This window comes from Pseudophryne corroboree, chromosome 3 (genome assembly GCF_028390025.1).
Source record: "Pseudophryne corroboree isolate aPseCor3 chromosome 3, aPseCor3.hap2, whole genome shotgun sequence".
In the NCBI taxonomy this organism is placed as follows: Eukaryota; Metazoa; Chordata; class Amphibia; order Anura; family Myobatrachidae; genus Pseudophryne; species Pseudophryne corroboree.
The window spans coordinates 566,583,747-566,706,686 of record NC_086446.1 but is presented as its reverse complement, the minus strand read 5'-3'; the positions used below and the strand labels follow the sequence as shown (position 1 = coordinate 566,706,686).

The window sequence follows — 122,940 nt, the reverse complement described above, 5'->3', positions numbered from 1 at the left end:
GGTAACCAGGCAACCGTCCGAGAGGATAACAACAACAGTACTGTCCGCCGCACAGGACCAACGCATGCGCAGTACAATGCGCCGGATACCGGATGTGGGGCGGATATGACGTCACGCAGAGCCCGGACCGGAAGTCCGCGGCTCTGAGCGTCTTTCATGGATTTTACCTGTTTCTTTCTCTGACGTCCTAGTGGATGCTGGGAACTCCGTAAGGACCATGGGGAATAGCGGCTCCGCAGGAGACTGGGCACAAAAGTAAAGCTTTAGGACTACCTGGTGTGCACTGGCTCCTCCCCCTATGACCCTCCTCCAAGCCTCAGTTAGATTTTTGTGCCCGGCCGAGAAGGGTGCACACTAGGGGCTCTCCTGAGCTTCTTAGTGAAAGTTTAGTTTTAGGTTTTTTATTTTCAGTGAGACCTGCTGGCAACAGGCTCACTGCATCGAGGGACTAAGGGGAGAAGAAGCGAACCTGCCTGCTTGCAGCCAGCTTGGGCTTCTTAGGCTACTGGACACCATTAGCTCCAGAGGGACCGAACACAGGCCCAGCCTCGGAGTCCGGTCCCAGAGCCGCGCCGCCGGCCCCCTTACAGAGCCAGAAGCAAGAAGAGGTCCGGAAAAATCGGCGGCAGAAGACATCAGTCTTCAACAAGGTAGCGCACAGCACTGCAGCTGTGCGCCATTGCTCCTCAGGCACACTTCACACTCCGGTCACTGAGGGTGCAGGGCGCTAGGGGGGGGCGCCCTGAGCAGCAATGTAAAACACCTTGGCTGGCGAAAATACACCACATATAACCCCCAGGGCTATATGGATGTATTTTAACCCCTGCCAGAATTCACCAAAAAGCGGGAGAAAAGGCCGCCGAGAAGGGGGCGGAGCCTATCTCCTTAGCACACGGGCGCCATTTTCCATCACAGCTCCGCTGGAAGGACGTCTCCCTGACTCTCCCCTGCAGTCCTGCACTACAGAAAGGGTAAAAAAGAGAGGGGGGGCACTAATTGGGCGCAGTTTTGATAATAACAGCAGCTATAAAGGGAAAAGCACGTTATATAGTGGTATTCCTGTCTATATATAGCGCTCTGGTGTGTGCTGGCATACTCTCCCTCTGTCTCCCCAAAGGGCTAGTGGGGTCCTGTCCTCTATCAGAGCATTCCCTGTGTGTGTGCGGTGTGTCGGTACGATTGTGTCGACATGTTTGGGGAGGAAAATGAGATGGAGGCGGAGCAATTGCCTATAATAGAGTTGTCACCCCCTAGGGAGTCGACACCTGAGTGGATGAGCTTATGGAAGGAATTGCGTGACAATGTCAGCTATTTACGAAAGACAGTTGACGATATGAGACAGCCGGCTACTCAGCTTGTGCCTGTCCAGGGGTCTCAAACGCCATCAGGAGCTCTAAAACGCCCGTTACCTCAGATGGCAGACACAGACACGGATACTGACTCCAGTGTCGACGATGATGAGACAAATGTAACTTCCAGTAGGGCCACACGTTACATGATTGAGGCAATGAAAAATGTTTTGCATATTTCTGATAATACAAGTACCACTAAAAAGGGTATTATGTTTGGTGAGAAAAAACTGCCTGTAGTTTTTCCAGTATCCGAGGAATTAAATGAAGTGTGTGATGAGGCGTGGGTTTCCCCCGATAAAAAACTGATAATTCCTAAAAGGTTATTGGCATCATACCCTTTCCCGCCAGAGGATAGGGCACGTTGGGAAACACCCCCTAGGGTGGATAAAGCGCTCACACGCTTGTCTAAACAGGTGGCACTACCCTCTCCTGATACGGCCGCCCTAAAGGAACCTGCCGACAGAAAGCAGGAGAATATCCTAAAATATATATACACTCACACGGGTGTTATACTGCGACCGGCAATCGCCTCAGCCTGGATGTGCAGTGCTGGAGTGGCGTGGTCGGATTCCCTGACTGAAAATATTGATACCCTAGATAGGGACAGTATATTACTGACTATAGAGCATTTAAAAGATGCATTTTTATATATGCGTGATGCGCAGAGGGATATTTGCCGACTGGCATCAAGAGTTAGCGCGCTGTCCATTTCTGCAAGAAGAGGGTTATGGACGCAGCAGTGGTCAGGTGATGCGGATTCCAAAAGGCACATGGAAGTATTGCCTTATAAGGGGGAGGAGTTATTTGGGGTAGGTATATCAGACCTGGTAGCCACGGCAACTGCTGGAAAATCCACATTTTTACCCCAGGTAGCCTCTCAACATAAGAAGACGCCGTATTATCAGGCGCAGTCCTTTCGGCCCCATAAGGGCAAGCGGGCAAAAGGCTCCTCATTTCTGCCCCGTGGCAGAGGGAGAGGAAAAAGGCTGCAGCACACAGCCAGTTCCCAGGAACAGAAGCCCTCTCCCGCCTCCGCAAAGTCCTCAGCATGACGCTGGGGCTTTACAAGCGGACTCAGGCACGGTGGGGGCCCGTCTCAAGAAGTTCAGCGCGCAGTGGGCCCACTCGCAAGTGGACCCCTGGATCCTTCAGGTGGTATCTCAGGGGTACAAATTGGAATTCGAGACGTCTCCCCCTCGCCGTTTCCTAAAGTCTGCTTTACCGACGTCTCCCTCAGACAGGGAGGCAGTATTGCAAGCCATTCACAAGCTGTATTCCCAGCAGGTGATAATCAAGGTACCCCTCCTGCAACAGGGAAAGGGGTATTATTCCACACTGTTTGTGGTACCGAAGCCGGACGGCTCGGTGAGACCAATTTTAAATCTAAAATCCTTGAACACTTACATACAGAGGTTCAAATTCAAGATGGAGTCACTCAGAGCAGTGATTGCATACCTGGAAGAAGGGGATTATATGGTGTCTCTGGACATCAAAGATGCTTACCTACATGTCCCAATTTACCCTTCTCACCAAGGGTACCTCAGGTTTGTGGTACAGAATTGTCACTATCAGTTTCAGACGCTGCCGTTTGGCTTGTCCACGGCACCCCGGGTCTTTACCAAGGTAATGGCCGAAATGATGATACTCCTTCGAAGGAAGGGAGTTTTAGTTATCCCTTACTTGGACAATCTCCTGATAAGGGCAAGATCCAGGGAACAGTTGGAAGTCGGGGTAGCACTATCTCAGATAGTGTTGCGGCAGCACGGTTGGATTCTCAATATTCCAAAATCGCAGCTGATCCCGACGACACGCCTTCTATTCCTAGGGATGATCCTGGACACAGTCCAGAAAAAGGTTTTTCTCCCGGAGGAGAAAGCCAGGGAGTTATCCGAGCTAGTCAGAAATCTCCTAAAACCAGGCCAAGTCTCAGTGCATCAATGCACAAGGGTCCTGGGAAAAATGGTGGCTTCCTACGAAGCAATCCCATTCGGCAGATTCCACGCAAGAACCTTCCAGTGGGATCTGCTAGACAAATGGTCCGGGTCGCATCTTCAGATGCATCAGCGGATAATCTTGTCACCAAAGACAAGGGTGTCTCTCCTGTGGTGGTTGCAGAGTGCTCATCTTCTAGAGGGCCGCAGATTCGGCATTCAGGACTGGGTCCTGGTGACCACGGATGCCAGCCTGAGAGGCTGGGGAGCAGTCACACAGGGAAGAAATTTCCAGGGCTTGTGGGCAAGCCTGGAGACATCACTTCACATAAATATCCTGGAGCTAAGGGCCATCTACAATGCTCTAAGCCTAGCAAGACCTCTGCTTCAAGGTCAGCCGGTGCTGATCCAGTCAGACAACATCACGGCAGTCGCCCACGTAAACAGACAGGGCGGCACAAGAAGCAGGAGGGCAATGGCAGAAGCTGCAAGGATTCTTCGCTGGGCGGAAAATCATGTGATAGCACTGTCAGCAGTGTTCATTCCGGGAGTGGACAACTGGGAAGCAGACTTCCTCAGCAGACACGACCTCCACCCGGGAGAGTGGGGACTTCATCCAGAAGTCTTCCACATGATTGTGAACCGTTGGGAAAAACCAAAGGTGGACATGATGGCGTCCCGCCTCAACAAAAAACTAGACAGGTATTGCGCCAAGTCAAGGGCCCCTCAGGCAATAGCTGTGGACGCTCTGGTAACACCATGGGTGTACCAGTCAGTGTATGTGTTCCCTCCTCTGCCTCTCTTACCCAAGGTACTGAGAATTATAAGACGGAGAGGATTAAGAACTATACTCGTGGCTCCGGATTGGCCAAGAAGGACTTGGTACCCGGAACTTCAAGAGATGCTCACAGAGGACCCGTGGCCTCTACCTCTAAGAAGGGACCTGCTCCAGCAGGGACCCTGTCTGTTCCAAGACTTACCGCGACTGCGTTTGACGGCATGGCGGTTGAACGCCGTATCCTGAAGGAAAAAGGCATTCCGGATGAAGTCATCCCTACCCTGATCAAAGCCAGGAAGGATGTAACCGCACAACATTATCACCGTATTTGGCGTAAATATGTTGCGTGGTGCGAGGCCAGGAAGGCCCCTACAGAGGAATTTCAACTGGGTCGTTTCCTGCATTTCCTGCAAACAGGACTGTCTATGGGCCTAAAATTAGAGTCCATTAAGGTTCAAATTTCGGCCCTGTCGATTTTCTTCCAGAAAGAACTGGCTTCAGTTCCTGAAGTTCAGACGTTTGTCAAGGGGGTACTGCATATACAGCCTCCTTTTGTGCCTCCAGTGGCACCTTGGGATCTCAATGTAGTTTTGGGGTTCCTAAAATCACATTGGTTTGAACCACTCACCACTGTGGACTTAAAATATCTCACATGGAAAGTGGTAATGCTGTTGACCCTGGCTTCGGCCAGGCGTGTGTCAGAATTGGCGGCTTTATCCTATAAAAGCCCTTACCTAATTTTTCATATGGACAGGGCAGAATTGAGGACTCGTCCTCAATTTCTCCCTAAGGTTGTTTCAGCGTTTCACCTGAACCAGCCTATTGTGGTACCTGCGGCTACTAGGGACTTGGAGGACTCCAAGTTGCTGGATGTAGTCAGGGCCCTGAAAATATATGTTTCCAGGACGGCTGGAGTCAGAAAATCTGACTCGCTGTTTATCCTGTATGCACCCAACAAGCTGGGTGCTCCTGCTTCTAAGCAGACTATTGCTCGTTGGATTTGTAGTACAATTCAGCTTGCACATTCTGTGGCAGGCCTGCCACAGCCTAAATCTGTGAAAGCCCATTCCACAAGGAAGGTGGGCTCATCTTGGGCGGCTGCCCGAGGGGTCTCGGCTTTACAACTTTGCCGAGCAGCTACTTGGTCAGGGGCAAACACGTTTGCTAAATTCTACAAATTTGATACCCTGGCTGAGGAGGACCTGGAGTTCTCTCATTCGGTGCTGCAGAGTCATCCGCACTCTCCCGCCCGTTTGGGAGCTTTGGTATAATCCCCATGGTCCTTACGGAGTTCCCAGCATCCACTAGGACGTCAGAGAAAATAAGAATTTACTTACCGATAATTCTATTTCTCGTAGTCCGTAGTGGATGCTGGGCGCCCATCCCAAGTGCGGATTGTCTGCAATACTTGTACATAGTTGCTGTTACAAAAATCGGGTTTTTGTTGTTGTGAGCCATCTTTTCAGAGGCTCCGCTGTTATCATGCTGTTAACTGGGTTCAGATCAAAGGTTGTACGGTGTGATTGGTGTGGCTGGTATGAGTCTTACCCGGGATTCAAAATCCTTCCTTATTGTGTACGCTCGTCCGGGCACAGTATCCTAACTGAGGCTTGGAGGAGGGTCATAGGGGGAGGAGCCAGTGCACACCAGGTAGTCCTAAAGCTTTACTTTTGTGCCCAGTCTCCTGCGGAGCCGCTATTCCCCATGGTCCTTACGGAGTTCCCAGCATCCACTACGGACTACGAGAAATAGAATTATCGGTAAGTAAATTCTTATTTTTATTGTTTTTCACCCGTTTTTCTTCTCCAAAGCTCCAATCACTAATTGTAACTTACATGCTGTGCAACACACACCTTTTGGACAATATCTGAATAGTCATGTTAATTGATCACAGGAAGTGATGCGTACATCACTTCCTTTTAGTTTGGGTATATAAATATGGTCTGTCTCTAGTCTCAAATCACCCCTTGATGAAGTCCAGATAGGATGAAACGCGTTGGGTGCTACTCTTTGGTCTAACCTCACCACAAGTTAAGCTATTCGATTCCTCTTTTATATCCTTTTGAACGCCTTTATTTCTTTTTGTGCTTTTTAAACTTTTTAAGTATTTTTTACCCTCTGTGCTAAAGTGATACTTCAAAGTTTTTTAAGTAATACATATAGTTTTATGTCACCATGCTCCTTTCTTTTCTTTTTTAAATTTTATTAATCTTTTTAATTGTATTTTTTTATATGGGTCATATGAATAGGTTTTTATATGAGCTTGTATGTTTTTATAACCAGTTTTGTATAGTGCGTCCCACTGCAATAAATTTGTACACATTTTTTATATCACCACTTTGCTTTTAGCATTTATTCGGCACCTTTGGTCGCTCTCTACCGCCTCATCCTTTGTCCACATAACCACTTCCATAGGTAACGGTACCAATACCTATATCTATTTGAGGTAACGAGCTGACACCCTGATATACTAAAGGGAGTGCCAACACATTAAGCAGATTTTTGCACACTACTTGCAGGGTTCCCATTCTAGTGTTAACATATAAGATACTGCATCCGTGGCGCTGATATCTTTCCAGTACACAATATATATATATATATATATATATATATAAATATAATTGTCTGAGGAAGGGGAGAAAACCCCGAAACGTCACATTAAAGTTTGCCCTGCGGGGCTTGTTCACTACTCTTTTGGTAAAGTCTCTGAATGCTGCCCACCCTGTGGAATATATATATATATATATATATATATATATATATATCTGTACAATGGCCCCGGCACTCACGTAATCCACCGTAGGATATGTCTCGCTCCTGTGCCCTCCCCCTTGTGCCCTCCCCCTCCGGGGGTCTCCCTCCGGTACAAACAGCAGTGGAAAAAAGAGGCGGCACTCGGAGACTGTGCAATCAAAGTGTATTAAACAAAAGAGGCATCAACGTTTCGGGGACCAGTTCCCCTTCTTCAGGATAAAGTGACAGTGCATAAAACAGTGCTTAAATACCAGTAAGGGGAATGGTATTTAAGCACTGTTTTATGCACTGTCACTTTATCCTGAAGAAGGGGAACTGGTCCCCGAAACGTTGATGCCTCTTTTGTTTAATACACTTTGATTGCACAGTCTCCGAGTGCCGCCTCTTTTTTCCACTGCTGTTTGTACCGGAGGGAGACCCCCGGAGGGGGAGGGCACAGGAGCGAGACATATCCCACGGTGGATTACGTGAGTGCCGGGGCCATTGTACATAAATATTTGGGAGCCGAATGCATTGCTTTTTGCACCAAGGCCCCTAGCCCAAGGCACCACACTGAGTCCTGCTGGACCAAGTATTTCTTCATTTCTCCAGGATTCATCCTCACGCACAGTTCACAAGCACAGCACGGTGAGCCTGTCAGCAAGGCAAGCTTTTATTAGAATTGATGCACTGAATTAAGCACCAGCACTTTATCTTTTTGCACCATTGCATCTGCAGTACCCGATCTCAACGATGTTTCATCATTTCTCTTGCACTGTGACACTCTTGAGACATTAAGCTTCTCAGACTTGGAAGCAGAAGCCATTTTGCACAAGGAACCAGCCTTCGCAGAAGGAGTTGTCACAACCAGTTCAGAGGCTGTTAAGGAACTGTTACGCCTTAAGAAACGTGAGATAGATTACATCTACCACAGTCGCACACTATCGGATTATTTCAGGGCCAAACAGCTGCCGAGGGGCTTCAGGGTCCACAATGTACCCACTATTGGACGCTACAACATGGAATTTTGTAAAAGATGGATCCAGGTACTTAACAAGTGCTCCATGGATCTAATTCTCCTGGTAATAGAGGAGTCCACCAGAGAAGTAGAGAAAACAAAAGGGCTCATTAATAATCTTGAAGCTGAACATAGTGCATTGTTGACATCTGAGCAGTCTAAGGTCCTACTGGAGAAATTGGAAACCCAGGTGGAACAGTACAGAATTAATCTGTTAAAATTGAAAAAATAAAAATTCAATAAAGTTCAAATGGACTACATACAACACAGGGTGCACCTGTGGTTGGGAAACTCTTCAAACACGAATAACAGGTCTCGACCACCTTTCAAGTATAGGCCCCGGAGGGGAACGGGAGGCAACACGACCTCAGCCAGTGACTCTGACGATGTCCGTGGGTCCTCAATAGCTGGTTCACAACGGGGGACCCCTTTAGGGGCAAGAACCCGTGCAGGGATCGCGGCACGGGTAGGAAACGCCGAAGCACTAGAAGAGGTGGACAAAATAAAAGGCAAAAACAAGGCAAAACCCTCGAACGGAAAGAAACGTTAATTTTCAACCTCTCGTCTACACCACTGACACAGGCTGAAGAGAGGGTGCTTAACAAGGGTCTCACGTTTGTGCCTACTAACTTTGGAGATGATTTTAGATGGAAGGTTAACACCTATAAATTGCACCGCACTTTAAAATTGAAGGAGCACTTTTGTAAACAGCCTGCAGCCCCTGGGAAGACCCCACTGCCACAGAGGTTACAGAAACTGGGCCCTAAATCAAGGTTTGACCCAGTGTCTCATAATGCCTCCATCAAAACGTTCCATAGGATGCTAGAAGCTTCCAGTGATGAAGTGAGGTCCCCGTCGTACCATAATCTTCAACAGGATGAAAGATTAGCACTAAAGTCATTAAGTAACAGAAAAGATTTAATAATACGTGAGGCTGACAAAGGCGGATCCATCGTCGTTCAAGATACCAAAGATTACATGGCCGAATGCTTGAGACTGCTCAATGATCTAGACACCTACAGTATTTTAAGTAAAGATCCATCACAGGACTATAAAGAAGAACTTAAGCTGCTACTTGACCAAGCACGGGCAGAGGGCATCATTTCTTCTGAGGTGTATGTCAAATTGTTGTCTGAATTCCCTGTGTCTCCCCTCTTTTATACTATACCAAAGATCCACAAGGACACACGGAGACCCCCGGGCAGACCTATCATTTCTGCCCGGGAGTCTCTGTGTGAACCAGTGGCCATCTACCTCGATGCCTATTTGCAACCCTGTATACAGGGCACCAGTACACACTTGAAAGATTCCAGCACTCTGCTCAAGAAATTGGCCACCATTGAGCAGGTGCCAGCAGATGTCTCCTTGGTCACTATTGACGTGACTAGCCTCTATACCTGCATTCCACACCAGGCAGGTATACAGGCAGTCAGGAGATTGATTACTGGTAACATCTTGTACACAGGCCCTGATATTGATTTCTTCATGAATTTGTTACAATTTACCCTGTCACACAATTTTTTTATTTTTGATGGCAAATTTTACCGACAGCGAACGGGGTGTGCCATGGGATCTTCCGTGGCACCCTCGTTCGCAAACGCCTTTATGTGGGAGGTGGAATGTGAGCTATTTCTAGCTGATCCCAGGGTAGCTGAACGTCTATTTTTGTATTATCGGTATATAGACGACGTGCTGATAATGTGGCGGGGTGATGTACTGGATTTGATTAACTTAGTTAATTTGCATAATCAATCAGAGAGCCCTGCTAAACTTACTTTGGTCAGCAGTACACAAGAAATCTGTTATTTGGATATACTGATTAAAATACAAGACGGTAGGGTAGTCACATGTCTTTACAGGAAACCCACTGATCGTAACACAATATTACGGTACGACAGTTTCCACCCACCCGCCACCATCAAAGGTCTGCCATATTCGCAGTTCCTTCGTGTGTGCAGGACTAATAGTCAAGAGCAAATCAGGGATGTACAACTTGATGAAATGGAACACAAGTTCCTGGACAGAGGGTACCCACGGAAATTACTGTCTGCTGCACGCACTAAAGCGGTTGCAGCTAAGAGGGATGATTTATTTACACCAGCTAATGCCAAAGATATGTCTAAGATCATTCCCTGGGCATGTGAACATAGAACCAACAGTAGGCAAGTTCAACAGAAACTACGGGCTTTATGGCCCATAGTGTCAAGCGACCCTGATTTGGGAATTTTCCGAGATGTACGTGTCATGCCTAGCTACACAAAGGGAAGGAGTATCAAGGATATATTGGTTCAAACCGATATGGCCAAACTCAAAGTAAAGCCCACCCACTTTATGACAAGAAAGAATGGGTGTTTTAAGTGCACAGGGTGCACGACGTGTACCTATATGTCACCAGGTGACACCATTTCGCACCCATTTTCAGGCAAGAGCTTTAAAATCAAATGGCCGTTAACCTGCAGTTCAAAATTTGTGATATATGCCATTATGTGCCCCTGTGGGCGCTACTATATTGGCAAAACCGAATGCCAATTTAAGGTGAGAATGGCACAGCACAGGCAAGCCATCAGAAACGCCCTAGCCACAGGAAGTGGTGACCAACCGGTGGCCAAGCATTTCGTGGAACATCGACATAGTATGGCCACCTTAAAACATCGGATTATTGACCATGTCCCAGAGTCAGCCCGAGGGGGGAACAGGGGCAAAAAACTCTTACAACTAGAGTCAGTGTGGATACACAGATTAAACACGTTAAAACCAGGTGGGCTAAATGACAATCTAGGCCTGATTAATTTTCTATAATTGTACACTACATCTCACAAGACGTTAGATACCCAAGCGAGGGAATAAGTAACGTTTAAATGTAGTTGTCTAGACTTTCTTTAAACCTGGTTTGAGTAGCCTAGCCCAGTAGTACACCATGTCAGGTACCCCAGCAGTTGTAGCTTGTGTTGTAAGAGTTTTTTCCAGTTTAATCCTGTCTGAGGGGCACAGTGTGTCTCAGGTAGCCAACATAATTGATCTAATAGGGTTACTGAGTTGCCAATGCTGCAGTTTGTTTATTCATATGTTTTTTAAAAAAAGACACGTTTTTAATGTACATCCACAATTTTATCGAGAGTATACATTGATTGACGCAGATTTCAACATTGTGATAATTATATGCACATAAGCACTTTACTGGCCAAGTGGTCAGCATACACTGAGGTATGTTTTGCAAGCACTGTACGTACTGACAATCTGTAGTTTTTGTTTACAGTGTTTCCATGGTCGCATCGGAGGGTTCCCGCGACGTCACTTCCTGGTTACGCTGACGCGAGCGGAAGCGCCAGGCGGAGGCTCCGACGAGCGGCCAGCTGGAAACGCTGGGAAGATTCCATGCACGTGAACAGGGGTGAGTAAGGGGAATGGTATTTAAGCACTGTTTTATGCACTGTCACTTTATCCTGAAGAAGGGGAACTGGTCCCCGAAACGTTGATGCCTCTTTTGTTTAATACACTTTGATTGCACAGTCTCCGAGTGCCACCTCTTTTTTCCACTGATATATATATAGATATAGATATAGATATATATAGATATATATATATATAGATAAGCAACTGATTCTGAAGCGGAAGCTATTTTGTTCACAGATAAATTTCAAGACACCTGTGGTGCAGATACAGTAGAACAAGTTTTCATACAGCTGGACAAATTAAAGAAACGGGAAATTGACTTTTATTTCCATGGTGTTACATTATCAGACTATTACCGTGACAAGAAAATCCCTCGAGGTTTTCACATTCGTAACACCCCGACTATTGGTCGACATAACCCTGAATTCTGTAGACGGTGGGCAGCTGTGCTCAATAAGTGCTCGTATGACTTAATCCTTTTAGTGATTGAGGAATCCCGTCGGGAACTTACCATCGCCCAAGAAAAAAATCACAGCATTTGAACAAACCTACAGCGGTTTAATAAACATCGATACCTCACAACAACTTTTGAGCAAACTTACGGCTGATCTGGCCAAATACTACACAGATCTTATCCAGTTTAAGAAAGCCAAACGTAACACGGTTGATAGGGATTACCAAGAAAATCTCGTGTACAGTTGGGCCTATAACCGGAATACCAATACCGGTAAGAAACCAAGGTTTAGACGCTATAGAAGACCTAACGCAGACACTGAAAATTCGAGCGCAGTCTCTTCCAGTGAGCAGGAATGTGCAGAGGACCAGCGGTCAAAAAACTCTTCAAAACCCCCAGCGGGGGTGACAACAAGGGGCCAAAGGAACCCATAAAAAGGAAGCACACCCGGCGCGGCGGACAGTGGGCGCGCAAAATCCAAAAAGACTGCGAGCAAGAAAACCTAGTATTTAATCTGTCATCTCGCACATTAACACAAGAGGAAGTTGCAGTGCTCAATAGATGCCTTTCGGAACAAGATTGACTTATATAAATTCGGACGTCGATTACGTCTGAAATAATTCTTTGCGGGTGCTGAGCAGCCAACAATGGGAGCCCCCCCCCCTTACACAAACCCTCACCCTTTGACCCAGTATCGAATAATACGAATATCAAATGTTTCATCAACTTTATGCATAATCTTTATGATGAACCAGTACCAACGCATACTGGTTGTAAATCCAATTTGTCTGCTACTGAACATGCAGCCCTTAAAGCACTTGGTTCATACACAGACATAGTCATTCGCCCCGCGGACAAGGGCGGTGGCATTGTGGTACAAGTCCTCAAGACATACAAATCTGAAATTTACACCCAATTAGCAGATACTCGTACGTATCAATTACTGCCAGCCGACCCTGCCGTCAAATACAAAGAAGAAATAGATACAGTGCTGAGTGAAGCAACAGTCACCAATGTGATTGACTCCAAGATCCAACAGGTATTATCCCAAGAGTGGCTGGTTGTTCCAGTGCTATATACTATTCCTAAGCTACACAAGAACCCTATATGCCCCCCGGGTCGGCCCATCATTGCGGCCCGTGAATCTTTATATTACACCATTTCACAATATTTAGACATGTTTTTGCAACCCATAGTGAGCGAACAGACTTCCTGCCTTAAGGACACCACAGCCTTTTTGAATAAAATTCTGGCTCTGACCCCACTGTCAGATAAACACCTTATGTGTACAGTAGATGTCGTAAGCCTATACACCAATATACCCTACCATCGGGGTATAGAAGCTATCAGACGGTGTATTACAGGCAATACGAGCTATTCAGGGCCTGATGTCGATTTTTTCATACAGCTGCTCGAGCTCACGTTGAAGCGTAATTACTTAATTTTTTATGCCAAAATTTACCAACAGTCCAGGTGTGCTATGGGTTCTTGTGTAGCTCCAAGCCTGGCCAATTTGTTCATGTGTGAGGTAGAAAAGGACCTGTTCCTTACTAACCCTATGATGTCCAGCAACATTAGGGCATACTATCGTTACATCGACGATATTTTCATTTTGTGGTCAGGCACAGAAGAGGACTTTCACAAGGCGATGAGTCATGTGAATACACTGGATACCTCCATTAAATTCACATACTCTTGCAGTTTTGAGAGAATCCACTACCTGGATGTTATGGTCATCCAGGATCACAATCATCTCTTGCATACCACTCTATATGTAAAAGAAACCGATAGGAACACTACCTTACAGGCTTACACGCCAACAGCCACCCCCCCCCCCCCCCCCTGCCTTAAAATGGGGGTTACCTTATTCCCAATTTTTAAGGATCTACCGCATATGTAGTGACAGTGGGGATGCTGGTAAGCAGATTGATAAAATGATACGCAAGTTCGTAGTCAGAGGTTACAAATTAAAATATCTCAAAAAAGCCAAAGAGAGGGTAACATAGCAAACATAGTATCTGAGGTTGAAAAAAGACAATTGTCCATCGAGTTCAACCTATTTGTGGTCTCCTATGCATGATGATTTGACTAAAATTTCTGACTGATGCTGCTGTCAGCCGTTGCATTTTATCCCTATTTATAGTAACTATAATGCATGACTATGCACCATACCCCTGGATATCCTTATCCATTAGGAATTTATCTAACCCATTCTTAAAGGTGTTGACAGATTCCGCCATTACAACTCCCTCAGGCAGGGAATTCCAAACACGTATTGTCCTTACCGTGAAAAAGCCTTTACGCCGTATTGTGCGGAATCTCCTCTCCTCTAACCTGAGCGAGTGTCCACGAGTCCTGTGTTGATCTAACCAAAAACAGGTCCCGCGCAAGCTCTGTGTATTGTCCCCTTATATATTTGTAGATGTTGATCATATCCCCTCTTAGTCTCCGCTTTTCCAATGTAAACATGCCTAGTCTTTTAAGCCTTTCCTTGTAATCCATCATCTCCATGCCCTTAATTAGTTTGGTCGCCCTCCTCTGAACCTTTTCTAGCTCCAGGATATCCTTTTTGTAGTACGGTGCCCAGAATTGTACACAGTATTCAAGGTGTGGCCTCACTAGTGATTTATATAACGGGAGTATAATACTCTCATCCCTAGCATCAATACCCCGTTTTATGCATGCTAATATCTTATTAGCCTTCTTTGCTGCAGTCCTACTTTGGGTACTACTGCTTAGTTTGCTATCTATGAGGACACCTAAGTCCTTTTCCAGTACAGAATCCCCTAATTTTACCCCATTTAGTAGGTAGGTGTAATTTTTGTTCTTGTTACCACAGTGCATTACTGTTAGGATCTCCTGCTCTGTGCTGCCACGGCGCCATGGCAACCGGGAGGCAAGTGTTAGCGAAGTAACCTTAGCGCAGCTGATACTCCAGTCCGGGTTTTTACTGTGTAGTGGGTACAGGCTCTGTGCACGGCAGGGAATCCGGCGCTGGTTTTGTGCTCGCAGTCTGTGAGGTCTGAGTGGGGCGTGGACAGCACCTGCTATATAAACCATCCTCTCAGGCTAGGCAAATGCTGCTGAATCTTTGTTTGTTAGTCAGTTCCAGAGAGTTAGCTAGTACTGTGTGACTTTGTATTTACTTGTTGCTTACTGCGAATAGCCCTTGGGATTCGGTACTTCATTCTGCCAATCCGGACCTAGCAGTAAGACTGGAGTCAGTTGTTTGACCTGCTGGGGTTCTTTTGCTATTCTGTGAACCCAGCAGGTTTGCGGATGTACTCTCAGACCTGCTTGCTTAATCCTCCCTCACTGTGCAGGGCGTCCAGGTGTCAGTTTAGTGGCATTAAGCTGAACCTGTGCCCTGCAAGTGGGAGTTAGGATTGTGGATACTCTCCTTGTGTCTATATTTCTATCTCTGACCAAGGAGTTTATTCCCACACCCGTTGGTAACCCTTTGGGGTTTTTTCTGTTGCTCTTAGCAACATCATTTCAGGTGCTCCACATGTTAAATCACTACACCTCGCTTCATTGTCCGCTCTATTCCATCTGAGCATTCCTGACACTAGGGAGACACCCAATTCCTGAGCCTTTGGGCTTCTCCGTTCACTTTGTGTTTATTAGTTATTCCATCACCTCCTGTGTATGTTATGTTATACTGTCTGTGAGTTCGTTTGCTTCGCTTCCCTCTCTGTTCATACACCGGTATACTCCTGTTAGCACTGGTGTGCGTAACAATTACCTTACACTTGTCTGTGTTGAAGCGCATTCTCCATTTGGCTGCCCATGCTTCTAATTTAACTAAGTCGTTCTGAAGAGACTCGGCATCCTCCTCTGTATTTATAGCCTTACACAATTTGGTATCATCTGCAAAAATTTACACCATGCTCTCTAGACCTTCTGTTAGGTTGTTAATGAAAATATTGAACAATAGCAGTCCTAATACTGAGCCTTGCGGCACACCACTTAGCACTTCAGTCCAAGTTGAAAAAGATCCATTAACCACAACGCGCTGCTCCCTATTATCTAACCAGTTTTTGACCCAAGTGCATATTGTGCTTCCTAGCCCTGATTCTTGTAGCTTGTAGATAAGTCTCATGTGTGGTACAGTATCGAACGCTTTGGCAAAGTCTAAAAAGATTACATCCACGTCTTTAGCCTGATCTTGGTTTGCGCTTACTGTTTCATAAAAACCAAGTAAGTTGGTTTGACAGGATCTGTCCTTCATAAACCCATGTTGATTCCTTTTAATGACCTTATTGACTTCAAGGAACTTCTGAATACTATCTCTTAGAATACCTTCCAATACTTTCCCCACTATAGATGTAAGACTAACTGGTCTATAATTACCTGGTTCAGCTTTACTTCCCTTTTTGAATATAGGCACTACTTCCGCTATACGCCAGTCTTTGGGAACCATACCTGATATAACTGAATCCTTAAAGATCAAAGATAGCGGTTTTGCCAGTTCAGAGTGAAGCTCCATTAGAACCCTTGGGTGAATACCATCGGGCCCTGGTGATTTATTAATCTTTAAATGTTTTAATCGGTCACAGACTACTTCCTCGCTTAAATAAGTACCTAGCTGTGGGATATTCTCATTATTGAGATTGTGTGTCAGTCCCTGAATTGGGTCCTCTCTAGTGAATACTGTTGAAAAAAACTCATTTAGTGTGTCCGCTATGTCATTATCATTTTTGCTTAAGACTCCCAACTTGTCTTTTAAAGGGCCTATACTCTCCTCCTTCAATCTCTTGCTATTAATGTATTTAAAGAATTTTTTGGGATTCGCTTTGCTTTCCTTTGCTACTAGTTTTTCAGTTTCTACTTTAGCCGCTCTTATTTCCTTTTTGCAAATTTTGTTACATTCCTTATAGTGCTGAAATGACTGCTTCCCCGTCACATTTGTATTTCTTAAATGCTCGCCTTTTCTTGCCCATAAGTTCCTTAATCTTTTTGTTAAGCCACATCGGTTTATGATTTTTATTCCTTTTTTTGCTGCTCATAGGAATAAATTTGAGTGTATTTTTAGCTAGCAGGAATTTTACCTCCCATTTCTCCGTAGTATTTTTTCCTAAAAACAAACCTTCCCATTCAATATCCCTGAAAAATACCCTCATCTTTTCAAAATTTGCTTTGCTAAAGTTTAGAGTTCTAGTTGAGCCAGTATAGGGCGGTTTATGGAAACTGATATTGAATGTGACCATATTATGGTCGCTGTTTCCTATGGGTTCCCCTACTATAATACCTGATACCAAATCCCCATTGTTTGTTAATACCAGGTCTAAGATTGCATTGTACCTAGTTGGTTCCTCAATTAGTTGGACTAAGTAGTTATCATTAAGTGTGTTTAAAAACATATTGTCCCTAGCAGTATCACATGAATCGTTTTTCCAGTTTATCTCTGGATAGTTAAAATCTCCCATCACTACTATGTCTCCTACTCCTGCTGCTCTTTCAATTTGCTTTAGTAACAATTCCTCATCAGATGCGTTGATACCAGGCGGCCTATAGCATACACCCAATACTAACTTTTTTATTCCTTTTTCCCCGCATGCAATTTCTACCCATAATGTCTCGACAGTGTCTACAGTCCCCTCCTGAATATCTTCCCGTATATCAGGTTTTAAAAACGGCTTTACGTAAAGACACACCTCTCCACCCTTTTTATTTAGTCTGTCTCTCCTAAACAGTGTATAGCCCTCTAGATTGACTGTCCAATCATGAGATTCATCCCACCAAGTTTCAGTAATGCCTATAATATCATACTGTTTGCTTGCTGCAAGTATTTCTAGTTCACCATTTTTGCCAGTAATGCTTCTGGCGTTTACATACATACAACTAAGATAAGTATTTTCCCTTGCGTTAGGGCCATCTTTCACCTTATGTAGCAATGATGACCTGTAATGGTCATTGGTTAGTGCTTTGGTAAAATCTCTTTTAATACCCATGTTAGTAACCTACCGCCTGCTCTTACCCTCCCCCCAACTTCTCCCCCATTTCGTTTACTACCGCCATCCCCACTATTCTCACTGCATGACCCGTAGTTTCTAGCTAAACCCTCCCCCCAGGCTCCTAGTTTAAAATCTCCTCCAACCTTCTAACCATCCTTCCCCCCAGGGTGCTCACCAAAAACCGGCATGATTTATTATGTAAGACTAAGCAGAGTGAGTCTAGAGACCGGATTGTGTGGCCACAGGACTTTTCACCCAATAGTGCTCAGACAGTTGGCATAGCAAAACGGATCTGGCCGATTGTAGCGAATGATAAAACCTTACCTACATTCACAAACTCTGCCATTCTTCCAGCATTTCGCAGGGGCAAAAATATCAAGGATTTCCTTGTACACAATGATATCTCCAGTTTCAGCAAAACGACTTCTACTCATTTCCTTACACGGAAGCCTGGCAACTACAGATGTTTGGGTTGCACCACATGTAGTTGCCTTGAAACAGGTCAATACTTTCATCATCCAAGATCAGGGAAGAAATTTTGCATCAAATCTTCATATACCTGTTCTAGTCGCTTTGTCGTCTACTATATCAAGTGTCTCTGCGGACTCCTTTACATTGGAAAAACTATTCGCCAATTTAAAGAGAGGATCGCCCTCCACCGCTCTAGTATTAGAGCAGCATTGGAAAGGAAGGGCTCCGAACAACCGGTGGCACGCCACTTCAGAGACTTTCATCATAACTTGGCATCCATCCGATACAAAATCATTGACGGGGTCCCAGAATCCAAAAGAGGTGGAGATCGGGGTAAAACCCTACTACAAAAGGAAGCACGCTGGATCTACACTTTACAAACTGTCAAACCGCTGGGCTTGAATTACATTTTATCTTATGCTTGTTTTCTTTAATCCTCAACCATTAATACTATCCTATTTCCCTTATTTTGGCTTGCCTAGAGGTGCACTGCAGTGTGCGATATAGGCCCACTACGGGTAGCTCCATTTAATTATATCTGGCCTCTTTAGGATTGGTAAATTTTCCCTTTCCTTAGGATGATGTTTGGTATAGCAGCCTATGTGTATATTCCCCCAGGGATTGGTACCCTAGCGACATTTATTTATTTATTCATGAGGCACATGCTCCCATAGTCCCTTCTGTCCTAGCTTATGTGCGCTTTACCTGTTTTACACCACATCTGTTATTACATGCTTTTCTTTTATGCGTCCTCCCTGTCTGTTTTGTACAGTTGCCATGGTGATGGGTCTCGCTTTGTATTGTCTCCGCCGCATACGCAAAACAGCCGTTTTTTAGCCTGACCGCTGCGCTGCGAACTGCAGCTAGCGATCAACTCAGAATGACCCCCCATGTTCGATAACCTGAAGTCCCTGTGCACTGCATACATAGATTACTTTGGGTCCCTCATTGGACCGTTTCTCTTTGTTGGTCTATTGTTATATGTTGTCTGTTACTTTCTTCTCCTGCTTTCTTTACCGACACCTTCTGACACCATTTTTTTTTTTTTTCTATACATGGTTGAATGATTTTCTGGCGACACTTTTACCTCAAAACATCGACTATGTCTGTTTCCCACCTTAAAATTGTCTCTTTGAACGTGGGGGGAATTAATTCACCTGCTAAAAGACGCAAAATCCTTTTGTACTTGACTAAACAAAAATTAGGCCTGGCCTACTTGCAAGAGACTCACCTTACTGATGTAAAATCCAAAAAATTATCTATGTTGGGTTGGTTGTTGGTAGCGGCTGCACCGTTCAATTCCAAGAAACCAGGTGTGGCCAGGAAATCCCTTACTCTACATGAATCACGCTCATTTCCTGATCCTAATGGCCGCTTTCTCATTGTAAATGTTGTTTTAGGTACCTTACAATTTTGTTTATATAATGTTTATGCACCGAATGGTTACCAGAAATCCTTTTTCAATACTCTTAATAGCGAAGCTTAGCTCTTCCATACATGAGGGCTTGATTATTGGGGGAGATTTTAACCTAGTCTCATCACTGTTTCTGGACTGATCCAATCCTTCCAGCAAATCTTCCCCTCTTCCCAAATTTGGTATTCCCCAATTTGCCGCTAGCCTGCAAACCACAGATGTTTGGAGAGCATTTAATCCAACAGAGAAAGAATACACTTGTCTCTCAGCAGCCCACAATACCTTATCAAGGATTGATTATTTTCTCCTCTCACACTCACTTTTTCCTGCTGTTTTTTAGACACGTCTATTGAAACTATCACAATTTCGGACCATGATTTTCTCTGGTTTGACCTTAACCTGTCTAAAGATAATGCATCTTCCAGACATTGGAAGTTTCCTTCCCATCTGACCTGCTCTCAAAATTTTTGTGATAAACTTAAGGAGGCATGGAGGGATTACTTTGAGACCAATGTTTCCCACGCAACCTGTGACACCCCCCTTTTTCTGGCAGACGGACAAGGCAGTCTTACGAGGGATGATTGGTTCGTATTACTCAGCTAACAAAAAGTTTTTAGCTTCTACATATTTATCCCTCCAAACTGCATTGACGACTGCCTACCAGAACTTTAAAACTGACCCCTCCCCAGGTAATAAGACTTTATATCTGCAAGCCAAGACAAACTTTGATAACCTTAATAATTAGGTAACTGCCATTTATTTAATGTCAACTTCCGATATCACAAATATGGTAATAAAACTGGCAAAGTATTTGATCCAGGTGGTGGTATGCTTCCATTTTCTGTGCTCCAGACTATTTCTGACTTACCCAGTAACCAATTCTTTATGTACTTACAGACTCGCCATTTTGCACTTTCTATAAAACCTATTGCTCTTAGAGCTCCAAATTTTTTGGTATCTTTGCTCCGATTACAGGCCCGTACACCATACAAAACCTCTCACTTATATCCTAGGCTCCTTCCTAACCCTGCCACTACGTCACAGCTCACAGTTTATAACTACTGGCATCAACATATTCCTTCGATGACCTCACCCACTGATATTTTTGGTAACTGTACCCGGGCCATTAAATGGCTCCAATCCGCATACCTACAGGAAGTCCACTATAGAACCATCCATAGGGCATATATATCTCCTGCTCAGAGAAGCCATATGGTTCCTGACGAGAAAGAAGCTTGTCCAAAATGCACTCTCCAACTTTATACACTGTTTTTGGTCCTGTGGTAAAATTAAGAAATTCTGGCATAAAGTTATTGGATTCTTTTCAAATACATGTAATCCCTGAGGTTTTAGGGGGTCATTCCGACCCGATCGCTCGCTGCAGTTTGTCGCAGCGATCGGGTCGGAACTGCGCATGCGCCGGCGCATGGCAGTCGTTGGTGCCCAGCGATTGCCTCTTAGACAGAGGCGGTCGCTGGGCGGGAGGGGGCTGAACGGCGGCGTTAAGCTGCCGTCTAGTAGGCGTAGTCTGGCCAACGCAGGCGTGACCGGACCGTTGGGGGGGGGGGGGGGGGGGGGGCGGCGCGGCGGCTGCATGACATCTCACGCAGCCGCTGCGGCCAGTGGCAGCGACACACAACTCCCGGCCAGCTGCAGGAGCTGCACTGGCTGGGAGTTACTCCACAGATACAAAGGCATCGCCTCTGTGCGATGCTTTTGTATTTGTGTGGGGGGGGGAGCGGCACTGACATGCGGGGCGAACTAGCCCTGTGCTGGGCGTCCCCCCGCATGTCTGAGTTTACGATCGTAGCTGAGCTAAATTTAGCACAGCTGCGATCAACTCTGAATGACCCCCTTAGCTTGCTTGTTTGCTAATTTCTCTAACTGCGATCTCAGCCCTCATAGATTAGAATCTCACCCACTTCTCTCTATAATAGTAACGGTTGCAAGGAAGGTGATTTTGTTACATTGGATTTCTAAATCAAGGCCGACTCTACCTGAAGTTCTTCAGAAATTACTCCAACTGCTTTATTTTGATAGGAAATCTCTATTTCCTCACCCTGAATTGGGCTTTTGTAAATTCTTTACTAAAAGGAACCCATATATTAATTCATTATCCCCTTCTGATAAAGAAGCAGTTATGAATATTTTCGAGGGCACTGATTGGTTCATACATCGCCCTGCTACCTAAACACCTATTATATATTATTTATGATCATACTCTTATGGTACTAACATCCCCTTCGACACTGTACTATTCTTCCCCTCACGTTCAAGGTCTAGATCGATTAGAGCAGTGGTTCTCAAACTCGGTCCTCAGGACCCCACACAGTGCATGTTTTGCAGGTAACCCAGCAAGTGCACAGGTGTATTCATTATTCACTGACACATTTTAAAAGGTCCACAGGTGGAGCAAATTATTTCACTTGTGATTCTGTGAGGAGACCTGCAAAACATGCACTGTGTGGGGTCCTGAGGACCGAGTTTGAGAACCTGTGGATTAGAGCATTACATTATAGACATTTTGGGATCACAATTTTTTGTATCTCTATTTCACGCAACTGTCTTATGTATATACATATTTCTTTTTTGCGCTAGAGAATCAAACTCTTCTTCCTTTGCTCTGGTGTCATTCTTTTTCTTCCTTTCCTTTGTCTCTTTCTTTTTTTTTTATTGCCTCCGCTTTCTGGCTAGTTAGCCAGATTGGTTTCTTTCTTTCTCACCCCACTCCCCTTTTCCTACTATCTGTCTTGTACTATTCTGTCTCTTAACACTGGTGCTTAAAGGGGTGTGGTATGATATGCCGGCGGCCGGGCTCCAGGCGACCAGCATACCGGCGCCGGAAGCCCGACCGCCGGCTTACCGACAGCACGGCGAGCGCAAATGAGCCCCTTGTGGGCTCGCTGCGCTCGCCACGCTGCAGACGCGCGCCACGCTCTCTATTCTCCCTCCAGGGGGGTCGTGGACCCCCACGAGGGAGAAAAACTGTCGGTATGCCGGCTGTCGGGATTCCCGCGCCGGCAACCTGAAGACCACCCGCTTAAAGTATGGTGTTTATTCCATAATATTCTCTACACAATGTTGTTGTTTTTTCTTCTTCCTCCTTTTCCAATTAATGCGACCTGTATTATGGAGATGCTGTCCCCTCTAATTTAACCTCTCCGTTATTATCCTGGTTGACAATTGATCTGTAGCCCTTGTTTATTCGTGATGTATCTCGATGTGACTCTCTCGATGTTATTATGTCGTACTGCTTTACTGTTTTACTATTGTGTACCTGTGGCTATTTGTTACACCGTACTATGTTACTGCAAATTTAAAACCAATAAAATTGTTTGAAAAAAAAAGAATAATATGTAAAAATAAAAGGTTTAATAAAAAATGATAGCAGAAATAAATTAGATAGTGGATATACTGTATGTAAAACAAATCTGGGCAGTATGGATGGTGTAATGGTTAGCACTAATACCTCACAGGTTCGATTCCCACCATGGTACTAGCTGTGGAGTTTGTATATTCTCCCCGTGCTTGCTTGGGTTTCCTCTGGGTATTCTGGTTTCCTCTGAATAAAAAATACTGCAAGATTAATTGGCTCCTGACAAAAATTAACCCTAGTGTGTAAGTGTATGCATGTGTTTAGGGTAGACTAGAAGGGCCAAGTGGTTCTTATCTGCCATCAAATTCTCTGTTTCTAAGTTGATAATAGGATTTTGGTACTCACCGTTAAATCCTTTTCTCCTAGTCCGTAGAGGATGCTGGGGATTCCAAAAGGACCATGGGGTATAGACGGGATCCTCAGGAGCTTGGGCACACTAAAAAGACTTTGACTGGGCGTGAACTGGCTCCTCCCTCTATGCCCCTCTCCCAGACCTCAGTTAGACTTTGTGCCCAGGAGTAACTGGACACACACTAGGGGAGCTCTACTGAGTTGACTTTTGTTAGGCTTTTTATTTTCAGGGAGACCTGTTGGCTACAGGCTCCCTGCATCGAGGGACTGAGGGGAGAGAAGTCAGACCTACTTCTGCTTAGTTAAGGGCTCTGCTTCTTAGGCTACTGGACACCTTTAGCTCCAGAGGGTTCAATCACTTGGTTCGCCTAGCTGCTTGTTCCCGGAGCCGCGCCGTCACCTCCCTCACAGAAGCCAGAAGCCGGGTGAGTATTAGAAGATCCGAAGACTTCAGTGACGGCAGAAGACTTCAGTAAGGAGGTACAGCGCAGCGGTAGCGCTGCGCTCCATGTTCCCACACACACCACCACCGGCACTCACAGGGTGCAGGGCGCTGGGGGGGGGCGCCCTGGGCAGCAGTTACTGAGGTTTTTAAAACTGGTGAAAGCCATATTCGGTGCCCGGGCACCGTATATAAGACCCGCGCCAGTATAAAGAATTTAAATTTGAGCGGGACTGAAGCGCGCCGGGAAGGGGCGGGGTTTAGCCGCACAGCTCACCAGCGCCATTTTCTTCTCTCCACAGCCGCTGCAGAGTACGCTGGCACGGACCTCCAGGCTCCTCGCAAGTAACAGGGAGCCAAACGGGGAGGGGGGGGGGGCACAAATAAATTTGGTGCTTTTATTGTTATTATACAGCGCTACTGACATATATTATTGTGTGTAGTATATGGGCGCTGGGGTGTGAGCTGGCATACTCCCTCTGTGTTTCTCTCTCCGGGCTTCCCTGTAGGCTGTCCCCTTTATTTGGCCAGTGTGTGTGTTGGGTGTCGGTACTTGGTGTCGGCATGTCTGAGGCTGAGTGTTCCTCCCCGGAGGAAGTTACTGGGGGCGCAGAAAAGGAGCTGGAAATGGCGCTGTCGGCACAGCCGACTGCTGATTGGGTTGCTATGTTGAGTACACTTAAAGCTAATGTGGTTTGTAGACTGGGTGTGAACTGGCTCCTCCCTCTATGCCCCTCCTCCAGACCTCAGTTATAGGAACTGTGCCCAGGAGAGACGGACATTACAAGGAAAGATTTTTGTCTTAACTAAGGGCTACCAAATTACCAGCCCACACCATAAACATACCGTACAACCGGAATAACGCCAAACCAGATAACAGTATGCATAAAACTCCAGCAACCAGCTGCAACAAACCAATACACAAGTCGTGTATAACCGAACTTAACCAGTAAGAAAATATATAATGCAAGTAATAGTCCGCACTGGGACGGGCGCCTAGCATCCTCTACGGACTAGGAGAAAAGGATTTAACGGTGAGTACCAAAATCCTATTTTCTCTTACGTCCTAGAGGATGCTGGGGATTATACCAAAGCTCCAGAACGGGCAGGAGAGTGCGGACGACTCTGCAACACCGACTGAGCAAACGCCAGGTCCTCATCGGCCAGGGTATCGAACTTATAGAATTTAGCAAAAGTGTCGAACCCGACCAAGTAGCCGCTTGGCAAAGCTGTAGTGCCGAAACACCTCGGGCAGCCGCCCAAGATGAGCTCACCTTTCTGGTAGAATGGGCTTTAACCGACTTCGGCACCGGCAACCCCACCGAAAAATTAGCTTGCTGGATCGTACTACAAATCCAGCGTACAATAGTCTGTTTTGACGCGGGATGACCAACCTTGTGGGCCGCATACAAAACAAACAACGTTTCAGTTTTCCTAGTAACAGCTGTCCTAGAAACGTAAACTTTTAACGCTCTTACAACATCCAGAGATTTTGGAATCGCCACTTCTTCCGTAGCTACCAGAACCACAATAGGTTGGTTAATGTGAAATGACGAAACCACCTTCGGTAGAAATTGTTGACGAGTCCTCAATTCCGCCCTATCCGCATGAAAAATCAAGTACGGACTCTTATGAGATAAAGCTGCCAATTCCAATACTCGCCTGGCAGATGCCAGCGCCAAAAGCATAACAACCTTCCAAGTGAGAAATTTTAATTCCACCGTCCGCAAAGGTTCAAACCAGGAAGACATGAGGAACCGTAAGACGACATCAAGGTCCCATGGCGCTACAGGCGGTACAAACGGTGGATTGATATGCATTACACCCTTCACAAAAGTCTGAACCTCTGGGAGGGCAGCTAACTCTTCTTGAAAGAAAATAGACAAAGCCGAAATTTGCACTTTGATGGAACCCAATTTCAGGCCTGCATCTACACCCGCCTGTAAAAAGTGGAGAAAACGACCCAAGTGAAACTCCTCCGCAGGAGCCTTATTAACCTCACACCAGAAAACATATTTCCTCCAGATACGGTGATAGTGTTTCGCCGTAACCTCTTTCCTAGCCTTAATGAGAGTTGGAATGACCTCCCTGGGAATACCCTTACGAGCTAAGATCTGGCACTCAACCTCCATGCCGTCAAACGCAGCCGCGGTAAGTCCGGTAACACGCATGGACCCTGTAACAACAGATCCTCTCTTAGAGGAAGCGGCCAAGGATCTTCCACCAGTAAGTCCTGAAGATCCGGGTACCAGGCCCTTCTTGGCCAGTCTGGGACTACGAGAATTGCCTGAACCCTTGCTCGACGAATGATCCCCAGCACCTTTGGAATGAGAGGAAGAGGAGGGAACACCTACACCGACTGGAAGACCCACGGAGACACCAGGGCGTCCACCTCCGTGGCTTGTGGGTCCCTTGACCTGGAACAATACCTCGGGAGCTTCTTGTTGAGCCGAGACACCATCATGTCTATCAACGGAATTCCCCAGCGTCTTGTCACTTCTGCAAATACCTCTTGGTGCAGAGCCCACTCTCCCGGATGGAGGTCGTGTCTGCTGAGGAAATCTGCTTCCCAGTTGTCCACCCCCGGTAGGAAAACTGCTGACAGTGCGCTGACGTGTTGTTCCGCCAGCAAAGTATCTTTGTGGCCTCCGCCATTGCTGCTCTGCTCCTCGTTCCGCCTTGCCCGTTTATATGGGCCACCGCTGTGATGTTGTCTGACTGTACCAGGACCGGTCGACCCTGAAGAAGACTTCTTGCTTGGAGCAGGCCGTTGTAAATGGCTCTTAACTCTAGAACATTTATGTGGAGACAGGCTTCCTGGAGCGACCTTTTTCCCTGGAAATTTCTTCCTTGGGTGACTGCGCCCCAGCCCCGGAGACTTGCATCTGTTGTCAGAAGTACCCAATCCTGGATACCGAATCGGCGTCCCCCCAGGAGGTGATGAGCTTGTAGCCACCACAGGAGAGAAATTCTGGCTCTGGGAGATAGACTTATCTTCCGGTGAATGTGTAGATGAGACCCAGACCATTTGCTCAGCAAGTCCCACTGAAACACGCAGGCGTGAAATCTGCCGTATGGAATGGCTTCGTATGCCGCAACCATCTTCCCCAGAACCCGAGTACAATGATGGATCGACACACTCGTCGGCTTCAGAAGTTCTCTGACCATCGTCTGCAATTTCAGAGCCTTTTCTTCTGCAAGGAATACCTTCTGTAACTCCGTGTCCAGAATCATGCCCAGAAAAGGAAGCCGAGTGGTCGGAATCAACTGGGATTTCGGCAATTTGAGGACCCATCCGTGTTGTCGCAGAACCGATAGAGACAACTCTACACTTGTCAGCAATCGTTCCTTGGACCTCGCCTTTATCAGGAGATCGTCCAAGTACGGGATAAGTGAAACCCCTTGTTTGCGAAGAAGAACCATCATTTCCGCCATGACCTTGGTGAAAATCCTCGGAGCCGTGGAAAGCCCAAACGGCAACGTCTTAAATTGGTAATGAGAATCCTGTATCGCAAACCTGAGGAAAGCCTGATGCGGAGGATATATCGGCACATGTAAGTAGGCATCCTTTATGTCGACTGACGCCATAAAATCCCCCCCCCCCTCCAGGCTGGCAATCACCGCTCGAAGGGATTCCATCTTGAACTTGAAGACTTGAAGGATTGAGGGATTTTAGATTTAGAATTGGTCTGACCGAACCGTCCGGTTTCGGTACCACAAAGAGGCTCGAGTAGAACCCCTACCCCCGCTGGGACGGAGGGACGGGAACAATGACCCTCTGTAGACACAATTTTAGAATGGCCGCCCGGACCACCTCCCTGTCCGGAAGAACCACTGGTAATGCCGAAATGAAGGACCGGTGAGGGGGCATCTCCTGAAACTCCAGTTTGTATCCTTGAGACACTATTTCTAACACCCAAGGATCCAGGTCTGATTGAATCCAGACCTGGCTGAATACCTGAAGACGGCCCCCCCACCGGTCTGGACTCCCCCAGGGAAGCCCCAGCGTCATGCGGTGGACTTGGTAGCAGCCGGGGAGGACTTCTGGTCCTGTGCACCAGAGGTTGCAGGAATTTTTCTTCCCCATCCTCTACCCTTTGAGGCGAGGAAAGACGAACCCTTTAAACGCCTGTATTTATTGTGACGAAAGGACTGCATTTGCTGATGTGGTGCCTTCTTCTGTTGTGTGGGAACATAAGGAAGAAAAGAGGACTTACCCGCAGTCGCGGTCGAGACTAGGTCCGCCAGGCCATCCCCAAACAAGACCGTACCTTTAAAGGGTAGAGCTTCCATAGACCTCTTGGAGTCGGCATCAGCATTCCATTGATGGATCCACAAGGCCCTCCTGGCAGATATCCACATGGCATTGGTCCTTGATCCCAAGAGACAGACGTCCCTTGCCGCATCCTTCAGGTAATCTGCAGCGTCCTTAATATAACCGAGAGTTAGAAGGACATTACCTTTATCAAGAGTATCCATGTCACTAGCTAAATTCTCCGCCCATTTAGCAATAGCACTACTCACCCATACCGACGCCACAGCAGGTCTGAGCAATGCACTCGTATTAGCGAAAATGGACTTCAGACACGTCTCCAACTTGCGATTCGCCGGATCCTTGAGAGCTGCCGTGTCAGGAGACGGAAGCGCCACCTTCTTAGACAAACGGGATAGAGCTTTATCAACGGTTGGAGATGTCTCCCATTTTTCCCTGTCATCAGAGGGAAAAGGATACGCCATAAAAATCCTCTTGGGAATCTGCCATTTCTTATCCGGCGATTCCCAAGCCTTTTCACAAAGAGTATTCATTTCACGAGAGGGGGGAAACTTTACCTCAGATTTCTTCCCCTTGAATAAGCAAATCCTTGTTTCCTGCACCGCAGGTTCATCAGAATCTGCAACATATCCTTTACAGCCACAATCATGTACTGAATACTCTTAACCAAACGTGGATGTAACGCCGCCTCAGTGAAATCGACCTCGGAATCAGAGTCCGTGTCGGTATCCGTATCCCCCACCTGTTATAACCTCCTCTGGTGAATAACATTCAGGTTCCGACATGTCGACACGCAGTACCGACACCCACAACACCCAGAACCGTCCCAGCAAGGTGACAGGCCCAAAATTTAGCCCAGAAGAGGAGACAGAGGGAGTATGCCAGCTCACACCCCAGCGCCTGTATTGGGACACAGAAGATTAAGTGTACCCAGCGCTGCCTTATAGTTCACAACTGGTACCCCACAGCGGCTCCCCACTGGAGATGCCCCTTATACTTGCAGAAAACGTGGAGGTCCCGGCAGCGTCTCTCCCTCGGTGCTGTGTAGGGAGAAAATGGCGCGCGAGTGAGCCGCGGACCAAAGCTCCGCCCCCTTCCCGGCGGCTTCGGCCCGCCAAATTTTAACATACAAAAAATGCCCGGCGGGGGTCTGTAATAAAGTGCCTCGGCACCTACGATCTTTTGCCGGCTCAGTAACCTCAGTAACATGCCCCCCAGGGCGCCCCCCCCCCCCCAGCGCCCTGCACCCAGTGACAAGCGTTGGTGATGTGTGTGTGGGAGCATGGAACACAGCGTTACTGCTGTGCTTACCTTCAGTCACTGAAGTCTTCTGCCGTCCTGAAGTCTTCTGTTCTTCTCATACTCACCCTACTTCTGACTTCTGGCTTCTGTGAGGGGGTGACGGCGTGGCTCCGGGAACAAGCAGATAGGCGCACCTAGTGATCGAACCCTCTGGAGCTAATGGTGTCCAGTAGCCGAGAAGCAGAGCCTTGAAACTCACAGAAGTAGGATTACTTCTTTCCCCTCACTCCCACGCTGCAGGGAGCCTGTAGCCAGCAGGGCTCCCTGAAAATAAAAAAACCTAACAAAAAATATTTTCCTAGAGAAACTCAGGAGAGCTCCCCTAGTGTGCATCCAGTCACTCCTGGGCACAAAGTCTAACTGAGGTCTGGAGGAGGGGCATAGAGGGAGGAGCCAGTTCACACCCAGTCTTAAGTCTTTTTAGTGTGCCCAAGCTCCTGCGGATCCCGTCTATACCCCATGGTCCTTTTGGAGTCTCCAGCATCCTCTAGGACGTAAGAGAAAAATAAATATAGAGAGACGTATAGCTAGAGATAGCGATAGGTAGTAAAACAGATATGAGGTAAGTAATCAAATATATTGATAGATATGAGGTAGGCAGATAAAAGGTAGCTAGAGATATACGTAAGGTAAGTAGATTGATAGATATGAGGTTGATCTATATTAGGTAGGTAAACAGATAGATATGAGATAGATAGATAGATAGATAGATAGATAGATAGATAGATAGATAGATAGATAGATAGATAGATAGATAAAATGGGATTTTGGTACTTACCAGTACATCCTTTTCTCTGATTCCACAGGGAACACTGGGGTAGAATTACACTGGGGTTTAGAGCTATGGTCCGTGGGAGCTGGGCACTTTAAGAATTTAGAAGTGTGAGACTCCTCTCCCTCTAATACCCATCAGCCCCTAAGTTAGAAAAATGTAGACCAAGAGGTGATGGAAATAAGAAAAAGATCGGGAGAACAACGAACATACAAGGAAGAGAACACACAAACTTATGGGGTTGATTCAGATCTGATCGTAGATTTGCTAAATTTAGCACATCTACTATCAGCTTTCCTGACATGCGGGGGGACACCCAGCACAGGGCTAGTCCGCCCCGCATGTCAGTCCCTACCCCATCGTACAAGTACAAAAGCATTGCACAGCGGCAATGCTTTTGTACTGTAGGTGTAGCTCCCAGCCAGCGCAGCTCCTGTGCACAGGCAGGGGGCTACTCATCACTGCCCAGGTCGCAGTGGCTGCTGGTGACGTCACGCAGCTGCCGCAGCCCAACGATCCGACGCCTGCGTTGCCCGAACTGCGCCCCCTAAACAGCGGCCAAACGCCGCCGGCCTGCCCAGTGACCGCCTCTGCCTGTCAATCAGGCAGAGGCGATCGCAGGGCTAAGACAGCTGTCGGCTGTCTGCCATGCGCCGGCGCACTGCGGCGCCGGCGCATGCGCACTTCAGACATGAATTAGCCCCTATGTACAAACCAAGTCAGGTGACACAGTGGGAGGGAGGGCGCCCAGTGCCCTGTGGAATCCGAGAAATAGATTTACCGGTAAGTACTAAAATCCAATTCTTTCATTCATCCACTAGGGGACACTGGGGTAGGATTACACTGGGGACGTCCCAAAGTTTTCTTCCTGGGCGGGAGCACTGAGGAACCTGCAACACCAACCAACCAAATCCAGACTCTGGAGTCGCAAATTTTTAAAACTGGTAGACCTTGATGAAAGTATTAATGGAAGACCAAGTGGCTGCGCATCACAACTGTTGTGTCGATGCAACCCGGTGAGTGTCTGTTGTTGCTGACATATGCTTGACGTATCGCCAAATGAATCCATCTAGCTAAAGTCTGTTTCGAGGCTGGCCAGCCCCTGTGAATAGCGTCATAAAGTACAAATAGAGATTCCGACTTCCACACATATGCAGTTCTGGCGACATATATCTTCAATGCCCTGACTACGTCCGGGTTGGTCGCTGCGTAGCGATCAGTTAAAAAAATTAGATTTTAAAGCTACCGGTAAATCTTTTTCTCCTAGTCCGTAGAGAATGCTGGGGACTCCGTAAGGCCCATGGGGTATAGACGGGCTCCGCAGGAGACATGGGCACTCTAAGACCTTTTAATGGGCGTGAGCTGGCTCCCTCTATGCCCCTCCTCCACACCTCAGTTATAAAACTGTGCCCAGAGGAGAAGGACATTTCGAGGAAAAGGATTTTGTTAATTAAGGGTGAGATACATACCAGCTCACACCACAAACACACCGTATAACATGGTATATAACTAAACCAGTTAACAGCATGAACAACAGAAATCAGCAACAGTCTGATCTCTACAGTACACAACTCTCGTGTAACTACATCAGCAACTATGCACAAGTACTGCAGATTTATTCCGCACTGGGACGGGCGCCCAGCATCCTCTACGGACTAGGAGAAAAAGATTTACCGGTAGGTTTAAAATCTTATTTTCTTTTACGTCCTAGAGGATGCTGGGGACTCCGTAAGGACCATGGGGTTTATACCAAAGCTCCAGACCGGGCAGGAGAGTGCGGATGACTCTGCAGCACCGATTGAGCAAACAGAAGGTCCTCATCAGCCAGGGTATCAAACTTATAGAATTTTGCAAAAGTGTTTGAACCCGACCAAGTAGCTGCTCGGCAAAGCTGTAATGCCGAGACACCTCGGGCAGCCGCCCAAGAAGAGCCCACCTTCCTAGTGGAATGGGCCTTCACCGATTTTGGTAACGGCAATCCTGCCGTAGAATGAGCCTGCTGAATCGTGTTACAGATCCAGCGTACAATAGTCTGCTTGGAAGCAGGAGCGCCAACCTTGTTGGCCGCATATAGGACAAACAGAGCCTCTGTTTTCCTAATACGAGCCGTTCTGGCTACATAGATTTTTAAAGCCCTGACTACATCAAGGGACTTGGACTCCTCCAAGACATCCGTAGCCACCGGCACTACAATAGGTTGGTTCATGTGAAACGACGAAACCACCTCAGGTAGAAATTGTGGACGAGTTCTCAATTCCGCTCTATCCACATGGAAAATCAGATAGTGGCTCTTGTGGGACAAGGCCGCCAATTCTGACACCCGCCTTGCAGATGCCAAGGTCAATAACATGACCACTTTCCACGTGAGAAATTTTAACTCAACAGTTTGAAGTGGTTCAAACCAATGTGATTTAAGGAACTGCAACACCACGTTCAGGTCCCACGGTGCCACAGGGGGCACAAAAGGAGGTTGGATGTGCAGTACTCCTTTCACAAAAGTCTGTACTTCTGGAAGAGAGGCCAATTCCTTCTGAAAGAATATTGATAAGGCCAAAATCTGCACCTTAATGGAACCTAACTTTAGGCCCATATCGACTCCTGTCTGTAGAAAATGGAGAAAACGACCCAGCTGGAATTCTTCCGTAGGAGCATTCTTGGATTCACACCAAGACACATACTTCCTCCAGATACGGTGATAGTGCTTCGCCGTTACTTCCTTCCTAGCTTTAAGTAGAGTAGGGATGACTTCTCCTGGAATACATTTCCTAGCTAGGATCTGGTGTTCAACCGCCATGCCGTCAAACGTAATCGCGGTAAGTCTTGGAACACACACGGCCCCTGTTGTAACAGGTCCTCTCTGAGATGAAGCGGCCAAGGATTTCTGTGATCATTTCCTGAAGATCTGGATACCAGGCTCTTCGAGGCCAATCTGGGACAATGAGTATCGTCTGAACTTTTGTTCTTCTTATGTTTCTCAATATTTTTGAGATGAGTGGAAGCGGAGGGAACACATAGACCGCTTGATACACCCACGGTGTTACTAGCGCGTCCACTGCTATTGCCTGAGGGTCCCTTGCCCTGGAACAATATGTCCGAAGCTTCTTGTTGAGGTGTGACGCCATCATGTCTATTTGAGGGAGTACCCAACAACTTGTCACTTCTGCAAAGACCTCTTGATGAAGTCCCCACTCTCCTGGATGGAGATTGTGTCTGCTGAGGAAGTCTGCTTCCCAGTTGTCCACTCCCGGAATGAATACCGCGGACAGAGCGCTTACATGATTTTCCACCCAGCGAAGAATCCTGGTGGCCTCCGCCATTGCTGCTCTGCTCCTTGTTCCGGTTTACATGCGCCACGGCTGTGATATTGTCTGACTGGATCAGAACGGGTAGGTTGTGAAGGAGATGCTCCGCCTGTCTCAGGCCGTTGTAGATGGCCCTTAATTCCAGCACGTTTATGTGCAGACAAGCCTCCTGGCTTGACCATATTCCCTGAAAGTTTTTTCCCTGTGTGACTGCTCCCCAACCTCGGAGGCTCGCGTCCGTGGTCACGAGAACCCAATCTTGAATTCCAAACCTGCGACCCTCTAGAACAGGCATTCCCAACCACGGTCCTCAAGGCACACTAACAGTGCAGGTTTTAGTGATATCCAGGATTCAGCACAGGTGACTTAATTAGTAGCTCAGTTATTTTGATTTAACCATCTGTGCTGCAGCCTGGATATCAGTAAAACCTGCACTGTTGGTGTGCCTTGAGGACCGTGGTTGGGAATGCCTGCTCTAGAAGGTGAGCACTCTGGAGCCACCACAGGAGAGAAATCCTGGCCCTGGGGGACAGGCTTATCATCTGATGCATTTGGAGATGGGACCCTGACCACTTGCTCAGTAGGTCCCACTGAAAAGTTCTTGCATGGAACCTGCCAAACGTAATGGCCTCATAGACCGCCACCATCTTTCCCAACACTCGAGTGCATTGATGAATCGACACTCTTTTTGGTTTCAGCAGAACCCTGACCATGTTCTGGAGTTCCAGAGCTTTTTCCACTGGGAGAAAAACCCTCTGCCGTTCCGTGTCCAGAATCATGCCCAAAAACGACAGCCGAGTTGTCGGGACCAACTGCGACTTTGGCAAATTTAGAAGCCAGCCTTGTTGTTGTAGCACCCTCAGAGAGAGAGCCACACTCTTCAGTAATTGTTCTCTTGATCTCGCTTTTATCAGGAGATCGTCCAAGTACGGGATAATTTTGACACCCTGCTTGCGCAGGAGCACCATCATTTTCGCCATTACCTTGGTGAAAATCCTCGGGGCCGTGGAAAGCCCAAAAACGGCAACGTCTGAAACTGGTAATGACAATCCTGTACAGCAAATCTCAGGAACGCCTGATGAGGAGGATATATGGGGATATGAAGGTATGCATCCTTCCAGGATCAGACCCTTTCTGACCCAGGATGCTACTAAGACTCTTATCCACTCACTGGTCATCTCCAGACTGGATTACTGTAATCTCCTCCTGACTGGCATTCCTGACAAACACCTCTCTCCACTCCAATCTATCCTCAATGCTGCTGCCCGGCTCATTTTCCTCAAAAAACGCACTACGTCTACCTCTCCTCTCTTACTAGACCTTCACTGGCTCCCCTTCCCTTTCAGAATCCATTTCAAGCTTCTCACACTCGCTTACAAAGCCCTCACCCACTCCTCTCCCATCTACATCTCTGATCTTATCTCCCTTTACATTCCCACACGTCCTCTTCGCTCTGCTAATGCACGACGACTTTCCTGCCTACGGATCACCTCCTCCCACTCCTACCTCCAAGATTTTTCACGTGCTGCACCACTTCTCTGGAATTCCCTACCTCTCCCCCTCAGACTCTCCACCTCTCTACAAAACTTCAAACGGGCTCTCAAGACCCACTTCTTCACCAAACCCAGCCAAATCTCATCCTAACCCTCTGTTCTACACTCTCCATGTACCCCATCTGTGTCACCCCTGTCTGTCTACCCCTCCCCTTTAGAATGTAAGCTCTCACGAGCAGAGCCCTCTTCCCTCATGTGCTTATCCTTTCTTACTTTAATAATCTTCAACTGCATCAACTCCAGCAGTCTTCTGCCACCTGATACTTATTCCAGTGTCATCTGCTGATGTAACTATGTTTATTTACCCTGTACTTGTCCTATACTGTCATCAACTGTAAGTTGCTGTTTTCCTTTTTGATTATTCATGTACTCTGTAATTGGGCGCTGCTGAACCCTTGTGGCGCCAAATAAATAAAGGATAATAATAGTGACACCATAAAATCCCCCACTTCCAGGCTGGAGATCACTGCCCGGAGAGATTCCATTTTGAATTTGAATCTCTTCAAATATAGATTTAGGGATTTTAGGTTCAGAATCGGTCTGACCGAACCGTCCGGCTTCGGGACCACAAACAGGGTTGAATAGAACCCCTTTCCCTGTTGCAACTGGGGAACCTGGATAATCACTTGCTGTCGACACAGCTTTTTTATTGCCGCCAAAACTATTATACTCCCTGGGAGAGAAGCTGGCAAGGCCGATTTGAAAAATCGGCGTGGAGGCACATCTTCGAACTCCAGTTTGTAGCCTTGGGACACAATTCCTATCACCCAAGGATCCAAGTCCGAATGAACCCAGACCTGGCTAAAGAGCTGAAGATGTGCCCCCACCAGTGCGGACTCCTGCAGTGGGGCCCCAGCGTCATGCGGTGGATTTGGTAGAGGTCGGGGAGGACTTTTGCTCCTGGGAACTAGCCGAAGATGGCTAGTTCCTGCCCACTTATCCACTGCTGTGTTTACCCATGCACTGACAAGTGCTGGTCTGAGTTGTGCTCCTGCAGCAGTGAATATGGATTTCAGAGACGTCCCCAGCTTTCTCTCAGATGAATCTTTGAGCGACATGGCGCCTGGTACCGGAAGAATTGTCTTTTTCTACAATCTGGACATAGACTCATCTACCTGAGGTGGAACCTCCCACTTTTTAGTCATGGAAGATGGAAAAGGGTAAAGGGAAAGAAATTACTTGGGAATTTGAAAACGTTTATCCGGCTGTTTCCATGCCACAGCCAAATGATCATGCATTCGCTGAGAGAACGGAAAGTAACCAAAGATTTTTCTTGGTTTGCAAATAATTCATATTTCTGTGGCTCCGTTACCTGTTCCTCTGGAAAAAGTAAAACTTGTTTTACCGCTTTAATTAATGGCTCCACTACCTGAGCACAGTTATCAGGTTCTTGGGCAAGATCTTCAAGACCTTCCTCCTATTCCCCTTCTTCCACCTCCTCCAGCAGGAGGTCCTCTGTATCTGATTCATCGGACTGGAGGACAGGAGGTAATGGACGTTTCTGTCTGACGGAACCGGTAAAGGTCAACTTATTGAACCCAATAGACTTACCATCCTTCCACAGACTTTGTCAGACCCGTAGCCCAGGGAGGTTCTGATTTACAGGACTCAGACAGTTTGGCCGATAAACTTGCCATTGCTCCTGCAAGGGTTGACGCCCAAGACGGGGAGCAAGGGCTGTCCTCTGCATTCTCAGAAGCATTACAGACATCACATAGGGGATAAATAATTGGCACACCAAATGCATTTAAAGAGCTTTTGAGAAGCTTTGGTATTAGATCTCCCAGTCATACTGTCAAATACACCACACAGAGAAATGAAAGAGAAACTCAGAGGCGATGCGAGAAAGAGGGAAGCCCACACAAACCTCGCCAATTTTGGATCCCCTGCTCCATCAAACAGTGTAAAACCCCAGTGTACTCACAGTGTGAGGATCTGTTCAGGAGAAACAGGAGGATTTGTTCAGGACTACAGGATTTCTAACAGCAGTGCTGACCTCTTTTTCATGTGAATTTGTAAATTGTTAGAATAAACAGTGGTTAAAGGATATATACATAAAAAATACAATTTTATATATATATATATATATATATATATTATATACACATACACACACAGTATATATGTATACCTACACATAAATATACAAACATGCATCTCTCATTAATGTGGAATCAAATTAATGCCGAGTTATTGTACCATTAGGCTACAGAGAGCCTGTGTTCACCGCGATGTGCTGGCGCCGCAAACCCCCTTCCTCCACTCTGGAGAGACAGTCTGCCGCCAATCGCTAACCCTGCGGGAGAAGACATTATGGAGCCCAGAAGCTGGTTTAGCTAGTAGCGTGCGCCCGCTCCTGCACCCTCCTCTTCAAAGCCGGCCACCACGTTAACTATGGCCGCGGTAGAGCCCGCCAGTGTATCAGGCAAGCTAGGAGCGGAAGCTCTGCTGGAGCCGCAGTCAGGGCTAAGGGCGTCGGCACAGGGACGCAAGTAGTGTGGCAGCTATAGAACCATAGAATTTGACGGAAGATTAGAACCACTTGGCCCATCTAGTCTGCCCCTTTTGTTTTACCATATTTTTATCTCAAACCTTGTTTGATTCTTATTTCTTTGTAAGAATATCCTTATGTCTATCCCATGCATGTTTAAATTGCTCTACTGTCTTAGCTTCTACCACCTCTGATGGGAGGCTATTCCACTTGTCTACTACCCTTTTTGTGAAGTCATTTTTCCTCAAATTTCCCATGAACCTCCCCCCCTCCAGTCTCAGTGCATGTCCTCGTGCCCCCATGCTTCTCTTCATTTGAAGAATGTTTCCCACCTGGACTTTGTTAAAACCCTTGATATATTTGAAAGTTTCTATCATGTCCCCCCTTTCCCTTCTCTGTTCCAAACTATACATATTGAGATTTTTTAGACTCTCTGGGTATGTTTTGGGATGCAGGCCATGCACCATTTTAGTTGCCCTTCTTTGTACAGTCTCTAATGAATTCATAACCTTTTGAAGCTATGGCCTTCAGAATTGAACACAGTATTCCAGATGAGGCTGTACCAATGACCTATACAGTGGCATTATTACTTCTTTCTTTCTGCTGCTGATTCCTCTCCCAATGCAGCCAAGCATCTGACTTGCCTTCCTCATTGCTTTGTTACATTGCTTAACTGCCTTTAAGTCACCTGAAATAGTGACTCATAGGCCCCTTTCCTCCTCAGTAGTTTCCAGTATAGTGCCATTAATACTATATTTAGCCTGTGGATTTTTGAGATCTAAGTGCATGATTTTGCATTTCATGGCATTAAACTGTAATTGCCACACTCTTTTACCCCTCCTGATGTGTCTACCGTGTTGCATACCTTTGTGTCATCTGCAAAAAGGCATAATTTCCCTTTAATGCAATTTGCAATGTCACCAATAAAGATATTAAAAAGCACTGTACCAAGTACAGATCCTTGGGGTACTCCACTGGTAACATTTCCCTCCTGTGAATGCACTCCATTTACTACAACTCACTGTTTTCTATCCTGCAACCAAGATCTTATCCATTCAAAAATCCTAGTATCCAATCCCAAACTTTCAAGTTTATTTAGCAGTCTGCTATGTGGAACAGTGTCAAAAGCCTTACTAAAGGCTACTCTAGATAAGTTATATCCATGACTCCACCTTTATCCATCACTTTAGTCACACAGCCAAAAAAGTCAGTAAGATTTGTTTGACATGATCTCCCCACAGTGAATCCATGCTGTTTGGGATCCTGTAAATTGCTGGATTTGAGATAATCTACAACTCTTACTTTCAAGAGTGTTTCCATCAATTTCTCTACTCCTGATGTAAGACTCACTGATTTGTCTATATGGTACTTACAGATATGCTGCTCAGGGGTGGGGCAATAGATGAGGTAAGCATAGGCGTGCACAGACACCAACACGGGGGTGCCGTTCTGGACTTACCCCCTCAACCGCATTATGGTCTACTCTCCCCCTCCCCATCCAGGACATAGACTGCTGGGTGGCCCAGGTGAGCAGTCTTATGCCCCAGAGCAAGGGGTGGAGGAGACAGTCTGATACCCGGCGGAGAAGGGGAAGGGGGGGGAGGAGTTCGGAGCGGCACCCCTGTCCCGGCGTATGCGCACACCTATGGAGGCAGGTCTGTCAGCAGTGTTCAGCACACTGCAGTGTGTCCCGCTGGGTGTCAGTACTTTTTGTTGAAGTGCTGGACCCTGGGAGCCCCTTGCCCGGATCCCGCCTTTTAAAGAAGGTGGGGTGTGTGCTGAACAAATCTTCTGGCTTCTGCAGCCAGAGTGAATAAAACTAAGAAAGAAATAAAAAAATATAAAACCTAGCTAACCTGGAGCAGGGTCCAGTATGACCAGCTCCCTGAGGCACATTTTTCTAACTGAGGGGCTGATGGGTATTAGAGGGGGAGGAGTCTCACACTTCTAAATTGTTAAAGTGCTCAGCTCCCACTGACCATACCTCTAAACCCCAGTGTAATCCTACTCCAGTTTCCCCTAGTGGATAAATGAGAACTAAATAGATGAGGTAGGTAGAAAGAGATTTAAGGTAAGTAGATAGGGATAAAAGGTAAGTGGATTGTTAGATATGAGGTCGATAGATCAGTGTTCTTCCCAGAAAATGCTGCCAGACAGGTGACATCAATAAGTAGCTGGGTGAGGGCCTTTGCAATAATTAAATGTTGAATTCCTTATCTTATATTTACTTAAACTTGACATGAACATTTTACAACCGGATAAGGGTCCTGGGGTTGAATGTAAGAAGAGAGGACGGGTTCTCCATCCATTTAAGCCCAGTTCAGGTCTTTGGGCTTCTAGCCTCACATAATGCTAATTAGGGCTTTCAGCTGTATGGGTGTGGTAAAAAGACTGTCAGCCTTTATCATTTGGCTCTCACACTGCCTGGGGAAAGAGGAGAGGCTATGGAGTCTCTGTGAAAGTGAACCCTACTATTGAAAACCAGTGAGCCTGGTAAAATTCTCCTTTTATTTTTGTTTAGTGAGTTAGGATTTTCCTGTGTTTAGTTAGTGCCAGCTGGCGAGGTATTTTGTTTTTGGATGATTATCTCTGTTTTGCTGCACAATAAAACTGGTTGAGGCCATTTGCACCAAACCAAGAAACTTGTGTGATCTCTCAGCTGCTTCACACTACCATCTACCCCAGGAGATGGTACCTGTTCCCCTAACCCTGTTACTATATTAAATCTTCTTGTCTTCTTAGATGCCCAGTTGTTTGCAGCTATTTCATACTCAAAGTCTGTAGGATCTGGTCCATCTAATGAAATTCGTGTTCCTACTGTAATCCTAAAATCTTGTGGATAGAATTAGAAAGCAGAACAAAATGGACCCCACGTGTTTGGCAAATGATATGGCAGTGATCGTTGCCCTGGTCTCATTTACTGATCCTAGATGCTCCTCACTGGTCACAAATTGCCCACCACAGATCTACATACTGTACTTGATTTCTGGTAAATAAGAGAATCTTCACCCTGTAGTAAGTATAATTAGCCACTACCTCTTAAATGTGTGTTTTTTTTGTTTTTTTTTAAGAGGAATAAATCATTTTGCATACACCCTGTTTATACAGAATAGTGACATATGTTAATAGTTTTGTTCTCAAGAATACACATTCATATTCCTATCCGTCATCTTTCACAACTCTAGTGACTTGCACTGCGTATTTACTGAGCCATGGGATATTGCTCATAGACTGATGTTTGCTACATGCAACATAAAATAAAGCAATCAAGTATCCTAAGCATGTTACAGGAAAGAAGCAATGGGAGCTTGCTAAGTATGGTGATGTCATATGAGTGAGTGTACAGTTTATGGTAAGTTGAATTGCCTTCTCACAGAGGCTAATGCACCCTCTCGTAATCATTTCTCAGGAACTAGTGACAACACTGATGCTGCATAAAGCACTTCAGCTCTGTGTAAGGACTGCAGGGCAGGGGCGTTTTAAGAGAGGAGGTGACCCGCATGCAGACTCCGTTGCGGGCCCCCTCCTCTCCGGCAGCTAGTAGACTCTGGTATAATGCCAGAGTCTACTGTGCATGCACACATCTCCGCAGTGGCAAATTTCCAAGTGATATGTGCTGCCGCGGAACTCCCTGTATGGGTGTGGTGTGGGCACCCCCGGATCTAGGGGCCTGCATGCACCGCACACACTGCACCCATTATACGCCTATACTGCATGGACACTAGGCTTCAATGTGTTTAAACTTTATATTTGCTAGCCTAAAAAAAATGTTTATTACTTGTAAAATATATATATTTGCTTTATTAATATATCTGTGGAATTTGGTGGAGGGCCATAGAACTTGTAGTAAAATAACAAAGATGGCAGAGCATATATAGGCAGAAGAAAAAAGCAGCAAATTATACTTACGATAATTCCATTTCTTTGAAGTATTTCATGGCAGCCATACAATGGGTTAACGACCCTTTCCCCTGCATAGACAGGAGGTTTTTTTATTCTATTACCCGCCCACCTTGGCTATATGAGTGTACGACCCTTTCCCCTGCATAGATAGGAGGTTTTTTTATTCTATTACCCGCCCACCTTGGCTATATGAGTGTGCCCCTCCTCTTCCCTGTTGTCTTTTTGAGTGTATCCACTATGTCTAGGAGAAAAAACTCCTCACAGGGTGGGTAATTCATGGGCTGCCATGAAGTACTTCAAAGAAATGGAATAATCGTAAGTATAATTCACTGCTTTCTTTTGCTTACTTCATGGCAGCCATACAATGGGATATACTGTACCAAAGCTGAATTACGGGAGGGAAACACCACAAACAAATAATTGATGCTTAATAATAGGATTTTAATTACCTACCGGTAAATCCTTTTCTCGTAGTCCGTAGAGGATACTGGGGTCCACATTAGTACCATGGGGTATAGACGGGTCCACTAGGATCCTTGGGAACTTTAAGAAATCAACAGTGTGCACTGGCTCCTCCATCTATGCCCCTCCTACCAGACTCAGTCTAGAAACTGTGCCCAAGGAGACGGACATATCCTGAGGAAGGATGTAACAGAACAGTGGTGAGATTCGAACCAGCACACACAAACGAGAGGAAAGCCATGCTAACCAAACTTGAACAGGAACAGCAACAGCTGAACCAACAACAATACTTAACCAAGTAACAGTGCAGGAAACACGAAGCACTGGGCGGGCGCCCAGTATCCTCTACGGACTACGAGAAAAGGATTTACCGGTAGGTAATTAAAATCCTATTTTCTCTTACGTCGTAGAGGATACTGGGGTCCACATTAGTACCATGGGAATGTACCTAAGCTCCCAAACCGGGTGGGAGAGTGCTGAGGTTCCTGCAGAACAGATTGACCATACTAAAGGTACTCAGAGACCAAAGTATCTAACTTGTAGAACTTAGCAAACGTGTTCGAACCCGACCAAGTAGCTGCTCGGCAAAGTTGCAAAGCTGAGACACCCCCGGCAGCCGCCCAGGAAGAACCCACCGACCTAGTAGAGTGGGCCTGTACTTTAGGAATCGGCAATCTTGACGATGAATAAGCATGCTGTATAGTAAGCCTGATCCAGTGAGCAATAGACTGCTTTGAAGCAGGACACCCAATTTTCTTGGGATCATAGAGAACAAACAGCGTGTCAATTTTCCTATGATGAGATGTCCCCTTCACGTAGATCTTCAAAGCCCTCACAACATCCAAGGACTTTGAGGTAGCAGAGGTGTCAGTAAGCACCAGAACCACAATAGGTTGGTTGATATGAAATGCAGACACCACCTTAGGAAGAAATTGCTGATGAGTTCTGAGTTCAGCTCTATCTTCGTGAAAAATCAAATAGGGGCTTTCGTGAGACACCGCCCCTAGTTCGGACACACACCTTGCAGAAGCTAAGGCCAAAAGTGTAACGGTCTTCCACGTAAGAAACTTTACGTTAACCTCCTGTAAAGGCTCAAACCACTCTGATTGTAGGAACTGCAGCACCAAGTTCAGATCCCAAGGTGCCGTGGGAGGCACAAAGGGCGGTTGGATGTGCAGAACCCCCTTCAAAAACGTCTGAACCACAGGAAGGGAAGCCAAGTATTTCTGGAAGAAAAATGGACAAGGCCCAAATATGGACGTAGGCCCACATCCACACCTGACTGTAGAAAAAGGGAGAAAATGTCCCAGTTGGAATTCCACTGCAGGAAATACCCTGTTTTCACATCACGAGACATATTTTTTTATATACAGTAATGTTTAGACGTTACGCCTCTCCTGGCTTGGATCAGGGTTGGAATAACACTGTCCAGAATACCTTTCCGGGCTAGAATTTGACGCTCAACTTCCATGCCGACAAACATAGCCGTGGTAAGTCTTGACAGACGAATGGCCGCTGTTGTAGAAGATCTTCTCGAAGAGGCAGAGGCCACGGGTCCTCTAGGAGCATCACCAGTAGATCCGCGTACCAGGCCTTTCTTGGCCAATCCGGAGCAATGAGAATTGCTTGAACCTTTTCCTTTTTTATTCTTTTGAGAATTCTTGGGATCAATGGAAGAGATGGGAACACGTAAACCATCTGGTAGACCCGTGGAGTCCTCAGAGCATCCACCGCCACTGCTTGTGGGTCCCTTGACCTGAAACAATACCGCTTTAGCTTCTTGTTGAGACGAGAGGCCATCACGTCTATCTTGTGGAATTCCCCACTGGCGTGTTAAAGACTCGAACACCAGCGGGTGAAGGCCCCACTCTCCTGGGTGGAGGTCGTGTCTGCTGAGCAAGTCCGCTTCCCAGTTGTCTACACTCGGAATGAAGATTGCCGACAGCGCCACGGCATGTCTTTCTGCTCAGAGGAGAATTCTGGTTACCTCTGACATTGCTGCTCTGCTCTTCGTTCCGCCCTGCCATACTATGTACGTTACTGCCGTCACATTGTCTGACCAAACTTGAATGGCGTGATCTTGAAGAAGATGTTAAGCCTTAAGAAGGGCGTAGTATATGGGCTTTAGTTCCAGAACATTGACCGGAATAATGGTTTCCTGACTTGACCACTTTCCTTGGAACTGTTCCCCCTGGGTGACTGCTCCCCAACCTCTGAGGCTTGCGTCTGTGGTCAGCAGAATCCAATTTTGAATCCTGAACCGTCGACCCTTGGTCAGGTGAGAAGTATGAAGCCACCCTAGAAGAGTAATCTTGGCTTTTGGCGACAGACGTATTTTCTGGTGCATGTGAAGATGCGATCCGGACCATTTGTCTGATAGATTCAGTTGGAAGGGCCTTGCGTGAAACCTTCCGTATTGCAGAGGCTATTAAGAGGCGGCCATCTTCCCCAGAAGGCGAATACACAGATGCACCGATATCCTGGCTGGTCTTAAAACATCCCACCCATCGACTGGAATACCAATGCCTTTTCCAACGGAAGGAATACCTTCTGTTCCTCCGTATCCAGTATCATCCCCAGGCACAGAAGCCTCCGTGTTGGTTCCAGGTGGGATTTTGGTAGGTTCAGAATCCATCCATGATTCTGAAGTTGTCGGGTTGAGAGGACAATGCTGTCCAAAAACCTCACCCTGGATGGTGTTTGTATCAGCGGTCGTCGAGGTATGGTATTATGATCACTCCCTGCTTGCGGAGGAGAAACATTATCTCTGCCATCACCTTGGTAAATACCCTTTGTGCCGTGGAGAGGCCAAATGGCAGGGCCTGGAACTGGTAGTGACAGTCCTGTAGTGCAAACCTTAGATAAGCCTGATAAGGCGGCCAAATCGGAATATGAAGGTATGCATCCTTGATGTCCAGAGACACCAAAAATTCCCCTTCCTCCAGACCTGAGAACACCGCTTTCAGATACTCCACCGTGAACTCGAACACCCGCAAGTACGGGTTCAGTGATTTAAAATGTACCTTACCAAACCCTCCGGATTCGGAACCACAAACAGGTTGGAATAATAACCCTTGTTTTGTAGTTGAGATGGAATTGGGACAAAGACCCGAGTCTGTACCAGTTTTTGAATGGCTGCCTGTAAAGTCATACTTGCTTCTGGTAAGCCTGATTTGAAGAATCTGTGAGGTGGGAGTTCCTGAAACTCGTCCGTATCCCTGGGTGATAAGGTCTCTAACCCAGGGATCCTGGCCAGATGTGGCCCAAATGTGACTGAAATAACATAACCGGGCTCCCACCTGACTGTCTTCCAGGTAGTGCAGTCCACCGTCATGCCAAAGGCTTTGAGGAAGTAGATCCGGAGAGCTGTTCCAGAGAACCTGCAGCTGCCAGTTTTCTGGGTTTACTTGTATTGCCCTTGAAGGCCAAACCTTTGGGTTTGCTTTTAAATTTCGCTGTCCGAAAGGAGTGCAGAGTTGGAGCAGAGTAGGTATTCCTAGCTGGGGGTGCTGCGGAAGGAAGGTACGTAGACTTACTCACCGTAGCCTTGGATATCCACTTACCCAGTCCATCTGCAAACAAGGCCTCACATGCGAACAGTAGGCTCTCCACGCCATTCCTGGAATCCACGTCCGCAGTCCACTGGCGAATCCATAAGCTTCTGCGTGCTGACACAGCCATGGCAGCGATGCGTGCGTCGAGCATGCCTATTTCTTTCATGGCTTCCACCATAAAATTTGGCGTATATGTTGCAGGAACAAACCAATCTCTTTCCTATGTGGAGAATCCAAATCATCAATTAGTTTAACTGACTATTTTGCAACAGCCCTAGTGATCCCTGGGTGATCCCCGCAGCTGTGTATAGAGATTTGAGAGAGGTCTCTTGTGGTCAGCCATGTCCTTTAAGGAGGCTGCGCCTGGTACAGGTAAAATGACTTTACGTGACAATCTAGATACAGATGCGTCCACGATCGTATCAGAAACTTTTCCTCTGGATTTACCGAAGACACCTCAAACAGAGAATTAACTCTTTCGATGCTGAAAAAGTAGCTGAGGAGTTAATCTTTACATAAAAAAGAAAAATTCCTCCCAATCTACTGTCACCTTATCAGGAAACTGCAATCTAACAGCTTTTATCAGCGTTTGCACGCCCTGAGCCAGAGCTACATTTAAAGAAACCTATCACAACCTGACTAACTGAAAGAGGTATATATAACCAGCCTTCTATGAGGACTTACCTCGGCTGGACCATATCACACTTCTGGGACACAGGCTCATTCATGCTGCTTGCTGCTGATATGAATCACAGTGCTGATAAGCATCCCGCTCAGCCTCCTTAATAAACTGCCCCTGGACTCCCGCTGAGCATTTGCGCACACACCCTTCCGGGATTGTCAGCTGACCCGGAAATTGCGGCAATCACATGAGCCTCCCTGCTCTGACGCCTCTCACTACAGCTCCTGGCATCCGCACATGCGCAGAGGGGCACCACGCCGACTTCCGGGACCGAAGACCTGATCCCATGGAAGCCGCGCTGGCACCGTGAGTTCCCGGCCCAGACGCCGCTCACCGCTGCCGGGACCACAACAACGATAAGATAAGGAAACTCCCCCATGTCTTCAGCTGTCCCAGCGCAACAAGGTACAGTGAAAAGTGGCTAAGGCTAACCGCCAGCACATCATTTGAGCCTGTCCCCTAATAGCGGCACCGCTGCACTCTAAAAGAAAAAATACTATCCAACTTCTGTCTATACTGATAGGAGACAGGAAAAAAAGACAACAGGGAAGAGGAGGAGCACACTCATATAGCCAAGGAGGGCAGATACTAGAATAAAAAAATCTCCTGTCTATGCTAGGGGAAAGGGTCGTTAACCCATTGTATGGCTGCCATGAAGTAAGTAAAGTCAAATTATACTGCAAAGCAATACAACTCAAACACTTAAGGGCAATTTAGTTGTTTCTCTACCCAATCTCTGGTAACTTAGATTGTGCCGGCGTGCGCGATTTTCTGGACAGTTTAGACGCGTAAAGTAGCTAACCCCATCTAAACTATTGGGCGCATTGCCAAAATGTGCCCAATAGCCAGACTATTTGCACATTGCTGGTCACCACCTCAGGAGTGTGCAAACAAAAAAAATGGGCCTCCATGGAAGTCGCACCCAATCGGGGCAACAATTGAATAGCTTCATCGGTCGCCCCAAAAATAACTGAATTCCCTAATAAAATGCCAATAATGTGAGGCTTCAGTTCAGTTAATGTCATAAACCAAGATGAACAACCACAATTGTGTGCTGTGTACTAAAGGGGTAATTCCAAGTTGATCGCAGCAGGATTTTTGTTAGCAATTGGGCAAAACCATGTGCACTGCAGGGGAGGCAGATATAACATGTGCAGAGAGAGTTAGATTTGGGTGGGGTGTGTTCAATCTGCAATCTAATTTGCAGTGTAAAAATAAAGCAGCCAGTATTTACCCTGCACAGAAATAAAATAACCCACCCAAATCTAACTCTCTCTGCAAATGTTATATCTGCCTCCCCTGCAGTGCACATGGTTTTGCCCAATTGCTATCAAAAAATAAGAATTTACTAACCGGTAATTCTATTTCTCGTAGTCCGTAGTGGATGCTGGGGACTCCGTAAGGAACATGGGGAATAGACGGCTCCGCAGGAGACTGGGCACACTAAAAGAAAGATTTGGTACTACCTGGTGTGCACTGGCTCCTCCCTCTATGCCCCTCCTCCAGACCTCAGTTAGGATACTGTGCCCGGAAGAGCTGACACAATAAGGAAGGATTTTGAATCCCGGGTAAGACTCATACCAGACAAAACAAAGATTGGATATCTTATGCGCCCAACATTTGATAAGATAAAACAGATACTTATTCATAAAAGAGTTCTCAAGTCGCAAGTCCAAAACAACAGTTCTCCTTCGTCCTTCCTTTAGGTTAGAAGACCCAAGTCTTTTCCTCCAAACATGAATACCGTAAAAGGCAATATAGGGAGAGAAAAGGAAAATCCAATGTGTAGTACAGTCTCTTTTACTGGTTAGAGATGAAATCAATTCTGAAAGGATGGGGTCCTTTGAAGTGAATTCCCACTCTGTGTACGGTCTGTATTAGAGGACCACCCAAAACAACGTGATGGTGTATATTATATCATGCTCACTTTGTGGCTTACATAAAACAAGTGTTCTCATGCACATAAAGGTATCTTTTTCTTTATATGTTACTTCTCCCAGTTAATTCCCATGTGATGCTCAAATGGTCGACTAGAGGGTCAGCTTACATGTGGCTTACTTGTAACAAGTAGATGTAATCATATAAAGGTATCTTTTAGTTATATTTCTCCAGAAGGTCTGGTGTTTCCATGGACTCCCCTCCAATGGATGTTCAATACAATATGCAAAAGAAATATGCAAATATAATGTGTAGATAATTCTTATCTCTATATTATCACGTAGGGGTGGGATGATATATAACCTCTCCCGCTAGATGAAGAAGTAATTTCTTTAAGGATCACCACACAAGTGTTGAAATGGATTAAGGCTCACTGGTAAATGAGAATAATGGTACCAGGTGTTTTCTAATAATCAAGAGAAGCGATTTCTAATGACAATCATACAACGATAAATTTATTGATAAAAAAATGTAATTAAAAACATGAAACTATAAAAACAAATGATAACACCACGATGTTAAGACCAAACTTAACCAAGGGAAGATGTAACAACAAAACCCAACTGGATAGGTAAATCACACAATAGGGCCCTCATGTGCTCACCATTCCTGCCGAGTACCTTAGGTAGATGGTCTGGGTGTATCTGAGAATGAAAAAAAAACTCTACCAACGCGTTTCGACTAGTAATGTCTTCCTCAGGGTCATGTTTTTAATTACATTTTTTTATCAATAAATTTATCGTTGTATGATTGTCATACGGTGAACGTTTATTTGGAGTTTGGCTGTTTTCGAGCAGAGTGGAAAAGAAAACGCTACATGATTGTATCGAATTGTCACAAGTAAGCTTAAGTGTAAGCTCATTAGAAATCGCTTCTCTTGATTATTAGATAACACCTGGTACCATTATTCTCATTTACCAGTGAGCCTTAATCCATTTCAACACTTGTGTGGTGATCCTTAAAGAAATTACTTCTTCATCTAGCGGGAGAGGTTATATATCATCCCACCCCTACGTGATAATATAGAGATAAGAATTATCTACACATTATATTTGCATATTTCTTTTGCATATTGTATTGAACATCCATTGGAGGGGAGTCCATGGAAACACCAGACCTTCTGGAGAAATATAACTAAAAGATACCTTTATATGATTACATCTACTTGTTACAAGTAAGCCACATGTAAGCTGACCCTCTAGTCGACCATTTGAGCATCACATGGGAATTAACTGGGAGAAGTAACATATAAAGAAAAAGATACCTTTATGTGCATGAGAACACTTGTTTTATGTAAGCCACAAAGTGAGCATGATATAATATACACCATCACGTTGTTTTGGGTGGTCCTCTAATACAGACCGTACACAGAGTGGGAATTCACTTCAAAGGACCCCATCCTTTCAGAATTGATTTCATCTCTGACCAGTAAAAGAGACTGTACTACACATTGGATTTTCCTTTTCTCTCCCTATATTGCCTTTTACGGTATTCATGTTTGGAGGAAAAGACTTGGGTCTTCTAACCTAAAGGAAGGACGAAGGAGAACTGTTGTTTTGGACTTGCGACTTGAGAACTCTTTTATGAATAAGTATCTGTTTTATCTTATCAAATGTTGGGCGCATAAGATATCCAATCTTTGTTTTGTCTATTATTGCCTTTTCCAGTTTTGATAACACTGGAAGATATCCAATTGCTGCCTACATTATCCAGCGCAGGGGTCCACTTACTTGTTATTTGCCAAGACTCATACCAGCCACACCAATCACACCGTATAACTCGTGATAATTAACCCAGTTAACAGTATGATAACAACTGAGCCTCTCAACAGATGGCTCAACAATAACCCTTTAGTTAGGCAATAACTATACACAAGTATTGCAGACAATCCGCACTTGGGATGGGCGCCCAGCATCCACTACGGACTACGAGAAATAGAATTACCGGTGAGTAAATTCTTATTTTCTCTGACGTCCTAGTGGATGCTGGGGACTCCGTAAGGACCATGGGGATTATACCAAAGCTCCCAAACGGGCGGAAGAGTGCGGATGACTCTGCAGCACCGAATGAGAGAACTCAAGGTCCTCCTCAGCCAGGGTATCAAATTTGTAGAATTTTGCAAACGTGTTTGCCCCTGACCAAGTAGCAGCTCGGCAAAGTTGTAAAGCCGAGACCCCTCGTGCAGCCGCCCAAGATGAGCCCACCTTCCTTGTGGAATGGGCTTTTACAGATTTAGGCTGCGGTAGTCCCACCGCAGAATGCGCAAGCTGAATAGTGCTACAAATCCAGCGCGCGATAGTCTGCTTAGAAGCAGGAGCACCCAGCTTGTTGGGTGCATACAGGATAAAAAGCGAGTCAGTTTTCCTGACTCCAGCCGTCCTGGAAACATAAATTTTCAAGGCCCTGACTACGTCCAGTAACTTGGAATCCTCCAAGTCCTTAGTAGCCGCAGGCACCACAATAGGTTGGTTCAAGTGAAAAGCTGATACCACCTTAGGGAGAAACTGGGGACGAGTCCTCAATTCTGCCCTATCCATATGGAAAATCAGATAAGGGCTTTTACACGACAAAGCCGCCAGTTCTGACACACGCCTGGCCGAAGCCAAGGCCAATAACATGACCACTTTCCACGTGAGATATTTGAGATCCACGTTTTTAAGTGGTTCAAACCAATGTGATTTTAGGAAATTCAACACCACATTGAGATCCCAAGGTGCCACAGGAGGCACAAAAGGGGGCTGAATATGAAGCATTCCCTTTACAAAAGTCTGAACTTCAGGCAGTGAAGCCAGTTCTTTCTGGAAGAAAATCGACAGAGCCGAAATCTGGACCTTAATGGAACCCAATTTTAGGCCCATAGTCACTCCTGACTGTAGGAAGTGCAGAAAACGACCCAGCTGAAATTCCTCTGTAGGGGCCTTCCTGGCCTCACACCACGCAACATATTTTCGCCAAATGCGGTGATAATGGTTTGCGGTTACTTCTTTCCTAGCTTTTATCAGCGTAGGAATGACTTCCTCCGGAATGCCCTTTTCCTTTAGGATCCGGAATTCAACCGCCATGCCGTCAAACGCAGCCGCGGTAAGTCTTGGAACAGACAGGGCCCCTGCTGTAGCAGATCCTGTCTGAGCGGTAGAGGCCATGGGTTCTCTGATAACATTTCTTGAAGTTCCGGGTACCAAGCTCTTCTTGGCCAATCCGGAACCACGAGTATCGTCCTTACTCCTCGCCTTCTTATTATTCTCAGTACCTTTGGTATGAGGGGCAGAGGAGGGAACACATAGACCGACTGGTACACCCACGGTGTCACTAGAGCGTCCACAGCTATCGCCTGAGGGTCCCTTGACCTGGCGCAATATCTCTTTAGCTTCTTGTTGAGGCGGGACGCCATCATGTCCACCTGTGGCCTTTCCCAGCGGTTTACCAACAGTAGGAAGACTTCTGGATGAAGTCCCCGCTCTCCCGGGTGTAGGTCGTGTCTGCTGAGGAAGTCTGCTTCCCAGTTGTCCACTCCCGGAATGAACACTGCTGACAGTGCTAGAACGTGATTTTCCGCCCATCGGAGAATCTTTGTGGTTTCTGCCATGGCCACCCTGCTTCTTGTGCCGCCCTGTCGGTTTACATGGGCGACTGCCGTGATGTTGTCTGATTGGATCAGAACCGGCTGGTTTTGAAGCAGGGGCCTTGCCTGACTTAGGGCATTGTAAATGGCCCTCAGTTCCAGAATGTTTATGTGCAGGGACGACTCCTGACTTGACCAAAGTCCCTGGAAATTTCTTCCCTGCGTGACTGCGCCCCAGCCTCGAAGGCTGGCATCTGTGGTCACCAGGACCCAGTCCTGTATGCCGAATCTGCGGCCCTCTAGAAGATGAGCACTCTGCAGCCACCACAGTAGAGACACCCTGGTCCTTGGAGACAGGGTTATCAGTTGATGCATCTGAAGATGCGATCCCGACCACTTGTCCAAGAGGTCCCACTGGAAGGTCCTTGCATGGAACCTGCCGAATGGAATTGCTTCGTATGAAGCCACCATTTTTCCCAGGACTCGTGTGCAGTGATGCACCGATACCCGTTTTGGTTTTAGGAGGTCTCTGACTAGAGATGACAGCTCCTTGGCTTTCTCCTGCGGGAGAAACACTTTTTTCTGTTCTGTGTCCAGAATCATCCCCAGGAACAGTAAGCGTATGGAAGGAACCAGTTGTGACTTTGGAATGTTTAGAATCCAGCCATGCTGTTGTAGCACTTCCCGAGATAGTGCTACTCCGACCAGTAACTGCTCCCTGGACCTCGCCTTTATTAGGAGATCGTCCAAGTACGGGATAATTAAAACTCCCTTTTTTCGAAGGAGTATCCTCATTTCTGCCATTACCTTGGTAAACACCCTCGGTGCCGTGGACAGTCCAAACGGTAGTGTCTGGAATTGGTAATGGCAATCCTGTACCACAAATCTTAGGTACTCCTGGTGAGGAAGGTAAATTGGGACATGCAGGTAAGCATCCTTGATGTCCAGGGATACCATGTAATCCCCCTCGTCCAGGCTTGACATAACCGCCCTGAGCGATTCCATCTTGAACTTGAACTTTTTTATGTATGTGTTCAAGGATTTCAAATTTAAAATGGGTCTCACCGAACCGTCCGGTTTCGGTACCACAAACAGTGTGGAATAGTAACCCCGTCCTTGTTGAAGTAGGGGTACCTTGACTATCACCTGCTGGGAATACAGCTTGTGAATTGCCTCTAGTACAGCCTCCCTGCCCGAGGGAGTTGTCGGTAAGGCCGATTTGAGGAAACGGCGGGGGGGAGGCGCCTCGAATTCCAGCTTGTACCCCTGAGATACTACTTGAAGGATCCAGGGATCCACCCGTGAGCGAACCCACTGATCGCTGAAATTTTTGAGGCGGCCCCCCACCGTACCTGGCTCCGCCTGTGGAGCCCTGCCGTCATGCGGCGGATTTGGAAGAAGCGGGGGAGGACTTTTGTTCCTGGGAACCTGCTGCGTGGTGCAGCTTTTTTCCCCTTCCTCTGCCTCTGGACAGAAAAGACCAGCCTGTTTTTCTGGGGTCGAAAGGACTGTACCTGATAGTACGGCGCTTTCTTAGGCTGTGAGGGGACATGGGGTAAAAATGCTGACTTTCCAGCTGTTGCTGTGGAAACAAGGTCTGAGAGACCATCCCCGAATAACTCCTCACCCTTATAAGGCAAAACTTCCATGTGCCTTTTAGAATCTGCATCCCCTGTCCACTGCCGAGTCCATAAGCCTCTCCTAGCAGAAATGGACAATGCACTTATTCTAGATGCCAGCCGGCAGATCTCCCTCTGTGCATCTCTCATGTACAAGACTGAGTCTTTTATATGCTCTACGGTTAGCAATATAGTGTCCCTGTCTAGGGTGTCAATATTTTCTGACAGGGAATCTGACCAAGCAGCAGCAGCACTGCACATCCACGCTGAAGTAATAGCTGGTCTCAGTATAACACCAGTGTGTGTATATATAGACTTTAGGATAGCCTCCTGCTTTCTATCAGCAGGTTCCTTTAGGGCGGCCGTATCCGGAGACGGTAGTGCCACCTTTTTAGACAAACGTGTGAGCGCTTTATCCACCCTAGGGGGAGTTTCCCAACGTGACCTATCCTCTGGCGAGAAAGGGAACGCCATTAGTAATTTTTTTGAAATCACCAATTTCTTATCAGGGAAAGCCCACGCTTCTTCACACACTTCATTTAATTCTTCAGATGGGGGAAAAACTATTGGTAGTTTTTTCTCCCCAAACATAATACCCTTCTTTGAGGTACCTGGGTTTATATCAGAAAGCTGTAAAACCTCTTTCATTGCCTCAATCATGCCACGAATGGCCCTAGTGGACATTAAATTTGACTCTTCGTCGTCGACACTGGTATCAGTATCCGTGTCGACATCTGTGTCTGCCATCTGAGGTAGTGGGCGTTTTAGAGCCCCTGATGGCCTTTGAATTGCCTGGGCAGGCACGAGCTGAGAAGCCGGCTGTCCCGCATTTGGCATGTCGTCAATTTTTTTATGTAAGGAGTCGACACTTGTATAAGTCCATCCACTCAGGTGTCTGCCCCGCAGTGGGTGACATCACATTTATAGGCATCTGCTCCGCCTCCACATAAGTCTCCTCATCAAACATGTCGACACAGCCGTACCGACACACCGCACACACACACAGGGAATGCTCTTAAAGGAGACAGGACCCCACAAAAGCCCTTTGGAGAGACAGAGAGAGAGTATGCCAGCACACACCAGAGCGCTATATAATGCAGGGACTAACTGAATTATGTCCCCTATAGCTGCTGTAATATTTACTGCGCCTCAAATCTGTGCCCCCCCTCTCTTTTTTACCCTTTTCTGTAGTGTAGACTGCAGGGGAGAGTCAGGGAGCTTCCTTCCAGCGGAACTGTGAGGGAAAATGGCGCCAGTGTGCTGAGGGAGATGGCTCCGCCCCTTTTTCGGCTGACTTTTCTCCCGCTTTTTTCTGTATTTTGGCAGGGGTAATTACCACATATATAGCCTCTGGGGCTATATATTGTGGTTATTTTGCCAGCCAAGGTGATATTATTGCTGCTCAGGGCGCCCCCCTCCAGCGCCCTGCACCCTCAGTGACCGGAGTGTGAAGTGTGTATGAGGAGCAATGGCGCACAGCTGCAGTGCTGTGCGCTACCTTGGTGAAGACTGAAGTCTTCTGCCGCCGATTTTCCGGACCATCTTCTTGCTTCTGGCTCTGTAAGGGGGACGGCGGCGCGGCTCCGGGAACGAACACCAAGGACGGGTCCTGCGGTCGATCCCTCTGGAGCTAATGGTGTCCAGTAGCCTAAGAAGCCCAAGCTAGCTGCAAGCAGGTAGGTTCGCTTCTTCTCCCCTTAGTCCCTCGTTGCAGTGAGCCTGTTGCCAGCAGGTCTCACTGTAAAATAAAAAACCTAATATATACTTTCTTTCTAGGAGCTCAGGAGAGCCCCTAGTGTGCATCCAGCTTGGCCGGGCACAGAAATCTAACTGAGGTCTGGAGGAGGGGCATAGAGGGAGGAGCCAGTGCACACCAGGTAGTACCAAATCTTTCTTTTAGTGTGCCCAGTCTCCTGCGGAGCCGTCTATTCCCCATGGTCCTTACGGAGTCCCCAGCATCCACTAGGACGTCAGAGAAATCCTGCTGCGATCAACTTGGAATTACCCCCTTAGGGCCTAATTCAAGGTTGATTGCAAAACAACATTTTACTCTAATGGACAAAACCATGTGCACTGCAGGAGGGACAGATGTAACATTAGATTTGGGTGGGGTGTGGTCAAACTGAAATCTAAATTGCAATGTAAAAAGAAAGCATCCAGTATTTACCCTTCACAGAAACTAAATAACCCACCCAAATCTAATGGTGCCCATACACGTGAGATAATCGGTGCTATCCTTCGATTTCGACCTCATCTGTGAGAGAAATCGAAGGATTGTATGCACATTTTAGGTACCTTGAGACGCGATGTGCGGGCACGCTGCTCGAATATCGCGTCTCAAGATATTATGTGCTGCACTTAATATATCTCACATCGCAGTGCGATCGCATGTGGTTTTAATACCACATGAGATATATCGCACTGCGATGTGCGATGGGCACCCACTCGGCGGTGACGTGCTGATCACGTGATTACCATGCGATCTATTGCATGATCGAACGGTAATCACTTTGGCAGTTCAGGTGAAGTGCCGGTGAGATGCCCCGCGATGTCGCGTCGCGGGGCATCGTACAAGTGTATGCGCAGCATAACTCTCTCTGCACATGTTATATCTGACCCCCTGCAGTGCACATGGTTTTGCCTATTAGAGGAAAATGTTTTGCAATCAACCTTGAATTAGGCCCTTAAAGTAAATAATTTACACATTCCAAAAAGTTCTGACATCTCCACTTTAAAACTGTAGGCCTAATTTACACTTAAACACTCTGATGAAGTCATGCAAATGGATTTGTGGTGGTGTGACTAGACTTCTACTAAAGGTGCATTGTTATGCGGAGCAAATTGGTGACATATGCATAAGTGCAGACTTTTGCACAGGTCAATGGGCAGAGGAAAAGCATTCATTGCTGCATATGAACTAGGCGCACAGTTGTGGCTAATTTTGTAGAACACTGCAAAAATGTAATCAGGTTTTGATCTTATAAAGGGATGCCCTTTGCATTTCTATGATGGAGCACATTTTATGTCTACTCCTAATAATATAATAATGTCCGATCTCTCTCATGAAAGCCATACATCAGGCTAAATCAAGCAGTATTTGGGTGAAATATGGCAAAAGTTTTCTTTAATGAAAGGGATGTTTCTAAAATACAGTAGAATAAGGTGCCCTTGGTGTGAAGTTTACATTTCTGCCCAGTGGGCCGCTCTGCAAACTAGATGCACTTTTAATGGATACGTGTCCCAGGAGCAGAGAGTAGGGGGTATATTTACAAAAGTGCCAGTTTACAGAAGTGGAGATAACTAATCAGATTCTTGTTATTATATTGTTCGGTCCAGCCACCGCGTCCACGAAACGGCGGCCAACTAATCAGGAATCAGGCAGAGGCGATCGTATTGGTCCGACGGCCTTCGACCGTCTGGCATGCGCCGGCGCACTGCTGTGCAGTTCTGACCCAATCGCACCGCTGCAATAAACTGCAGCGTGCGATCGGGTCAGAATAACCCCCTTTGTCACCATCCTCCAAAAACTGAAGACAGTATTGGAGGTGTAGGGAAAGGGCCAGAGTGAGACGGAAACTACGGGACTCTTGTACTAAAATCACCACTCATTCAGTTAGGGGAATTGTAGTGGGTTTTCAGTATAAATGTGAGTAAAATGTGTCTCATGCAGAAGAGAGCTTCCCTCTTCCTGGGTGTGTCAGACTTATTGAGAAAAGTTGGTATCTCTTTCAGTGTTACAAGAAAGAGGAACTTCATTTGTTTTTTACAGTCACTATTCAGAAACATTACTTCATTTATAAACAATATAAAGTTGCTTCCTCCAAATCTTAACAAGGTTTATGGACATTGCTATAACGTGCAAGTCTGCAATAGACCATAGCAGCGCAATCAGCTGTCATCAGTATTGTGGAAGTTAAACAATTTAAGCAAAAGTCTATTGGTTGCTATGGCTCTAATACAGATTTAAATCTTTAATATCTATCTATATAAAAGGCTAACGCTGCTCCTCACCTCTGTGGTGTCACCGGCGGCCACTGGAGGGCAACTGACGGAGCTCCGTTTCAGACACGGACGCACACAAACACATCCTATGTACACTGCGCCCCCAACCATATACTGCCTCTATATTCACACTGCACCCCCATACCCCTTCATATAGTGCCTCCTCCATATACTATGCTGCAATCCCAGGTTACTTGCCATCCCGGGACTCGCAACAAGTTGCAGCAGTAATCAGGAAACAGGTGCAGGAACCACCAGGCGGTCCCGCAGTGCTCAGAGCGCAGACACCAGGGACACGTGTGGCCACTTACCGGCGGGGGAAGGTGAATCAGTCCAGCACAAAGAGGTGACACCCTGTGCGGGGTGAGCAGTGCAGTGATTGGGAGGTGGAGGGGTCAGTGCAGTGGCTGCAGGTGATGCGGGTGAGGAGGCGGCAGATAACCGGCTCAGCTGATTTATATATACTACATGCTGGCGGAAAAGCGGGGTCCTGTGCTTGCCCCTCCTACATCCCGCACAGGCCCTGCCCAGACCCCTCCGGCCAGCTGCTGGTGGCTACTGCTGTCCTCTACTCCCAGACTGGCCAGAAGCTGTGCGGGGAGTAGGACTTTCAGAAACCAGGCAGCTCCTGTGTGAGTAACAACCCCCCCTCCCCTATAATCCGGCCCTGGTGTCCATCATTTTGACGGGCTTTTACCTAGTTAATAGATAACCATACATAGCACATATTTAACTGTACGTTGTTACATGGGACAAGAAATTAACTGGCGACTCCCATTACTGTTAATAAATGCAATAATAATTATTATTATTCCGTGTTTATATGGGACCACAACACTCTCCAGTGCTGTACAGTGGGGAAGCCGAGCAAATAACAAAGGCATATACCCTTTTCACATCGCCAATGCCGGGTCCCACCCGGGAATTGGAATCAGGTCTTTTCCGCGTGAGAACCGGCACTGGACTCTACACACTGCCTTCCCGACCCGACAATATGCCGGGTCGGGTTGCAATCTGGGGGCGAGGACTGTGGCGTCATCGGTGGCGGCGCTTGAGATGAGCTCATCTCCGCACCGCCTCTCCCTATGTAGTGAATGGGTTCCGGGTCGCATCAACCTGGCAACCCATTCACACTGCCACTGACCCGGTATTCAACCCGGGAATAACCCTTCTTATAACCAGGATTGTATTACCGGATCAGACGACACAGGATTTCTGAAGGGCCCCTTTCACACCACACAACGACCCGTGTCGACCCGGCAATATACCGGGTCGATACCAGGTTATTTGTGCGATGTGAAAGGGGCTTTAGAGGACCTAAAAACAAAGTGGACATTCAAAAACAAAACTGTATGTAAGACATGGATGAGATGGGTTTAGGTATAAATGTGAGTAACATGTGTCTCATAAAACATTTCCCCCTTCCTGGGTGCAGAAAGAGTAGACTTTCTATTCAGAATCGGCATAGGTGCAACTATCCATAATTTCCAGGGAAAGAACAAGTTTTAAAGATTTGTCCATGGAAATGTTCTGGTTTTTAGTATTAATCAACTGTATAATAAGATTCCCCCTATAGTACATGTTAGATGCATTTTTTTTATTTTAGTCTATTCTTCTTTAAGTTAATACTTATAAAAAATGACAATATTATCAATTTGCTAAGTACGACAATTGTAAAAGTAGGTGCCATCATTACCACTGTGGCACAAGCCCTATCCATGGTACAAGAAACAGATCTCTGCATACTTTCATCTACTAATAATACTCTAATCTGCAATTCCCTCATGACATCCACAGCACACTTCTCCTACGTGCAATCGCCCAGTAGCCACCCAGTTACACCAACTAACCTGCATTGGAGGCGAGATAAGTACGACTCTGATTTGCCCATAATTTCCTATAGATAGTAAGCTTGTGAGCAGGGCCCTCTTACCTCTTTGGGGGTAATTCAGACCTGATCGCTCGCTAGCGGTTTTTGCAGCGCTGCGATCAGGTCAGAACTGCGCTTGCGTATGCACCACAATGCGCAGGTGCGTCGCACAGGTACAAAGCGGATCGCCGCTCAGCTATGGGTTTGTGAGAAGAATCCATTCGCACGGCGATCGAAAGGAGATTGACAGGAAGAAGCCGTTTGTGGGTGGCAAGTGTCCGTTTTCTGGGAGTGGTTGGAAAAACGCAGGCGTGTCCAAGCGTTTGCAGAGAGGGTTCCTGACGTCAATTCCGGTCCCGGACAGGCTGAGGTGATTGCAGCGGCTGAGTAATTCCTGGGCTACTCAGAGACTGCACAAGATCTGTTCGTACAGCTGTGCTACACATGCATTCGCACACTTGCAAAGCGAAAATACAATCCCCTATGGGCGGAGACTATCTGTTCGCAGTAGTGCAAAAAAACCCTAGCGAGCTATCAAGTCTGAATTAGGCGCTTTGTCTGTCTGTTATTACCCAGTCTTTTTTATTACTATTTTTCAATATTAAAGCAAAATTTAATATGCTGCGCTATAAAAGTAACTTAAATATATGTCTTATACGTCCCCAATGTAGGGTTACTGTGCAGACAGGAAACTATAAAACAGACAATAAAACACAGAAATAACTTCTTAGCCCTAAGGGTAAATAACAAGGTTTTGTGTAAAGTATAGAGGTATGAATACTTAGAAAAGTCTGCATTTTCTTGTCTGGGTTTCTGTATTATTTTATTGGGGTTCCTAACATTTGCCATCTGGTATACGTTTAAGTTTCTGGCTGTCGGGGTCCCAGCGTTCAGGATACCGACGCCGGAATCCCGACAGCTGGCAATGCTGGCAGCCGGAATACCGGCCAAACAGGACTATTCCCCATAGGGTGGGAATAGAACATGTGGCGAGCCCGCAAGGGGACTCTTTGTGCTCGCCCAGATGCTGCATACTGGCGGCTGGGATGCTCTTGCCGATATATAGACGGCCGACATCCTGTCCGCCGATAAATCATACCGAACACTAAGTCGTAACAATAGCATATGTATGTCCCATGTATTCTTGAATTATTTTACTCATATTTGCCTACTCTCCTAGAATTTCATGGGACATTTGGAAAATTAGGAAAGCTCTCCTGGTAAGAGTGATGAACTGTCCTGGATCCTGCCCATGTCCCTAGTGGACAGAGCGTGCCTGATGGCGCAATTCACTATAAAGTACATTATCAATTTATCATGCCCCTCCCCTCACTGGGTATTACTGGTTGTCATGGCATTGTGCCGTGGAGGGTGGTGGCATGATGGTGAAAATCGCTTCACCATGCCACCTGCACTTGTCATTTGTACCTCCTGGAATTTCCTAATGGGATAGTCCCAAAAGAACCTTTACTCTATTAGCCGTGTCAGAGCATGGGCCCAGGTGTGCCACCAGTACAAAGTACTAATAGAACTGCACAGGCAGCATATTTCTGGAAGGCATGGTATATTCTGCCACTGTAACTTCTATCAATGGTGGTTCTCTTTCAGAACCATTGTCCTGCCATCCTTTTCATTGTGCTGCCCATTAAGACCCTGGCACCATCAATTACTAGTTACATACTTTTTACTGTATTAATAATGGGCCGTATCTGTTATATACCAAAACCCACTGTATGGAATATCTCCACAACTGTAATAGACAGAAAAAGACGGGTATAAAAAAGGGCACAGCATAAGAGTGCCAGTGCTTTTAAAAGAGGGATTACCTCAGTGTTTCAGTGGCGCCTACACAAGGAATGTGAGGCTTCCTCAGTCCGCTAACGTCATGTCAGTGTTTTTCTACGGCGAATATTTTTTCCTTTTGCTAATATAAAGTTTATTTGAGGCCGTGTGGGCTGCCCCCTGTGTGAGCACACTGAGCTCTATTCATTTTTCTCCAACGCTCAGGGCACAGATTTTTTTTTCCCTTTTTTTCTGCATTAAAGTATTTTCTCTCCTATTCCGCAAAATGTTGCCAAGTGTGAGCTTAGGCTCCGCTGCTACGACTTCTGCCTGCAGCATACGGTTTGCATTTCATCTCAAGAGGCAGCAGCTGTGTTTTCAAAGCCCAGATTCCCAGAAGCGTACAGTATATGTGTGTGGTTACAGAACGCAGGGAGACAGAGCTACACACACACACACAGATACACACACACGCATACACATACATGTACATTCTGCAAATCAGATACAACAATAATTCCATAACATTCTATGACTTTATTAACTATGTCAGCACCGGAAGAATCTACAAGACCTGAAACGCTATAACAACATTTAATTGGCTGCAATTTTGACCCAAAATATAATAACATTCTTTATACATAAAGACCCTAAGCCTAAGAAAGTTATTTGGTACTGCAAGCTGCGGAAGGCCTGGATCACAGATTTAATGCAGACTTCTTTGTAGCAAGAGAACCATGAGAATTATGAGGAAAGCCTATTACCACAGGTTTCCTGGCCAGATATAGGGCCTAATTAAGATCTGATCGCAGCAGCAAATTTGTTAGCTAATGGGCAAAACCATGGGGGTAATTCCAAGTTGATCGCAGCAGGATTTTTGTTAGCAATTGGGCAAAACCATGTGCACTGCAGGGGAGGCAGATATAACATGTGCAGATTTGGGTGGGGTGTGTTCAAACTGAAATCTAAATTGCAGTGTAAAAATAAAGCAGCCAGTATTTACCCTGCACAGAAACAATATAACCCACCCAAATCTAACTCTTTCTGCACATGTTATATCTACCCACCTGCAGTGCACAAGGTTTTGTCCATTAACTAACAAATTTGCTGCTGCGATCAGATCTGAATTAGGCCCTTAGGCTGGTGAGTAGAGACTGATGGAAATTTGTGAAAGGATTATGGGGGTTATTCAGAGATGGACTCAGATCTTGCTCCCACAGCAAAATCTGTGTCCATATACTCACAAGCTGGTGGGCGCCCAGCATGTGTGGCGCCAGCCCGCGATGCTTTCTCAATTTAATTGCGAACGCATCGAATAGAAGTAGACCCCTGCCTGCGCAGCCTGGCTACGTAGACAGGGGCACCACCGCCATGTTTCCATACGCAGGAAACGCATCATAGACAGGCCCGAAAATGGCCATGACACGCCTGCCCTCCTCACCCCCGGGCACCCGTCGCATGTCAATCATCATACAATTGCATCCTTCCAGGGGGCATATTGCATGGTGAAGTGTTGTGCACGCGCACTTGGACGTGTCATGCAGCGGCTGCGTCCAACTCTGAATAAAGCCATATAACAGGGTACAGACTTGCTCCAACCTAGCATAAAAGCTTTATTTATAAGATGACGATATTGCTAATATGCACAGTAGATAAAACCTTTAGTCTTTCTTGCGCCCCTTGCAAATACCATAATATCAGTTATGGCTACTACCTGCACTACAAAAGCAGCTTAAAGGAACTCACCTTGTTCCAGGTGGAAAACAAAGGTCATTTATAAAGTGCAAGATCATGTAGGTTTACACATGTGTGCCAGCGCCTTGATATATGCTAGATCATATGGTTTGCGAACAATGTGGCATTGTTTGCATAGTACAAGTATGCAACAGCTATTGGAAGGTGGGCAAAGTGAGGAGATACTGCCATAAGAACTGGTGCACCTAGGTTTGCCGAACAGTTGGATACATTTGTGCTTTCCCATGCAAATTTAGTGGAGAAGTGTATTTCTAATCTCATTTTGCCCCATTTCCGTTCTAAAGAGTTAAGGTGGGTACACACTAGGCGACTTGCTCTATGAGCGACGTTGTGTAGTGTTTCCCCTCCCGGGCGGCAGGGTGTACACACTGAGCAATATGACGACCATATCGCTCAGTGACTTCACGCAGCAGCCGGGCCGTGCAGGCAGCTCTTGAACGACAGTCCAAATTGAGCTGCCTGCATGGCCGACAGCGAGGGTTGTTAACGATCCGCGGGGCCACGTATCATTGGTTGGTGGCGGCATACGCATTTGCTGAGAAACTGAGCGACGTTGCTCATTTTTTCGGCAAGTGTGTATGCACCTTTTGGAGGTTGGACTGATGTAAAACTTTTGCATAATGCGTGGCTAGGGTTGCCACCTCATCCCTTTAATTCTGGACACAGAACCTGTGTAATTAATATGTGTCCAGAATTAAAGGGATGAGTTGGCAATGCCTAAATGCGCCTCTTCTGAGAAGAAAGTGCCCTGGGTGGAACCATGTAGGGCCTCTGCTATAACACTAAAGATTTATCAATGCTTGGAGAGAGATAAAGTGCAGAGAGATAAAGTAGCAGCCTATCAGATTCTAACAGGCTGTGTTTGAAAAATGACAGCTTGGATCTGATTAGTTGGTACTTTATCTCTCTCCAATTTATATCTTTGCCAGCTTTGATCAATCTCCCCCTATGGCATTTTGATGTACACATCTGGTTTCCCCAATTATGAAGAAAAATAAAATAAACATTTACAAGAAACAACAATGGATAAGGGTAGAGCCTGATAAAGACCAACAAAAAAAGATTACTGGTCACACAGAGGTTATGGAGAAGAAGCATTCCCATAACTTTACAAAGAACATCTTTAACCACTGCTGCTGTTTATGTATATTTGCAGGAATAATGTAATGTGATTTTGTTAGTAGAAGTTTGCCAGTGTCAAAAATTTCAAATGATAAAAATGTTGTTTCCAGAAATAATGAAAAAGCCATAGTAATAGTTTGTATATGTGTCCTAGTGATTCTTGGAAGGAAACCGTGCCAGAGAATGGAAGAAGCCATAGCTCTGAGCACTGCCAGGAATAGGGAGGCAGGATTTGGAGCCCTGCCGTCACTGAGCTTTGTGTATGATACACAGCTTTAACATTACAGGAAGAGGCTCTTCCAGGAATAGACCAGCAGAAGGAGGCGGTAGTGAGGGGGGAAGGAGGAGTGTCAGCTCACTGTATAAGAGGTGTGTATGTGAGCTGATGGAGTTACAGACTGATTTGTAACTACAAGTAAGCACAATACTGGATGATAGTGTACCCCTGACCGGACTAATCAACATAAAGCACGGGACTTTGTATTTCCTGATACACATCTAAGGACACATATTGTGACTGGAGCTATATTCGTGATCCTTAAACCACGGCTGCTGATAATTTATCAGGTAAGGAATGTGAGGTTCAACAATTGTTATTCTGGTGCTAGACTCGCTAGAGGGAGATTATCTGGGTTTCTACGTTAATTTATTTTAAACATACTTAAGATGTGACTCTTTTGTAAATGCACTTCTGACAATTTACCACCTTCTACTACAATCATATAATCAAATAAGTACCATGCGGCAGAGCTGGGTAAGAAGGATGCAAGTGGGTAACCTCTCTATGAGGTGCATATGAAATCATCAAATGTTAAATTAGGTTTTAATAAATACACAGCCATGCATTACATTCAATACAACTCACGTTTTAGGCCAGTTAGTGTTTTAAAGTGTTTTCTTTGAATTATCATAATGTAATCATTTTATATATCCTGTACGTAGACCTAACTTATACTGTCTTGTCTTTGTTCAGAATACTGCAGCAGAAAGAAGCCTTGCGTACACCAGAAGCATATAGATTGCACCCTAACTTTCAGCAACGCTGGCTCCCACCGTCATGGTCACTCAGAGCAAATTCCCGAGCATGAGCCGGGTTCTGGACTCCAGTCTGCGACTCAAGACCTTCTCCTCTCGCAGCGAATACAACCTGGTGCTGAGTGCTGTGCACAAACTTCAGGAGAGTGGATTTTACTGGAGCACTGTGACAGGTACCCAAGCCAACCTGCTCCTGAGCACGGAACCAGCGGGAACCTTCCTTATCCGGGACAGCTCTGACCACAGACACTTCTTCACCCTTAGTGTCAAAACTGAATCTGGCACCAAGAACTTGCGCATCCAGTGTGAGCCATGCGGTTTCTCTTTGCAGACTGACCCACGCAGCTCACAGCCTGTGCCGCGGTTTGACTGTGTACTGAAACTTCTAAGGCATTATATGCCGACCAAGGACTCTAGCAGCAACAGCAAGAGGTCTTATTATATCTATTCTGGGGGCGAGCGTGTCCCATTGCTGCTGTCCAAGCCTCTCTCCTCTACTGTATCTTCCCTACAGCATCTCTGCAGGAAAGCTGTGAATGGTCAACTAGAAGGATATGGGGCCAGAGAGCAGCTACCCCTACCACTTAAGGACTTTCTACAGGAATATGACTCCCCTGTGTAATGAGGAAGGGTCTGCAATGAAGAAAGCAGAAAGGCTTCTTGTAGCCAAATCTATCAGTATCAATGAGAATGATGTTGACTGGGAGAAGACACAGATACACAGAGAGTGTTCCATGCAGAACAAAGGGGGATATGAACAGTGCTTGTGAAGAAAAGAGGACTGTGCACAGATATGGTAAATAATCACCAAGTGCCCAGAGCTAGAGAGCAAGATACTCAGGCATAGACTCCAAAGAAGAAACTGTTAATTGAATCACAGTATTGCTGATAGACTGTCCCAAGCCTCCCAGTTTACACTGCATGCCGGGTGCAAGACAAAGGAGGGGGGAAGTGGGGTGTCAGCTGCTGCTCCACAGGCTTCAGTTCTGGTTTCCCTCCCTGGCAAAAGACCAGAACTGTCCGTCTGCCGTGCACTGAATGTCCACAACGGTTAAATGGAAGAAATATTTATTACAGTGTCACCTACGTAGCCTTAGTCTGCTGGAGGGGCAATGGTTAATTGCACACATTGCAGGGCATTACCTGTATATGTAAAGAGTATACAACTAGCAATGTGGGCATGAAATGTGCAGAAGTTTGAAGCCTCCAGCAGACATAACTTTTGCACAAACTTTCATAAAGTTAATATTTTATCATGAAAGGGCTGATTTGAAGCTTGATTTATAAGGTTTGAGACCAAAGATGGGCAAAATGGCAAGATGAAAGACATCAAGTTAATGTAATGTTAAATAAATTATGTATGTACCTTGGCTGATCACTACGGCCAACTGACTTTGACTGCAGAATTCTGTTTTGCACAAGAAACTATGGACCAGAATAACTACCTGTCCTAGGGCAGAATATGTGATCCTGACCTCATTTATGTTTACATGGCTCCCCCTAAAGGTGCCAAATAACCAGGATGTTTGCACTTATTTATATTTTACACATGTTGATAAATTATAATAAAAATAGCAAATTGTTTTTTAAAGAAAAGGATGTGTCTGCTTTTAGAGTTGATTTGTGTGACAGATTTCTGACCTTACAGCCTCACAAGCCAGGTATCCGGTCTCTAGGTTGACCACACTTAGGTTGACACTGTCTAGATCAATCTCTATTGGTCGACAGTAAGTAGGTCGACATGGTTTCTAGGTCAACAGGGACTCTAGGTCGACATGAGTTTTTCACCTTTAAAAAAAAATAATTTTGGCCTTTTTTTACACTTTACGATCCACGTGGACTACAATTGGGAACGGTAACATGCGAGGGGATACGGTGCACTAATTGGGGATCCCGGTCACTACAGAGAAAACGACACCCAAAAAAGTGCAAACTAATGTCTACCTTTTGTCGTGTCGACCTAGTACATGCATGTTGACCTAGAAACCATGTCGACCTAGACACTGTCGACCTAAGTGTGGTCGACCTTGAATACCACACCCCACAAGCCACTGGCCTCATTATACAAAGAAGTGCAAAGCACAGTTTTTCGGGAGATGCATAAACATAAAATAGAGGTAAAGAAAGATGTGTTGTGCAATTCTGTAAGTATCAATGCTAAAACAACACAATACACTTTGCAAGACTACCTATACACACAGGATTCCCTAAAAGGTTACGTGGATCACCATGCAGTGCTAGTGTTAACTTTAACAAAGTGAGTTTCTGTCACTATTTAAAAATGAGTGTTTTGTCCACCATTTCCCCATACACTGACGTAGGAGAAAAGGTGTTAGCCCTGGCCTGTCACACCTGGGCTTATCATAGGTACCAGAATATTCACAAACAGGTTTAACTGTTCTGCCACCAAATGCCACCTAGCTTGTGGTTATTAGAAGTGTTAAGTAAAGCAATACATGTTAATCCATGTGCCACAACATATTATCATATACTGATCTCATAGATATCACAGAATTCTAACACAGCAGTTTAAAAAAAAAAAAGGTTTCGCAGAACACTGTCACATTGTTAAAGTGTTTGTCATCTATTCCCGTAACATGGTATTGCACAATCCTTACACCATACATGATCAAGAACTCGGAGGGTTAATAGGAGTGTCGTGAATTATTGCATAGGCAGGGTTAATGGCACAGTATCCTTCAGGGAAGTCATCCTTTCCTCTGTTACAGTTAGGAATGTTGCCTGTGCGTCATAATCAGGATAATTATATTCCTGTTAGCACTGCATGAAACGCACTTCCTTGTTTCCAGGACAACAGAATCATTGAAGAAACACAGAGATTCCGATCAGTGTGCCAGGAAATTTAGGGAGGGAAGGGGGGGGGGGGTGTTAGTGGTTGGGATCCTCAACACCTGTAAGGACACGTCCTATGAAACAGAAAGCTCTGTTCCAGACACTGCTTAAACGTCTCTGGCTGGTTGAATGGGAGGCAGTGAACTTACTGGCTGTCGGGATTCTGGCTGTCAGGATACCCGCGTCGGACTCCCGACAACCGGTGGTGGTTCACGCCACTACCCAGGGGGTAATATAACCCTGTGGTGACCAAAGGTGACAGCATGAACTTAAGTGTGTGAAGGTCGCCACCGGGCCTGAAAAGCGTGGTGAGCGCAGGGAGCCCACGGGAGGACACGCTGCGCTTGCCACAGGCATCCCGGCTGTCGGGATCCCGGTGTCAGTCTCTTGACCGCCAGGATCCTGACAACTGAGATATCATAGTGATCCCGTTTTGAACACTGCAGTCACACACATAAGCTCATGCTGTCACATACAAACATATAATGATCACTAGGACCTGTCGCACTTACATAATGAACCAAGACACCTAGGGGGGAAATCAAATGTTTGAAAAGTCGGTTAGGTGTCTGTTTTTTCCTGTCTATTAGATAGGAAAAAACACAACTGACTTTTCAAACAATTGAATATCCCCCCTACAATCACTTCACACATAAGTGTTGTGTGTAACATTGTCACCTGTTAGAATCAGCACACAAAGCTTTCTTAAGCCTTCATTCTAACTTATGTATTTATAATATTAAGTCCTTACATAAACACTAGTAACAATATGCATTGTGTTGTTAAGTAGAAAACCAAGGTGCCCGGCTGTATGAGAAAGAAGATGGGGTAAATTTACTAAGGTGGGAGTTATTTTTAGAACTGGTGATGTTGCCTATAGCAACCAATCAGATTCTATATATTATCTTCTAGGAGCAGCTTGATAAATGTTAAGTAGAATCTGATTGGTTGCTATGGGCAACATCACTAGTTCTAAAAAAACCTCCCACCTTAGTAAATTTACCCCGATGTATCATGTACGTTTCACTTACACAAAGTATGGTAACCACTTTGTAAGCTGTATCAATACTCAGCCTACCAATGTGCTTAGAAATGAGTACCTCATGCCTCAGTACCTCATAGTGTGCCTCATGCCTCAGTGATGTAACTAAGTCCTACTAAATGTGTAGTATGCTTTCTCATGAATAATGTTTCAGGACACAAAACTGTTTCCTGTGTTTGGGTCACAAGTAAACCTTACTCAAAATACATATGTAAGAGCATCTACGTAAGGTGCCGAGGTTAGTGAGATATCACTAGTAACCAGTAAATATTTCTCTAATGCATGTCTAGTACATAGTGTGCTAACCCATGAGGCATTCCAGTCACAAAGCTGTATCTTATTCTTGTATATTACTCACGCCACTTTTTTTTACAGGAATAATTTCCTTAACAGTTCACGTTAAAGAAACAAAGGTCCCATCCAGACTTAATAGAACTCTTGTTAGTGCATCAGTTTCCCAGAAGGCTCTATAGAAGCAGGAAAAGAAGTTGGGCGGGGGCTGGCGGAGGGGACGATTACAACACATCTCCACTTAGTTCACGTTTGTGTTGTCATTGTCATGGTTACTGGCTATTCTTGCCCAGTTTCCAGATTCTTACAGAAACATTTCCACACTGAATTCCTAAACTCTGCTCACAGCAGGAATCAGCTGCAGGGTGTACTCAGTGCAGGGAATACTGTGAGAGGGGCGAGTTGTGGTAGTGGGTGAGTGCAGGAAAAGACAAGGGGGAATCCCTATCCGACAGTCAGACCAGCCACCCACAAGGCTAAGCAGCTGTACACAGATCACTCTGTATTTCACAACATTGTAGCAGGGTATTATACATGGATGTCACGTCAGGGATGTCTGAGTGTCCCCACTTGTAAACATTTGAGCTTTGGCGTTGGGATAGTGTGGGTGTTTTATATCATTTTGTTTGGAATATTCAGATACATTTATGTTCTGTATACACAATGACAAAGAATGCCGGTAACATTTTACGGGTTTGTCAAATTGTGTCGGCAGTGAATATGTCAACATTCATGTCAACATGATGATAATGTTCAGCTTTTTGACATGCTGCATGTCAACACTAATAATAATTCATTCTTAATATATCCATAAACTTAATGCTAACCCCCACACCTAAAGTCAACATTTCCACTATGTTGACATGTCATGTGTCAACATATTGTCCATGCTGACATTTTTCCCTGTTGACATTTTAGTTGTCGACATAGGCATGCACAGACGCTGACACGAGGGTGCCGTTTCCGGACTTCCCCCCTCTGCCGTATTATGGTCAACTCTCCCCCTCCCCGTCCAGGACACAGACTGCTCACCTGGGAGGGCCAGTCTTATGTCCTAGAGCAAGGGGTGGAGGGGGTCAGTCCGATACCTGGCGGAGGTGGGAAGTCCAGAGCGGCACCCCCCGTGTCAGCGTCTGCGCACGCCTATGATTGTCTACATTTTGAATGTGGATAATGTGATTGCATACTCCATGTTATACAAATGTCAAATCCAGATAAAATATCACACTACAGATGGGAATTATTACTGTCCTGATTTTAATAAACACAACAAATCTGTTTGCTGTGTCTACACTGCTACAGAATCAGATCAGAATCACCTTTATTGGCCAGGTGTACTCACATACACTAGGAATTTTTTGCGGTACAGTGTATCGCCAAGCAGCAACATGGAGGGGGAATACATAGCATAAGAAGGGGGAAAACGTAGCATACATCACAAACATTACACGTATGAGTTCATACTGCACATTGCAACTGTACAATAGACTCGACATATTATACATGTTAGACTTTTTATATATTGTTCAGCTTGTGGACAGCTAGTGGGAAGAAGCTTTTAATGGATCTGGTCGACTTTGCGGGAATTATTTATTAACAGTGTTTTATATAGTGCAGCATATTCCGTTGTGCTTTACAATTAGAACAACAGTAATAAAACAAAACTGGGTGACAACAGACAGACATAGAGGTAGGAAGGCCCTGCTCGCAAGCTTACAATCTATAGGGAATGGACCTGTAGCGCCTGCCTGATGGAAGAGGTTCAAACAGTTTGTGAACTGGGTGCTGCTTATCTGCCACGATTTTCTCTGCTCGCTTCCTGACCCTTGACTGGTATAATTCCTGGACAGGAGAGAGGTCAGTCCCAACAATCTTTTCAGCTGTCCTCACCACCCTTTGCAGCCTCCGTCTGTCACTCTCATTGGCAGCTCCATACCAGACTGTGATCGAGGAATATAGGACCGATTCTACGATCGCTGTGTAGAAGATGAGCAGCAGCTTCTGCAGGATGTTAAATTTCCTGAGTTGCTGGGTCCCCATTTGAGGTCTCGGGAAATTTCTGACCCTAGGGCGTAAATTTACTAAGATGGTAGTTCTATTTAATATGGGAAGTTGCCCCTAGGAACCAATAAGATTCCAGGTATTATCTTTTAGAAGGTGCTAGGTAAATGAGAAGTAGAATCTGATTGGTTGCTATGGGCAACATCGCATGTTAAATGGAACTCCCATCTTAGTAAATTTACCCCTAGGAATTTGAAGGAGTCGACCCACGAAACCACGCTGTCGGCTGTTACGAGTGGTTGCATGGCATTGGGTTTCCTTCTGAAGTCCACCACCATATCAACTGTTTTCAGGGGATTTAGGTCAAGGTTATTCCTGCCACACCACTGTGTTAGCTGTTCCACTTCGCGTCTGTATCAGATTCATTTTCGTCCTTGATTAAGCCGATGACGGTGGTATAATTTTTACTGATTGCTCGGCCGCGGTGCAGTCATTGGTATATAGGGCCTAATTCAGACCCGATCGTAGATGTGCTCTATGATCAGGCACACAGACATGCGGGGGGACGTCCTGCACAGGGCTCGTCCTCCCCGCATGTCAAGCCGGACCCCCTCCCGCACAAGTCCAAAAGCATCGCACAGCAGCAATGCTTTTGTACTTCAGGAGTAGCTCCCAGCCAGCGCAGCTCCTGTGCACTGGCAGGGAATTACTCGTCACTTCCCGGGTCGCAGCGGCTGCGTGTGACGTCACGCAGCCGCCGCGGCCTGTCCCCCGCACGGTTTGGGCACACCTGCGTTGCCCGGACTGCGCCCCCTATACGGCGGCGCCCTGACCAGCGACCGCCTCTTCAATCAGGCAGTGGCGATTGAAGGGCTGAGACAGCCGTCGGCTGTCTGCCATGCGCCGGCGCATGCACAGTTCATACCTGATCGCTGCTCTGAATTAGCCCCTTAGAGGGAAGAGCAGGGGGGGGGAGACACATCCTTGAGGGGCCCCCATGATGATCGTGCGACCACTAGACGTGAATGACCTGGCTTTCACCATCTGTTTTCTTGCTGTCGGGAAATCGATGATCCAGAAGCATGTTGATTCTGGGACCCCTAAGGAGAGGAGTTTGGCTTGCAGGATACTGGGGACGATTGCGTTGAATGCCGAACTGAAGTCGACAAATAGGACCCTCGCATAAGAGCGCATACCCTTCAACTGTACCTTTTTGGCAGGTACAGTACCTTTTTTTATGGTCTGTACCGATTTTTGGCTCTCCAAACTACCATTGAAAGTATTGAAAAAGGGGCGTGGTCCTTTACCCGTGGCCACACCCTCTTTTCAAATTTGTACAGATTTTGATGTGTAAAATGTTGGAGGGTATGAGAGCCCGGTCGGTCTAGGTGCTGTAGGATGTAGTGCAGCCCCAAGATGACTGCGTCCTCGACACTCCTGTTCGCTCGGTATGCAAACTGCAAGGGGTCTAAGTGGGTGTTAGTCGCTACTGTCAGGTGGTTCAGCACCAGCCGTTCAAACACTTTAATTTCCACAGATGTTAGTGTGATTGGCCTGCAGTTGTTTAGGTCTTTTGCAGCTGCGCTCTTTGGAACCAGGATGATTGTTGAACATTTAAAGCAGGAGGGAACCTTGCACGTCTCCAGTGAGGTGTTAAAGATCTTGGAGAAGATGGGGGTGAGCTGAACAGCACAGTTCTTTAGGGCAGATGGTGATGCTCCGTCCGGGCCTGTGGCTTTCCTAGGTTTGACCCTTCTGAACATTCAGATGCATGTACAGTAGGTGATATAAGCGCAGCACATATCAAGGGCTTCCTTAGAAGCAAGCACTTGATATGTGTCCTTAAAGATACGAGATGATAGTCTGCATGAATGATATTTTGAGTGAGTCAATTGCAGTATATGGACTACCTTTCTGTAAACTGTAGTTTCTGCATTATTTTGAGAAACAAGGACTGGATGAATATGTCCTGGCTGCAACTTATTTTAGGTATAATAGTAAAGGGGGTGGGGATATAAAGGGGTATATTTCAGCACGGAGAGAGGTAAAGTACCAACCAATCAGCCCTGTAACATGACAGGAGCGGATTGGTTAGTGCTTTATCTCTCTCCACTTTCTCTCGCCAAGCTTTGATAAATGGGTGTGGTATGTTAGATAGACTAGACTTAGGTCAACAGTGTCTAGGTTGACCACTATTGGTCGACAGTAAGTAGGTCGACATGGTTTATAGGTCGACACGTACGTCGACAATAAAAAATGTCAACATGAGTTTTTTAAAAACATTTGGTGTCGTTTTCTTCGTAGAGTGACTGGGAACCCCAATTAATGCACCGTGTCCCCTCGCATGGCTCGCAATGCTTCGGGCAAAGGTGCCTCGCTCGGCACAGGTTACCGTTCCCAATTGTAGTCCACGTGGATCGTAAAGTATGAAAGTTCAAAAAAATTAAAGAAAAAAAATGTGAAAAATTCATGTCGACCTAGTCCCTGTCGACCCAGAAACCATGTCGACCTGCTTACTGTCGACCAACAGTGGTCGACCTAGACATTGTTGACCTAAGTCTTGTCGACCTAGAGACCGGATCCCTTGATAAATACCCCCCAAGTCTCAGTTAATTTTATTCTCTCATTACTTACTCATATACCTACAGTACCACATCTACTCACTGCAGTGCAATACATTCTTATCCCAGCCTATATGTAACATAGGAAATATTACTAGATGAGTGAGGCCGCTACACTTGTCATAGCAAACGTAATAAATCATTTTACCACATGTGGTCGCTGCTGTGTTCCTGGTGCATCATGGGATATGTAGTACTGAACCCGCGAGTACTTCTGCATGCTGGGAACAATGTCCAAAGTCCATTTCCATTTCTTATCTCCGTGCGTGCAGTGCCAGCCACTGTGCACAAGTGATGATGGCAGCGCAGGGGGTGAGTGAGGCTCCATGGAGTAACACAAATCTGACAGTGTGCAGCGGTGCAAAATCATGTACTCAGCTGAGCGTTTCTTTTGGCCAGGTCGAGTTCCCGCACTACATAGTTGGCTGGTCACGTGATGCTCCAGATCAATTCTTCAAAATCCAATGTACTTGAACCACTCAGTATTTTATTGCATTTTTCAATACTTCATCTTAATAATAATGAAAAAAAAATCAGAGAGTCAGCTTAAATAGTTAAGAATTGCATCTTTACATGCAAGGAATATAGGAATATTATTGTGTATTTGGTCACTACTGAAAGTAAGGCAAGTCATTTTAGGGGAAAAAAATCTAAAATCTTATAGTCTCTGGAAGTAGTTATGGATCAATGGGTTGACAGTGAATAGGTCGACATTAAAATGGTCAACACATGAAAAGGTCGAGATGACATTTGTACGTTTTTTTAGTGTTGTTTTTGCGTAACATGACCAGGAACCATAATTAGTTCCCCTTGCATGGTGAACAAAGCATGCAAGGTGCCTCGCTGTGCTCAGCAGTTTACTATTCCCATAATAGTCCACATGGATGGCAAGGTATGAAGAAGTTAAAAATCTAAAAAAAATTTTTTTTAAAAGTCATGTTGACCGTTTTAATGTGTTTCAATATTGGTCAACCTAATCCATATGTACCTACCATCGGGATACCTCTGGAAGTTACAGCTGGCAACTATGGTTTGGAGATTTGAGAAGCATATCTAATGACGTTACAGTTAAGATGGGTGCGCAGTAAGAAATAATCTGGCAAAACGGCAGATTTCTGAACATTAGTCCCGAGATTCTTCTAGAGTGCACACAGCATCCCTGGCCAGCGGAAAGTCCAAAACCAACAGCAGCGTGTCCTGATGTCAGGTGTGATGCACAACATTCATCGGATCTGGTGGCAAATTATTGTGCTGAATATGTAGTATAGGCCTTATTCAGGTTCGTTTGCAAAACTACAAAAACGTAGATCAGCCGATTGTCGTCCGTCTGCACATACGCTGTGTTCACATTGCGTGTGCGTGGACTTTCACAATGCAATCGCATAGTGATTGACAGCCGACGGGTGTTCAGGGGCAGTGGTGTGGCGTCGGTGGGGAGTGGTGTGAGAAACGCAGGCGTGTCATGGCCGTTTTGGGGGCAAGCAGGTGACATCACATGCGATTGTTGCGACGGAAATCATGGCACCGATGCGCCTGCATACACAGCCTGGCTGTGCATGCAGGTGCAGCCTACCTCACTCCGTCCTTCATTACACTGAGTGGTCGGGCATGCGATATTGTCTGATTGACCACGCAGCCTGGCCAACCAATGTCACAAATGACCGACGGGAGCGCACAATTGTATATACACACTAGACGATGTAGACGATCTGCAGCTCCAATTTGGCAAATTGTTCCAATATCGTTCTAGTGTGTACCCACCCTTAACTCTCTTATAGGCCCTACACACTGGCCGATTTTTTGAAAGATATGAACGATCTCGTTCATAAATGAACGAGAACTCGTTCATATCTTTCAGTGTGGAGGCTCCAGCGATGAACGATGCGCGGCCCCGCGCTCGTTCATCGCTGGTCCCCCGTCGGCTGTGCATGCAGGCCAATATGGACGATCTCGTCCATATTTGCCTGCACGTCTATGGAGCCGGGTGACGGGGGGAGTGAAGAAACTTCACTCCCCCCGTCACTGCCCCCCCGCCGCTGGGTCGGCCGTATCGGCCGTCGGGCACCTCGGCGGCACATCGCCATATGTGTAGGGCCCATTAGTGCCAGATGTACTAAACCTTAAAAAGTTATAAAATGTAGAATGATAAACTACCAGCCAATCAGCTCCTAACTGTCCTTTTTTGAAACACAGCCATAGCTGTTAGGAGCTGACTGGCTGGTACCTTATCACTCTGCCCCTTAGTAAGATAGGGTGCACAATACAGTTACCGTAGCAATACATCATGTCTAAAAAATGCACTCCTCAGGGCTATTTCACATCAGCCGATTTTGACCGGCACGGCAAACTGCTGGATGGCTTTTTGCCGTGCCAGGATTGTAGTGAATACTTAAGCCAGATGAGTCCTTTCACACAGCACTGACACGGCCCGGTCGCTGTGTAGCAGCCGGATCTATCCACTGAAGAGGACGGCTGCCGAGTCATGGCCGTGCCGTCCCTGAAGCCAGTGGAGCGTGTGTGTGAATGTGCTCTTTTCACACACACCGAGTTTTTGTGCCGCTGGTACTGCTGCTGCGCATGCGCACAGTATTAAACACGGCTCAAAGCCGTTGTGTGTAAAAGGCACGGCCGGCCGTCAAAACTCCAGAGTGTGTGAAATTATCCTCACTGACTAGGTGCAGGGTGCTAGAGTGAACATTAAGTTCTAGTCATGAACAATACAACTATAGTAATTCCTGTAACTAGTGTTTCTGTAATAAATGTGGCAGTGCAGACTAAAATTATTACAGCAGGTACAAGAGACATTATTTAAGCCAAATTTTCTTTGACCAGTTAAGATTACAGTGTGATGTGGTGATAAACATTGCATTTTATTTATAAGATCACTAGTAAATAATGTTCATTCAGTTCAGTCAGCTGATTTTCTCTTTGACTGTTTTGTGTTTCTTTAGGTGAGGCTGATTGGTAGATGTGTGCCTCGGCAGTGCAGGGGTTTGGCTACTGTTTTCAGTGCTCCACGCTTTTGCTCTTTGCCGGCTACAGATGCCCGCGCTGTGTACACTGGGGGCAGAGGTGATGCTGAGGTTCATGTGGTGGATCTGCGCAGTGATACAGTATCCAAGCCCTGTGCAGAGATGAGAAGAGCAATGGCTGAGGCGGAGGTTGGAGATGACGTGTATGGGGAAGACCCCACTGTGAATGGTAAAAAGTATCCTTCATTATGTCAGCAAACTAATGTTAAAGGGGAATTCCAATGACGTATAAATATATTCTTTTACTCGTTATGTAGAGATCCAGCGTCATGCTGCTCAACTGCTTGGAACACAAGATGCTCTCTTTGTGACAAGTGGGACCTTGGGAAATCTGGTCTCAGGCAAGTGCCCCTTTTCTTAGAGGACTTTCCACCAACAGTTGCGTTTGATTTTTACTAATTAAACAGCTTTCTATATTTGGGGGAGATGTATCAATCCTTGGAGAGAGATAAAGTTGAGAGAGATAAAGGAACAACCAATCAGCTCCTAACTGCCATTTCACAGGCTGTGTTTGACAAAATGGCAGTTAGAATCTGATTGCTTGGTACTTTATCTCTCCCTCCCAAGTTTTGATGCACTGTCCCCGTTCTCTTCCACTGTATTTAAATTAGTTGTCCTGGGACTTGACACAGAACTGTTCTCTTAGGTTTACTTATGAAAGTGAAAAACAATGCCTCCCAAATAAAGGGGGGATTCAATTGCCGGCAACTTGTTCACCCAGCCAAATTCCCACGACACCTTCCTCAGTTTATGGCGACAGTTTCTTTCTGAAAAGTGTTCGCTACCCAATAGGGTAGCAAGCTCTTTTGAGCAAATTGGGCAAAGCGGCTGGGCAAAGGGTGCATGTTGGGCTGTTGTTGCTGGCATTTAAATGCCGTGATAATGGCAACTCACCCCATGTATTTAGTGAAAGTTGCAGGAAGCCATGCAGAAGTCAAAAAATAAAAGTTCTGAGGTTAAATAAAATAACACCTTTATGCTGCATATTATATGTTACAGCTTGTAAGACGTGTTTCTTATCATAGTGATGGGTCACTGTCGGATCAGAGGGGCAGAAGTCCTGCTTGGGGATGAGTCTCACATGTACATATATGAACAGGGGAACGCTGCATCGGTAAGAAGTGCTTCCATCTTACTACTGCTTATTGTAACCGCATGGGCTACAGCTATCTCATTCATTAGGGGTAATATAGTGGGTCAAACCGTTTTCTCTATATTAGGAGCAGATCTAGTTGGCAAAAATAAGATTTTACTCACCGGGAAATCTATTTCTCGTAGTCCGTAGTGGATGCTGGGACTCCGTAAGGACCATGGGGATTAGCGGCTCCGCAGGAGACTGGGCACAACTAAAGAAAGCTTTAGGACTACCTGGTGTGCACTGGCTCCTCCCTCTATGACCCTCCTCCAGACCTCAGTTAGGATACTGTGCCCGGAAGAGCTGACACAATAAGGAAGGATTTTGAATCCCGGGTAAGACTCATACCAGCCACACCAATCACACCGTATAACTCGTGATACTATACCCAGTTAACAGTATGAAATATAACTGAGCCTCTCAACAGATGGCTCAACAATAACCCTTTAGTTAGGCAATAACTATAAACAAGTATTGCAGACAATCCGCACTTGGGATGGGCGCCCAGCATCCACTACGGACTACGAGAAATAGATTTACCGGTGAGTAAAATCTTATTTTCTCTGACGTCCTAAGTGGATGCTGGGACTCCGTAAGGACCATGGGGATTATACCAAAGCTCCCAAACGGGCGGGAGAGTGCGGATGACTCTGCAGCACCGAATGAGCAAACTCTAGGTCCTCCTCAGCCAGGGTATCAAACTTGTAGACTCTTAAAAAATGTTTTAACCCGACCAAGTAACAGCTCGGCAAAGTTGTAAAGCCGAGACTCCTCGGGCAGCCGCCCAAGAAGAGCCCACTTTCCTCGTGGAATGGGCTTTTACAGATTTAGGGTGCGGCAGTCCAGCCGCAGAATGTGCAAGTTGAATCGTGCTACAGATCCAGCGAGCAAACGTCTGCTTAGAAGCAGGAGCACCCAGCTTGTTGGGTGCATACAGGAGAAATAGCGAGTCAGTTTTCCTGACTCCAGCTGTCCTGGAAACATATACTTTTCAGGGCCCTGACTACGTCCAGTAACTTGGAATCCTCCAAGTCCCAAGTAGCCGCAGGCACCACAATAGGTTGGTTCACATGAAAAACTGATACCACCTTAGGAAGGAATTGGGAACGAGTCCTCAATTCCGCCTTATCCATATAAAATACAGATAAGGGCTTTTTTATGACAAAGCCGCCAATTCTGATACACGCCTGGCCGACGCCAAGGCCCACAGAATGACCACTTTCCACGTGAGGTATTATAGCTCCACGGATTTAAGTGGCTCAACCCAATGCGACTTCAGGAAATCCAACACCACGTTGAGATCCCACGGTGCCACTGGAGGCACAAACGGGGGCTGACTATGCAGCACTCCCTTAACAAAAGTCTGAACTTCAGGCAGTGAAGCCAGTTCAATTTTGGAAGAAAATCGATAGAGCCGAAATCTGGACCTTAATGGAACCCAATTTTAGGCCCATAGTCACCTCTGACTGTAGGAAGTGCAGAAATCGACCTTGGTGAGATTTCTCCATTGGGCCTTCCTGGCCTCACAATACGCAACATATTTCCGCCATATGCGGTGATAATGGTTTGCGTTCACTTCTTTCCTAGCTTTAAATAGCGTAGGGATAACTTCCTCCGGAATTCCCTTTTCCTTCAGGATCCGGCGTTCAACCGCCATGCCGTCAAACGCAGCCGCGGTACGTCTTGGAACAGACAGGCCCCCTGCTGCAGCAGGTCCTGTCTGAGCGGCAGAGGCCATGGGTCCTCTGAGATCATTTCTTGGAGTTCTGGTTACCAAGCTCTTCTTGGCCAACCCGGAACAATGAGTATAGTTCTTACTCCTCTCCTTCTTATTATTCTCATTACCCTGGGTAAGAGAGGCAGAGAAGGGAACACATACACCGACTGGTACACCCACGGTGTTACCGGAGCGTCCACAGCTATCGCCTGAGGGTCCTTGACCTGGCGCAATATCTTTGTAACTTTTAGTTGAGGCGGGACGCCATCATGTCCACCTGTGGCCTTTCCCAATGGTGTACAATCATTTTGAAGACTTCTGAATGAAGTCCCCACTCTCCCGGGTGGAGGTCGTGTCTTCTGAGAAAGTCTGCTTCTCAGTTGTCCACTCCGGGAATGAACACTGCTGACAGTGCTAACACATGATTTTCCGCCCATCGGAGAATCCTTGTGGCTTCTGCCATCGCCATCCTGCTTCTTGTGCCGCCCTGTCGGTTTACATGAGCGACCGCCGTGATGTTGTCTGACTGGATCAGCACCGGCCGGTGTTGAAGCAGGGGTCTAGCCTGACTTATGGCATTGTAAATGGCCCTTAGTTCCAGAATATTTATGTGTAGGGAAGTCTCCTGACTTTTCCATATCCTTGGAAGTTTCTTCCCTGTGTGACTGCCCCCCAGCCTCGAAGGCTGGCATCCGTGGTCACCAGGACCCAGTCCTGTATGCCGAATCTGCGGCCCCCTAGAAGATGAGCACTCTGCAGCCACCACAACAGCGACACCCTGGCCCTTGGAGACAGGGTTATCCGCCGATGCATCTGAAGATGCGACCCGGACCACTTGTCCAACAGATCCCACTGGAAAATCCTTGCATGGGACCTGGCGAATGGAATTTCTTCGTAAGAAGCTACCATCTTTCCCAGGGCTCGCGTGCATTGATGCACCGACACCTGTATACGTATTAGGAGGTCTCTGTCTAGAGACGACAACTCCTTGGACTTCTCCTCCGGGAGAAACCCTTTTTATCCTGTTCTGTGTCCAGAACCATACCCAGGAACAGTAGACGCGTCGTAGGAACCAGCTGCGACTTTGGAATATTCAGAATCCAGCCGTGCTGTTGTAGCACTTCCCGAGATAGTGCTACTCCGACGAACAACTGCTCCCTGGACCTCGCCTTTATAAGGAGATCGTCCAAGTATGGGATAATTTATTTCGGCCATTACCTTGGTAACTACCTCGGTGCCAGGGACAGACCAACGGCAACGTCTGGAATTGGTAATGACAATCCTGTACCACAATTTTGAGGTACTCCTGGTGAAGAGGGTAAATAGGGACATGCAGGTAAGCATCCTTGATGTCCAGTGATACCACGAAATTCTCCAGGCTTGCAATAATCGCCCTGAGCGATTCCATTTTGAACTTGAACCTTCGTATATAAGTGTTCAAGGCTTTCAATTTTAGAATGGGTCTCACCGAACCGTCTGGTTTCGGTACCACAACATTTTGGAATAGTAACCCCGGCCTTGTTGAAGGAGGGGTACCTTGATTTCACCTGCTGGAAGTACAGCTTGTGAATTGCCGCCAGTACTACCTTTCTCCGAGGGCAGCAGGCAAGGCTGATGTGAGGTAACGGCGAGGGGGAGTCGCCTCGAACTCCAGCCTGTATCCCTGTGATACTATTTGCAGAACCTAGGGATCCACCTGTGGGCAAGCCCACTGGTCCCTGAAGTTCCCGAGACGCGCTCCTACCGCACCTGTCTCCACCTGTGGAGCCCCAGCGTCATGCGGTGGACTCAGAGGAAGCGGGGGAAGATTTTTGATCCTGGGAACTGGCTGCTGGTGCAGCTTTTTCCTTCTTCCCTTGTCTCTGTGCAGAAAGGAAGCGCCTTTGACCCGCTTGCTTTTCTGAAGCCGAAAGGACTGTACCTGAAAATACGGTGCTTTCTTAGGCTGTGAGGAAACCTGAGGTAAAAAATTCCTGTGGATACGAGGTCCCAGAGACCATCCCCAAACAATTCCTCACCCTTATAAGGCAGAATCTCCATGTGCCTTTTACAGACAGCATCACCTGTCCACTGCCGGGTTTCTAATACCCTCCAGGCAGAATGGACATTGCATTAATTCTGGATGCCAGCCGGCAAATATCCCTCTTTGCATCCTTTATATATAAGACGACGTCTTTAATATGCTCTATGTTAGCAAAATATTCTCCCTGTCTTAGAGTATTATCTGACAGGGTATCAGACCACGCTGCAGCAGCACTATTTATGCTGAGGCAATTGCAGGTCTTAGTATATAACCTGAGTGTGTATATACAGACTTCAGGATAGCCTCCTGTTTTTTATCAGCAGGCTCCTTCAAGGTGGCTGTATCCTAAGACGGCAGTGCCACCTTTTTTGACAAACGTGTGAGCGCCTTATCCACCCTAAGGGATATCTCCCAACGTGACCTATCCTCTGGCGGGAAAGGGTACGCCATCAGTAACTTTTTTAGAAATTACCAGTTTCTTATCGGCGGAACCCACGCTTCTTTACACACTTCATTCATTCATCTGATGGGGGAACAAAACACTGGCTGCTTTTTCTCCCCAAAAATAAAACCCCTTTTATGTGGTACTTGGGTTCATGTCCGAAATGCGTAACACATTTTTCATTGCCGAGATCATGTAACGGATGTTCCTAGTGGATTGTGTATATGTCTCAACCTCGTCGACACTGGAGTCAGACTCCGTGTCGACATATGTGTCTGCCATCTGAGGTAACGGGCGTTTTTTGAGCCCCTGATGGCCTTTGAGACGCCTGGGCAGGCGCGGGCTGAGAAGCCGGCTGTCCCACAGCTGTTACGTCATCCAGCCTTTTATGTAAGGAGTTGACATTGTCGGTTAATACCTTCCACCTATCCATCCACTCTGGTGTCGGCCCCACAGGGGGCGACATCCCATTTATCGGCCTCTGCTCCGCCTCCACGTAACCTTCCTCATCCAACATGTCGACACAGCCGTACCGACACACCGCACACACACAGGGAATGCTCTGACTGAGGACAGGACCCCACCAAGTACTTTGGGGAGACAGAGAGAGAGTATGCCAGCACACACCAGAGCGCTATATAATGCAGGGATTAACACTATAACTGAGTGATTTTTCCCCCAATAGCTGCTTGTATACATATATTGCGCCTAAATTTAGTGCCCCCCCTCTCTTTTTAACCCTTTGAGCCTGAAAGCTACAGGGGAGAGCCTGGGGAGCTGTCTTCCAGCTGCACTGTGAAGAAAGAATGGCGCCAGTGTGCTGAGGGAGAAGCCCCGCCCCTTTTTCGGCTGACTTTTCTCCCGCTTTTTTATAGATTCTGGCAGGGGTAATTTATCACATATATAGCCCTGGGACTATATATTGTGATGATTTGCCAGCCAAGGTGTCTTATATTGCCCTCAGGGCGCCCCCCCCCCAGCGCCCTGCACCCATCAGTGACCGGAGTGTGAGGTGTACATGAGGAGCAATGGCGCACAGCTGCAGTGCTGTGCGCTACCTTGGTGAAGACCGAAGTCTTCTGCCGCCGATTTTCCGGACTCTTCATGCTTCTGGCTCTGTAAGGGGGACGGCGGCGCGGCTCCGGGAACGAACACCAAGGTCGGGTCCTGCGGTCGATCCCTCTGGAGCTAATGGTGTCCAGTAGCCTAAGAAGCCCAAACTACCACCTGTTAGGTAGGTTCGCTTCTTCTCCCCTTAGTCCCTCGCTGCAGTGAGTCTGTTGCCAGCAGATCTCACTGTAAAATAAAAAACCTAAATATACTTTCTTTCTAGGAGCTCAGGAGAGCCCATAGTGTGCATCCAGCTCAGCCGGGCACAAGAATCTAACTGAGGTCTGGAGGAGGGTCTTAGTGGGAGGAGCCAGTGCACACCAGGTAGTCCTAAAGCTTTCTTTAGTTGTGCCCAGTCTCCTGCGGAGCCGCTAATCCCCATGGTCCTTACGGAGTCCCAGCATCCACTTAGGACGTCAGAGAAATTCCAGATATCTGGAATTTGCGTCTGCATAAGAGCCCTACACATTCATCGATGTTCCGCCGAGGTGCGTGATGACCGATACGGCCGGTTGGCGACCCAGCGGCGGGGGGAGTGAAGTTTCTTCACTCTCCCCGTCACCCGGCTACATAGCACTGCACACTAATATGGACGAGATTGTCCATATTGTCCTGCATGTATAAGCGATGAGGCACCAACGATGAACGAGCGCGGGGCCGCACATCGTTCATCGTTGGTGCCTACACACTGAACGATATGAATGAGTTCTGGTTCATTAATGAACAAGAACGTTCATATCGTTCAGTGTTATCTTCCAGTGTGTAGGGCCCATTATGAATAGATTTGTTTTACGTGACAAGATTTCTTAGTCATATGGTGAAGATTACATTTATGTTAGCTATGTTATAAACTGCAATTTGCACAAGACATGTAACTAAAGCAAGTCATTTTTTCAGTAGCTGTTTAGCCGTGGATTTGGGAATATGATGTATTATCACCTTTTTAGAATGTCCCATATGTACATAATTAGCAAATCTAGAAAGAAGTAGTTTATCCGCATCCACAGAGCACAATTTGATGCCAGATGGGTGAAACCTAATTACATGTTTATGTTTGGTTGTGTTTTTTTGTTTTTTTTAATTACTCCATTTGCTTAGCGAGCAAAGTGTCATGCTGCTAGCTACTGTTTAACCTTCACACTTCTAGTTTCCATTCAAGCTTTAAGTGTCTCTAGAATAGATACATTGTAACCCTACAAAACCTAATGTCAGCTGCAGTTGCTGTAGACTGTAAAGGGACATGCTGTTTGGATGAAACATTTATGAGCATCTGGTCTCAGGTTGCTGGAGTGTTTGCCCGTCCCGTAAGAACATTGAAAAACGGGTGTCTAGACCTGCAAGATTTGGAGAGTAAAATCCAGCATGGATACCCTGATGTACACTATGCACAGACACGCCTCATATGCCTGGAGAATAGCCACAACCGTTTGGGGGGACGTGTGCTACCTTTGTCATACATGAAGGAGGTGGGTGTAATTTGCCCTTACGTGTTCCGTCTGTGTAGTTCCCTACCAGCTAAATGCAGACTCTTCGACCTGTGCAGGTGCGGGATCTTGCAGATCGCTATGGGCTGAAAGTCCACCTGGATGGGGCACGGCTTCTAAACGCTGCTCAGTCGCTGGGGGTGGAGCCAGCACAGATTGTTCAATTCTGTGATTCTGTATCTCTCTGCCTTTCCAAAGTAAGTATGGTTAAAAAAAGGACTAAATATAAGGATATAACTTATGAGTCCAGAAAAAAGTAATATGTGGTGGACAGCATATTCCATTGTGCTTCTCTTTTGGGAATTACCATTGTAATTATGTATCTTTTGGAACATAGCTAGACAACTTGCATTTTGGTTTAATAATGTCAATAATATTTTATTTATAATGCGCCACAAGGGTTCCATATTGTCGTACAAGGAACATAAGTACAGACTTAAATGGGTATATAGTTACATTAATTTAGATACATAATTACTGTGAGCAGTTAGCATAAGCTAGAGAAAACAAGAAAGAGAAGAGTGCCGTTCTCATAAGATTATATCTATATGGGATATGGGTGGACACAATGGGAGAAGAGACTGCAGAATTAGGATTAGTGTTGGTAAACTAGAATGAAAAATGTAGTTTAAGAGCAGACTGGGAGACTGGTTAAATACATATCTCGTGTTCCATTTCAGGGGCTCGGGGCTCCAGTGGGCTCATTAGTTGGAGGGCAGACAGACTTTGTTGCTGAGGCTCGCAGGACAAGGAAGCTGCTTGGAGGGGGAATGCGGCAGGCTGGAATACTTGCAGCTGCTGGCTTGGTAGCATTGAATCGTGCACAAGAAAATGTGAAATTGGATCATCATCATGCAAAAACCTTTGCTAAAGGTAATGTTTGAAAGCCTCATATGTAGAGGAATTGTTAACGGGTGGTATTCAGTATACCGGTTGTTGGGATTCCGGAGCACAGTATACCGGCGCCGGAATCCCGACAACCGGCATACCAACACCTTTTCTCTGACGTCCTAGTGGATGCTGGGAACTCCGTAAGGACCATGGGGAATAGCGGCTCCGCAGGAGACTGGGCACAAAAGTAAAGCTTTAGGACTACCTGGTGTGCACTGGCTCCTCCCCCTATGACCCTCCTCCAAGCCTCAGTTAGATTTTTGTGCCCGGCCGAGAAGGGTGCACACTAGGGGCTCTCCTGAGCTTCTTAGTGAAAGTTTAGTTTTAGGTTTTTTATTTTCAGTGAGACCTGCTGGCAACAGGCTCACTGCATCGAGGGACTAAGTGGAGAAGAAGCGAACCTGCCTGCTTGCAGCCAGCTTGGGCTTCTTGGCTACTGGACACCATTAGCTCCAAAGGGACCGAACACAGGCCCAGCCTCGGAGTCCGGTCCCAGAGCCGCGCCGCCGGCCCCCTTACAGAGCCAGAAGCAAGAAGAGGTCCGGAAAATCGGCGGCAGAAGACATCAGTCTTCACCAAGGTAGCGCACAGCACTGCAGCTGTGCGCCATTGCTCCTCATACACACCTCACACTGCAGTCACTGAGGGTGCAGGGCGCTGGGGGGGGGCGCCCTGAGCAGCAATAAAAACACCTTGGCTGGCAAACATACATCACATATAACCCCCAGGGCTATATGGATGTATTTTAACCCCTGCCAGAATCCATAAAAATGCGGGAGAAAAGTCAGCGAAAAAGGGGCGGAGCCTATCTCCTCAGCACACTGGCGCCATTTTCTCTCACAGCTCCGTTGGAGGGAAGCTCCCTGGCTCTCCCCTGCAGTTACTACACTACAGAAAGGGGTTAAAAAAGAGAGGGGGGCACTAATTAGGCGCAGTATTAATAAAACAGCAGCTATAAGGGGAAAAACACTTCTATAAGGTTATCCCTGTATATATATAGCGCTCTGGTGTGTGCTGGCATACTCTCCCTCTGTCTCCCCAAAGGGCTAGTGGGGTCCTGTCCTCTATCAGAGCATTCCCTGTGTGTGTGCTGTGTGTCGGTACGATTGTGTCGACATGTATGAGGAGGAAAATGGTGTGGAGGCGGAGCAATTGCCTGTAATGGAGATGTCACCCCCTAGGGAGTCGACACCTGAGTGGCTGAGCTTATGGAAGGAATTACGTGACAGTGTCAGCTCTTTACAAAAGATTGATGACATGAGACAGCCGGCTACTCAGCCTGTGCCTGTCCAGGTGTCTCAAAAGCCATCAGGGGCTCTAAAACGCCCGTTACCTCAGATGGCAGATACAGACGCCGACACGGATACTGACTCCAGTGTCGACGATTAAGAGACGAATGTGACTTCCAGTAGGGCCACACGTTACATGATTGAGGCTATGGAAAATGTTTTACATATTTCTGATAATACCAGTACCACTAAAAAGGGTATTATGTTGGGTGAGAAAAAACTGCCGGTAGTTTTTCCTGCATCTGAGGAATTAAATGAAGTGTGTGATGAAGCGTGGGTTTCCCCCGATAAAAACTGTTAATTCCTAAAAAGTTATTAGCATCATACCCCTTCCCGCCAGAGGATAGGGCACGTTGGGAAACACCCCCTAGGGTGGATAAAGCGCTCACACGCTTGTCTAAACAGGTGGCACTACCGTCCCTGGATACGGCCGCCCTTAAGGAACCTGCTGACAGAAAGCAGGAAAATATCCTAAAAATGTATATACACTCACACGGGTGTGATACTGCGACCAGCAATCGCCTCAGCCTGGATGTGCAGTGCTGGGGTGGCTTGGTCGGATTCCCTGACTGACAATATTGATACCCTAGATAGGGACAGTATATTACTGACTATAGAGCATTTAAAAGATGCATTTTTATATATGCGTGATGCACAGAGGGATATTTGCCGACTGGCATCAAGAGTAAGTGCGCTGTCCATTTCTGCCAGAAGAGGGTTATGGACAAGACAGTGGTCAGGTGATGCTGATTCCAAAAGGCATATGGAAGTATTGCCTTATAAAAGGGAGGAGTTATTTGGGGTAGGTCTAACAGACCTGGTGGCCACGGCAACGGCTGGGAAATCCACATTTTTACCCCAGGTAGCCTCTCAACATAAGAAGACGCCGTATTATTAGGCGCAGTCCTTTAGGCCCCATAAGGGCAAGCGGGCAAAAGACTCCTCATTTCTGCCCCGTGGCAGAGGGAGAGGAAAAAGGCTGCAGCAGAAGCCATTCACAAGCTGTATTCCCAGCAGGTGATAATCAAGGTACCCCTCCTACAACAGGGAAAGGGGTATTATTCCACGCTGTTTGTGGTACCGAAGCCGGACGGCTCGGTGAGACTTATTTTAAATCTGAAATCCTTGAACACTTACATACAAAGGTTCAAATTCAAGATGGAGTCACTCAGAGCGGTGATTGCGAACCTGGAAGAAGGGGATTATATGGTGTCTCTGGACATCAAGGATGCTTATCTCCATGTCCCAATTTACCCTTCTCACCAAGGGTACCTCAGGTTTGTGGTACAGAACTGTCACTATCAGTTTCAGACGCTGCCGTTTGGTTTGTCCACGGCACCCCGGTCTTTACCAAAGTAATGGCCGAAATGATGATACTCCTTCGAAGGAAGGGAGTTTTAGTTATCCCTTACTTGGACGATCTCCTGATAAGGGCAAGATCCAGGGAACAGTTGGTAGTCGGGGTAGCACTATCTCAAGTAGTGTTGCGGCAGCACGGTTGGATTCTCAATATTCCAAAATCGCAGCTGATCCCGACGACACGTCTTCTATTCCTAGGGATGATCCTGGACACAATCCAGAAAAAGGTGTTTCTCCCGGAGGAGAAAGCCAGGGAGTTATCCGAACTAGTCAGAAACCTCCTAAAACCAGGCCAAGTGTCAGTGCATCAGTGCACAAGGGTCCTGGGAAAAATGGTGGCTTCCTATGAAGCAATTCCATTCGGCAGATTCCACGCAAGAACTTTCCAGTGGGACCTGCTGGACAAATGGTCCGGATCGCATCTTCAGATGCATCAGCGGATAACCCTGTCACCAAAGACAAGGGTGTCTCTCCTGTGGTGGTTGCAGAGTGCTCATCTTCTAGAGGGCCGCAGATTCGGCATTCAGGACTGGGTCCTGGTGACCACGGATGCCAGCCTGCGAGGCTGGGGAGCAGTCACACAGGGATGAAATTTCCAGGGCTTGTGGTCAAGCCTGGAGACATCACTTCACATAAATATTTTGGAGCTAATGGCCATTTACAATGCCCTAAGCCAAGCAAGACCTCTGCTTCAAGGTCAGCCGGTGCTGATCCAGTCGGACAACATCACGGCAGTCGCCCACGTAAACAGACAGGGCGGCACAAGAAGCAGGAGGGCAATGGCAGAAGCTGCAAGGATTTTTCGCTGGGCGGAAAATCATGTGATAGCATTGTCAGCAGTGTTCATTCCGGGAGTGGACAACTGGGAAGCAGACTTCCTCAGCAGGCACGACCTCCACCCGGGAGAGTGGGGACTTCACCCAGAAGTCTTCCACATGATTGTAAACCGTTGGGAAAAACCAAAGGTGGACATGATGGCGTCCCGCCTAAACAAAAAATTGGACAGGTATTGCGCCAGGTCAAGGGACCCTCAGGCAATAGCTATGGACACTCTGGTAACACCGTGTGTGTACCAGTCAGTGTATGTGTTCCCTCCTCTTCCTCTCATACCAAAAGTACTGAGAATTATAAGACGGAGGGGAGTAAGAACTATACTCGTGGCTCCGGATTGGCCAAGAAGGACTTGGTACCCGGAACTTCAAGAGATGCTCACGGAGGACCCGTGGCCTCTACCTCTAAGAAGGGACCTGCTCCAGCAAGGACCCTGTCTATTCCAAGACTTACCGCGGCTGCGTTTGACGGCAGGGCGGTTGAACGCCGGATCCTGAAGGAAAAAGGCATTCCGGATGAAGTCATCCCTACCCTGATCAAGCCAGGAAGGATGTAACCGCAAAGCATTATCACCGCATTTGGCGAAAATATGTTGCGTGGTGCGAGGCCAGTAAGGCCCCGATGGAGGAATTTCAACTAGGTCGATTCCTGCATTTCCTGTAAACAGGAGTGTCTATGGGCCTAAAATTGGGGTCCATTAAGGTTCAAATTTCGGCCCTGTCAATTTTCTTCCAGAAAGAACTAGCTTCAGTTCCTGAAGTTCAGACGTTTGTAAAAGGGGTACTGCATATACAGCCTCCTTTTGTGCCTCCAGTGGCACTTTGGGATCTCAATGTAGTTTTGGGGTTCCTAAAGTCACATTGGTTTGAACCACTTGAATCTGTGGAGTTAAAATATCTCACATGGAAAGTGGTCATGTTGTTGGCCCTGGCCTCGGCCAGGCGCGTGTCAGAATTGGCGGGCTTTATCCTGTAAAAGCCCTTATCTGATCTTCCATTCAGACAGGGCGGAATTGAGGACTCGTCCTCATTTTCTCCCTAAGGTGGTTTCAGTGTTTCATCTGAACCAACCTATTGTGGTACCTGCGGCTACTAGTGACTTGGAGGACTCCAAGTTGTTGGACGTAGTCAGGGCCTTGAAAATATATGTTTCCAGGACGGCTGGAGTCAGAAAATCTGACTCGCTGTTTATCCTGTATGCACCCAACAAGCTGGGTGCTCCTGCTTCTAAGCAGACTATTGCTCGTTGGATTTGTAATACAATTCAGCTTGCACATTCTGTGGCAGGCCTGCCACAGCCAAAATCTGTAAAAGCCCATTCCACAAGGAAGGTGGGCTCATCTTGGGCGGCTGCCCGAGGGGTCTCGGCTTTACAACTTTGCCGAGCAGCTACTTGGTCAGGGGAAAACACGTTTGCTAAATTCTACAAATTTGATACCCTGGCTGAGGAGGACCGGGAGTTCTCTCATTCGGTGCTGCAGAGTCATCCGCACTCTCCCGCCCGTTTGGGAGCTTTGGTATAATCCCCATGGTCCTTACGGAGTTCCCAGCATCCACTAGGACGTCAGAGAAAATAAGAATTTACTTACCGATAATTCTATTTCTCGTAGTCCGTAGTGGATGCTGCGCGCCCATCCCAAGTGCGGATTGTCTGCAATACTTGTACATAGTTATTGTTAACTAAATCGGGTTATTGTTGTGAGCCATCTATCCAGAGGCTCCTCTGTTATCATGCTGTTAACTGGGTTCAGATCACAAGTTGTACGGTGTGATTGGTGTGGCTGGTATGAGTCTTACCCGGGATTCATAAATCCTTCCTTATTGTGTACGCTCGTCCGGGCACAGTATCCTAACTGAGGCTTGGAGGAGGGTCATAGGGGGAGGAGCCAGTGCACACCAGGTAGTCCTAAAGCTTTACTTTTGTGCCCAGTCTCCTGCGGAGCCGCTATTCCCCATGGTCCTTACGGAGTTCCCAGCATCCACTACGGACTACGAGAAATAGAATTATCGGTAAGTAAATTCTTATTTTCTCCCTCTTGGGGGTCCACGGCGCGCGTAGCGTGGTGAGCCTGCAAGGGGCTCATTTGCGCTCACCCTGCTGTCGGCAAGCCGGTGGTCGGGATTCCAGCGCCGGTATGCTTGCCGCCGGGGACCCGGCCGCCGGCAAATCATACCACACCCCTTTTCTGCTGCGGGGTACACTGGGCTCCACAAGGAAAGACATAGGGGTGTAGAGTAGGATCTTGATCCGAGGCACCAACAGGCTCAAAAGCTTTGACTGTTCCCAGAATGCATAGCGCCGCCTCCTCTATAACCCCGCCTCCCTGCACAGGAGCTCAGTTTTGTAGTTGGTGCCGCAGATAGCAGGCACATAACAGAGGGGCTGCTCTGGGCAGCCCTAAGAAGTGCTTTTTTGAGAAGAAAAGTGAAGACTTCAAGGGCTGTAGCAGTGTGTACATGTTTAGTGACATTCACTGCTGCAGCTCCATCTCTCCCCAGCAGCGCTGTACACTCCCGAGCCCTGGTTGCCGGGTAACTACAGCAGGAGGCTCTGGTTTTCTTCTGGTCAGGCACACACGACGGGGGCTCTCCGGGATCACGTGGCCGTGCTTCGGGATATGGTGAGTGGGTCCCGCTCGCGGGACCCGTACTTTATCGCGATCCGGCGCGGTCGGTGGGAGGCGGGCCGCGCGCGCTGGCGGTGGACACTGGCAGTACAGGTGATCCCACTAGATCACCAGGGCATGGGTGCAGGTCAGGTTTTCCCTTAAAACCTTTTTATATGTAGCCCGCAGTACCTGGTGGTTTTGCCAGCAGAAGGGATAAGGCTTAGACCTGGAGCCCCTCCCCCAGCCCCAGGGCGCCATTTCCAGCAAATGTTCCCGCCCTGGAGCTGCATATCTGTCTCTCCCTCACTCCCTGTCAGTGTTTGGGCGCCATTTCTCTCAGCTACACTGTTGCTGGGACTGCTTGGGCAAATCCTCCTGTGTAAAGCCGCCTGGTTGTCAGCGCTGTGACTTTACATGACACTTAAGTATTCTACGTGTCAATTAGACAGTGTTCGTTAAGAAAGAGTGCATTTAGTCAGGGTTCTCTGGTACAAGTACCCTGTGATATACATCCAGTTCTTACTGTGCAGTGTTATATCTATTGACTACATAGCTATATATATAAGCTGGTCCAGTGCAGTATTATTGTTGGTAATAACCTCTGCATTGTTTAACTGTGAATATATGTGTGTGCATTAGCTAGCTGAGTGGTGTCCATTTCGTGTCTCTCACTCAACTTGCTATCCCTATATTCTATAACCTGAGGGGGCTTGGTGCGTCAGGTTTTATATTTATATAGGATTTTCACAAGATATACTTTAATACGTATTTTTCTCTGTGATTTTAGTCACTATATCTCTCCTGTATCTGCTTGTGCTGACTACATTGCGCAGGGGTTTGGGTAAGAGGTATTGTGCTGCTGACATTTGTACTGTGTTACCTGATACTGCAAGTTATATCATGTCTGCTTCTGAGGGTAACGGTTCTGGGGCTGAACACACTGCCGGTGTTGCTGAAGCCACAGATCCCTATGAGGAGACTATAGCAGCTGTGGGCTCTGGTTCTGGGGGCTCCTTGCCCCCCAGTGGGACTGTGGCAACGGGGGTACATAATGACCCACCGTGGGCTACTTTCTCCACGCTTCTACATACGCTAGTTACTAAACTAACACCCCCTATGGGACCTCCTATGCCGGTGCAACCGTATGTGGTTCCCGCAGCTAACCCACCGTGGGCGGATAATTTGTCTGCTCAATTGAAGTTGAACCAGTCCTTGACTACTAAAAAGTCTGATCCTCACCCGCCTAAGATCAAGGGGTCCTCTAAGCGAGCTCTTCTCTCCTCTCAATCCACTGCTGTCACTGACACCTCGTCTGATAAAGATGGTGCTTACACTGACCCCACAGATTCTGACACAGATACTGCTGATGGGGAGGGTAGTTCACATGTGGATGTTCCTGATCTTTTGGAGGCTATTAAGTTAATTCTACAGATTACGGATGATCCCGGGTCATCCGTCCCTCCTAAGAAACCAGATAGGTTCAAGCATCAGAAGGTGGTTAAACAAGTTTTACCTCACTCTGACCACCTAGTGGATATACGTCAGGAACCCTGGGGAAACCCGGGTAAGAAGTTTGTGCCTCAAAAGAAGATGCTGGCTCGCTATCCCCTCGCGCAAGAGCTGTCTAAAAATTGGGAAACTCCTCCTCCAGTAGACTCGCATGTGGCTAGGATGGTGGTTTTCTCAGCTCTACCTGTCACTACCGTCACGTCTCTAAAAGAGCCTATGGATAAACGTGTGTAAGGTTGTCTGAAAGCGATTTGCACCCTCACGGGTGCTGCACAAAGGCCCACTATTGCAGCAACATGGGCTGCAGAGGCTATTGAAGCATGGGCCCTAGAGTTAGAAGCTGAAATCTCTTCTGACCATGCTAGACAATGCTTGTCATATATTGTCTCAGCTTCTCACTATATTAAAGAGGCGGCTTCTGATGCCTCTACTACGTCAGTCTAGAGCAGCCAAGGCCTCTACTACGTCGGTCCTGGCTCGCCGGATATTGTGGCTGAGATCCTGGTCTGTGGATCTGGACTCTAGAAAAACCCTGGAGGTACTCCCTTTCATGGGAGATATTCTGTTTGGGGAGGACTTAAGATAGTGGCTGACTTGGCTACTACCAAAACTGCCTGTCTGCCAAGTACCGCTCTTTCTGTGTCGAAGGCTAACTGTACTTCTTTTCGCCCCTTTCGTCCTTCAGGTAAAGCAAAAGGTCAGGCGTACAACAAGCAGGCCCGCACTTCCAAACCTGGTAAGCCGAAGCCCAAAAGAGCCTGGGCTGCCCGTCAAGCCTGCCGCATGACGGGGGGAGGTCCTCCCCCTGGGGAATCCCAGGGTGGGGGGCCGGCTTCTAGGGTATACCCAGGAATAGTTGAAGACCACTTCAGATGCCTGGGTACGGAAAGTCGTCACTCGAGGTTACGCCATAGCCTTCAAAAACTGACCCCCTCGTCGATTTTGCTGGACAGACGTCCCGTTGGACCAGACAAAGGCAAACACTCTACATTCGGTGGTACAGACTCTCCTGGATACAGGAGTCGTTGTACAGGTGCCTCTTGTTCAGAGGGGCCGGGGGTACTATTCTTTGCTGTTTCTGGTCCCGAAACCGAATGGGTCCTCCCGACCCATTCTCAACCTCAAGGCATTGAACAGGTTTGTGAAAATTTCCAAGTTCCGTATGGAAACCCTTCGCTCTATAGTTCTGGACTTGGAACCTGGGGACTACATGGTCTCCCTGGACATACAGGATGCTTACCTGCATATTCCTATAGCAGTGTCACATCAGCAATACCAGAGGTTTGCGATTGGCAACCTCCATTACCCGTTTCGGGCGTTACCTTGTGGTTTAACTACGGCTCCGCGAGTCTTCACCAAAGTTATGGCGGTGATGACGGTGGTACTCCACCGTCAAGGGGTCAGGATACTGCCGTATCTCGACGACTTGTTAATCCTGGCAAATTCCCCAGAACTTCTCCTACGTCATCTGGATATGACTGTTCGGTTTCTACAAGCCCACGGGTGGCTCATCAACTGGAAGAAATCCTCCCTGGTCCCTGCTCAGAGCATGGTGCACCTGGAAGCGCTATTGGACACTCACAACCAGCGGTTGTTCTTGTCTCAGGAGAAAGTCCTGAAGCTTCAGGACAGGATTCGTTGCTTCCTTTCTCTTCCGCAAGTGTCGATACATTCGGCGATGCAGGTGCTGGGCCTTATGGTGTCAGCATTCGACATGGTGGAGTATGCTCAATTCCATTCTCGCCCCCTCCAGAGGCTTATTCTAGCCAAGTGGGACGGCCTGCCTCACCGGATCAGGTCTCACGTGATCTCATTGACTCCGGAGGTCCGTCTGTCGCTGCACTGGTGGCTCCAGGACCAACGATTGTGCAGGGGCCGTCCCTTCTGGATATCAGACTGGGTCCTGTTGACGACAGATGCCAGTCTAAGAGGTTGGGGCGCGGTGCTGGAGCAACACTCCCTTCAGGGTCGGTGGACCAAGGAGGAATCTCTCCTCTCGATCAACATACTGGAATTGCGGGCGATCTTCAATGCGTTGAACCTGGCCCAGCATTTAATTCTGAACCGTCCTGTTCAAGTACAGTCGGACAACGCCACCACAGTGGCTTACATAAATCATCAAGGCGGCACTCGAAGCCGTTTGGCAATGAAGGAAGTCTCACGGATTCTACATTGGGCGGAACCCAATCTACCGGCCATATCGGCAATATTCATTCCGGGAGTCCTGAATTGGGAAGCGGACTTTCTCAGTCGTCAGGACGTACACGCCGGAGAGTGGAAAAGTGGGGCCTTCCAGACGTAGATCTGATGGCGTCTCGACACATTCACAAAGTTCCGGTCTTCGGAGCAAGGACGAGGGATCCTCAAGCAGCATTCGTGGATGCGCTAGCGGTGCCGTGGAGGTTTCGGCTGCCGTACATTGTTCCCTCCGGTGTCACTTCTGGCCAGGGTAATTCGGAAGTTCAAGCAAGAAAGAGGAATTCTGCTTCTCATAGCTCCAGCGTAGCCCAGACGGCACTGGTTCTCAGACCTGCAGGGCCTATCGTCAGAGCGTCCAATTCTACTTCCACAACACCCAGAGCTCCTCGTTCAGGGCCCCTGTGTCTACCAGGACCTAGCCCGGCTGTCTTTGACGGCGTGGCTCTTGAAGCTTCCGTCTTGAGGGCTAAAGGGTTTTCTGAGGCGGTCTTTCAAACTATGTTGCGGGCCCGGAAACTGGCTTCTGCTCGGATTTACTATAGGGTCTGGCATTCTTACTTTGTTTGGTGCGCATCTAACCGTTATGACGCCTCCAAGTTTAGTATAGCCAAGCTGTTGGCCTTTCTTCAGCAGGGCCTGGACTTAGGTCTGCGTCTGGCCTCCCTCAAGGTTCAAATATCTGCCTTGTCGGTGTGGTTTCAGAGAAAGATTGCGACCTTACCTGATGTGCATACCTTTACTCAGGGCGTGTTGCGTATCCAACCTCCCTTTTGGAGGCGTTACAAGAGTCTCCATTTGAACCTCTTGGTTCAGCTGATCTTAAGTGGCTTTCCCTTAAGGTGGTGTTTCTGCTGGCTATTGCTTCAGCTAGAAGAGTGTCGGATTTGGGTGCCTTGTCTTGTAGTTCCCCATATCTGATATTTTACCGTGACCGGGCGGTTCTTAGGACTCGTCCCGAATATTTACCTAAGGTGGTTTCTTCGTTGCACCTTAACCAGGAGATTGTGGTTCCGGCACTTGTTTCTCCTGATCTGTCTCCCATAGAGCGGTCTTTGGATGTGGTACGGGCTCTCCGTATCTATGTGAAGAAAACTGCTTCTATTAGGAAATCTGATTTTCTCTTTGTGCTGTTTGGATTTCACAAACGGGGCTGGCCTGCTCACAAGCAAACTTTGGCCAGATGGATTAGAATGGTGATTGCACATGCTTATGTGAGGGCTGGTCTATCAGCTCCTGCTCACATTACGGCCCATTCTACTCTGTCTGTTGGACCTTCTTGGGCGGCCCGCCATGGTGCGACCCTTGAACAATTGTGCAAGGCGGCTACCTGGTCCTCAGTGAACACGTTCATAAGGTTCTATGCCTTCGATACTGCCGCTTCCCAGGATGCTTCCTTTGGACGCCAGGTTCTTGTGCCCGCTACAGTGCGTCTCCTCCCATAAGGAACTGCTTTAGGACATCCCCTATGTCTTTCCTTGTGGAGCCCAGTGTACCCCGCAGCAGAAAACGAGATTTATGGTAAGAACTTACCTTTGTTAAAACTCTTTCTGCGAGGTACACTGGGCTCCACAAGGCGCCCACCCTGACGCACTTAGCTTCTTTGGGTTGGTATGGCATTAGCCGCTGACACTTCTCCTGTCGTGAGAGTGTGGTGTATGTGGCTACTAACCGTTGTCGTCTCTTTTCCTGCTACTGCATTGGGCTGGTTAACTAAACTGAGCTCCTGTGCTGGGAGGCGGGGTTATAGAGGAGGCGGCGCTGTGCATTCTGGGAACAGTCAAAGCTTTTCAGCCTGTTGGTGCCTCGGATCAAGATCCTACTCTACACCCCTATGTCTTTCCTTGTGGAGCCCAATGTACCTTGCAGAAAGAGTTTTAACAAAGGTAAGTTCTTACCATAAAACTAATTTTAACACTACAATCCTCCCACCTCAGTGTAACAGGAGCCTGGCATCACTATGCTGATGTGCTCTTTCTACTGTCTGATTGCCTGTACACCCCCCTCAGCTCTTACCAAAACACAGCCACTGTCACTTGCAGAGGGATACGTACGATTTGCCGGCAGACAGAATGCTGGCAGCAGGGCAAGCGCTACAAAGCCTCTTGCGAGCTCACAGCGGGAGAAGGGAGAATAGCCTGTGTTGCTGGTATTACGGTGGCGGCATTTCACCCGCTGTTGGGATTCAGGTGTCTGTATTGTGACCACTGGGATACAGACTGGCAGTATTTTAACCGCTTTCCCTTGCAGCAATGTCCGCTGTCATACAGGGCCAGTACTATCCCTTTAATTATAGCACTCAATGAACAGTGCAATGATACCATTGGCTTCAGATTGCTTTACAGTGTTTTCCTATAGAACATATTGTAGGAACAATAACAAAAATGGTACTCATAACAAGCAACACCTTAACACTTATTTAAGCATTTATGTGTAAGTATATATTAATAGGAAAACCAGTGTAGACAGTGATAACAAACACTGGAATCATTTTGCATATGAAACTTCTTAAGACGTTTAAGAATTCAAACCCACACCAAGCACAGCAATGTGGCAGGGCATGCAGAGACTTGTAGTACCATAAAACCTGGAGACCCACTGGTTGCTCACCTGTGACTTGAGATAAGGTCACATAGTTTATGCTTGTGTATGTTTCCTGTATGTAGCAGGCAGTGTAAGCACCGAGTTCCCGTCACCCTCTTTGATCAAGGCAGTGTGTCAGTGCTAGGGCGGCTCTTGTGTTTACACTGATACTTCTGTATGTACAGGCAAATAGAACCTGAGTACACAGTTCCTCAGACTGTTATACTTTAGCTGACCCAAATCTAGGCTGGTGTCACATACAGATCTACTGATTAGTCAGCAGAAAACGTATCTTCAAATGTTAACAATTCAGGGAAGCCTAGAAATTGTATATAGAGCGATCACTCAGACACTGAGAAATTAAGTGGTTTTTCTGCATTTTTTTTTTTTTGCTGAGTGAAAGTCACTTTTGTGGCACTAGGCTTGTAGGAATATACACATTTTTATCTATGAAGCACTTCAGTATGTTTCAGATGACTTTATTATTGGTCCTATATACAATATGGCTTCTCTAAACACCATGGATACATCCTTATGGATAATTTTGTTCCTCTTGGAAATTAGATGAGAAGTCAGCAGAGTAAGTACATGCTCTATGTAAGTCATGTAACTTTTATAATAGCCTTACTTTTTACATTAGAGGCAGGTCATTAATAGGTTTTAATGACCAGGCATCAGATTTCAGTTTATTTACATGATTTGGTAGATCCTAACATTTTTAGGAATGCCCGCTGCTAATAACTAACCTACCAGATACGCCACTATTCCTATTTAGTCTTATGTTACTTCATCTAGGAACTATATGCCTGTCATTTGTCAAGTTGCTAGCTATTGTGCTCGTCTCCCACTTCCGCATTTCTCTACACATATTCCTCCTGTCTCTCCATTTTCTGTGCTTATCCTATTTTCCGTTCCATGTCTTATTTCTTCTCTCGCTCTCATCACACCCCTCTTCCATAACTGTATGTCCCCTCAGTTATTTCTCCCCATCCTGCACTATGGGGGAAATTCAATTGATTGAAAAGTCGGTTGGGTGTCTGTTTTTTCCTATCTAATAGGTTGAAAAAAAACAGACACCCAACCGACTTTTCAAACAACTGAATACCCCTCCCCCCCCCCCATCTTTTTCCCCCTGCTGTTTTATGTCCTGTTCTTTCCTGCTAGCATCGGTATGGATGATAGATCAATCCAGTTCCGTAACAGTATTATCAGACCACAAAGGGGAGCAGCTCCCTGCATTTTGTGGTGCTCGAAGCAGATTTACAGGTGAAGCTAGAGGTGAAGAGGGTGCTGGTATAGGGAAGGGGGGATTGGGACATGGGGCGGGCTGACTATGCTGTGGACAAATGTGTCAGGAAGGGAAGTGACTTGATAGGGGGCTGGTAGGGTAACATCTTATTTCTCTTTGTGGAGAGGACCTTTCCCATAAGCCACTGGGTCCATAGGTGTGCGCAGGGGGGGTTCCTGGTGCGCACAGGCACCCCCTTATGTCCGGCACCCCTATCTCACATGCCTGATGCAGCGATCGCCGAGCAGGCTGATTACTGTCCCCTCTGCGCTGCACCCTGTCAGGACTGTATTACTGACCGGATGCCTGGGTTAATCAAGGGTGCCACTGCCACCGGCTTTCAAACTCTTGGCTCCACTTCCATGTACAAAAACAGCGTGATGTGATGTGATTACGTCATGCTGCTTGCAGTCCCACCCACCACACCCGCCACATGCCCATCACTCTCATTCTATGCTATGCCAACGCCAGCCACTGATGAGGATCAGCATGCAGCCAGCGTTCCTCTTAGGAAGACAAATTCAATACTGGCACACAGTCGGCAGCAGCATTGACACATCACTCGTTTTTCCAGCAGCAGCAGTACTAGTCTGCGACTGTCAGTGTCAGTGAGTTACTGCAGCTTGCAGGGGAAAGAGAGGGGGAGCCAGACCAGGCTGAGGAGGAGCAGTGTAATTGCAGTGAGTGCCATCAGGGGTGTTTGTTTGGTGCACACCACAATATCTGACAATGTATCTGCTTTATTAGGATTGGTACAAGGGTGGTATTTTATTGCGTTGACCGTCAATAGATGGTGCTAGACACGCCCAAAAGGTGGTGCTAGACACACCCCTACGACGGTGCACCCCCTAATAAAATGTGCTGCGCACGCCTATGCCTGGGTCCATGTCACAAACTTTTTGGAATAGCCTGTGGTGAGCAAAGCAGAGCGAGACACCGAGCCCGAAGCGTGGCGAGCGTCCAATGGTGCATGGATAAAACAAAATAACCTGAAATGAACAGAAAATGGATAAAACACTTAGGTGCAGTAAGGGGCGGAAGTTATCTACTGCCCTCCCGTTATGTCACTTCCTGGTCCTGATCACGAAGAGAAAATATACACAACCGAGCTGGTAGCTGACTTGCAGACATGAGAGGGATGAAGAGCAAATGGATCTCAGAAGTGGCTGGTGAGAACTAATGGGGAGGGAGGCAGTGTGGCATTCATTCTGTGAGTGTAGTAATATGTTGGCAGCATTTCTCTGAAGGACACCTTCCTTCCATATCCATTGGCCGTACTGCTGTGAAGTAGGGGGCAGAGCTGTAGACACACACTTAGCAGCATTATTATACAGATAAGCTGAACTCGTTATTCCACTTGTCAACATACACACATCCCCACCTCAAAATCTTTTCTCTTCCCACCTCTATCTTTTGCATACTATTCCTACAGCTGTGCAGGAATTGGGCTCCCCAGTCTGCTCCGTGGACCCGGCCATCGTGGAGAGTAACATGGTTATGCTGACACTCCCAGATAAGCTTTCAGGGGAGGAGCTGTGTGCTCAGCTGAGTGAAGTCAGCACTGCAGAGCTACAACATGGACAAGCAGTGGCTGTTAAAGCTCTAGCCTTCTCATCTCGCCTCGTGCGTCTTGTCTGGCATCGTGATATCTCAGAACAAGATACCCTGCGGGCAATAGACAAACTCAAATATGTGCTTCAAAAATGAAATGCAAAAAGAACCTTCCCTAGGAAGTATTATACCGAAATCATTGTGTGATGTCTTTGTACAGCGCAATCATACCTTCTACCACATCTGGGCCACGGGACCGATCTGTTTTCATGATTGACAAAGATGAATGTACAGACTACAAATGGTTACATTTAATATATTTAACCTGTACAGGACAGCAGTGAGTTTTTATGCCAAGTTAAGTACATTTTTTCTTTATGCAGAATTAGCCATGGGAGCAGAATCATAGGTTATAGGTTCTTGCACAAACTGGTTTCTCTTACGTCCTAGAGGATGCTGGGGACTCCGTAAGGACTATGGGGATAGACTGGCTCCGCAGGAGACATGGGTACTTTAAGAAAGACTTTAGGTATGGGTGTGCACTGGCTCCTCCCTCTATGCCCCTCCTCCAGACCTCAGTTTACTACTGTGCCCAGAGGAGACTGGGTGCATTACAGGGAGCTCTCCTGAGTTTCCTGAAAGAAAGTATTTTGTTAGGTTTTTTATTTTCAGGGAGCCTGCTGGTAACAGACTCCCTGCATCGTGGGACTGAGGAGAGAGAAGCAGACCTACTTCTGTGAGTTTCAAGGCTCTGCTTCTTAGGCTACTGGACACCATTAGCTCCAGAGGGAGTCGGAACACAGGTCTCACCCTGGAGTTCATCCCGGAGCCGCGCCGCCATCCTCCTCACAGAGCCGGAAGATAGAAGCCGGGTGAGTATGAGAAGAAAGAAGACTTCAGATCTTCACTGAGGTAACGCACAGCAGTTAAGCTGTGCGCCATTGCTCCCACACAGCACACACAAACGGCAGTCACTGTAAGGGTGCAGGGCGCAGGGGGGGCGCCCTGCACCCTTAATTTATGGCAAAAGAAGATATATACAGCTAGGCACTGTATATATAAAGAGCCTCCGCCAGTTTTTTTATATATTTTAGCGGGACAGAAGCCCGCCGCTGAGGGGGCGGGGCTTCTTCCTCAGCACTCACCAGCTCCATTTTCTCCACAGCACAGCGCTGAGAGGAAGCTCCCCGGACTCTCCCCTGCTTATCCACAGTGAAAGAGGGTTTTAAAGAAGGGGGGAGGGCACATAATTTGGCGCAAAAATAAAGATTACAGCGCTATCTGGGTAAACATATTGTGTGTTTTTTTCCTGGGTCATATATCGCTGGGTGTGTGCTGGCATACTCTCTCTCTGTCTCTCCAAAGGGCCTTGTGGGAGAACTGTCTTCAGATAAGAGGATTCCCTGAGTGTGTGGTGTGTCTGAGGTAAAAGGCTCTCATAGGGAGGAGGTGGAGTTAATGACTGTGGTGTCTCCTTCGGCAACACCGACAGCTGACTGGTTGGATATGTGGAATGTTTTAGTGCTAATGTGAATTTATTGCACTGAGTCTAGGGAATGTACAGGCGTCTAACCCTGCCTTTCCCCTATGTCACAGGGACCTCCGGGGTCTCAAAAGCGCCCACTATCCAGAATAGTAGACACTGACGCCGACACGGATTCTGACGCCAGTGTCGACTACGATGATGCAAAGTTACAGCCAGAATTGGCAAATAGTATTCAATATATGATTATTGTAATAAAAGATGTTTTGCATATCACAGAGAAACCCCCTGTCCCTGACACGAGGGTACACATGTATAGGGTAAAGAAACCTGAGGTAACCTTTCCCCCATCTCATGAACGAGTTATTGAAAAGGCTTGGGAATCTCCAGACAAGAAACTGCAGATTCCCAAAAGGATTCTTAGGGTGTATCCTTTCCCGACTAAGGACAGGATACGGTGAGAATCTTCCCCAAGGGGGGGAAAAAGCGTGGACACGCTTATCCAAAACTACCCTCAGGGATCCTGCTGATCGCAAACAGCAGGCTCCCTTAAAGTCCATTTACACACATTTTAGTACCTTACTCAGACCGGCAATAGTGTCGGCTGGAGTTTGTAGCGCTGTAGCAGCGTGGATAGGTACCTTATCGATGGAAATTGATACCCTGGATAAGGGTACCATTTTATTGACTCGGGGTCATATTAACGATGCTGTCTTATATATGAGAGATGCTCAAAGAGACATTGGCTTACTGGGTTCTAGAATCAACGCTATGTCGATTTCTGCTAGACGAGTCCTATGGACCCGGCAATGGACAGGTGATGCCGACTCAAAGAGGCATATGGAGGTTTTACCTTACAAGGGTGAGGAATTGTTTGGGGAAGGTCTCTCGGACCTGGTCTCCACAGCTACAGCTGGTAAATCAAAATTTTTGACTTATATTCCCTCACAGCCTAAGAAAGCACCACATTATCAGATGCAGTCCTTTCGGTCACAGAGAAACAAGAAAGTACGAGGTGCGTCCTTTCTTGCCAGAGGTAAGGGCAGAGGAAAGAAGCTGCACAACACAGCTAGTTCCCAGGAACAGAAGACCTCCCCGGCCTCTACAAAATCCACCGCATGACGCTGGGGCTCCGCTAAGGGAGTCTGCCCCAGTGGGGACACGTCTTCGAATTTTCAGCCACATCTGGGTTCACTCACAGGTGGATCCCTGGGCAGTAGAAATTGTTTCTCAGGGTTACAAGCTGGAATTCGAAGAGGTGCCTCCTCGCCGGTTTTTCAAATCGGCCCTGCTGACTTCTTCCCCAGAAAGGGAGATAATGGTAAATGCAATTCACTAATTGTATTTTCAACAGATGGTGGTCAAGGTTCCCCTACTTCAACAAGGGAGGGGATATTACTCAACCCTGTTTGTAGTCCCGAAACCGGACGGTTCGGTCAGACCCATTTAAAATTTAAAATCCCTGAACCTATACTTGAAAAGGTTCAAGTTCAAGATGGAATCGCTCAGGGCAGTCTGGAAGAGGGGGGGGATTTTATGGTATCTTTGGACATAAAGGATGCGTACCTTCATGTTCCCATGTCTCCACCTCATCAGGCGTACCTGAGATTTGCGGTACAGGATTGTCATTACCAATCAGACGTTGCCGTTTGGGCTTTCCACGGCCCCGATAATTTTCACCAAGGTAATGGCGGAAATGATGGTGCTCCTGCGCAAGCAGGGTGTCACAATTATCCCGTATGTCACAATCCTGACTGTAGGTTTCTTATTTGGTGACTTACCCCTGTCATCTGCCCCGGATCCTGTGTCTTTTTCTCACTGAGTTAAACAGCTTGTCAGCACTATGAGTTTTCCTGTGTTCTCTGCCTGAAAGGTAATAGTTAATTAGCTCCACCTGTGGTGATCTCCTGTGTGAGGCTGAATTCAGTAATCTGAAGTTTGGGCCTAAAAGCCAGCATCCTATGTTTTGCAGAAGTTCAGGCTTCAGTGTTCTCTCGGCCTGCTAGGCCTCATTCTACATCACAGCCTTGGCTAGAGTAGTCACATGACAGTGACTGTTCACCTGACCCAGAGTTGTCCAATCCTCTGCCAGCCTGAGACTCTCTGCATCACCTAATACTGCTCACCAATCACCAAGGACCAGGAAGTATAAGTTGGGAGACTGAGTTGGAAACTGGGCCAGTTCCTTGTGTCACACTCACAGCTATGTGTGAGTCTTCAAGCTGAGCTCCCTAAAGGTAACCTTTATACTCTGGTTCCTGTGAAAACTCTGTTCCTTGTTACCCTGTTTGGTTTACTTTTGTGTTGCCACTGATGATCACTATTTCCTCGAGTCTCAAAGTAAAGGCACAGCTGCAGTGGTTCATCTTAAAGGCACAGTATTATATTCCATAGTCTCAACTGAAAACCACAGCTGCCGTGGTTCACCTTTACTGCTGTTGTAGTTGTGATCTCCAGAGCTCCCGTATCCCTGCAGCATCTCCGTGCCTCAGAATCTCCGTGCCTCAGCATCTCCGTGCCTCAGTACCTCCGTGCCTCAGTATCTCAGTGCCTCAGTATCTCAGTGCCTCAGCACCTCCAGTGCCTCAGCACCTCCGTGCCTCAGCACCTCCGTGCCTCAGTACCTCAGTACCTCCGTGCCTCAGTACCTCCGTGCCTTAGCATCTCCGTGCCTCAGCACCTCAGTACCTCCGTGCCTCATTACCTCCCAGCACCTCCGTGCCTCAGCACCTCGTGCCTCCAGCATCTCCATGCTTCCAGCATCTCCGTGTCTCAGCGCCTCGTGCTTCCAGCACCTCGTGCCTCAGCACCCCCGTGCCTCAGCACCTCGTGCCTCCAGCGTCTCCGTGTTTCAGCATCTCCGTGCCTCCAAGCACCTCCGTGCCTCCAAGCACCTCCGTGCCTCCAAGCACCTCAGTGCCTCCAAGCACCCCAGTGTCTCTACGCACCCCAGTGTCTCTACGCACCCCAGTGTCTCTACGCACCCCAGTGTCTCTACGCACCCCAGTGTCTCTACGCACCCCAGTGTCTCTACGCACCTCTACGCACCCCAGTGTCTCTACGCACCCCAGTGTCTCTACGCACCCCAGTGTCTCTACGCACCCCAGTGTCTCAACGCACCCCAGTGTCTCTACGCACCCCAGTGTCTCTACGCACCCCAGTGTCTCTACGCACCCCAGTGTCTCCAAGCACTTCCGTGCCTCCTAGCACCTCAGTGTCTCCAAGCATCCAGTGCACTTTAGCGCAGTTGTACCTGGTATTCTTCACTGATTCATCAGCGCCTTTCCAGTTCTGTCTTTCAGGAGACCTTCAGCGCCCACACGTGCTTCCTGTCTGCCGACCTAATCCTGCATGAGAAGAACCTAGATTCGGCCATCTCTGCCGCGGTTCCTCTTCCCAGTCACCGGAAGAAACCCCGAGTCCACAACATTCCCAAACCAGGTCAGTGGTAGTATTCATATAATCCTCTAGTCGCCCGCACAGACTTCACTAACACCGGGTTCACAAAACCTCAGTCATGACACCGTACTTGGACGATCTCCTCATAAAAGCGAGATCAAGAGAGCAGTTGCTGAACAGCATCTCACTTTCACTGAAGGTGTTACAGCAACACGGCTGGATGCTCAATATCCCGAAGTCGCAGTTGGTTCCTACGACTCATCTGACCTTCTTGGGCATGATTCTGGATACAGACCAGAAAAGGGTTTATCTTCCGATAGAAAAAGCTCAGGAACTCATGACTCTGGTCAGGAACCTATTGAAGCCAAAACAGGTGTCAGTGCATCACTGCACTCGAGTCCTGGGAAAGATGGTGGCATCATACGAAGCCATTCCCTTCGGCAGGTTCCATGCGAGGACTTTCCAATGGGACCTACTGGACAAGTGGTCCGGGTCACATCTACAAATTCATCAGTTGATCACCCTGTCCCCCAGAGCCAGGGTATCTATCCTGTGGTGGCTGCAGAGTGCTCACCTTCTAGAAGGCCGTAGGTTCGGCATCTCAGGACTGGATCCTGGTGACCACGGACACGAGCCTCCGAGGTTGGGGAGCAGTCACACAGGGAAGAAACTTCCAAGGTCTTTGGTCAAGTCAAGAGACTTGTCTTCACATCAACATCCTGGAACTGAGGGCCATATACAACGCCCTACGTCAAGCGGAGACCTTACTTCGCGACCAACCAGTTCTGATCCAGTCAGACAACATCACCGCAGTGGCTCATGTAAACCGCCAAGGCGGCACAAGGAGCAGAGTGGCAAAGGCGGAAGTCGCCAGGATTCTTCGCTGGGCGGAAAATCATGTAAGCGCACTGACAGCAGTGTTCATTCCGGGAGTGGACAACTGGGAAGCAGACTTCCTCAGCAGACACGACCTGCATCCAGGAGAGTGGGGACTTCATCAGGAAGTCTTCGCACAGATTGCAAGTCAGTGGGGACTGCCCCAGATAGACATGATGGCGTCCCGCCTCAACAAAAAGCTACAGAGGTATTGCGTCAGATCAAAAGACCCTCAGGAAGTAGCTGTAGATGCCCTAGTGACACCGTGGGTGTTCCAGTCGGTCTATGTGTTTCCTCCTCTTCTTCTCATACCCAAGGTGTTGAGAATAATAAGAAAAAGAGGAGTGAGAACAATTCTCATTGTTCCAGATTGGCCACGAAGGACCTGGTATCCGGATCTGCTGGAAATGCTCACAGAAGATCCGTGGCCTCTTCCTCTACGACAGGACCTGTTGCAACAGGGGCCCTGTCTGTTCCAAGACTTACCGCGGCTGCGTTTGACGGCATGGCGGTTGAACGCAGGATCCTAGCGGAAAAAGGCATTCCGGATTAGGTTATTCCTACGCTGATAAAGGCTAGGAAGGACGTGACCGCTAAACATTATCACCGTATATGGCGAAAATATGTTTCTTGGTGTGAGGCCAGGAATGCTGCTACGGAAGAATTCCATCTGGGCCGTTCCCTTCACTTCCTACAGACTGGAGTGAATTTGGGCCTAAAATTAGGTTCCATTAAGGGTCCGATTTCGGCCTAATCCATTTTCTTTCAAAAAGAATTGGCATCTCTCCCAGAAGTACAGACTTTTGTGAAGGGAGTGCTGCATATTCAGCCTCCTTTTATACCTCCGGTGGCGCCTTGGGACCTTAACGTGGTGTTGAGTTTCCTTAAGTCGCACTGGTTTGAACCACTTCAAACTGTGGAGTTAAAATATCTCACTTGAAAGGTGGTCATGTTATTAGCCTTGGCTTCGGCTAGGCGAGTGTCGGAGTTGGCGGCTTTGTCTCATAAAAGCCCCTATCTGGTTCTCCATATGGAAAGAGCGGAATTGCGGACCCATCCTCAATTCTTGCCTACGGTGGTGTCATCTTTTCATATGAACCAACCTATTGTGGTGCCTGTGGCTACGCGAGACTTGGAGGATTCCAAGTCCCTTGGTGTAGTCAGGGCTTTGAAAATTTACTTGGCCAGAACGGCTAGAGTCAGAAAAACAGAAGCACTGTTTATCCTATATGCAGCCAACAAGGTTGGCGCCCCTGCTTCAAAGCAGACTATTGCTCGCTGGATCTGTAACACGATTCAGCAGGCGCATTCTACGGCTGGATTGCCGTTACCAAAATCGGTTAAGGCCCATTCCACTAGGAAGGTGGGCTCGTCTTGGGCTGCTGCCCGAGGGGTCTTGGCACTACAACTATGCCAAGCTGCTACTTGGTCGGGTTCAAACACCTTTGCAAAGTTCTATAAGTTTGATACCCTGGCTGAGGAGGACCTCCTGTTTGCTCAATCGGTGCTGCAGAGTCATCCGCACTCTCCCGCCCGTTTGGGAGCTTTGGTATAATCCCCATGGTCCTTACGGAGTCCCCAGCATCCTCTAGGACGTTAGAGAAAATAGGATTTTGGTACTTACCGGTAAATCCTTTTCTCCTAGTCCGTAGAGGATGCTGGGGACTCCAAAAGGACCATGGGGTATAGACGGGATCCGTAGGAGCTTGGGCACACTGAAAAGACTTAAGACTGGGTGTGAACTGGCTCCTCCCTCTATGCCCCTCCTCCAGACCTCAGTTATAGGAACTGTGCCCAGGAGAGACGGACATTTCGAGGAAAGGATTTTTGTGTAAACTAAGGGCTACAAACATACCAGCCCCACACCACAACCATACCGTACAACCGGAGTAACAGTAAACCAGAGAACAGTATGAAAAAACAACAGCAACAAGCTAAAACCAGAAATACACAACCTGTGTATAAATTAAGTGAACCGACAAAAAAACACTACAAGAATAGTCCGCACTGGGATGGGCACCCAGCATCCTCTACGGACTAGGAGAAAAGCATTTACCGGTAAGTACCAAAATCCTATTTTCTCTTACGTCCTAGAGGATGCTGGGGACTCCAAAAGGACCATGGGGTTTATACCAAAGCTCCAGACCGGGCGGGAGAGTGCGGACGACTCTGCAGCACCGACTGAGCAAACGCAAGGTCCTCATCAGCCAGGGTATCAAACCTATAGAACTTGGCAAACGTGTTTGAACCCGACCAAGTAGCCGCTCAGCAGAGCTGTAGAGCCGAGACGCCCCGGGCAGCCGCCCAAGACGAGCCCACCTTCCTGGTAGAGTGGGCTTTCACCGACTTAGGCACCGGTAATCCGGCCGAAGAATGAGCCTGCTGAATCGTACTACAAATCCAGCGTGCAATAGTCTGTTTTGAAGCAGGATGACAAATCTTGTTGGAAGCGTACAGGACAAACAGTGCCTCAGTTTTCCTGGCAACCGCCGTACGGGCAACGTAGATCTTCAACGCCCTCACTACATCCAGAGACCTGGGAACTGTCCCAGTATCCCTGGCCACCGGTACCACAATAGGTTGATTAATATGAAACGAGGAGACCACCTTTGGTAAAAATTGTTGCAGAGTCCTCAATTCTGCTATTCGAATGAAAGACCAAGTACGGGCTTTTATGAGATAAGGCCGCCAACTCAGACACCCGCCTGGCAGAAGCCAGTGCCAACAACATGACTACCTTCCAGGTGAGAAACTTCAACTCAACCTTACGCAAAGGCTCAAACCAGGAAGACATGAGAAACTATAAGACCACGTCCAGATCCCATGGGGCCACAGGAGGCACAAACGGAGGATTGATATGCAAAACTCCCTTCACGAACGTCTGAACCTCTGGGAGGGCCGCCAGTTCTCTTTGAAAGAAAATAGACAATGCCGAAATCTGCACCTTTATGGAGCCCAACTTCAGGCCTGCATCCACACCAGCCTGCAAAAAGTGGAGAAAACGCCCCAAGTTAAATTCTTCCGCAGGAGCCTTCTTAAACTCACACCAGGAAACATACTTCTTCCAAATACAGTGATAATGCTTCGCCGTAACCTCCTTCCTAGCCCTGAGGAGAGTAGGTATGACCTCTCCTGGAATACCTTTACGAGCTAAGATCTGGCGCTCAACTTCCATGCCGTCAAACGCAGCCGCGGTAAGTCTGGAAACACGCATGGACACTGCAACAACAGGTCCTCTCTTAGAGGAAACGGCCAAGGATCTTCCATTAGTAATTCCTGAAGGTCCGGATACCAGGCCCTTCTTGGCCAATCTGGGACTACGAGAATCGCCTGAACCCTTGCTCGCCGAATGATCCCCAGTACATTTGGAATGAGAGGAAGTGGAGGGAACACATACACCGACTTGAACACCCACGGAGACACCAGGGCATCCACCGCACTGGCTTGGGGGTCCCTTGACCTGGAACAATACCTCGGAAGCTTCTTGTTGAGACGAGACGCCATCATGTCTATCAGAGGGAGTCCCCAACGCTTTGTCACGTCTGCAAACACCTCTTGATGAAGAGCCCACTCTCCCGGATGGAGATCGTGTCTGCTGAGGAAGTCTGCTTCCCAGTTGTCTACTCCCGGAAGGAAGACTGCTGACAGGGCGCTCAGGTGTTGTTCCGCCCAGCGAAGGATTCTTGTGGCCTCCGCCATTGCCGCTCTGCTCCTTGTGCCGCCTTGACGGTTGAAATGTGCCACCACTGTGATGTTGTCTGACTGCACCAGGACAGGTCGACCCTGTAGAAGGCTTCTTGCCTGTAGCAGGCCGTTGTAAATGGCTTTTAACTCGAGAACATTTATGTGGAGACCCGCTTCCTGGAACGACCATTTCCCCTGGAAGTTCCTGCCTTGGGTGACTGCACCCCAGCCCCGGAGACTCGCATCTGTTGAAACCTGCCGAACGGAATGGCTTCGTATGTCGCCACCATCTTCCCCAGTACGCGTGTACATTGATGGATGGACACAGTCTTCGGCTTCAGACGTTCCCTGACCAGCAACTGCAGTTCTAGAGCCTTTTCTTGTGGAAAAAAAACTCTCTGTAATTCCGTGTCGAGAACCATGCCCAGAAAGGACAGCCGGGTGGTCGGAATCAACTGAGATTTTGGTAAATTTAGCAGCCAACCGTGCTGTCGAAGCACCGACAGCCCCAAGTCCACACTCATTAGCAACCTTTCCTTGGACCTCGCCTTTATCAGGAAATCAATCCAAGTACGGGATAATTGAAACCCCCTGCTTGCAAAGGAGAACCATCATTTCCGCCATGACCTTGGTGAACACTCTCGGGGCCGTGGAAAGGCCAAACGGCAACGTTTGAAATTGGTAATGAGAGTCCTGTATCGCAAACCTGAGGAAGGCCTGATGCGAAGGAAATATCAGGACCTGTAAGTAGGCATCCTTTATGTCGACTGACGCCATACAATCCCCCCCTTCTAGGCTGGAAATCACAGCTCGAAGAGATTCCATCTTGAACTTGAAAACTTTCAAGTATGGATTGAGGGATTTTAGATTCAGAATCGGTCTGACCGAACTGTCCGGTTTCGGCCCAACAAATAGGCTTGAGTAGAACCCCTCCTGTAGATTTATGGAATCTTATATAACATATATTTATTATATCATATATTGATATAATGGTTTATGTATTTTAGATCTGCAAATATATAATAATAGGCTTACAAATAGGTGGGCTCATAACAAAAGGTGTGATGTTTAGTACTGGTCCAATCACACAATATGTTATGCGTGGACGTTCCTATTTAATACCTGTGATTGGCTCAGATTTAAGGAGCTATATCTCTACTGCAGTGGTGGCCAACGCGTGGCTCTTGAGCCACATGCGGCTCTTTCTTCATTCAAATGTGGCTCCCAACACTCAAAGCCACGTGACCACAAGAGATCTGTAAACCGCTGCACTCCAGCCAGACATGCAGCAGCACTACGTAGACTGAGAACTGAGAGAGCCAAATACACACGGGGGAGCTGGCTGGAGTGACACAGGCGGGTGCTGGCTGGAGTGACACAGGCGGGTGCTGGCTGGAGTGACACATGGGGGAACTGAAGTGTGTTATGTGAATCTGGCTTTTCAATATATTTTATGCGGATCTGGCTTTTTCAATTATTTGATGTAGAAGTGGCTTTTTCATTGTATTTTATGTTGGATCTGGCTTTTTCAATGTATTTTATAGCAGGGGCGTGGCCTAGCAGGCACAAGGTCACACCCCATTTTTGCAAGTGCGCCTTCGGCTCGAAGTCGGCTCTTTGATGTACCTAACAAGATTTCTTGGCTCTTTGTCTCTGACTGGTTGGCCACCCCTGCTCTACTGTCCAGGAAATATTTCCAGGCAAAGCCTAAATATACTTTACAGAGATATATAATCCTGGCTCATTGAACATATAAGTACTATACTTTATGACCTACAAGTCAATTGTCCCAACTTGCAGAGCCTTATATAATATATGCAGATTTTATGTATAACTTTTAGTGATTCCGAAAATGAGTTCAAGACTTGGAATACCAGCTCTATTTTGTCTAGTACATTTATTATAGGTGATACAAAATACAAGATAAGATAACACAATGATAATAAATCTTATAATTTATCTCTGCCTCCTTAACCATGGTACATACATAAGACACAAACAGTTTTACAAACTTAAACAATTAATACACATACTATACACTTGCAAGAATATGTGAGGGCATAATTCATAGCTACCGTCTTAGGATCCTGACTCCCTCTGGACTTCGTTCCTTCCTCCTCTCCTTCTAACTCTCTATCTATCAGACTGCCCCTTTTATCCTATATTCTACCAATTCAAAACTAGTATATCCCCACAGTTTCCAATGGAGTAGATAATTATAGGTTTTGACAGATTCCAAAGTGTAATAAAACGTTCTCTGCTAACTCCGTCCCACGGTGGTGAGCATCTAGGGAATTTGGGATCATAAAATTTGGTATTTCTTTATCCATCAGAGATCTACCTTTGTATGGATGTGTAAACGATCTATTTCGCCTAGGCCCTAGGGTGTTAGCATAAATGATTGTGACCTGTTTATAGTGGGTTTGATCCTATATTATCGTTGCCTCTGGCCAGCAGTATAACTGGACAATAGGCCAGCTGGTTGATATACTTTCTAAAGGTATGAAGATCTTTGATTGTGAATTCCAATGTACCCTGTTCATACCAGTAACTGTTTGCATATTATGAGACCTGAGCTAGGTGACCTATTGACTTTATCCACCAAGTTATAATTATTTATTTGCTGTGTGTGAATCAAGTATACAGTATACATATATCTACATATCATGTAAACTTTGATTTAATTGTACTTGGTATAGCGCAGATCAGACATTAATCCTTTGATTAATACAGATATGAATAATGGCATGGAAGGGATGAATTTGTGTAATGCTCAATGTATTGTGTATTCTGGCTATATGGCTTACACAGAGAAAACCTGTCTCTTACATAATGACCCATAATCTTGCAGTAAAACACACAGAAATACATGCTACTAAATTCTCAAAACATAAGACTAATACATTCAAACCTATTTAAGTTATACCTTACAATAATATATATATATACACACACTCTTAACTGGTTAAAATCACATTGGGTAATAAATCATATTATTTAATTTACATAATTTGTTCTAACTTTGGTACCTACTAAATTATATTGTTATGTAATGGTCTATATGGCAACAGTCGCCCCCTTGTGGCCGTGAGAATTGATGATGATGGCCACACATACATTAACATAATAATTGCTTATATCTTGCATCTACCAGTTTTTCTAGCTTACTGCGTTCCTGCCTTATAAGGCGCTTAAGCCACAATATCAGTGAAATTAAAATGATTAGCAAGATTGTTTGACCGATCAGCAAGCCCTTTAAACCAATCTCCAGCCAGGTGTTTGTCATGGTTATTTCAAAATCTCCATCATGCAGTAATTTATTTAGTGTGGCATCTGCCTTCTCAACCATGTTATTAATTTGAACTATGTGTGTGTCTTTCCTATCCAGGAGTTTCTGTAAATCTAAGGTTAAACTATCTATGTGTATGTTGAACACAGGTATATATTCTCCAAGGTTTGAGATTTCTGGTTCACTATCTATATTTATGTCCTCTTCATAAACGGGGATTGGGGTGATAACCGTCTGACCAATGGTGGTATACTCATGTGAGCTAAAGCAGAAATTTGGGTTTGGCACTGGACATGACTTTTCCCCATACAGGAACTCTCCGTGATTTGTGACTATGCAGTACTGTCCATTCATGTTGTATGTAACCTTCACCGCTGGAGTTCTCCATTTTGTTAGCTGCACTGGACAAGCAATGTCTCTGGCTGTATAGCTGGTTGATGTATTTGGCTTTGCACTGTGTTCAGGTCCTCCCATATCCATATCTTTGCTGGGAATGGTGGCAAGTTCATTTATATCTGTGATTAAGGTACTTGGTTTACTTGATTCTAGGCCGCAGATTGGCGTCTCAATTTCGAAAACGTTGCAGCGACACAAGTATTGGTTTCCCTTGACTGCACAGCAAGCAGTATGTGGAACTTTCCAGGTGTCGTCGACTCGGACCAGTAGTTCTGGTAGGTCAAGCCGCTCTTTGTAAATGTCCTTTTCCAAATATCCAATGGAGTGAACTGTAGACAGTTTGTCAAATGAAGACTTGCTTGGGTCGAACACAGGTAGAGAAATGGTAAAGGAGACATATAGGATATCGCTGACTGCACAAGGTTGCTGCTTGTTGTAACAATGGGGTGAACCTCTATTTGGGTGGGGGGTCACAGTGCCTAAATTCCTAATTGTGGAGATGGGCAGAGGTCTGCAACCATCTCTTGGGGTATTTTCCCCATGCCCAATGTCAGATTGTGAGCAATACCAATTGGTCAGGTCATTATCTCTTAAAATGTCAGGTATTCTACCAGATTGTAGGTCTCTAATTACATGTGTGATTGCGTTGAGGACATAATTACCATATGCAGTGCATATTATTTCTTTCCCCACCTGATTTTGTCTGGCTTCTCTATTGTTCAGTTCAATGATTTCGTTTATCTTGGCTTGGGTCTCTGAAAACAATCTTGCTATATCATGCATGTTATAAACAGTAAATTTTTCTTCACTGGCCAGACCCTCAATGCCCTGCAGGACAGGCTTCAAAACATATTGCCCCTCTTTCTGCTCAAAATTGCCTATGTGTCTGCGGATGACTTCCAAATCCGCCCTATTCCAAATTGACATCCCGGAACCAAACAGTCCAGGGATGGATCCAATGATCCCATCTAAGCTTTGTAATTTCCTGGATCTAAAAATACCTTTTTGGTTAGGGGTTGCCTGTCCTGTGTATGGGTCTTGAGTTCTGCTCTGGTGAGAAGCAACAATATCTACTAGTAAGGAAGCATAGAATAAAGAAACATTACTATTTACACAATAACCAAATTCTGCCATATTCCATTTTGATAGATTTAGGACTACTGGTACATGTATATATTGTACATTGTTTATCAAGGAACCAGGAATGGAGGTGGCAGTAAGGCCACTTGTGGGTCCTTCACTTGTTGGTGGGCACTCAGCTGTTTTAGTAGATGGCAGTGATTTAGCCTTTGTTGTTGTTGTGGTACTTGGGGGAGTAGGGTCTCTTTTCTGGGACACATTCAGTGTGATACTCCCAGGAACATAAGTCCTCTTTATTGTGGGTGGATTCCCATACATGGGAATGGGGATGATAAAACCATATGTCCAGGTTCCTGTGTCTGTAGGGTTTGCATGGCTAAGCAATAGTGATCCATTTGGAAAAACATGTATTCTAGGCATGTAATGTGGTGAGTTTCCTGCGTTTCCATTATCCCAGGCTTTAATTTCTTTGTCTGCTGGGCCCCACCAGGATACCTGTTTCCCTGTTGTGCCTTGTACTGACACTGGAAGGAGGATGGATTCTCCCTCTTTACTGTTTTCTTTTAATCAGTGAATCGGATTGGCTTCCACTCTAATTGAAATGTTGACCTCACTGGTACACTGGATCTGGAGGCTCACCACGAAGGACAGGACCAAAGTTGGGATTCTCATTTTTCTGTAAAACCAAAACAAAACAAAATAAAATTATAAGAAAGAAAGAGATGCGCTACTCAGTTGACCCTTCTCCTTTGTACAGTTTCATCTGATTGGCATGTACCCATTTGTCCTGCACTTTCTTTGCATCGTTGATTCTTAATTTGTATACTGAGGGACTCAGTCTGTCCACTATTGAAAATGGTCCTCTCCATTTCTTGCCCAGACCATGGTCTGTGGGTCGGAGTTCTAGAAACATGACCCTTTCTCCAACTTCCCAACAATTTTCTCTTACACCTTTGTCAAAATAAGCCTTTGCTTTTCTCTGTGCTTTCCCTAACTGCTGTGCTGCAAACAGATGAACCTCTGTGAGTGCTTTTTGCAGTTTTGTAAGGTACTGATCCATTGACAGTCTATCAATAGTAGGGGTGTGTAGATCTATCCAAAGGTGCTCTGGCAATCTCATTTGCCTGCCTGTCATTAATTCAAAGGGGGTCAATCGGGTCGCTGATGAAGGTGTGGCCCTTATTGCCATTGCCACTAGGGGTAACAAATTATCCCAGTTCTTACCATTTATGCCAACAAACTTTCTCAACATAGTTTTGATCTGTCTGTTGGCACGTTCCACCTGTCCAGAAGATTCAGGATGAAAAGGGACATGGAAGCTTTGTTTTATTCCCAGCATTTCCAGGCATGTTTGCATCACATTACCTGTGAAATGTGAACCTTGGTCTGATTCAACCGATGTTGGAAGGCCCCACCGTGTGTATATCTGACCAACCAAAATTTTTGCTGTGCTCAGAGCTGTGTTACTTTTAGAGGGAAAAATTTCTACCCATTTTGAAAATAGGTCAGTCACAACCAACACGTATTTGTTATTTTTAGCTGTGGCAGGCAGAGGGCCCATGTAATCAATTTGTAGAGCATTCCAGGGACCTTCCCTTCTCTGGATTCTCAGTGGAGCATTTATCTTTCTAGGTGCTGGGTTAACTTGGGCACATACCACACAGTTGTCACAGTATTGCTGTACATCTTTTACCATATCTGGCCACCAACCTATTGTTTTTAGTCTCTGCTGTGTCTTTTCTACACCCTGGTGTCCACCTGTGGGGAGGTCGTGTACAAGATATATCATTTCATTCCTGTACTCTTTTGGGACTACCCATGTTGTATCTTCCCCATTGTGGATAAGCATTTCCTTGTCCTCTGTTAGTGTTAGATTTGGTGTGTGTTTTGCCAATGTATTTCCCTCTGTTAAGTCCAACTCCTCATTCCTCAACTTTTGTATGATTTCTTTAATTTCAGGGTCCTGCATTTGGATCTCTGAAATGTCTGGTGCATTTATCATCTCTGGCCTTTTTGCCACTGCACATACAAGAGGGCACACTTTTGGCTCTGGGCTTGCTTTCGGTATCTGCCACAGCTCCCCCTCTTGTGCCCCTTGTTTGGCTAAAAAGGTCAGACATTTCATTCTGTTCATGGTGTGGTGATGTAGTTGAATGCCCTTTGACTTTACAGACCCAGGGGACATGTGTTAGACTCTGTGCCAGGGAAACTATGTACTGGAGAAGGTCTGCATATTTAAGAGGGCTTCCATCAGATGAGGTATACTGATGAGTTTGCCAAAAGGGCAAAAATTCAGTAAGGGCATTACACACCCATGCTGAGTCTGAGTACAATGCGATTTCATGTTTGTGGTCTTGGAATAATTCAAGGGCATGTGCTACTGCTGCCAGCTCAGCGTACTGTGCAGATTTTACATTGCAAGATCGAAAAACAGATTGTGGTGTGGTTTGGGGATGCATTATGTACAGACCAAAACCTGCATGGGGTGACCCATGTACATAAAAACATGAACCATCTGTAAAGATCTGGGTGGTTTGTTCAGGGGCTGTAGCCTCCTGTGGCATTGCTCTAAACAAATGTTTTGAATGGTCAGCTGGGAGTAAGTCACATGTGTGTGTCAGTCCCTGGTATATTAGTCCATATGCACAGGTGGATGGACTGTTAGTTGCCTTCACTGTTATATCTCGATCCTGCAACAAAAGGGCCCAATGTGCTAACCTGGCATTAGAGACATTCCCATCTTTGATTCTGTCTGTGAGGAGGAACCTTGTTGGTGTGTGCGTGGAATGTAAGATGATAGGGTTCAGGCCTATCATGTATGTGAACTGTTTTACTGCCCAAAATGTGGCAAGAAGGTGTTTTTCACACACGGAGTATTTTAATTCCACTGGTGTCAGTAACTTTGATGCATAAGCTATGGGCCCTTGCTGTGAATGTATTTCCTGTGACAGAACTGCAGACATGGCTGTTTCTGTTGCTGCTGTCTCTAAGTGAAAGGGTAACTGTGGGTCTGGATTTGCAAGGGCAGGGGCACTAGCTAGTGCTTCTTTTAATGTTTCTACTGCCTTTGTGTGACTGGTGGTCCATTACCATTTTACATCCTTTTTGAGGAGAGAATAGAGAGGTGCAGATATTTGTGAAAAATCAGGAATGAAGGACCTAGAGTAATTTACCAACCCCAGGAAGGATCTCAGTGTAGGTATGCTGACAGGAAGGGGTAAACGAAGGATGGTTTTTACCTTATCTGCCGATATTGTTCTCCCATCAGCCGTAACACTGATTCCCAGGAAGGAAACAGATTCCAGTAGAATCTGAGCTTTAGATGGGTTACACTTCAAACCTGCGTCTTTAAGGATGACAAGGAGTTCTCCCAGTAACCGAAGATGCTCTTCCTTTGTCTCTGTTGCTAGTAAGAGATCATCTACATACTGCAACAAATTCTTGTGGGAAGAAAAATCAGTTAAAATGTCTTTCATTGTAGTATGAAAAAATGATGGAGAATTATGGAAGCCCTGTGGAAGACACGTAAACGTGTATTGCTTTCCCAGAAATGTGAAGGCAAATTTGTATTGACACTCTTCAGATAGAGGCAGAGACCAAAACCCATTTGAAATGTCTAAAACTGTGAACCATTTATGCTCTGGGCTTAACATTTTTAGAATGTCTGGCATTGACGCAACAGTGGGTGCGCAGATATGCGTAAGGCCATTAAGTTTGCGGTAGTCAATTGTGAGCCACCAAGAACCTTCCGGTATCCGTACTGGCCATATTGGTGCATTGTTAGTGGATACACATGGTCTAATTACACGCTGCTCTAACAGAGAGTCAATTGTTTCTTGAATGAAGCTTATGGCCTCATGTGGGAAATTGTTCTGTTTCTGTGGGAGAGGGTCAGGACCACTGACTTCAATCACTTTGTTTACCTTCCCACAGTCATGTTTGTGTTTAGCAAAAGCATCCTGAAACTGTTCAAGTAATGGTAATACCAAATCTTTGTCAGAATGATCAACATTAGCCTTAAGCACATCATATTTCGCATTATTGGGTTTTACAGCAGCAATTACATGGGAATCTGGTATAATTACAACCTCAGGTGTTACATTAGGAGAACTCTGCAGAAGTAAAAGGTTAGTCAGATCCAATATACACCCATTAGGGATCATAAAGTCAGACCCTAATAAATTAGTTTCACTTGGCAGTGAGGCTAATGCAAATGTGTGAATTGCAGATACATCTCCTATTTGTATTTGGAGAGGGTTTGACAGCACTGTATCTACCTTATTCCCTGCAAAGCTTTGGAGATGTATTGTTTTTCCTGCTGACAGAGGAGAGTGATGTGGCTGATCATCATGTAGGATTGATATGGCGGCACCGGTGTCTAGTAACATTGTGTGCTGGTGGCCCCTGACCAGAACCGAGACTTGAGGGCGCCCGCACCTATCTAAAGTGATTGGTGCAACTATCCTTGGGGCCACTGACTGTCAATTTTTCTCCTTTTGTGTGTCAGCTTGCTGCACTTTGTTTGCTTTTTCTAAATTCTCATACTTCTCTTTTATGGCCTGTAGCTGGTGTCTTAGCTCTGTGTAAGTGGGACCCTGGTGTTTAAACTCTGTGTCCTTTCCTCTGTTCCCAAAATGTTGTGAGTAACCCATGTGTCTATTCCAAGCTCCATCATTTGAATGTCCTTGGTATCCTCTACCTCCACCTCTAAAAATGGATCTCTCTTTAAAAATTCCCCCTCTCCTTTGTGACCCTGTGTTCCATCGTTGGTTAAATGGTGTGTTTACCTCCCCTGGAATGTGGGGCCCTTCAACCACCATTGGTTTACCTTCTGACTGTAATGCTGCAACCCTCTTTATAACACATTTCTCATTCCTTTCTGCCATCTTACGTTGCTTACTGGCCTGTACTGCTTGAAAGGACCGCTGCATTAATCCCATTATTTTATCATAGCTATGCTTTACGGTATCTATCAAGTGTTCACACTTAGCTTTAATTGTGGGGTGCGAGTTATGCACCAACAAGTTTTTGAAATCTTTGCTGTTTTTCTGACTGTTGTCATTTTTGCTGTTTCCTGCACTGTATGCTGCCCACAGTCTATTTGCATATATTAATGGGTTCTCCTCACTTTGCTGTTTGATTTCATATGCAACCATTGTGCCTGCTACTGAAGGGTTAATTATCTTTTGTAGCTCCTCTACAGTTTCTTCATATGTACCTTTACCTTCTTTAATCAAATCTGGCAAAGCACTCCAAGCAGCTAATGGAATTGTTAATTGCAGTACCTTAACCTGATCAGTGAGATTTCTAATTCCTAGAAGTTCACACCTCTGCTGAACATTAGCTGCATGGGAGGTGATGTGTTCTCCTGAACTCATTTTTCCAATCATATCTGCCACTCCCATAAGTGTTTTTATGGGTTGTGGGGGATGATTGGCACTAGGGGCCCTTGAGTGAATGGCCTCTCCTTCACTATTGAATCCCAATAGGGTGTTCCTACTCTCAGTGAGGAATGCTGGCTGTTTATGAGCCCTGTGTGCCTCAATTTCTGTCTGTACTTCTTCATCACTACTATCTGTGCCTATTAATATAGAGCACTCCCTATTCGCCGCTGATTCTGCAAACTCTCCCATTGCTATGGGTACCCTGAGGGTAGATTCAGTAGAATTCCCCTCTCCCCAGCAGTCCTCTCTGTCCTCATGATTTGTGTCCCATTGTTCTCTTTCATATGCATATATAGGATATGGGGCAGTGGCTGCAGTTCCTATCCTAATGTTTGCAGCAATATGTCCTTTCAGAACAGATATCTCTTGCATAAGCTGCATCTCCCTGTCCATACAAGGGGCATGGTCAATCGCTTTCCCTTTCATACATTCTGTGAGCTGTCCCTGCATAACTTTATATGCACTTATTATCTCATCTCTCTCTGTTGTAACCTCTGTTAGAGCTCTCCTACATTCTGTGGATTCCCTCTGAGCATTTTTATGTTTCTGTAACACTTCATCCTGGGAGATTTTACCCATGTCATTAAGTGTTGTTAAAGTTTTAATTTGGATATTTAGCTGATCTATTTTTTCTTTGCTTTCTGTTTCTTTTAAATTAGATTCTTCTCTACATTTTTGTAGGGTTTTAGCTAAACTGCTTAATTTAGCATCCATAGCCAAACAGGCTGCATACAAGCCTGCAATGGCTAGTCCTTTCTGTTTCCTTTTCTTTGATGATTTAATTTCATCATCAAACAAACCCTGGACATAGCTCCATGGGTTTTCTTTTAATTTGGCATCACAAGCAAAGTCTGTACACTTTTGCTTTGTGATGTATTTCACTACAATGCTGTCTATATTTGACATTGTAGCCATTTTACAGATTTATTCCCTTTCGTTATATGTATTCTATCACTGAGAATTACAAATTTTAAGTATTTGGGAACAATATTTCCTATATTTTGCACGTGGTATCCTCCCTTATCTGTTCGCTAGCCTGATAAGTTAAACTCTAACACCCGTGTTTTTAATTTCTTACTTTAGGCCTTTAAAAAAAAAAGTTTCTCTAGTCATTTGCAACCTATTCCACTGTGATCTTGTATTTTGCACAGCAAGCTTATAGCCCTTGTGCTGCTCCTAAATATTGTATTTAGTCAAAATCGATACTGAATAATTCCAGTCCCTTCGTGGTCGCCAATGTAGATTTATGGAATCTTATATAACATATTTATTATATCATATATTGATATAATGGTTTATGTATTTTAGATCTGCAAATATATTATAATAGGCTTACAAATAGGTGGGCTCATAACAAAAGGGGTGATGTTTAGTACTGGTCCAATCACACAATATGTTATGCGTGGACGTTCCTATTTAATACCTGTGATTGGCTCAGATTTAAGGAGCTATATCTCTACTGTCCAGGAAATATTTCCAGGCAAAGCCTAAATATACTTTACAGAGATATATAATCCTGGCTCATTGAACATATAAGTACTATACTTTATGACTACAAGTCAATTGTCCCAACTTGCAGAGCCTTATATAATATATGCAGATTTCATGTATAACTTTTAGTGATTCCGAAAATGAGTTCAAGACTTGGAATACCAGCTCTATTTTGTCTAGTACATTTATTATAGGTGATACAAGATAAGATAACACAATGATAATAAATCTTATAATTTATCTATGCCTCCTTAACCATGGTACATACATAAGACACAAACAGTTTTACAAACTTAAACAATTAATACACATACTATACACTTGCAAGAATATGTGAGGGCATAATTCATAGCTACCGTCTTAGGATCCTGACTCCCTCTGGACTTCGTTCCTTCCTCCTCTCCTTCTAACTCTCTATCTATCAGACTGCCCCTTTTATCCTATATTCTACCAATTCAAAACTAGTATATCCCCACAGTTTCCAATGGAGTAAATAATTATAGGTTTTGACAGATTCCAAAGTGTAATAAAACGTTCTCTGCTAACTCCGTCCCACGGTGGTGAGCATGTAGGGAATTTGGGATCATAAAATTTGGTATTTCTTTATCCATCAGAGATCTACCTTTGTATGGATGTGTAAACGATCTATTTCGCCTAGGCCCTAGGGTGTTAGCATAAATGATTGTGACCTGTTTATAGTGGGTTTGATCCTATATTATCATTGTCTCTGGCCAGCAGTATAACTGGACAATAGGCCAGCTGGTTGATATACTTTCTAAAGGTATGAAGATCTTTGATTGTGAATTCCAATGTACCCTGTTCATACCAGTAACTGTTTGCATATTATGAGACCTGAGCTAGGTGACCTATTGACTTTATCCACCCAGTTATAATTATTTATTTGCTGTGTGTGAATCAAGTATACAGTATACATATATCTACATATCATGTAAACTTTGATTTAATTGTACTTGGTATAGCGCAGATCAGACATTAATCCTTTGATTAATACAGATATGAATAATGGCATGGAAGGGATGAATTTGTGTAATGCTCAATGTATTGTGTATTCTGGCTATATGGCTTACACAGAGAAAACCTGTCTCTTACATAATGACCCATAATCTTGCAGTAAAACACACAGAAATACATGCTACTAAATTCTCAAAACATAAGACTAATACATTCAAACCTATTGAAGTTATACCTTACAATAATATATATATACACACACTCTTAACTGGTTAAAATCACATTGGGTAATAAATCATATTATTTAATTTACATAATTTG

At 46.4% G+C, this 122,940-nt stretch overlaps 2 protein-coding genes across 8 annotated transcripts; both read left to right on the top strand.

Moving 5' to 3' along the window:
• Positions 1-39,763: 39,763 nt before the first annotated feature.
• On the top strand, positions 39,764-66,245 carry SOCS3 (suppressor of cytokine signaling 3). 6 transcript variants are annotated; one of them, XM_063961304.1, is made up of 4 exons: positions 39,764-39,856; positions 40,106-40,378; positions 63,902-64,181; positions 64,588-66,245. In XM_063961304.1, the coding sequence occupies exon 4, from the start codon at positions 64,672-64,674 to the stop codon at positions 65,269-65,271; it is 600 nt and encodes a 199-aa protein (XP_063817374.1). In that variant the 5' UTR covers positions 39,764-39,856; positions 40,106-40,378; positions 63,902-64,181; positions 64,588-64,671; the 3' UTR covers positions 65,272-66,245. The 6 variants fall into 6 exon arrangements, with proteins under 6 accessions (XP_063817374.1, XP_063817373.1, XP_063817377.1 ...); XM_063961303.1 differs by having other exon boundaries at positions 63,769-64,181; XM_063961307.1 differs by lacking the exon at positions 63,902-64,181.
• Positions 66,246-73,670: 7,425 nt separating this feature from the next.
• LOC135058025 (uncharacterized) lies at positions 73,671-100,701 on the top strand. Of its 2 annotated transcripts, XM_063963678.1 has the most exons (9): positions 73,710-73,769; positions 73,857-73,923; positions 76,409-76,658; positions 76,747-76,830; positions 77,515-77,603; positions 84,197-84,382; positions 84,460-84,597; positions 85,081-85,273; positions 100,387-100,701. In XM_063963678.1, the coding sequence occupies exons 2-9, from the start codon at positions 73,894-73,896 to the stop codon at positions 100,659-100,661; spliced, it is 1,245 nt and encodes a 414-aa protein (XP_063819748.1). In that variant the 5' UTR covers positions 73,710-73,769; positions 73,857-73,893; the 3' UTR covers positions 100,662-100,701. The 2 variants fall into 2 exon arrangements, with proteins under 2 accessions (XP_063819749.1, XP_063819748.1); XM_063963679.1 differs by lacking the exon at positions 73,857-73,923 and having other exon boundaries at positions 73,671-73,769.
• The last annotated feature ends 22,239 nt before the right edge of the window (positions 100,702-122,940 follow it).

Coding starts and splice junctions, on each gene's coding strand:
- SOCS3 (XM_063961307.1), top strand. CDS start 64,672: ATGGTCACTCAGAGCAAATTCCCGAGCATGAGCCGGGTTCTGGACTCC.
- LOC135058025 (XM_063963678.1), top strand. CDS start 73,894: ATGCTCCAGATCAATTCTTCAAAATCCAAT. Junction 76,831..77,514: donor CTTGGGAAATCTGGTCTCAG/GCAAGTGCCCCT, acceptor TTCTTATCATAG/TGATGGGTCACTGTCGGATC. Junction 77,604..84,196: donor AACAGGGGAACGCTGCATCG/GTAAGAAGTGCT, acceptor ATCTGGTCTCAG/GTTGCTGGAGTGTTTGCCCG.